This window comes from Patagioenas fasciata, chromosome 30, assembly GCF_037038585.1.
Source record: "Patagioenas fasciata isolate bPatFas1 chromosome 30, bPatFas1.hap1, whole genome shotgun sequence".
NCBI classification, from domain to species: Eukaryota; Metazoa; Chordata; class Aves; order Columbiformes; family Columbidae; genus Patagioenas; species Patagioenas fasciata.
Window position 1 is genome coordinate 1,924,033 of NC_092549.1, and position 141,788 is coordinate 2,065,820.

Sequence of the window (141,788 nt, forward strand, 5' to 3'; positions counted from 1 at the left end):
ACAGCCCGGGCACCACAGCCCACTTGATCTACAGAGCAAAACCCCCAGCTCGGGGCTGTGGGGAGCGTGGGGACAGGGTGCAGGAATGGCAGCCAGGCCAGTGCAGGTGTGCTCTCCCTAGGGAAAGGCTTTGTGGGGAGATGGGATGACCCAGGTAGAAGAGCAGGACACAGTGTGTGTGCAAGAGAGACATGGAAACAGTCTGTCATGCTGCTGGGTGCCAGCTTGGGCCTGTTGCCTCTTGCAGCCACCGTTTGATCATTGTCCTCTCACCAGAGCTCAGGGAGCTTGTTCTTCCCCCCATGGAAGGACACCAGATGAATAGGTCAGAAGTCCAGGTGTGCACTGAGGGGACATGTGAGCATTCACATGCTGTGTTGGGGGGAAATGAACCCAAATGAGCACAAATACCATCAGCTATTCCTGTGGGTGCCATGGAGGCCTGTGGGACAGTGTATCGAGGTCACTTCATGTTGAAAGTAACTTCCCCAAGAAACCACCTGAATGCAGCACTGGGATGTGCTTCCTTGAACCGAGGTCCCTGTGTCCTCCCTGGAGATCTCCATTAACTCCACCACCCAGACCCAGTTGCTGCCCAGTTTTGTGACTTATGATGGCACCATCTCTGCTCACAGACGTGTTAGGACTATTTCCTGCAACTCTTGCATGTACTGAATGTCTGCATTGCAGAGCCATTCGTCCCTCTCCTGTTCACATGGGCATTGCATGAATGCAACACTGCTCTCTACCCCAGTGTAGACAGGCACAAGGCCTTCTCCACCTGGACCTCTCACCAATGCCACTGGTTTCTACAGCACCTTCATCCTTGACTGTGGGATGTCCAGAACAGCCCTCCCGAGACAGTTTGAAAAAGTCTTTTTTCTACACCTTCCCCACATCCCTGTTAAATCCCCTCATCCACAGCTTAAGGACCAGAAAGGGTGGGTACATGTGGGACATTGAAAAAATGGTCAGAAAAGCTTTTAAATACACAGACCGCCCATCAACATGTTGGCCTACTGTTCTCTTCTGAATAGACCCAGAAGACCTGGACAGCATTTGCTGTGTCCCAGAAACTCGCCTGGAAGGTTGGGTTATGGAGAAAAGGTTTGGAACGGGAAGGGGCAGACAGGAGCTGGTGGAAATGGCTAATGTGACCGTGAGACATCTCTCAAACACCTCAGAAATGTCATGGCTGTCAAGGAGGTTGCATGGTCCTCTGAGAAAGAAAATATCAAAAATAACTTATCACTGAATCATAGAATAATTGTGGTTGGAAGAGACCCTTAAAGTCATCGAGTCAAATCATAACCTAAATCTGGCACTAAACCATGTCCCTAAGAACTTCATCTATATTTCTTTTAAACACCTTCAGGGATGGTGACTCCAAAACCTCACTGGGCAGTCTGTTCCGTTGCTTCAAAACCCTTTCCCTGAAGAATTTTTTTCTTAGTATCCAATCTAAACCTCCCCGTGTGCAACTTGAGGCCATTCCCTCTTGTCCTATCACTTACTACTTGGGAGAAGGGACCAACACCCACCATGATAAAACCTCCTTTCAGGTAGTTGTAGACAACGACAAGGTCTCCCCTCAGTCTCCTTTTCTCAAGGCTGAACAGCCCCAGCTCCCCCTAACCGCTCCTCATAAGACTGGTGCTCCAGACCCTTCACCAGCCTTGTCACCCTCCTCTCATCTCTTTCCAGCACCTCAATGTCTTCCTTGTCACGAGGGGCCTAAAACTGACCCCAGGATTCAAGGCGCAGCCTCACCAGTGCCGAGTACGAAGAGATGATCACTCCTCTAGTCCTGCTAGAACTCGGATTGAATCAAGGCTTGAACACCTTGGTGTGACCCAGTTTGTGACAGGTTGGACTGCAGACTCCTGAGGTCCCTTTGACCTGAGTTCTCTTATGATCCCATTGTGATGTTGGGCTCTGTTTCTAACTGGAGCAGAAGAGACAGTTCTGGGGCCTCAATCCGCCTGTGCTGTAGGTGACCATCTAAACCAACATCTCAGCCAGTGAACCAGCCAACACCTCAGTGTGACTCGCTCTGGGCAAAGCGTGAGGAGTCCTGGGCAGGGAAGGTTTAGAGGGCATGGGGCGCTATGCAAGACACAAATCGATCTTGGCTTCATGCCTGCAGGCCCATCAGATGTCAGTTAATCTCTATGAAAATTAAAATAAGAAGAACTTATTACAAAGATCCAAAGCAAAGGAAGGTGTCAACACACTTTATTTTTCTTTTGGGGGGGTTCTGTTCTTTGAAAATGAGACAGTTTTTCAGAACTGGGTATGGAATTAGAACACAAATGTCTTCAGCTCCAGGGACGCAAACACCTGGAGCCAGTGTAGATGCCCCGGGAACCCCTGCCCAGGCTCCACCTGCATTGCAAGGTGCTCTGGTCTCCCCAGGTCCTGTGTGATAGATGCCAATCCCAGGCCAGCACCTCAGGTACACTGGGGCCCCTAAAATGGCACTGGCTGTTCATGGTGAGACACCTGCTGACTGATGTCTGCCTGGAAAGACGCACTTTTGTTTGTTTGTTTGTTTGGGTTTTTTGTTTGTTTGTTTTTTGTTTGTTTGTCGTTTGCTTTTTGGGGGTTTTATTTGTTTGTTTGGGTTTGGTTGTGATTAGTTTTTTGTTTTTTTTTTTAACATACCAATTAAAAAAAATAAAAGGCCAGAAAGTCAATTACTGGGAAGTGTACTAAGGGTTGGAGAAGAAATATTGGTCTTCCCTTGTATTACCATCACTCTATTATTTCATCTCCATCATCATTCGGGAGTTCCCACCTCTCCTGATTCAATGTCCCTGTCAAAGGACAACTTTCCAGCACTGTCTGGACGTTTGCCCTTCCCAGTGCTCTCAGGTTTCTTCCCACTTGCTCTTTGGTCATTCAGCTCCTCTCAACTGTCTGGTTTCTGCTTTGAGCTTCAGGGAGTTACAAACTTGCCCCATTCTTCAGAGCTCTAATTAACATGGCAGTCAACACATTAATTGTGTTTATTTCTATCCTTTCGTATCTCTCTGTCTAAACCAGTTCTTGTGTGGATGTCCCTAGTGGATGGTGGACCTCATCAGATCCAGCTTACACACACAGTTGAGGAAAATGTTTTGCTGTTTATTAAACTGTGCAGTGTTTGCACAGGAGAGCAGGTGGAGCTGGTGCACAGGAGCTGCAGCATCTCCTGCGGAGCTGAGTGGAGAAGTCTGATGTGAGGAAAAGTGATGCAATCTCTGGTGGCCGATGAGGGAACCGGCAGACTGGGGGTGGGGGGTGAGGAGCGAGGTTGTCCATACAGTGTCCAGCCTCAAGGGACTGTTCTCCTGCCTGTCCAGATGTCTTCAGGAGACCCTCGGGATCAGTGTCCATTCTAGAATGCTGCTGTCACTTCTTCTGTACACTGAAAAATGACAGAAAATACCCTGGAAAGAAAATCCCTCCTTTATGAGATCTTCTTTGAAATCTTCGTCACTGAGTGTCCCATTGAAACCTCTCCAGTTAGTTCTACAAGTCTTGAAGATTTTAATGATATTACAGAAAGAAACATGGCTTGTTAGGGCTTTCTGTGTTTTAATGAGCCCCATGGCGTATTTGTTGCTGAGTCCATGAACCTCAGATACCAAGGACAGACTAAAGAATCTGCTCAAGAAGTCCAAGTCAGAAGCAAACTCCAAAGTACCTTGAAGCATTAAGGCCCCACTGAGGGCTGTTACTGACAAAACCTCCCCAGGGACTCGTTAGAGCAGACAGTTGGAGGCTGTGATTGCATCAGGCAAAGGCAAAGTGCAGCAGCTCTGATGCTGAGAAAATCCTTGATTTTTTTGATGAAGGACAATGGCCAAGCCTTGAGCCCCTGCCCCTAGGAAGGGAGATCCCGTCCGTCACCTGTGGCTCAGGGCTCTTCCTGGGGCTGTGGGGAGTGTGATGTAAGTGAAGGACAACGGTGCCATACCTCCCTGTCTCCCTGGAGGGGTGCAAGGAGGCAAAGAAGCCCCATGGCCATGACGACCGTGTCTTTTCTTAGGCCTCGTTGGCAGAGGCATCACCTGTAGCCAAGCGGACAAAGACCTTGGATCGTTCAAGGATATTCATGCTCACTCTTGGTAACCTCCACCACAGTCCATCCTACACTGTCCCAGGCCTGTGGCTGTTTCCCCACGGGCTTCAGACACCCCATGTGCTTCCCCACCTTGTTCTCACCCCAGTGTGTCCCCACCTGTGCTGCTGTCTTTCCATGCTCACCCGCTGTTCCTTGAAACATAAAGTAATGGCTGATCCAGAGTCTTTCTGAACATCCACCCCACTGCACTTAGAATGACATTTCTTTATCCTCAGTTCCACTCTGGACCTCCATAGCTGCAGTTTCTGATGGTTTTCCTTTCTCATGTTGTTTCCCTCTACCAAAAAAACCCAGAAAGGGCCATCATCTTGGAAAGTGATTTTCAACATTTCTGAAGCTACTACTACTCTTTCGTGTCATGGTTTTACCACAACCACCAACTAAGACCATGATGGTTGCTCACATCCTGCTCCCAGTCCCCAAGTGGGATAAGGGAGAGAACAGAAAGGGAAGGTAGAAACTTGGGGGTTTGGAAAAAAAAAAGAAAACTAAAACTAATACACTACTGCATAAGTAAAATATATGATACTCAGTGCAATCCCCCACATCACTCCAGTTGTGCTGAACAGACAGCCCAACAGAAGAGAGCACCCTGATCCTGAACAGCTGATCCCAGCAAGAGGAAGTAAAAGTGCAAAAGGCAGAGAGGCCCGAGGGCCAACTGGAAAACAGCAAAATATCATAAAACTGAACTAACACTGAGCTCCCAATAGAATGGAACTTCCAAACAGAGCTCATCAAAGGAGCCGGAGAACCGAAACTAACTGGCAGGAAAAAGCATCTCCAGCTTTATACATAGCATGACACTATTGGTAGAGAATAGCTTGTTGATTGACTTGGATGTCAATCAAGATGCTGTCTGTTTATACTCCTTCCTAGCCAGTTCACACCTGTAGCTGGACTCCAAAGAAGTGCTTGGTTTCACTGACAATAGACAAGGTAAATTAAATTAAGAAAATATACTCAGTGCAATCCCCCATGTAACTCCAGTCCCATGGAGCAGCCAGTCCTGCAGAAGGGAGCACCTTGGTCCTGAACAGCCCATCCCAGCAAGAGAGAGCAAAAGGGCAACTGGCAGAAAGGCCCAAAGGCCAACTGCAGAATGGCAGAACAGCAAAAGGCTGAACTAACATTGAACTCCTGACAGAATGAAACTTCTGAATGGAACTCACCTAACTAGCTGGAAAACCTAAAGTAATGGATGTAACAAGCAGTAAAAGCCGGCTCCAGCCTTAGACTGAGCATGTGTCGAGGGTTAGGATTGCGGGGTGACAATCAAACCCTGGCAGATGTATTGTTAACCTCCTCTCCCCCCCACTTCCCCCTTTTGCCCCTCCCTCTCCCCCCTTCCCACTCAGGACAGGCGATCGGGAGGGAAAGAAGGACAGAGAGAAGAGAGCTGGAAAAGTTAAAGATGTTTTACTAACGCTACTAGTAAGAATAGAGAAAATAATACAAAATATACAAAACCAATCTTGTAAGTCTCAGCAACTGCAGAGCCAGCACCCAAAGTCCTGGATTAGACTCTGTAGCCAACCGGAGCTGGATTCAGTCTCTCACTAGGCCTCAGTTCGCAGGGACGACCAGCAAGGTCCTCTCCTAATGTCAGCCATGAGGAAAAAAGGGAAAAGGCAAAGGGGACGAGATCCTCGTGATCTCCCACTTTTCTATGAAGTATTCACGTGAATGGAATGTTATACACCGTTGGTCAGTCTCTCGATCACCAGTTTCTCGTTGCCCCTCTCGCGAGATGTCCATCCGTGCTTATCAATAAGTTTGCATTCCATTGCTAGGTTTAACCAAAACATGTGTCGGGTTCTCCAGGAAAATGCAGCTAATATGAAGGCTTTAGCTGACAGGCAAAAATTCGCTAAAAGAGAAACTTGTTTTTAACAAAACCAGGACAGCATGATGCTAATCATAGGGAATATTTCATTGATCAGCCTGCATGTCGATCCACGTGCTGTCCTGTCTGTCTCCCCCCCTGCCAATTTGCATCTGCAGCTGGATGGCCAAAGAAGTCCTTGGTTTCCCTGACAATAGCCAAGACATCAGTGAGTTCTGACATACCCTTCATACCAGGTGCTAAACACTGTAAAGCTGTTAAAAGACAAAATTAACTCTATCCCAGGGAAGAAACAGCGTTATCTCATCTACGCAACAAAACCGTACTATCTATGAAGGAGAGAGGTTCAAAATTCATGGAGAAAATTAACTCAGTTTGTGGGAAACTGCAGCGGGTCTGTGGAATCCTTGACAAAAAGTATGGGGGTAGAGATCAGCCTTGAAGATATTAAGGTTTGCCCTTGAGAAGGATGGGAGTAAAGGAGTACCCGTGAGAGAGGAGAGATGTCCCCGTGAGAGAGAAGGGGATAGAAGAATAACATGAATGATAGCAAAATTAACCAATGAGATGTTAGTGCTGTAACTTGTAACCAATAGTGAAAAGACACTATACAAAAGAGTTGTATAAAAATGCACTTGTAGCAATAAATGGCATCTCTTACTTTCATCTTGGAAGAACTTGGTCCATGTCGTTTGTCCGTCTCAACCACGACATCAGTTCAGTAAAAACAGCACATTTCCTCAGCCTCCCCTTCCCCAGGCTAACAATGTTCGGCTGTCTCAGCATCTCCACACATGATGGAGACCTTCTCTGGCCACATGACAGCTCCTCTATGTTCCTCCAGAATGGGGAAGCTCACACTGGGACACACCGCTCCAGATGTGACCACACCAGTGCTGAGTCAAGATGGGCAATAACTGCCCTTGTCTGGGTGGCCACGCTCCTCTCAGTGCAACCCAATGTGCTCATGGTCATACTCCTGTTTAGCACCACTGAAGGATATCCTATCCCTACCCAACATCTCCTCCCCACAGGTGTCTCTTGGGTCCATGGAACCACCTCAGTGACAAGGGGGAGATCACTGCCTGTATGGGGTGGAGGAGATAGGGTCTGGAATGAGGGTCCTGGGGCAGTTTCTCCTGGTTCTTCATGCAGCAACAAGCTGGGCTGGATATTTGGAGAGAGGAACTCTTCCTAAGGGCCTCAAATGGGCATGGGGATGGTCTACAGATCCTGCATGCTGCTTTTTCTGGTGGAGATGGCAGAGGCTGCCAGCCCTTTAGAGGACCCAGGACAGGCCTTGTCCTTCCTCTCATCATAGCGGGACCTCAGTTCTCCAGCTCGGCCCCAGCTCAGGAGCTTTGTCTAGAAGTGACTTTTGGGGTAAGGTTGACAAGAGGGGTGCATAAGTTTGTCTTAAGGACATGTGATGAGCACCAGAACTGAAGTACCAGAGCAAAATGATGTGGCTCCTGGGTGAATACTTTCTTCAGTGCAAGTCCTGACACAGGGTCCCAGACTTGCTTTCCATGCCACTCTTCACGAGGGATGATGCACTAAGGGATGGCAAGTGGGGGACACCAATCCTTCTCCAGCTACTTCCCAGGCCTGGCGAAGCACCGGGACAGCAAGGACTTCTGGCCCTGGACCCTAAACTCTGGGTATAATCTTGGGCAGCTGAACACCAGCATTTTTCTCTCCAGGGCCATTTCCAGCCCAGGTCAGCTCCTGTCTGATCTCCCTCATTCCTCCTCTGATCTGCTCTGGTGCTCCTGGCCCCTTCCCTGTGCTCCCCACAGGGCACCAACCTGGCACTGATGCTCTGCAGAGCAGGTTGGCTGCAGAACCCTGGGGTGACTCCACACTGGTTGTGAGGGACACAGATGCAACTGGATGGGCTGCAATGTCACTGAGCTCTTTCCTGGGGGCCTAAAGCTCTGGAATGGGCTCAGAGCATACCTTGGGACTCATTTGGTTCAGCAATCCCTTCTTTGTCCTTCAGGTGCCTGGAGACTGGTGAAGGAAGACGCAACCTATCCCCTTCCCAGGGACGGAGGTAGGCTGACCAGCCCGTAATTCTTCAAATTCTCATTCCTGCCATTCCTGGAGATGAGTTTGACATCTTCCTTTTCCAAGGACCTCAGAACTTCTCTGATTCTGCTGTCACTTTTGAGAGCACAATCCAGAATCATGGGCAAGGGTGTTGTAGCAGACAGGAGCACTGGCAATGAGCCTGTCCCAGCAGCTGAGATGAATCTCACTGGGCCACTGAGGTTTGTTCCTGCAGTCACACACAGAAATGCCAGGGTTCCATCAGGCATCTGTATCTGAGCAGACCTCAGGACTCCTTATGCACCCACAGATACTCAGAGACAGAGTCTGTCCCTTTTACACACAGAGGCAGGAGTCACAGTGTCCCTCTGGCCTCCTGTTGCCATTCCCAAAGGATGGGAGGCACCTCAGCCCTGTGGTGTGTCACCTGCACTGCACTCATCTGAGATGTCCCGTGTCATGAGGAATGGACACGGGGACATTGGTTCAAGGAAGAAGATCCCAGTGCTGTATTCATGCAGTTAACAATGGGATGTTACTCCCAACATGAAGTGACCTTGAGCTGCTGTCTGTCCCACAGGCCTTCATGGAACCCCCAGGAACAGCTGATGGCGTTTGTGCTCATTCGAGTTCAATTAATCTTGAATACCTGATGTGCTTGCTCACATCTGACCTCTGCAATGCAAACATGGGCTGCTGAACTGCTCACTCAGTGTCCCTCTGTGGAGGGAAAAACAGCCTCTCTGAGCTGGGGTGAGAGGCCAGGGCTGCAAATCATGGCTGTGAGGAGCAAGTCCATGATGACGGCTTTGGGGCACCTTCTGCAGGGTGTCCAGTGCACAGGGGCACAGCCCAGACCCCGCTCTGCTGGTCCTGCAGGTCTCTGGCAGGAGGTCTGGGTGTGAGAGGACACTGCTGTGTGCCAGCCCTGCACACACACACTGTTCAGCTGCACAATGGTGTTTTATCTGTGGCCACTTTCTTGGGCGTGTCCTTGAGGGAAAACTTTGTAAGAAGAGCTAAACCTTCAGGCCCTGCCCATAGGAGATCACCTTTCTTTATGGAAATCCTGTGACGGAGTCCAGCTCTGTCACAGCAGTGCCCATTGCCTGTCCCTGCCTGCGCTCACAGCACTGACACACAGCAGGACGGGGACCAAGCTGCCAGAGCACTCAGGCCTTGCACCAACACAAGGAACGAGAAGGAGAGTGTGGGAGTGGAACGAGAACAGCTCTGGAAGACCAAGCGCTGGTGCTCCCTGGCAGGGCTGCCATGCTGGACACGTTTCCCCTCCTTCCATGCACACAGGAACTGTGTTACATATTCATGACAGTTTTAGGAACGCCTATACATATTCATAACGTGTCCCCGAGAAGGCGGTTCTTAGTGCAAAGAGTTCAGGAGACCATTTCCAGAGTCTTCACCTCCGGTTCCTCCTGGTTGCAGCTGCGCAGTGATCGTGACCCCGGATCATCTTTCTCTGTACACGGTCACCTTTGGTCCAGTGTGATGAGTTGGTTGGGACTCAAACTGCTGAGGGGGTGTCATCCCCATCCCTGCTGCACAGGCAACCCCAGAGTGCCCATGCAACCCAGGTGTGATGTCACGGCCCGTGTTCCATCTGCAGCGCTGCTGCCCGGCAACACCCACAACAAAGAGAATCCCACCAGCACTGAGCAAAGCCCATCCTGTCTTCCCTTTTCGCTTTCTTACCGCTTGCCCTGTTCCCAGTCCAGCCCTTGTATCCCATTCCCCGTGCCTTGGCTGCAAACTCCAACCTTCTCACCTGCTCCCACCAACTCAGTCCCATCTTTCCCTTCCCACTTTTTTTTTTTTTATGAAGGTCTTGAAGAAGAGGAAAACTGCGCTGCTGGAGGTACAGCCCCCACTGCCTGGGGGATGGCGGGGCATGGGACCCCACTTTGGGGAGCTCAGGGGCCAGGAGATCAGTTCGCCCTCTCCACGCGCCCCTGCAAGGCCACGGGCTGGGAGAAGCCCTTCTGAGCTGCTCGTCCCCTGCTGAAATCGAGCATCTGTTCCTGGGGGACACGTCCCCATGGGAGCCCAGGGCACCCCGGGCTCGTGTCAGAGGGATGCTCAGCGGGAGCAGCTGCTGCTGCCCAGAGCCTGAGCCCGTGCCTCCTCTGCCCCTTTCCAGGTTGGAGCCAGGGCAGCCCAGCCCTGCCCGTGGAGCAGCGCAGAGGAAAAAATCCCACCTGTGCAAGGTAAGGAGCTTCTGGGTCCCGAGGCAGGTGTGGGGCTGGGGTCTGTGCCTGGAGCACCCCACAGGGCAGGGATATGGCAGCTCACTCCTGCCCTCTCTGCTCCTGCACATCCCCAAGACCGCGTCACTCCCAAATCCGCTGAAGGGCACAAAGCGCAGGATCCACTGGCTGCAGGTGCTGGCTCGTGGGTGCTGGTGGCCCAGGAGCTGCCCAAACTCCAGGCAGCTACTGCTGGGGACATACCATGGAGTCCTGTCACACCATAGCTCTCCCTGGGCAGTGAGAGAGGTCATGGGTGCTGAGACCCCCGTCCCACAGGTGTGCTGGGCTGGTCAGGGCAGGACCAATGCACTTTTCTGCTTGTATTTTGGCTTAGGATACAACACCTCTTGCTGGGGAGCTGCAAGTCCGGCTGCTGGGATCAAGGAAGGAGAGATGGAGGAGAAGATGGACGTAGATGTGATGGTGGAAGAACAGATGGAGGTTGATGTGATGGTGGAGGAAGAGATGATGGATGTGGACGAAGAGACAGAGGAAGAAATGGAGATAGATGCAGAGATCGAGGAGGCAATGGATGTGGATGGATAGCTGAAGATCAAAGATGGACGTACCAGCAGCCGGACAGGAACATGCTCCCCAGCCACTGCAATAATGTTGGTGGGTGGGTTATACATTAGACAGGAGTTTTAGGGTTTTTTGTATTTAGTTGTAGTTGTTTTTTCTGTGCATAGTTTTGTTTCTTTGTGTGTTTGTTTGTTTTGGTAAATATATTGATTTATGTTTTTTCAGACCTGTGCTCTCTGTCATTTTCTTGTATCTGCAGAGCTGTGGTTTCCGCTCGCTCTGAGTTCCTGGGGCTGGAGGTGGCTGGGGGTGCTGGCATGGCCAGCCCGGGGACAGGGGGTCCCTGTGCACAGAGGGGTCCCACTTGCAGAGACATGGCAATGGGCAGCAGTGGGGTTGTTTCATGAGTTGTTGGAGAGTGGTGTCCCCAACAGCAAAGCTGTCACAAGCAACGAGTGAGCCATGAGAGCCCTGGGCATGGCTTGTGCCAGGATCAGGGAGAAGGTTTTTCAGCTGTCGGTGCTGCTGTTCAAGGCTCTGAACCTACACATGCGCAGGGCTTTGGAGCTGTTCCCCACCAGGCTGGTGTCAGGACCGGAGTTGCTCCCAGCTTGCAGAAGCATCCGGGCTGGAGCCAGTGGGAGCTGTTCCTCTCCTCTGGAGGCATGCAAGGATATTCAAGGCCTTCTCAGATGGTGGGGCCCAGCCTGACACACAGTGCTCCAGGTGAGGCTGCACCAAGCCTAGACCCAGTGGGACAATCCCTTCTCTTGGTTGGCTGGCCAGGCTGTGTTTGACGTCCCCAAGATGCCGTTTGCCCTCTCCGAGCCAGGGCACACTGCTGGCTCCTGAGCCGCTGCCCCCCCAGCACGCCAGATCCCTTTCTGCAGGGCTGCTCTCCAGCTGCTCCTCTCCCCATTTAGACTTGTGCAGCTGGTGCCCCCTCCCAGGGGCAGAAGCGGCATTTGGGCTTGTTACACGTCAACCCATTCGTCATCGCCCAGTGCTCCAGTCTGTCCAGATGGCTCTGCAGGGCCTCTCGTCTCTTGAGAAACTCAACACGGAATCACAGACTGGTTGGCGTTGGGAAGGACCTCTGGAGATCATCTAGTCCAACCCACCTGCTAGACCAGGTTCACCAGAGCAGATGGCACCAAATGGCATCTACGGGTGTTTTGAGTGTTTCCAGAGGAGGAGACTCTCCGTCCTCTCCAGGCAGCCTGTTCCAGGGCTCTGGCACCCTCACAGTAAAGAAGTTTCTCCTCATGTCCAGACAGAACCTCCTGTGTTTCAGTCTGTGCCCGTAGCCCCTCGCCCTGTCATTGGGCACCACTGAAAAGAGTTGGGCCCATGCTCTTGACACCCACCCTGGTGATATTTAGCAGCATAAACACGACTCCCTGTCAACTTCTCCAGGCCAAACAGACCCAGTTCTCTCAGTCTTTCTTCTTCAGAAAGAAGCTCCAGAGCCCTCATCACCTTTATTTCTCTCCACTGGACTCTCTCCAATAATTCCTTGTACTTTGTAAGCTGGTGGCGAGGGTTTGGATTGCGGGGTGAGGATAAAACCCTGGCAGACGTATTGTTAACCTCCTCTCCTCCCTCCACTTCCCCTTTCTGCCCCTTCCTCTCTGCCCTTCCCACTAAGCACAGGCGATCAGGAGGAAAAGAAGGACAGAGAGAGAAGAGTTGGAAAAATTAAAAACGTTTTACTAATGTTACTAATAAGAATAGAGAAAATCATATAAAATATACAAAACCAACCTTGAAAGTCCCAGCAACTGCAGAACCGGCACCCGAAGTCCTGTTTTGGACTCTGCAGCCAACGGAGCTGGATTCAGTCTGTCACTGGCCTCAGTTCGCAGGGACTCGCAAGGTCCTCTCCTAATTTCGGCCATAAGGAAAAAGGGAAAAAGGAAAGGGACAAAATCCTCATTATCTCCCACTTTTATATGAAGTATTCACATGAACGGAATGTTATCCACAGTTGGTCAGTTCCTTGGTCACCTGTTTCTCGTTGCCCCTCTCACGAGACGTGCATCAATTGTTATCATAACTTCGCATTCCGTTGCTATGTTTACCAAAACATGTACCTGGTTTTCCAGGAAAATGCAGCTAATATAAAAGCATGATATGGAATATGATTTACCCACACAACACCATGTTCTTTGGGCCAATTGTCTATAAGACTGTTTCTGAAATGAGTACCATTGTCTGATTCAATTCTGTCTGGCGTACCGTGTCGCCGAAGGACTTGCTTCTCAAGGCCCAAAATGGTATTTCGGGCTGTAGCATGAGGTACGGCAGATGTTTCCAACCATCCAGTGGTTGCTTCCACCATTGTAAGTACATAACGCTTACCTTGACGTGTTTGTGGAAGTGTAATATAATCAACCTGCCAAGCCTCTCCATACTTACACTTTAACCATCGCTCCCCATACCATACAGGCTTTAACCGTTTCGCTTGTTTGATTTCGGCACAAGTTTCACATTCATGAATAACCTGTGAAATAGTGTCCATGGTTAAGTCCACCCCTCGATCGTGAGCCCATTTCTATGTTGCATCTTTACCTTGATGCCCTGAAGCATCATGGGCCCACCAAGCTAGGAAAAGTTCACCTTTATGTTGCCAGTCCAAGTCCACCTCAGCTACTTTAATCTTAGCAGCTTGGTCCACTTGTTGGTTGTTTCGATGTTCCTCGGTGGCTCGACTTTTAGGCACATGAGCATCTACATGACGAACTTCCACAGGCAGGCTCTCCAGCCAAGCAGTAATGTCTTGCCACAGTGTAACTTCGGTTGCATGATGTGGAGAGGGAACCGTCCCTTTGCACACCCAGCTCAGCACCGGCAGTCGAGGTGCAGGAGGAGCTGTGCTTCAGTGCCCATCACTTCTGAAACAGCTCGGACTCCTTCATACGCTGCCAGTCTCTCTTTTTCACTTGGAGTATAGATGGCCTCAGATCCTTTGTATCCTCGACCCCAAAAACCTAAGGGTCGACCTCGGGTTTCTCCTGGTGCTTTCTGCCAGAGGCTCCAGGTAAGTCCATTATCTCCGGCTGCGGTGTAGAGCACATTTTTAACATCTAGTCCAGTTCGGACTGGTCCAAGGGCCACCGCATGAGTTATCTCACGCTTCATTTGTTCAAAGGCTTGTCGTTGTTCAGGGCCCCACTCAAATCTGTTCTTTCTACGAGTCACTCGATAGAGAGGGCTCACAATCTGGCTGTAATCAGGAATATGCATTCTCCAAAAACCTACAACGCCCAAGAAAGTCTGTGTCTCCTTTTTATTAGTAGGTGGAGACAGTGCTGCAATTTTGTTGATCACATCCATTGGGATCAGGTGACGGCCATCTTACCATTTTATTCCTAAAAACTGGGTATCTCATGCAGGTCCCTTGACCTTGCTTCGTTTTATGGCAAAACCAGCATCCAAAAGAATCTGAATTATTCTCTCGCCTTTCTCGAAGACTTCTTTTGCTGTGTCACCCCATACCATGATGCCATCAATATATTGCAAGTGTTCTGGAGCTTTACCTTGCTCCAGCGTGGTCTGGATCAGTCCATGGCAGATAGTAGGACTCTGTTTCCAACCCTGGGGCAAGCGATTCCACGTGTACTGGATGCCCCTCCAGGTGAAAGCAAACTGCGGCCTGCACTCTGCTGCTACAGGAATAGAGAAAAATGCATTAGCGATGTCAATTGTAGCATCGCACTTCACTGCCTTTGACTCCAGTTCAAATTGCAGTTCCAGCATGTCAGGCACAGCAGCACTCAGTGTGCTGTAACTTCATTCAGGCCACGATAGCCTACAGTTGGTCTCCACTCGTCACTAGACTGACGCACTGGCCAGACCGGGCCGTTAAAAGGTGAGCGAGTCTTACTGATCACACCCTGGCTTTCCAATTGATGGATCAGCTTCTGGATAGGAATCAAAGAGTCTCGACTGGAGCTATATTGCTGGCGATGCACCGTCGTGGTGGCAATTGGCACCTGCTGATCATCAACCATCAGCAGTGCTACAACAGAAGGGTCATCTGAAAGACCAGGCAAATCAGACAGCTGTTCAATTTTCTCAGTGTCCACAGCTGCTGTACCAAATGCCCACCTACACCCTTTTGGGTCCTTAAAATACCCTCTCCTGAGGTGGTCTATACCAAGGATGCATGGAGCATCTGGATCAGTCACAATGCGATGCTTTTGCCAGTTCTTTCCAGTTAGGCTCATTTCAGTCTCTACAGCAGTCAGTTCCTGGGATCCCCCAGTCACTCCACCAATATTGATGGATTGCGTTCCTTTATAATTAGAAAGAATTATCATGCACTGAGCACTAGTGTCCACTAAAGCTTTGTACTCCTGAGGGTGTGTTGTACCAGACCATCGTATTCGTACAGTCCAATAAACTCTGTTGTCCCTTTCCTCCACCTGGTTGGAGGCAGGGCACCTCTAATTCCTGTTTTGCACAGTCTCTGGGTGTGAATTAGAGGTTCCTCCAAGAGCATCAGAATCTCTCCTGCCCCTTTTGTAAACTGGAACAACCATTTTCCTAGGAGTTTTTCCTTTTTTCTCATGTACTCGTTCTTGAAGTTCTGAGGTAGATCTTCCATGTCACCTATTCATGTTTTCTCTCTGTTTACAAAGGAAGAACCACAGTGAACCTCTTTTTGTGGGCTGCCTCTGTCCTCTGTCTCGAGATTGGAAACGCCTTCTCCTAACAGATGAAACATGGGTTCGTACAGGTCGTGAATGGTACGAGTCTGCTCTGAGTTCCTGGATTTCTTGCAACATCTTTTCAAACCGGTCATCAGATTTTTCACACAGTTTCTCCACAGCAGAGACACAAGCGCATAGAGAACCAGCAAGGCTGTCCTCAAAATCTCAGAGCTGTTCAATTGTGATAGAAATGCTTTGTACTCCTGGTGTCCAGATCATTGATGCCAATGACTTAGCATATGCAGGCGGTGCACTTTGTACAAATCTGCGCCACAGAGGTCGTGTACAATTGATTCTATCTGGGTCCATCTCCTCTTGGCTGTTTGGATGATCTCTCGCACAGCTAATTCTCTCAGGAACTGGATATCTTTCTCCATAGTATTCCATTTCCCTAAAGTGCATATACAATCTTCCTTGTAGGGAAGTCTTACTTTCATAGCTGACAGGAATCAGGTCCAGAGGGTAGTGGTGTTAGGGTCTCTTGAAATTGCCCTATCAACGGTGGAATCTTTTGACAGAGATTCCAGCTGCCTGGCTTCGCCATCTTCCAATTCAATTGTTTCTGCCCCATTGTCCCAGCATTGGAGCAGCCAGGTTACAATGTTCTCACCTTCGTGATGACTCAAGTCTTTTCGCAGATCTCTCAACTCACCTGGAGAAAAGGACCATGTGGTGGTTGCTTCCTCTCCTCCTGAAAATGTAGGTCTGAAGAAGCAGGCCTAAAAATGGAGGCTTATAAAATGGAAGTGTAAAAATGTAGGACTAAACATTTAGGCCAAAAAACGTGGGCCTAAAAACGCAGGCATAAAATCATAGACTGAAAAATCTGAGTCTACTTTGGGTCAGATCCATTCAAATCTACCCCATCACAACAAGATTCAACAGCCATTTTAATAAGCAAGATACAATCTGAATGCCTCTATAAACTCATATCCATGAAAAAGGTTAAACCACACTGAAATGCCTCACAAAGAATACAAAGCCCTAGGAATACTTACAAAACGTGTGTTTTGCTGGGAGCTTTAACTGCTCCAGCCGCAATTCTTCCAACAATTTCTGGTGAGTTCTTAGGGACTGGAGTGTTGTCATCTCTGTGTTCTGAAAACAACAGAAACACAGAGGAGAAAAATAAAGTGGTCAATTCATGAGTTCATATGAATATGAGAATCCCTTTACAGATACAAATGCAAAATTTTATACGTAACATCAGACTTCTATGGTCTCCACACACCAACGAGACATTTTGAGAATGCACAAGCAGCTCCGTGCAGTGGGCAAGATTGAATCAGCTGATCTAGGCCACACAGTGAAATGTCCTTGACCACAAAGAATGAGGAAGAAAGTCGATGAAGAAAGAAGAGAATGGGGAATTCCAGCGGTTTTTGGAGAGACATGGGAGGCGATGGGTGTCTGAGACAGAAGCCAATCATGTATTAGTTAGAGGAATGTGGGCAGCGCATAATGTATTATAATTATCCAATCTAAATCATGTCAGTGTATAATCAGCAGTTTTAAGGCTATATAACCTGATGAAGTTTTTCAATTAAACGGCTTCAGTTTATAACTGTCATAGAGTTGTTGAAGTTCCTTCTTCTCCCACATCTGGACCCGTACTGGACTTGCACACGGACTAAGCCCCAGCTCAGAGCACAAATTGCTGTTCCCTGCCCTGGGGGCCAAGCGCTGGTCCTGCTCTCTCCTCCCTGGTGCGACCCGAGCGCACGACTGCCCTGCCTGCTCCTGCCTTGGGGCTGGGGGAACTCGGGTGAAAAGGAACGACAGACTGGTGTGGTTATGGGATCTCTTAAGTGTCCTGGGATTGCTTTGCTAATCACTCTGTAATGGTTCCAGGGTTATTAACTCAATATGTGCCCAGAGAGGCAAAAAAGTCCATGAACCAACTTTCCAGTTAAGGTTTCCATCTCACAAAAAAAGCCACACTTGCATTTTCTCATCAGCAACAGACTGAAAGATGGAAGCTGAAGCAGCATCTGCCTCTTGTGAAAACAGATAACAACAGATGGTTCCATTCAGTTGATCCTTAGTTGCTTCCTGCACAGGAAACCTGTCCATTAATTTAATCTTTGGTGTACAGGCAGGGCCTTGCTGATGTTCCTGTCACAGCAAGTGTGTGGATGTCAGACTTTCCGCAGATTTGTGACTGAGTTTTCCATTTTCTCTAATAAAGGAAAATCTTGCTGTGTACTCCTGAAGTCTCCCATAAGCTGGTGGGTTTAGAGAAGGACAGGGAGCTCCAGTGAGCTCAGGGAGAACCAAGCAGCATCACGGACAAAGCAGACGGGAACTCGACTGGGTGAACATTAATGGAATTTATTGACAGATGAAACTGCCGTGTCTCCCCCGTCTTTGGGCGGATCACCGTGCACCCTGAACCGATACAGGCAGGTGTAGTCCGGGTGGCCCCAGTTGCTCAGCACTTGCAGCCTGATGTAATTCACGACCCCAGGGAGCTCGTTCTGCAATGACAAGAAGAAATGAGACACCTTTTTGTCTCTGGCCTGTGAGCACTGACAGAAGTGCGACGGCCTCGATCAGCAGCTTCCTTCCTGCTGCCCCGCGGGGGCTTTTGACCTGTCGTGGTGCAGATGTTCTTATCCTGCTCTGCGCCATTGGGCCATGAGAACAGCAAAGGAAGAAGCAGCGACCAGGTGCCTCAGCAAATACACTGGAAAGTTCTCTCCTGCTTTGGGGTACACGCTTCCACAGTCAGAAGACCCAGTGCTGGTGTCAGTAAAATGTCTCGTTGCCTTCTCTAGAAATCCATGGAAACAGAATGGCCTCCCTGTCTCTGGCCATTGCCAGCACCAACAGAATCCTCAGGAAGCCCAGTATTTCTGGTCTTTAACGGGCAGACCAGCAGTTGTGCATCCTACGGGATGTGGCCGCTTGTGTGCACTTAGGATCCAGACAGTCAAGCTGATTCCAGCTTCAAATGTGGTGCTTCTAAGCACTGAAGTTTAAACCCACAATGAAAGAAAAGAAGATCAGCAGTGCAAGCATCCGTCACCAGGAAGCTGAAGCAGGAGAAAGGCCAGCATGGCACACGCTCAAGGACAGGGCTGCCTGAAGCCCTTTGGCAGGGAAGCCTCTCTACATCCAACCGCATTTCTCTCCTACAGTTCTCCTCCCTCTGTGCCCTCATAGCTTCAGCTGGAAGGTCTGACTGAGATTCAGCACTGTCAGGAAAGTGAACTGTCCCAGGAATGTTCCCTGCTCCTCATGTTCTTCCTTGAAGCCCTACAGAAAGATGGGTGGAGGAAACAAGAGTGTCTGGTGCATCATGAACTTCAGTCGGTGAAGTACAGGGCTATTTCAGCTACGTAGTCCAAGGATGATGAGCACAAGGAAAAGACGAGAAGCTGCAGGTGGGCAGCACGCCACACTTGCCCACTCAACGAGTCCAAGCTGGCAGTCAGAAAAGGAGCAGACGCTCCCAGTGAGAGGGAGGTAACCTGAGGATCAGAAATAGCGCTGGGACTGGAAGCCAAGAAGGTTTAGGACCATGCACTGTCCAGCTCCTTTTCCCTGTAGCTCCTGGAGTAGCATCCTGTCCCAGAAGCTTCTTTTTGAGTGGTGCATTGAATAAAAGAGGAATACAATGGGAAGGGAGCAACTCCAAGGAGCCTGTTTGTTCTGAGAGCCAGAAGGAAGCTTCAGGTCCCAGGACTCTTTGACCCATCTTCACCCCCTGCTCAGCAATGCTGTGCAACCCCTGCCCCCCACTCCACAGAAATCACTTACGTAGACAGCAAAGTCCTTTGGAACTCCGGAGATGCTTTCTCCATGGAACGCTGTCCCTGAGACATGGTCCATGGTGACGGCTCTGGGAATGAGTGGCATGGACAGCTTGATGAACACGTGTCCCTGACTCCCTGGGAAGGGCCAGCAGTTTCCGGGATGATTTTCTGCCTGAAAAGACAAGAAATACTCAGCAGGGAGACACAGGAGGAGAGCAGGTCCATGCGAGAAGGGGGCAGGAAAAGAGGCTTCGAGGAGCAAAGACAGGGGGGAAGGACACTCGGAGCAGCGTGTGTTGGTCATTCTCCCAACCTTTGTCACGAGGAATATTGCACTGTTGACTTGGAAAAGGCTTCTCAGTTGTCATCCATGTCCTACAGTGGGTTCCCCTTACTGTCATGGCCCCTCTGGAACACACAGCAGGGAGCCATAAAACTGTCTTATGGGGCCGTGGAAATAGGCAAGCCTGTGAACCAGCCTTTCTGTGCTTTCCATGGGGTCTGGCCCATTACAGGCTCTGTCAGTGGGGGCACTTTTAGGGCACGAGGTGGCCCTTGACTTCTCGCCCCTTCTCTCCTACCCCTGGGCACGTTCCAATGCCCATCTTGTCAATCTGGACAGGAAGCGGTTTGGAACTGGTTTGTATGTACGACGTCACTGCACCTGCTGATTTGAGGGCATAATCATCCATCGGGACCTGGATTTTCTCCAGCTTCTCCAAGGCTTGACTGATGATCTCCTGAACAACCTGGGAAGGAACACAAAGGAGAGCGCCTGTTGGAAGGAAAATGACCGGAGCAGGCAGCTCCCGTCAAGGCCAGCCAAGGTGAAGGGGACAAGGCCCATCTCAGATGGAAGGAACGCCCACATTGCCTGGAAGCCTCCCAGGTTTGCTCTGCTCTGATTGATGGGATCAGAAAGGGGGGGCTGCTCACTCCAGTGCTCTGAATGCTGGAGCTGCGGGAAGGGGCTTTTCCTGTGGAGAGGCCCCAGGCCAGGCAGCACGGGCAGACAAGGCTTCTGGGCATGAGATAGGCCTGGCTTAACTCTGCACTGCTGAGACCATTCTTTCTTTCCAGTCCTCCCTTGAGGAGGACCCGAGATCTGGACGCAGAGGAAGGTTCGACTCAGACAGCTGTCATTCCCGTCACGCTCTCTCTTCCCCATAAGAAAGTGTGGAGCAACAGGAAAAGGAAGCGTGGCCATGGCAGCACTTGTTCCAGCAGCACCAGCCTGTTGGCTGTGACAGGGAATGGAGCAGGATACGTGCTGGAGGGAGGATAAAACCGCTGAGCAGATCCTTCTGCCTTGTGCCCTTACCCGTCCGGTAAAGCCTGGGAGCTTTGCCTGCTTCAGTCCTTCCTGCAGAGCCCGCTCAGCCACATCCTTTGTGCTCCAGCGCAAGTGATAAAGCTGTTCCTGGAGCTTATGGAGCTGTTCTGGCAGTGGCAGGGTTTCACTCAGGTCTGCAGTGGTCCAGGGGGTTAAGGCGCCAAGTCGTCCCACATGGTAAACACCTGTCAGACACACACCAGAGCTTAGAACCTGGTCTAAGGCTGGGCTATGCCTCGGGCTGCCCGCTCCCCTTTCAGTGTCTCTCCCAAGTGCCATAGTTGTCTCTCCTCTTGTTGTCTTTGACAGTGGCCACCATGGCGTATGGGCTCCGCAATAGATGGACGTTCCCTGCCCTGGACTGTGCTCCTTGTCCTGCAGAAGATTCTCAGCCCCTGGGGCAGGAGAGCTCAGCCACGACCTCTCTCTGGGCTGAAGAGAACTGGCTCAGCCCTCCTGGGGAAGGCAACTCAGCCCTTCCTCACCCACACCCATCCCGCTGGAGCAGGGACTGGCACAGCTCTGCCGGGGACTTCTGCTCTTAGCTGAGCTCCTCTGCTCACAGCAGGGGAAGCAGAACAGGACAGGATGGAGCCCCGAGTACCTCCTAAAGCACCGTACTCAGGTCAGAGCTCTGCATAGACTCGCCAAAAGAGAAGAGAGCAAGGAGCAGCACCAGGGTCTTTGCCTTCAGCGCCTTCATCTTGCTGCAGAGCACATAAAGAAAAGGCTGGTGAAGCTGGCGGTTCCCGTGCAGATCAGCAGCAGACTGGAGAGCAGCACAGGGACTGCAGCCCTTGAGCCTGGCGTTCCTGCCGTGTGCATTGGCTTGGTCCTGCACCAGCTCGAGTCACTGCTGGAGTTGTCACCAGCTGCACCAGTGGGGGATTTGTCATGGCAGCAATTGTTTCGTTAGGGACAAAGGGCTCAAGATTGACTCCGGACTAAGAGCAGGAACTGCAACAAGAGCTGTGGCCACACTTCCCATCTGTGGGGCTGGAGATGGGTTCTTTAGAAATGGAAGGGACATAACAAACGCCTGTTTCTCCTGCCCAGCATCCGATCGGCACTTGCTCCTGTTTTCCTCCCTCTCAAGAGAAGGTTCAGCCTGTGCCCCTACAGTTCAACAGCTGCCAGGCGGGGGGTCTGTGTCTCCCCTCTCGCAGCGTTTCTTTTGCAACCGGATTATCTCTGGCCCTTCTCTTGGCAGAACTGCAGACAAATGCAGACTGGGTAAAGAGGGAGGAAGGGCACAATTTATAACCTTTGAAATAAGGAGAAGGAGACTCGAGAAAAATACAAGAATTCTGAGAGGCTATGCAGGGAGAAAATTAGAAGGGTCAAAGCCCAATTAGAGCTGGACCTAACTAGTGTTGTAAAAGGCAACAAGAAATATTTCTATGAATATATCAGGAACAAGAGGAGGGTTAAGGAGAATCTCCATCCCCTGGTGGATACAGAAGGAATCATAGGGACAGAATATGGGGGAAAGACTGAGATATTAAATGCCTTCTTGCCTCAGCCTTTAAGACTCAGAACAGTTGTGCTCCAGGCACCCAGCCCCCTGAGTCAGAAGACGGGGATGGGGAGCAGAGTGAAGCCACAATAATCCAAGAGGGAACTGTTGGTGATCTACTGCAGCACTTGGACATCCACACGTCTATGGGGCCAGATGGGATCCACCCAAAAGTGCTGAGGGAGCTGGCAGAGGTGATCACTGAGACCCTTTCCATTATCTACCAACAATCCTGGCTAAGTGGAAAGGTCCCAGTTGACTGGAAGTTGGCTAACGTGACACCCATCTCCAAGAAGGGCCAGAAGGAGGATCTGGGGAACTACAGACCTGTCAGTCCGGCCTTGGTGCCGGGGAAGGTCATGGAGCAGATCATCCTGAGTGACATCAGGCAGCACATAAAAGACAACCTAGAGATCAGGCCCAGTCAACACGGGTTTACAAAAGGTCCTGACTGACCAGCCTGATCTCCTTCTATGACAAGGGGACCCAACTAGTAGATAAGGGCAAGGCTGTGGAGGTTGTGCACTTAAGACTTCAGTAATGCCTTTGACACTGTATCCCACAGCATCTCCTGGAGAGGCTGCAGCTCATGGCCTGGATGGTGTATCTGCGATGGATAAAGAACTGACTGGAGGGACGGGTCCAAAGAACTGTGGTGATCGGAGACAAATCCAATTGTTGGCCGGTCACAAGTGGTGTTCCCCAGGGCTCAGTACTGGGGCCTGTTCTGTTCACTGTCATTATCTGGATGAGGGGATTGAGTGCAGTAAGTTTGCAGATGACACCAAGTTGGGTAGGAGTGTTGATCTTCTGGAGGGTGGGAAGGCCATACAGAGGGTTCTGGATCATCTGGATCATTGGGCTGAGGCCAACTGTATGAGGTTCAACAAGGCCAAGTGCTGGGTCCTCCACTTGGGTCACAACAACTCCAGGCAGCGCTACAGTCTGGGGGAAGAGCGGCTGGAAAGGTGCCTGGCGGAAAAGGACCTGGGGGTGTTGGTAAACAGCAGATGAATATGAGCCAGCATTGTGCCCAGGTGGCCAAAAAGGCTATAGCACCTGTCTTGTATTAGAAATAGTGTGGGCAGCAGGCCCAGGGCAGTGACCGTCCCCTGTACTGGGCACTGGTGAGGCTGCATCTTGAGTCCAGGGGTCAGTCCTGGCACCTCATGAGAAGAGAGACCTTGAGGTGCTGGAACAAGTTCAGAGAAGGGCAACAGAGCTGGTGAAGGTGCTGAAGCACAAGTGTGATGGGAGTGGCTGAGGGACCTGGGGGTGTTTAGCCTGAAAAAAAGAGACTAATGGGAGACCTTCTTACTCTCTACAACTGCCTGAAAGGAGGTTGTAGCATGGAGGATGTTGGTCTCTTCTCCCAAGTAGCATGTAATAGGACAAGAAGAAATGGTCTCAGCAGGGGGGATGTCTCCAGCCTGCAGGGAAAGAGGTGCAGGGGATGCCACAGCAAAGGACAGGCTGTCGTGGAGATGATCAAGGGATGTAAAGAGGCTGAAAGGCCCCACCAGACCTGAGCTTCTTCTCCCCTTGGCTATGGCTGTTGTCTCCACCTCTGATGCCTGTGAGGAGACACCTTGTCCTTCCAGCACAGGGGCCTCATGGCCTCCTTGTTCCCAGACAGGAACCTGGCAGGTGTGGGACCATTGTCCTGCCCTTGGCCTTGCCCAGCCCCACATCACACTGTCCCAGGAAGGGCCCTGGCCAATATGGGAGGGACAGGATCTGCCTTCCCAGGGGCTGGGGGTCAGGACTTGGCCCTTTGGTTAAAGAAACACAACAAGGTTTACTCAGCATCAGAGACACCTTTCACTTGCTTACTATTTGTTCTGATTCAAGCTTTCTGTCCAAACTGACCCTGGGGATGTTTTCTCAGTTGTGTCCCTTAGTTGGATTAATTAACATTAAGAGAAACGTTTAAATTTGGACCTGAGTTTGACTTCTTCATCTTCCTCTGGGGTCTGAGGTCCATGGACTCAGCACCAAACCCACCAGAGGGGTCATTAAAGCGCCTTGGGCTGCTCCTCTGCTGCTGAGCTGGGCTGGGCTCCTGGGACAGAGGGAGCTCATGGCAGGCGGCAGCGCTGCAGAGAGACAGCTCTGCCCAGGAGCAGCTCCTCTGCACAGCGCAGCAGGGCTGAGGGCTCTGCCTGCAGCACCGAGGGCAGAGGAACCAGGCAGAGAGAAGGGAAAGGCAATCTGGGGAGGGAGGATGCTGAGAGCTCAAGGAAGGTGAAATCTTCACAGCCATTGAGACAGCAAGCCTCTGGCTGTAGGACAATGCAGCTGCTGTTCCTAGAGGGATCTCCTGAAGTTGGCACATCCTGCAACAGATAGGATCTGGCAGCATGGCACTATCAGTTTCTTCATTGTGGAAGAATATGGGCTCCTCCTAGCGAGAGATTCCTTCTACACCATAATAGACCCAGGACAAGACAGCTCCTTTCTCCTGGATCAGTTGCAGGTGTGTGAAGCCAGGTGAGCACCAGAGGTGCCCCGGGCTGTGCTGCAGAGCAGGGTCCCTGCACCCAGGGCTGTGCCGGGACAGGGACTCTGCCGCCTGCCAGGGTCAGCGCTCAGCCTGCCCGGGGAGATCCTCACAGTGCTGTGGGGAGAAGCTGCTGGGGAAAGGAGCATCCCCCATAAGGGCAGGAGAAGTGCTTCTGCTGTGAGAGGGTGCTGTGTGGGTCAGGGCTGCTCACAGCTCCACATCACCCCCATAATTTTTCCAAGCGGATGCCTCAAAGACAAGGGTCACTGCAAGGATTACCAGACAGACAAGGAGCTTTCCTGAGCTTGTCAGTTTCCTATCCCAAGGGGTGGTGGGTACAGGAAAGGATAAAATGAAAATGAGCTCTCATGCTTAAACAAGTCACTGACACTCCTGAACTGCAGCTTTGAGTGATCAGTACATCTGCCAGAAGGCTCATAACATCCCTTCACCACCCCTCTGCCTCTGCACAGCACCTGCATCACCTTTGCTGGGCCTGTCAGCCTTAGTCTGACCTCTCCTGACTTCCCACCTGCAAACAGGAAGATGCCCCCAGGCAGTGCCCTGTGAACAGGCAGGATCTGTAGGGCCAGGGGGAGGGCACAGAGGGTGGGATGGTGTCTGTGAGCACTGACAGGGAAGAGACATGGACAGGGAAACACCGCCCAGGGGGAGAATCTCCAGGCAGCAGGGAAATGATCAGAACTGAGAGGAAACTAAACCCGGAATTGTTATGGGAGGGAGAAAGAGAAAAGTCCCTGTGATCCCCTGCAGTGCAGATCCCTCCTGTGAGCAGCCCCCTGGCCTCCTGTCCCACCCAGCAAAGCCTCTGCCCTCAGGGCCGGGGGCTCCAAGGCATGGAGCAGCTCCTGTGCAGCCAGAGCTCCAGTTCCTCTGCAGAGCACAGGGGCTGAGAGCAGCTGCCCGGCAATGCTGGTGTCTGGGAGGTGGCTGCACAGCTGGGGAAGGGTGACGCTGTCTGAGTGCCCGGCTGCCTCTGCCCTGGCCTCTCTCACACCCACCCTCACCGCATTGTCCTTCTTGCTCCCCTGCTCTGGGTCACTGCTGTTGGGATCTTGTTCTTGCTCTCAGGCTCTCTGGGGATGGCAGTTTCAGCTGCAGAGTCACAGCCTGATCTTGTGGGTCCTTTCCTGCAGGTGTGTCCATGGGAACACGTGTCCAGCTTTGCTCTGACCTGGGGGCTGTGGGCAATGCAGCCTGTGGGGCTGGGGAATGAGCTGAGTCTCCCTGAATCAAATGCTGTCAATAGGACTCTTGCGTGTCTCATTGAGGTTTTCTTCCTAGCTGTGAGTTTTCCTCCAGAACGCAAACCTGTCCTACAGCATCTGTGTGTTATCTGGAAGCCCCATGGAGAAGCACAGAGATGCTACAACAGATAAAACGCTGTTTGGTTTGTGAAATGAGCCCTATGTGTCCTGGGCTAAATGTGTGGTTCTGAGACCTTAGGAAAGGGTGAGACGTCATGACCTGAGGTGGATCCCTCTGCCCTCTGCAGTTCCCAGTGGTTTTTCAGGGTAACATGGGAGTGTGATCAGAAAGGTGCCAGCCCAGGGCAGCTGGAGCAAGACAGAGGGACAGAGCAGCTGCCCTCGCTCTGCACTGACCCACAGGCATCCTCTGGTCTCACAGGACTCGCTCTGTTCTCCCTGAGTGCAGCAGAAATGCTGAGGGTTTCTGACACCCAAGAACACTCCCCAGGGCAGGAGGTGAGAAGGAGCTGTAGAAACACCCAGCCTATCAAACTCAGTTTCTCAGGCCTGGGGGTACAGATGCTGACAGTCCCTTCTGCATCAGGAGCGGTTCCAGCTGACGAAGCTGAACCCCAGGACTGGCCCCTGTCCCACCAGCCCAGGGTCAGGGTGACTTCTCAAGAGCCCCTAGGCAGTGACCCTGCTCTTCATTGCACACTCATCAAGCACCGACGAGGGCTCCAGCCAGGACGTTCTCCTGGAAAAAGAAAAGTGTCTGTTTGTGTGACAGGGTGGGAGGGTCTGTGGGAGATGGCTTTGGTTTTTCCCAGAGAAGTCTCCCCTAACTTGTCACTGTCTTTTCCTCCTTGCACAGGTCCTCATGCCCACAGGCACCAAATGTCCAACGGCAGCTCCATCACCCAGTTCCTCCTCCTGGCATTCACAGACACACGGGAGCTGCAGCTCTTGCACTTCTGGCTCTTCCTGGGCATCTACCTGGCTGCCCTCCTGGGCAACGGCCTCATCATCACCACCATAGCCTGGGACCAGCACCTCCACACCCCCATGTACTTCTTCCTGCTCAACCTCTCCCTCCTCGACCTGGGCTCTATCTCCACCATTGTCCCCAGGTCCATGGCAAATTCCCTCTGGAACACAAGGGTCATTTCCTTTCAAGGGTGTGCAGCACAGCTCTTTTTGTTTATCTTCCTGATCACAGCAGAATATTGTCTGCTCACCATCATGTCCTACGACCGCTACGTTGCCATCTGCAAACCCCTGCACTACGGGACCCTCCTGGGCAGCAGAGCTTGTGTCCACACGGCAGCAGCTGCCTGGGCCACTGGGTTTCTCAGTGCTCTGCTGCACACGGCCAATACATTTTCACTGCCCCTGTGCAAGGGCAATGCCCTGGACCAGTTCTTCTGTGAAATCCCCCAGATCCTCAAGCTCTCCTGCTCACACTCCTACCTCAGGGAAGCTGGGCTTATTGTGGTCAGTGTCTGTTTAGCATTTGGGTGTTTTGTGTTCATTGTGGTGTCCTATGTGCAGATCTTCAGGGCCGTGCTGAGGATCCCCTCTGAGCAGGGACGGCACAAAGCCTTTTCCACCTGCCTCCCTCACCTGGCCGTGGTCTCCCTGTTCCTCAGCACAGACATGTTTGCCCATCTGAAGCCTCCTTCCATCTCCTCCCCACCCCTGGACCTGGTGGTGTCTGTTCTGTACTCAGTGGTGCCTCCAGCAGTGAACCCCCTCATCTACAGCATGAGGAACCAGGAGCTCAAGGATGCCCTGAGGAAACTGATGGCTGGATTATTTTATGAAGCAATAAACTGCTCATCAGTTTCTGCATAATTGTTATAGTGTAAATTGTTGCAGGCCCAGCCTGTCCCTCTGTATTTTTTGTTGCTACTTGTGGTTTTTCACATGTGATAATTTTGTCATCCCCTTAATAATTCACTGTTTTCTTTGCTTACTGAGGGGCTGTGTAAATGAGAAGCTGTGCTCTGTGTGTGTTTAAACAAATTAATAGGCCTTGCAGCATGTGTTTTCTCCTGATATCCTTTCACCAAGGCCTGTTTGGAGCTGCAGGGAACTGTGAACTGTGGGGTTTCCTGTGCAAGGACAGGAGTTGGACTCAATGATCCTTGTGGGTCCTTCCAACTCAGGACATTCTATGATTCTACGAAATACCAGGTCAAAACCCCATGGTTTTGTTGTGCAGATGAGATGTAAACACACACATGTCCACTGTGTGCATGTGGTGAGATGAAGCAAGGGAGCACAAACGCTGTCAGCTATTCCTTGGGGTGCCATAAAGGTCAGTGGGACAGAGATGGTGTTCAGGGGTCTCTTCCAACCTGCTTTATTGTAGGATTCCATGAATCTTTTCCTTGGAGAGCTCTTTCAGATCAGAATAGACAGAGGAAGAAGAAAAAAAAAAATCAGAGTCAGAAGCAGAGATGTAAAATGCCCCAGAGTAAATACAGCAGCTCCTCTGAGGAACATTTCTCCACTCAAACCCTTGATAGGAATCTACTGGACACATTTGATGAAACCAGCTTAGTTTGACCTGCTCCCACACTGGACCACAAGCAGGGTGATGGCTGAGTACGATGCCATGTGGTCACTTGTGTCTCAGGAACTCATAGTCCAGTAGGAAGCCAATGGCTGTGGAGGGCACTGTGAGGTCACTTCTGCCTCTGCAGGGGACAGGCCAACAGCAGGAACATGGCTGGGAAGGGACTGTGAGGTCACACATACGAGACGAGCAATTGGGCCCGATCAGCATGGCTTTAGGAAAGGCAGGGGCTGCTTGACCAACCTGATCTCCTTCTATGACAAGGTGACCGGCTGAGCAGATGAGGGAAGGTCTGTCGTGGGGGAGTGAATCCCTCAAATCCCTGTTCAATCCCCTCATGTACAGCGTAAGGACCAGAAAGGTTGGGCAGAAGTGGGACATGGAGAAAAATGGTCAGGAAAACATTTAGATGCACAGAGAACCCATCAACATGTTGGCCTGGTCTTCTCTTCTGAATAGGCCCAGAAGACCTGGACAGCATTTGCTGTGTCCCAGAAACTTGCCTGGAAGGTTGAAATATAGAGAAAACTTTTGGTGCAGGAAGGGGCAGACAGGAGCTGGTGGAACTGGCTGGTGTGACCGTGAGACATCTCTCAAACACCTCAGAAAAGTCCTGGCTCTCAGGGAGGTTGCGTGGTCCCCTGAGAAAGAAAATATCAAATAGGATTTATCATGGAACCATAGAATAACTGTGCTAGGAAGAGACCCTTAAGATCATTCAGTCCAACCATAACCTAAATCTGGCACTAAACCATGTCCCTAACAGCCTCATGTATAAGTCTTTTAAACACCTTCAGTGATGGGGACTCCACAGCCTCACTGGGCAGTCTGTTCCATTGCTTATAAACCCTTTCCCTGAAGAATTTTTTTCCTAATATCCAATCTAAACCTCCCCGTGTGCAACTTGCGGCCATTTCCTCTTGTCCTATCACTTGCTACTTGGGAGAAGGGACCAACACCCACCATGACAAAACCTCTTTTCAGGTAGCTGTAGACAGCGATAAGTCTCCTTTTCTCAAGGCTGAACAGCCCCAGTTCCCTCAACCGCTCCTCATAAGACTGGTGCTCCAGACCCTTCACCAGCCTTGTCACCCTCCTCTCATCTCTTTCCAGTGCCTCAATGTCTTCTTTGTCATGAGGGGCCTAAAACTGACCCCAGGATTCAAGGTGCAGCCTCACCCGTGCTGAGTACAAAGGGATGATCACTTCTCTAGTCCTGCTAAAACTCGGGTTGAATCAAGGCTTGAACACCTTGGTGTGACCCAGTTTGTGACAGGTTGGACTGCAAACTCCTGAGGTCCCTTCAACCTCAGTTCTCTTATGATCCCATTGTGATGTTGGGTTCTGTTTCTACCTGGAGCAGAGCAGACGATTCTGGGGCCTCAATCTGCATGTGCTGTAGGTGACCATCTAAACCAACATCTCAGCCAGTGAACCAGCCAACACCTCAGTGTGAGTCGCTCTGGGCAAAGTGCGAGGAGTCCTGGGCAGGGAAGGTTTAGAGGGCATGGGGTGCTATGCAAGACACAAATTGATCTTGGCTTCATGCCTGCAGGCCCATCAGATGTCAGTTAATGTCAAAGAAAACAAGAACTGAAGACAAAGATCGAAAACAAAGGATGGTGTCAACATACTCTTTTTCTATCTATCTATTTCTTTATTTATTTATTGATGTATTTTAAAGTCCTTGCAGGGGGGTTACTTTTCTTTGAAAAGGAAAGAGTTTTTCAGAACTGGGCATGGATTTAGGACACAAATGTCTTCAGCTCCAGGGACACAAACACCTGGTGCCAGTGTAGATGCCCCGGGAAACCCTGCTCAGCCTCCACCTGCAGTGCAAGGTGCTCTGGTCTCCCCAGGTCCTGTGTGATAGATGCCAATCCCAGGACAGCACCTCAGGTACACTGGGGCCCCTGAAATGACACTGGCTGTTTATGGTGAGACACCTGCTGACTGATGTCTGCCTGGAAACACACACTTTTTTGTCGTTGTTTTGTTTGTGGTTTGTTCTGTTGTTGTTGTTGCTATTTTGGTTTTGGTTGCTATTGTTTAGTTGGTTTGGGGGTTTTTTTGTTTTGCTTTTTTGAGATTTTTGTGTCTTTTGTTTGCTTGGTTTGTTTGTTTGATTGGAGATATTTGTTTAGTTGTTTGGTGGTTTGTTTTTTTTTTTTTGTTTAAATATTAAGATTTAAAAGAAAAAAGCCAAAAAGTGAATTATGGGGAAGTGTACAAAGGATAGGAGAAGAAATATTGGTCTTCCCCTGTACTTCTGTTACCAACACTCCATTTCATCTCCATCATCATTCAGGAGTTCCCATCTCTCCTGATTCAATGTCCCTGTCAAAGGACAACTTTCCAGCACTGTCTGGACGTTTGCCCTTCCCAGTGCTCTCAGGTTTCTCCCCCACTTACTCTTTGGTCATTCAGTTCCTCTCAACTGTCTGGTTTCTGCTTAGAGCTTCAGGGAGTTACAAACTTGCCCCATTCTTCAGAGCTCTAATTAACATGGCAGTCAACACATTAATTGTGTTTATTTCTATCCTTTCGTATCTCTCTGTCTAAAACAGTTCCTGTGTGGATGTCCTTAGTGGATGGTGGACCTCATCAGATCCAGCTTGCACACACAGTTGAGGAAAGTGTTTTGCTGTTTATTAAACTGTGCAGTGTTTGCACAGGAGAGCAGGTGGAGCTGGTGCACAGGAGCTGCAGCATCTCCTGCGGAGCTGAGTGGAGAAGTCTGATGTGAGGAAAAGTGATGCAATCTCTGGTGGCCAATGAGGGAACCGGCAGACTGGGGGTGGGGGGTGAGGAGCGAGGTTGTCCATACAGTGTCCAGCCTCAAGGGACTGTTCTCCTGCCTGTCCAGATGTCTTCAGGAAACCCTCTGGATCAGTGTCCATTGTGGAATACTGCTGTCACTTCTTCTATACACTGAAAAATGACAGAAAATACCCCGGAAAGAAAAACCCTCCTTTATGAGATCTTCTTAGAAATCTTCATCACTGAGTGTCCCATTGAAACCTCTCCAGTTAGTTCTACAAGTCTTGAAGATTTTAACGATATTACAGAAAGAAACATGGCTCGTTAGGGCTTTCTGTGTTTTAATGAGCCCCATGGCGTATTTGTTGCTGAGTCCATGAACCTCAGATACCAAGCACAGACTGAAGAATCTGCTCAAGAAGTCCAAGTCAGAAGCAAACTCCAAAGTACCTTGAAGCATTAAGGCCCCACTGAGGGCTGTTACTGACAAAGCTTCCCCAGGGACTCGTTAGAGCAGACAGTTGGAGGCTGTGATTGCATCAGGCAAAGGCAAAGTGCAGCAGCTCTGATGCTGAGAAAATCCTTGATTTGTTTGATGAAGGACAATGGCCAAGCCTTGAGCCCCTGCCCCTAGGAAGGGAGATCCTGTCCCTCACGTGTGGCTCAGGGCTCTTCCTGGGGCTGTGGGGAGTGTGATGTAAGTGAAGGACAACGGTGCCATACCTCCCTGTCTCCCTGGAGGGGTGCAAGGAGGCAAAGAAGCCCCATGGCCATGACGACCGTGTCTTTTCTTAGGCCTCGTTGGCAGAGGCATCAGCCGTAGCCAAGCGGACAAAGACCTTGGATCGTTCAAGGATATTCATGCTCACTCTTGGCAACCTCCACCACAGTCCATCCTACACTGTCCCAGGCCTGTGGCTGTTTCCCCACGGGCTGCAGACACCCCATGAGCTTCCCCACCTTGTTCTCACCCCAGTGTGTCCCCACCTGTGCTGCTGTCTCTCCATGCTCACCCGCTGTTCCTTGGAACATAAAGTAATGGCTGATCCAGAGTCTTTCTGAACATCTACCCCACTGCACTTAGAATGACATTTCTTTATCTTGAGTTCCACTCTGGACCTCCATAGCTGCAGTTTCTGATGGTTTTCCTTTCTCATGTTGTTTCCCTCTACCAAAAAACCCCAAAAAGTGCCATCATCTTGGAAAGGGATTTTCAACATTTCTGAAGCTACTACTACTCTTTCTTGTCATGGTTTTACCACAGCTGGACTCCAAAGAAGTGCTTGGTTTCGCTGACAATAGACAAGGTAAATTAAATTAAGAAAATATACTCAGTGCAATCCCTCATGTAACTCCAGTCACATGGAGCAGCCAGTCCTGCAGAAGGGAGCACCTTGGTCCTGAACAGCCCATCCCAGCAAGAGAGAGCAAAAGCGCAACAGGCAGAAAGGCCCAAAGGCCAACTGCAGAATGGCAGAACGGCAAAAGGCTGAACTAACATTGAACTCCTGACAGAATGAAACTTCTGAATGGAACTCACCTAACTAGCTGGAAAACCCAAAATAATGGATGTAACAAGCAGTGAAAGCCGGCTCCAGCCTTAGACTGAGCATGATGCTAATCATAGGGAATATTTCATTGATCAGCCTGCATGTCGATCCAGGTGCTGTCCTGTCTGTCTCCCCCCCTGCCAATTTGCATCTGCAGCTGGATGGCCAAAGAAGTCCTTGGTTTCCCTGATAATAGCCAAGACATCAGTGAGTTCTGACATTCCCTTCATACCAGGTGCTAAACACTGTAAAGCTGCTAAAAGACAAAATTAACTCTATCCCAGGGAAGAAACAGCGTTATCTCATCTAGGCAACAAAACTGTACTATCTATGAAGGAGAGAGGTTCAAAATTCATGGAGAAAATTAACTCAGTTTGTGGGAAACTGCAGCGGGTCTGTGGAATCCTTGACAAAAAGTATGGGGGTAGAGATCAGCCTTGAAGATATTAAGGTTTGCCTTTGAGAAGGATGGGAGTAAAGGAGTACCCGTGAGAGAGGAGAGATGTCCCCGTGAGAGAGAAGGGGATAGAAGAATAACATGAATGATAGCAAAATTAACCAATGAGATGTTAGTGCTGTAACTTGTAACCAATAGTGAAAAGACACTATACAAAAGAGTTGTATAAAAATGCACTTGTAGCAATAAATGGCATCTCTTACTTTCATCTTGGAAGAACTTGGTCCATGTCGTTTGTCCGTCTCAACCACGACATCAGTTCAGTAAAAACAGCACATTTCCTCAGCCTCCCCTTCCCCAGGCTAACAATGTTTGGCTGTCTCAGCATCTCCACACATGATGGAGACCTTCTCTGGCCACATGACAGCTCCTCTATGTTCCTCCAGAAAGGGGAAGCTCACACTGGGACACACCGCTCCAGATGTGACCACACCAGTGCTGAGTCAAGATGGACAATAACTGCCCTTGTCTGGGTGGCCATGCTCCTCTCAGTGCAGCCCAATGTGCTCATGGTCATACTCCTGTTTAGCACCACTGAAGGATATCCTATCCCTACCCAACATCTCCTCCCCACAGGTGTCTCTTGGGTCCATGGAACCACCTCAGTGACAAGGGGGAGATCACTGCCTGTATGGGGTGGAGGAGATAGGGTCTGGAATGAGGGTCCTGGGGCAGTTTCTCCTGGTTCTTCATGCAGCAACAAGCTGGGCTGGATATTTGGAGAGAGGAACTCTTCCTAAGGGCCTCAAATGGGCATGGGGATGGTCTACAGATCCTGCATGCTGCTTTTTCTGGTGGAGATGGCAGAGGCTGCCAGCCCTTTAGAGGACCCAGGACAGGCCTTGTCCTTCCTCTCATCATAGCGGGACCTCAGTTCTCCAGCTCGGCCCCAGCTCAGGAGCTTTGTCTAGAAGTGACTTTTGGGGTAAGGTTGACAAGAGGGGTGCATAAGTTTGTCTTAAGGACATGTGATGAGCACCAGGACTGAAGTACCAGAGCAAAATGATGTGGCTCCTGGGTGAATACTTTCTCCAGTGCAAGTCCTGACACAGGGTCCCAGACTTGCTTTCCATGCCACCCTTCACGAGGGATGATGCACTAAGGGATGGCAAGTGGGGGACACCAATCCTTCTCCAGCTACTTCCCAGGCCTGGTGAAGCACCGGGACAGCAAGGACTTCTGGCCCTGCACCCTAAGCTCTGGGTATAATCTTGGGCAGCTGAACACCAGCATTTTTCTCTCCAGGGCCATTTCCAGACCAGGTCAGCTCCTGTCTGATCTCACTCATCCCTCCTCTGATCTGCTCTGGTGCTCCTGGCCCCTTCCCTGTGCTCCCTGGCACTGATGCTCTGCAGAGCAGGTTGGCTGCAGAACCCTGGGGTGACTCCACACTGGTTGTGCTGCTCAGTGAGGGACACAGATGCAACTGGATGGGCTGCAATGTCACTGAGCTCTTTCCTGGGGGCCTAAAGCTCTGGAATGGGCTCAGAGCATACCTTGGGACTCATTTGGTTCAGCAATCCCTTCTTTGTCCTTCAGGTGCCTGGAGACTGGTGAAGGAAGACGCATCCTATCCCCTTCCCAGGGACGGAGGTAGGCTGACCAGCCCGTAATTCTTCAAATTCTCATTCCTGCCATTCCTGGAGATGAGTTTGACATCTTCCTTTTCCAAGGACCTCAGAACTTCTCTGATTCTGCTGTCACTTTTGAGAGCACAATCCAGAATCATGGGCAAGAGTGATGTAGCAGACAGGAGCACTGGCAATGAGCCTGTCCCAGCAGCTGAGATGAATCTCACTGGGCCACTGAGGTTTGTTCCTGCAGTCACACACAGAAGTGCCAGGGTTCCATCAGGCATCTGTATCTGAGCAGATCTCAGGACTCCTTATGCACCCACGAATACTCAGAGACAGAGTCTGTCCCTTTTACACACAGAGGCAGGAGTCACAGTGTCCCTCTGGCCTCCTGTTGCCATTCCCAAAGGATGGGAGGCACCTCAGCCCTGTGGTGTGTCACCTGCTCTGCACTCATCTGAGATGTCCCACGTCATGAGGAATGGAAACGGGGACACTGGTTCAAGGAAGAAGATCCCAGTGCTGTATTCATGCAGTTAACAATGGGATGTTACTCCCAACATGAAGTGACCTTGAGCTGCTGTCTGTCCCACAGGCCTTCATGGAACCCCCAGGAACAGCTGATGGCGTTTGTGCTCATTTGAGTTCAATTAATCTTGAATACCTGATGTGCTTGCTCACATCTGACCTCTGCAATGCAAACATGGGCTGCTGAACTGCTCACTCAGTGTCCCTCTGTGGAGGGAAAAACAGCCTCTCTGAGCTGGGGTGAGAGGCCAGGGCTGCAAATCATGGCTGTGAGGAGCAAGTCCATGATGACGGCTTTGGGGCACCTTCTGCAGGGTGCTCAGTGCTCTCGGGCACAGCCCAGACCCCGCTCTGCTGGTCCTGCAGGTCTCTGGCAGGAGGTCTGGGTGTGAGAGGACACTGCTGTGTGCCAGCCCTGCACACACACACTGTTCAGCTGCACAATGGTGTTTTATCTGTGGCCACTTTCTTGGGTGTGTTCTTGAGGGAAAACTTTGTAAGAAGAGCTAAACCTTCAGGCCCTGCCCATAGGAGATCACCTTTCTTTATGGAAATCCTGTGATGGAGTCCAGCTCTGTCACAGCAGTGCCCATTGCCTGTCCCTGCCTGCGCTCACAGCACTGACACACAGCAGGACGGGGACCGAGCTGCCAGAGCACTCAGGCCTTGCACCAACACAAGGAACGAGAAGGAGAGTGTGGAGTGGAACGAGAAGGAGAGTGTGGGAGTGGAACGAGAACAGCTCTGGAAGACCAAGCGCTGGTGCTCCCTGGCAGTGCTGCCATGCTGGACACGTTTCCCCTCCTTCCATGCACACAGGAACTGTGTTACGTATTCATGACAGTTTTAGGAACGCCTATACATATTCATAACGTGTCCCCGAGAAGGCGGTTCTTATTGCAAAGAGTTCAGGAGACCATTTCCAGAGTCTTCACCTCCGGCTCCTCCTGGTTGCAGCTGCGCAGTGATCGTGACCCCGGATCATCTTTCTCTGTACACGGTCACCTTTGGTCCAGTGTGATGAGTTGGTTGGGACTCAAACTGCTGAGGGGGTGTCATCCCCATCCCTGCTGCACAGGCAACCCCAGAGTGCCCATGCAACCCAGGTGTGATGTCACGGCCCGTGTTCCATCTGCAGCGCTGCTGCCCGGCAACACCCACAACAAAGAGAATCCCACCAGCACTGAGCAAAGCCCATCCTGTCTTCCCTTTTCGCTTTCTTACCGCTTGCCCTGTTCCCAGTCCAGCCCTTGTATCCCATTCCCCGTGCCTTGGCTGCAAACTCCAACCTTCTCACCTGCTCCCACCAACTCAGTCCCATCTTTCCCTTCCAACTTTTTTTTTTTTATGAAGGTCTTGAAGAAGAGGAAAACTGCGCTGCTGGAGGTACAGCCCCCACTGCCTGGGGGATCGCGTGGCATGGGACCCCACTTTGGGGAGCTCAGGGGCCAGGAGATCAGTTCGCCCTCTCCACCCGCCCCTGCAAGGCCACGGACTGGGAGAAGCCCTTCTGAGCTGCTCGTCCCCTGCTGAAATCGAGCATCTGTTCCTGGGGGACACGTCCCCAAGGAGCCCAGGGCACCCCGGGCTCGTGTCAGAGGGATGCTCAGCGGGAGCAGCTGCTGCTGCCCAGAGCCTGAGCCCGTGCCTCCTCTGCCCCTTTCCAGGTTGGAGCCAGGGCAGCCCAGCCCTGCCCGTGGAGCAGCGCAGAGGCAAAAATCCCACCTGTGCAAGGTAAGGAGCTTCTGGGTCCCGAGGCAGGTGTGGGGCTGGGGTCTGTGCCTGGAGCACCCCACAGGGCAGAGATATGGCAGCTCACTCCTGCCCTCTCTGCTCCTGCACATCCCCAAGACCGCGTCACTCCCAAATCTGCTGAAGGGCACAAAGCGCAGGATCCACTGGCTGCAGGTGCTGGCTCGTGGGTGCTGGTGGCCCAGGAGCTGCCCAAACTCCAGGCAGCTACTGCTGGGGACATACCATGGAGTCCTGTCACACCATAGCTCTCCCTGGGCAGTGAGAGAGGTCATGGGTGCTGAGACCCCCGTCCCACAGGTGTGCTGGGCTGGTCAGGGCAGGACCAATGCACTTTTCTGCTTGTATTTTGGCTTAGGATACAACACCTCTTGCTGGGGAGCTGCAAGTCCGGCTGCTGGGATCAAGGAAGGAGAGATGGAGGAGAAGATGGACGTAGATGTGATGGTGGAAGAACAGATGGAGGTTGATGTGATGGTGGAGGAAGAGATGATGGATGTGGACGAAGAGACAGAGGAAGAAATGGAGATAGATGCAGAGATCGAGGAGGCAATGGATGTGGATGGATAGCTGAAGATCAAAGATGGACGTACCAGCAGCCGGACAGGAACATGCTCCCCAGCCACTGCAATAATGTTGGTGGGTGGGTTATACATTAGACAGGAGTTTTAGGGTTTTTTGTATTTAGTTGTAGTTGTTTTTTCTGTGCATAGTTTTGTTTCTTTGTGTGTTTGTTTGTTTTGGTAAATATATTGATTTATGCTTTTTCAGACCTGTGCTCTCTGTCATTTTCTTGTATCTGCAGAGCTGTGGTTTCCGCTCACTCTGAGTTCCTGGGGCTGGAGGTGGCTGGGGGTGCTGGCACGGCCAGCCCGGGGACAGGGGGTCCCTGTGCACAGAGGGGTCCCACTTGCAGAGACATGGCAATGGGCAGCAGTGGGGTTGGTTCATGAGTTGTTGGAGAGTGGTGTCCCCAACAGCAAAGCTGTCACAAGCAACGAGTGAGCCATGAGAGCCCTGGGCATGGCTTGTGCCAGGATCAGGGAGAAGGTTTTTCAGCTGTCGGTGCTGCTGTTCAAGGCTCTGAACCTACACATGCGCAGGGCTTTGGAGCTGTTCCCCACCAGGCTGGTGTCAGGACCGGAGTTGCTCCCAGCTTGCAGAAGTGTCCGGGCTGGAGCCAGTGGGAGCTGTTCCTCTCCTCTGGAGGCATGCAAGGATATTCAAGGCCTTCTCAGATGGTGGGGCCCAGCCTGACACACAGTGCTCCAGGTGAGGCTGCACCAAGCCTAGACCCAGTGGGACAATCCCTTCTCTTGGCTGGCTGGCCAGGCTGTGTTTGACGTCCCCAAGATGCCGTTTGCCCTCTCCGAGCCAGGGCACACTGCTGGCTCCTGAGCCGCTGCCCCCCCAGCACGCCAGATCCCTTTCTGCAGGGCTGCTCTCCAGCTGCTCCTCTCCCCATTTAGACTTGTGCAGCTGGTGCCCCCTCCCAGGGGCAGAACCGGCATTTGGGCTTGTTACACATCAACCCATTTGTCATTGCCCAGTGCTCCAGTCTGTCCAGATGGCTCTGCAGAGCCTCTCGTCTCTTGAGAAACTCAACACGGAATCACAGACTGGTTGGCGTTGGGAAGGACCTCTGGAGATCATCTAGTCCAACCCACCTGCTAGACCAGGTTCACCAGAGCAGATGGCACAAAATGGCATCTACGGGTGTTTTGAGTGTTTCCAGAGGAGGAGACTCTCCGTCCTCTCCAGGCAGCCTGTTCCAGGGCTCTGGCACCCTCACAGTAAAGAAGTTTCTCCTCATGTCCAGGCAGAACCTCCTGTGTTTCAGTCTGTGCCCGTAGCCCCTCGCCCTGTCATTGGGCACCACTGAAAAGAGTTGGGCCCATTCTCTTGACACCCACCCTGGTGATATTTAGCAGCATAAACACGACCCCCTGTCAACTTCTCCAGGCCAAACAGACCCAGTTCTCTCAGTCTTTCTTCTTCAGAAAGAAGCTCCAGAGCCCTCATCACCTTTATTTCTCTCCACTGGACTCTCTCCAATAATTCCTTGTACTTTGTAAGCTGGTGGTGAGGGTTTGGATTGCGGGGTGAGAATAAAACCCTGGCAGACGTATTGTTAACCTCCTCTCCTCCCTCCACTTCCCCTTTTTGCCCCTTCCTCTCTGCCCTTCCCACTAAGCACAGGCGATCAGGAGGAAAAGAAGGACAGAGAGAGAAGAGTTGGAAAAATTAAAAACGTTTTACTAATGCTACTAATAAGAATAAAGAAAATAATATAAAATATACAAAACCAACCTTGAAAGTCCCAGCAACTGCAGAACTGGCACCCGAAGTCCTGGTTTGGACTCTGCAGCCAACGGAGCTGGATTCAGTCTGTCACTGGTCTCAGTTCGCAGGGACTCGCAAGGTCCTCTCCTAATTTCGGCCATAAGGAAAAAGGGAAAAAGAAAAGGGACAAAATCCTCGTTATCTCCCACTTTTATATGAAGTATTCACATGAACGGAATGTTATCCACAGTTGGTCAGTTCCTTGGTCACCTGTTTCTCGTTGCCCCTCTCACGAGACGTGCATCAATTGTTATCATAACTTCGCATTCCGTTGCTATGTTTACCAAAACATGTACCTGGTTTTCCAGGAAAATGCAGCTAATATGAAAGCATGATATGGAATATGATATACCCACTCAATACCATGTTCTTTGGCCCAATTGTCTATAAGACTGTTTCTGAAATGAGTACCATTGTCTGATTCAATTCTGTCTGGCGTACCGTGTCGCCGAAGGACTTGCTTCTCAAGGCCCAAGATGGTATTTCGGGCTGTAGCATGAGGTACGGCAGATGTTTCCAACCATCCAGTGGTTGCTTCCACCATTGTAAGTACATAACGCTTACCTTGGCGTGTTTGTGGAAGTGTAATATAATCAATCTGCCAAGCCTCTCCATACTTACACTTTAACCATCGCTCCCCATACCATACAGGCTTTAACCGTTTCGCTTGTTTGATTTCGGCGCAAGTTTCACATTCATGAATAACCTGTGAAATAGTGTCCATGGTTAAGTCCACCCCTCGATCGTGAGCCCATTTCTATGTTGCATCTTTACCTTGATGCCCTGAAGCATCATGGGCCCACCGAGCTAGGAAAAGTTCACCTTTATGTTGCCAGTCCAAGTCCACCTCAGCTACTTTAATCTTAGCAGCTTGGTCCACTTGTTGGTTGTTTCGATGTTCCTCGGTGGCTCGACTTTTAGGCACATGAGCATCTACATGACGAACTTCCACAGGCAGGCTCTCCAGCCAAGCAGCAATGTCTTGCCACAGTGTAACTTCGGTTGCATGATGTGGAGAGGGAACCGTCCCTTTGCACACCCAGCTCAGCACCGGCAGTCGAGGTGCAGGAGGAGCTGTGCTTCAGTGCCCATCACTTCTGAAACAGCTCGGACTCCTTCATACGCTGCCAGTCTCTCTTTTTCACTTGGAGTATAGATGGCCTCAGATCCTTTGTATCCTCGACCCCAAAAACCTAAGGGTCGACCTCGGGTTTCTCCTGGTGCTTTCTGCCAGATGCTCCAGGTAAGTCCATTATCTCCGGCTGCGGTGTAGAGCACATTTTTAACATCTAGTCCAGTTCGGACTGGTCCAAGGGCCACCGCATGAGTTATCTCATGCTTCATTTGTTCAAAGGCTTGTCGTTGTTCAGGGCCCCACTCAAATCTGTTCTTTCTACGAGTCACTCGATAGAGAGGGCTCACAATGTGGCTGTAGTCAGGAATATGCATTCTTCCAAAACGTACAACGCCCAAGAAAGTCTGTGTCTCCTTTTTATTAGTAGGTGGAGACAGTGCTGCAATTTTGTTGATCACATCCATTGGGATCAGGTGACGGCCATCTTACCATTTTATTCCTAAAAACTGGGTATCTCATGCAGGTCCCTTGACCTTGCTTCGTTTTATGGCAAAACCAGCATCCAAAAGAATCTGAATTATTCTCTCGCCTTTCTCGAAGACTTCTTTTGTTGTGTCACCCCATACCATGATGCCATCAATATATTGCAAGTGTTCTGGAGCTTTACCTTGGTCCAGCGTGGTCTGGATCAGTCCATGGCAGATAGTAGGACTCTGTTTCCAACCCTGGGGCAAGCGATTCCACGTGTACTGGATGCCCCTCCAGGTGAAAGCAAACTGCGGCCTGCACTCTGCTGCTACAGGAATAGAGAAAAATGCATTAGCGATGTCAATTGTAGCATCGCACTTCACTGCCTTTGACTCCAGTTCAAATTGCAGTTCCATCATGTCAGGCACAGCAGCACTCAGTGTGCTGTAACTTCATTCAGGCCACGATAGCCTACAGTTGGTCTCCACTCGTCACTAGACTGACGCACTGGCCAGATTGGGCTGTTAAAAGGTGAGCGAGTCTTACTGATCACACCCTGGCTTTCCAATTGACGGATCAGCTTCTGGATAGGAATCAAAGAGTCTCGACTGGTGCGATATTGCCGGCGATGCACCGTCGTGGTGGCAATTGGCACCTGCTGATCATCAACCATCAGCAGTGCTACAACAGAGGGGTCATCTGAAAGACCAGGCAAATCAGACAGCTGTTCAATTTTCTCAGTGTCCACAGCTGCTCTACCAAATGCCCACCTACACCCTTTTGGGTCCTTAAAATACCCTCTCCTGAGGTGGTCTATGCCAAGGATGCATGGAGCATCTGGATCAGTCACAATGGGATGCTTTTGCCAGTTCTTTCCGGATAGGCTCATTTCAGCCTCTACAACAGTCAGTTCCTGGGATCCCCCAGTCACTCCAGCAATATTGATGGATTGCGTTCCTTTATAATTAGAAAGAATTACCGTGCACTGAGCACCAGTGTCCACTAAAGCTTTGTACTCCTGGGGTTGTGTTGTACCAGGCCATAGTATTCGTACAGTCCAATAAACTCTGTTGTCCCTTTCCTCCACCTGGTTGGAGGCAGGGCACCTCTAATTTCTGTTTTGCACAGTCCCTGGGTGTGAACTAGAGCTTCCTCCCAGAGCATCAGAATCTCTCCTGCCCCTTTTGTAAACTGGAACAACCATTTTCCTAGGAGTTTTTCCTTTTTTCTCATGTACTCGTTCTTGAAGTTCTGAGGTAGATCTTCCATGTCACCTATTCATGTTTTCTCTCTGTTTACATAGGAAGAACCACAGTGAACCTCTTTTTGTGGGCTGCCTCTGTCCTCTGTCTCGAGATTGGAAACGCCTTCTCCTAACAGATGAAACATGGGTTCGTACAGGTCGTGAATGGTACGAGTCTGCTCTGAGTTCTTGGATTTCTTGCAACAGCTTTTCAAACCGGTCATCAGATTTTTCACACAGTTTCTCCACAGCAGAGACACAAGCCCATAGAGAACCAGCAAGGCTGTCCTCAAAATCTCAGAGCTGTTCAATTGTGATGGAAATGCTTTGTACTCCTGGTGTCCAGATCATTGATGCCAATGACTTAGCATATGCAGGTGGTGCACTTTGTACAAATCTGCGCCACAGAGGTCGTGTACAATTGATTCTATCTGGGTCCATCTCCTCTTGGCTGTTTGGATGATCTCTTGCACAGCTAATTCTCTCAGGAACTGGATATCTTTCTCCATACTATTCCATTTCCCTGAAGTGCATATACAATCTTCCTTGTAGGGAAGTCTTACTTTCATAGCTGACAGGAATCAGGTCCAGAGGGTAGTGGTGTTAGGGTCTCTTGAAATTGCCCTATCAACGGTGGAATCTTTTGACAGAGATCCCAGCTGCCTGGCTTCGCCATCTTCCAATTCAATTGTTTCTGCCCCATTGTCCCAGCATCGGAGCAGCCAGGTTACAATGTCCTCACCTTCGTGACTACTCAAGTCTTTTCGCAGATCTCTCAACTCACCTGGAGAAAAGGACCATGTGGTGGTTGCTTCCTCTCCTCCTGAAAATGTACGTCTGAAGAAGCAGGCCTAAAAATGGAGGCTTATAAAATGGAAGTGTAAAAATGTAGGACTAAACATTTAGGCCAAAAAACGTGGGCCTAAAAACGCAGGCATAAAATCATAGACTGAAAAATCTGAGTCTACTTTGGGTCAGATCCATTCAAATCTACCCCATCACAACAAGATTCAACAGCCATTTTAATAAGCAAGATACAATCTGAATGCCTCTATAAACTCATATCCATGAAAAAGGTTAAACCACACTGAAATGCCTCACAAAGAATACAAAGCCCTAGGAATACTTACAAAACATGTGTTTTGCCGGGAGCTTTAGCTGCTCCAGCCGCAATTCTTCCAACAATTTCTGGTGAGTTCTTAGGGACTGGAGTGTTGTCATCTGTGTGTTCTGAAAACAACAGAAACACAGAGGACAAAAATAAAGTGGTCAATTCATGAGTTCATATGAATATGAGAATCCCTTTTACAGATACAAATGCAAAATTTTATACGTAACATCAGACTTCTATGGTCTCCACACACCAACGAGACATTTTGAGAATGCACAAGCAGCTCCGTGCAGTGGGCAAGATTGAATCGAGCTGATCTAGGCCACACAGTGAAATGTCCTTGACCACAAAGAATGAGGAAGAAAGTCGATGAAGAAAGAAGAGAATGGGGAATTCCAGCGGTTTGTGGAGAGACATGGGAGGCGATGGGTGTCTGAGATAGAAGCCAATCATGTATTAGTTAGAGGAATGTGGGCAGCGCATAATGTATTATAATTACCCAATCCAAATCATGTCAGTGTATAATCAGCAGTTTTAAGGCTATATAACCTGATGAAGTTTTTCAATTAAACGGCTTCAGTTTATAACTGTCATAGAGTTGTTGAAGTTCCTTCTTCTCCCACATCTGGACCCGTACTGGACTTGCACACGGACTAAGCCCCAGCTCAGAGCACAAATTGCTGTTCCCTGCCCTGGGGGCCAAGCGCTGGTCCTGCTCTCTCCTCCCTGGTGTGACCCGAGCGCACGACTGCCCTGCCTGCTCCTGCCTTGGGGCTGGGGGAACTCGGGTGACAAGGAACGACAGACTGGTGTGGTTATGGGATCTCTTAAGTGTCCTGGGATTGCTTTGCTAATCACTCTGTAATGGTTCCCGGGCTATTAACTCAATATGTGCCCAGAGAGGCAAAAAAGTCCATGAACCAACTTTCCAGTTAAGGTTTCCATCTCACAAAAAAAAGCCACACTTGCATTTTCTCATCAGCAACAGACTGAAAGATGGAAGCTGAAGCAGCATCTGCCTCTTGTGAAAACAGATAACAACAGATGGTTCCATTCAGTTGATTCTTAGTTGCTTCCTGCACAGGAAACCTGTCCATTAATTTAATCTTTGGTGTACAGGCAGGGCCTTGCTGATGTTCCTGTGTCACAGCAAGTGTGTGGATGTCAGACTTTCCGCAGATTTGTGACTGAGTTTTCCATTTTCTCTAATAAAGGAAAATCTTGCTGGTGGGTTTAGAGAAGGACGGGGAGCTCCAGTGAGCTCAGGGAGGACCAAGCAGCATCACGGACAAAGCAGACGGGAACTCGACTGGGTGAACATTAATGGAATTTATTGACAGATGAAACTGCCGTGTCTCCCCCGTCTTTGGGCGGATCACCGTGCACCCTGAACCGGTACAGGCAGGTGTAGTCCGGGTGGCCCCAGTTGCTCAGCACTTGCAGCCTGATGTAATTCACGACCCCAGGGAGCTCATTCTGCAATGACAAGAAGAAATGAGACACCTTTTTGTCTCTGGCCTGTGAGCACTGACAGAAGTGCGACGGCCTCGATCAGCAGCTTCCTTCCTGCTGCCCCGCGGGGGCTTTTGACCTGTCGTGGTGCAGATGTTCTTATCCTGCTCTACACCATTGGACCATGAGAACAGCAAAGGAAGAAGCAGCGACCAGGTGCCTCAGCAAATACACTGGAAAGTTCTCTCCTGCTTTGGGGCACAGGCTTCCACAGTCAGAAGACCCAGTGCTGGTGTCAGTAAGATATCTCATTGCCTTCTCTAGAAATCCATGGAAACAGAATGGCCTCTCTGTCTCTGGTCATTGCCAGCACCAACAGAATCCTCAGGAAGCCCAGTATTTCTGGTCTTTAACGGGCAGACCAGCAGTTGTGCATCCTACGGGATGTGGCCGCTTGTGTGCACTTAGGATCCAGACAGTCAAGCTGATTCCAGCTTCAAATGTGGTGCTTCTAAGCACTGAAGTTTAAACCCACAATGAAAGAAAAGAAGATCAGCAGTGCAAGCATCCGTCACCAGGAAGCTGAAGCAGGAGAAAGGCCAGCATGGCACACGCTCAAGGACAGGGCTGCCTGAAGCCCTTTGGCAGGGAAGCCTCTGCTCATCCAACCGCATTTCTCTCCTACAGTTCTCCTCCCTCTGTGCCCTCATAGCTTCAGCTGGAAGGTCTGACTGAGATTCAGCACTGTCAGGAAAGTGAACTGTCCCAGGAACATTCCCTGCTCTTCATGTTCTTCCTTGAAGCCCTACAGAAAGATGGGTGGAGAAAACAAGAGTGTCTGGTGCATCATCAGCTTCTGTCGGTGAAGTACAGGGGTATTTCAGCTACGTAGTCCAAGGATGATGAGCACAAGGAAAAGACGCGAAGCTGCAGGTGGGCAGCACGCCACACTTGCCCACTCAACGAGTCCAAGGTGGCAGGCAGAAAAGGAGCAGACGCTCCCAGTGAGAGGGAGGTAACCTGAGGATCAGAAATGCCGCTGGGACTGGAAGCCAAGAAGGTTTAGGACCATGCACTGTCCAGCTCCTTTTCCCTGTGGCTCCTGGAGTAGCATCCTGCCCCAGAAGGGTTTTTTTTGAGTGGTACATTGAATAAAAGAGGAATACAATGGGAAGGGAGTGACTCCAAGGAGCCTGTTTGTTCTGAGAGCCAGGAGGAAGCTTCAGGCCCCAGGACTCTTTGACCCATCTTCACCCCCTGCTCAGAAATGCTGTGCAACCCCTGCCCACAATTCCAGAGAAATCACTTACGTAGACAGCAAAGTCCTTTGGAGCTCCGGAGATACTTTCTCCATGGAACACTGTCCCTGAGACATGGTCCATGGTGACGGCTCTGGGAATGAGTGGCATGGACAGCTTGATGAACACGTGTCCCTGACTCCCTGGGAAGGGCCAGCAGTTTCCGGGATGATTTTCTGCCTGAAAAGACAGGAAATACTCAGCAGGGAGACACAGGAGGAGAGCAGGTCCATGCGAGAAGGGGGCAGGAAAAGAGGCTTCGAGGAGCAAAGACAGGGGGGAAGGACACTCGGAGCAGCGTGTGTTGGTCATTCTCCCAACATTTGTCAGGAGGAATATTGCACTGTCGACTTGGAAAAGGCTTCTCAGTTGTCATCCATGTCCTACAGTGGGTTCCCCTTACTGTCATGGCCCCTCTGGAACACACAGCAGGGAGCCATAAAACTGTCGTATGGGGCCGTGGAAATAGGCAAGCCTGTGAACCAGCCTTTCTGTGCTTTCCATGGGGTCTGGCCCATTACAGGCTCTGTCAGTGGGGGCACTTTTAGGGCACGAGGTGGCCCTTGACTTCTCGCCCCTTCTCTCCTACCCCTGGGCAAGTTCCAATGCCCATCTTGTCAATCTGGACAGGATGCGGTTTGGAACTGGTTTGTATGTACAATGTCACTGCACCTGCTGATTTGAGGGCGTAATCATCCATCGGGACCTGGATTTTCTCCAGCTTCTCCAAGGCTTGACTGATGATCTCCTGAACAACCTGGGAAGGAACACAAAGGAGAGCGACTGTTGGAAGGAAAATGACCGGGGCAGGCAGCTCCCGTCAAGGCCAGCCAAGGTGAAGGGGACAAGGCCCATCTCAGATGGAAGGAACGCCCACATTGCCTGGAAGCCTCCCAGGTTTGCTCTGCTCTGATTGACGGGATCAGAAAGGGGGGGCTGCTCACTCCAGTGCTCTGAATGCTGGAGCTGCGGGAAGGGGCTTTTCCTGTGGAGAGGCCCCAGGCCAGGCAGCACGGGCAGACAAGGCTTCTGGGCATGAGATAGGCCTGGCTTAACTCTGCACTGCTGAGACCATTCTTTCTTTCCAGTCCTCCCTTGAGGAGGACCCGAGATCTGGATGCAGAGGAAGGTTCGACTCAGACAGCTGTCATTCCTGTCACGCTCTCTCTTCCCCATAAGGAAGTGTGGAGCAACAGGAAAAGGAAGCGTGGCCATGGCAGCACTTGTTCCAGCAGCACCAGCCTGTTGGCTGTGACAGGGAATGGAGCAGGATACGTGCTGGAGGGAGGATAAAACCCCTGAGCAGATCCTTCTGCCTTGTGCCCTTACCCGTCCGGTAAAGCCTGGGAGCTTTGCCTGCTTCAGTCCTTCCTGCAGAGCCCGCTCAGCCACATCCTTTGTGCTCCAGCGCAGGTGATAAAGCTGTTCCTGGAGCTTATGGAGCTATTCTGGCAGTGGCAGGGTTTCACTCAGGTCTGCAGTGGTCCAGGGGGTTAAGGTGCCAAGTCGTCCAATCTGGTAAACACCTGTCAGACACACACCAGAGCTTAGAACCTGGTCTAAGGCTGGGCTATGCCTCGGGCTGCCCGCTCCCCTTTCAGTGTCTCTCCCAAGTGCCATAGTTGTCTCTCCTCTTGTTGTCTTTGACAGTGGCCATCATGGCCACCAGCTCCTCCAGTGGGGGATTTGTCAAGGCAGTGATTGTTTCCATAGGGAAAAAGGGTTCGAAATTGACTCCGGACTAAGAGTGGGAGTTCCAACAAGAGCTGTGGCCACACTTCCCATCTGTGGGGCTGGAGACGGGTTCTTTAGAAATGGAAGGGACATAACAAACGCCTGTTTCTCCTGCCCAGCATCCGATCGGCACTTGCTCCTGTTTTCCTCCCTCTCAAGAGAAGGTTCAGCCTGTGCCCCTACAGTTCAACAGCTGCCAGGCGGGGGGTCTGTGTCTCCCCTCTCGCAGCGTTTCTTTAGCAACCGGGTTATCTCTGGACCTTCTCTTGGCAGAACTGCAGACAAATGCAGACTGGGTAAAGAGGGAGGAAGGGCACAATTTATAACCTTTGAAATAAGGAGAAGGAGACTTGAGAATAATACAAGAATTCTGAGAGGCTATGCAGGGAGAAAATTAGAAGGGTCAAAGCCCAATTAGAGCTGGACCTAACTAGTGTTGTAAAAGGCAACAAGAAATATTTCTATGAATATATCAGGAACAAGAGGAGGATTAAGGAGAATCTCCATCCCCTGGTGGATACAGAAGGAATCATAGGGACAGAATATGGGGGAAAGACTGAGATATTAAATGCCTTCTTGCCTCAGCCTTTAAGACTCAGAACAGTTGTGCTCCAGGCACCCAGTCCCCTGAGCCAGAAGACGGGGATGGGGAGCAGAGTGAAGCCACAATAATCCAAGAGTGAACTGTTGGTGATCTACTGCAGCACTTGGACATCCACACGTCTATGGGGCCAGATGGGATCCACCCAAAAGTGCTGAGGGAGCTGGCAGAGGTGATCACTGAGACCCTTTCCATTATCTACCAACAATCCTGGCTAAGTGGAAAGGTCCCAGTTGACTGGAAGTTGGCTAACGTGACACTCATCTCCAAGAAGGGCCAGAAGGAGGATCTGGGGAACTACAGACCTGTCAGTCCGGCCTTGGTGCCGGGGAAGGTCAGACTGGACATGAGCAGGAAGGAGTGTGAGTGGAAGGGCAGTGCTGTGGTGGAGCAGGTCAGCAGAGGGAGTCTGCATCAGCCCAAGGCTTTGTGCTTCGAGGAACAGCTGGGGAGGATGGAGAGACCTCAGCAAAGGAAGGAAGATGCTCAGACAAGAGCAAGGTGGGGCGGCAGGGGGGATGTCTGCAGCCTGCAGGGAAAGAGGTGCAGGGGATGCCACAGCACAGGACAGGCTGTCGTGGAGATGATCAAGGGATGTAAGGAGGCTGAAAGGCCCCACCAGACATGAGCCCCTATGGCTGTTGTCTCCACCTCTGATGCCTGTGAGGAGACACCTTGTCCTTCCAGCACAGGGGCCTCATGGCCTCCTTGTCCTCAGCCAGGAACCTGGGAGGTGTGGGACCATAGTCCTGCCCTTGGCCTTGCACAGCCCCACATCACACTGTCCCAGGAAGAGCCCTGGGCAATGCAGGAGGGAAACCAAGGACTTCTTTGGCCATCCAGCTGCAGATGCAAATTCGCAGGAGGAGAGACAGACAGGACAGCACCTGGATCGACATGCAGGCTGATCAATGAAATAGTCCCTATGATTAGCGTCATGCCCACTCTAAACCTGGAGCCAGAATTTACTGCTTGCTACATCCATTACTTTAGGTTTTCCAGCTAGTTTGGTGAGTTCCATTCAGAAATTTCTTTCTGTCAGGAGTTCAATGTCAGTTCGGCCTTTTGCTGTTCTGCCATTCTGCAGTTGGCCTTTGGGCCTTTCTGCCTGTTGCGCTTTTGCTCTCTCTTGCTGGGATGGGCTGTCCAGGACCAAGGTGCTCCCTTCTGCAGGACTGGCTGCTCCATGTGACTGGAGTTACATGAGGGATTGCACTCAGCATATTTTCTTAATTTAATTTATCCATTTCTATTTGATTTCCCTTGTCTATTGTCAGTAAAACCAAGGATTTCTTTGGAGTTCAGCTGCAGGTGCAAATTGGCAGGATGGGGCACAGACAGGACAGCACCTTGATTGACATCCAGGTCAATAAGTGACCTATTCCCTACCATTAGCGTCATGCTATGTATAAAGCTGGAGATGCCTTTTCCAGCCAGTTAGTTTTGGTTTTCCAGATACTTTGATTAGCTCTGTCTGGAAATTCCATTCTATTGGGAGTTCAGTGTTAGTTCAGTTTTATGATATTTTGCTGTTTTCCAGTTGGCCCTCGGGCCTCTCTGCCTTTTGCACTTTTACTTCCTCTTGCTGGGATCAGCTGTTCAGGACCAGGGTGCTCTCTTCTTTTGGACTGTCTGTTCAGCACAACTGGAGTGATGTGGGGGATTGCACTGAGTATCATATATTCTACTTTATGTAGAATTAACTATGTTATTTTTAGTAGTGTATTATTTTTACTGGAACAATGAGTGAGGATGGAGAGACAGCAGCACAGGTGAGGACACAGTGGGGTGAGAACAAGGTGGGGAAGCGCATGGGGTGTCTGCAGACTGTGGGGAAACTGCCACAGGCCTGGGACAGTGTAGGATGGACTGTGGTGGAGGTTGCCAAGAGTGAGGCTGGACACTGTATGGACAACCTCGCTCCTCACCCCCCACCCCCAGTCTGCCGGTTCCCTCATTGGCCACCAGAGATTGCATCACTTTTCCTCACATCAGACTTCTCCACTCAGCTCTGCAGGAGATGCTGCAGCTCCTGTGCACCAGCTCCACCTGCTCTCCTGTGTAAACACTGCACAGTTTAATAAACAGCAAAACACTTTCCTCAACTGTGTGTGTAAGCTGGATCTGATGAGGTCCACCATCCACTAGGGACATCCACACAAGAACTGGTTTAGACAGCGAGCTAGATAAGGGTAGAAATAAACACAATTAATGTGTTGACTGCCATGTTAATTAGAGCTCTGAAGAATGGGGCAAGTTTGTAACTCCGTGAAGCTCTAAGCAGAAACCAGACAATTGAGAGGAATTGAATGACCAAAGAGCAAGTGGAGGAGAAACCTGAAAGGATTAGGAAGGCAAATGTCCAGACAGTGCTGGAAAGTTGTCCTTTGACAGGGACATTGAATCAGGAGAGGTGGGAACTCCTGAGTGATGAGGGAGATGAAATAATAGAGTGATGGTAATAGAAGTACAGGGGAAGACCAACATTTCTTCTCCTATCCTTTGTACACTTCCCCATAATTCACTTTTTGGCTTTTTTCTTTTAAATTTTAATATGTTAAAAAAAAAAAAAAAAAACCTAAACAAAAATCTTCAATCAAACAAACAAACTAATCAAACAAATAAACAAAAGCCCCAAAAAAGCAAAGCAAAAAAACCCCCAAACCAACTAAACAATAGCAACCAAAACCAAAATAGCAACAACAACAACAGAACAAACCACAAACAAAACAACGACAAAAAAGTGCGGCTTTCCAGGCAGACATCAGTCAGCAGGTGTCTCACCATGAACAGCCAGTGTCATTTTAGGGGTCCCAGTGTACCTGAGGTGCTGTCCTGGGATTGGCATCTATCACACAGGACCTGGGGAGACCAGAGCACCTTGCAATGCAGGTGGAGGCTGGGCAGGGTTTCCTGGGGCATCTACACTGGCACCAGGTGTTTGTGTCCCTGGAGCTGAAGACATTTGTGTCCTAAATCCATGCCCAGTTCTGAAAAACTCTTTACTTTTCAAAGAAAAGTAACCCCCCCTGAAAGGACTTTAAATAAATAAATAAATAAATATGTTGACACCATCCTTTGTTTTAGATCTTTGTCTTCAGTTCTTGTTTTAATTTTCATTGAGATTAACTGACATCTGATGGGCCTGCAGGCATGAAGCCAAGATCAATTTGTGTCTTGCATAGCACCCCATGCCCTCTAAACCTTCCCTGCCCAGGACTCCTCGCACTTTGCCCAGAGCGACTCACACTGAGGTGTTGGCTGGTTCACTGGCTGAGATGTTGGTTTAGATGGTCACCTACAGCACATGCAGATTGAGGCCCCATCATTGTCTGCTCTGCTCCAGGTAGAAACAGAGCCCAACTTCACAATGGGATCATAAGAGAACTGAGGTTTAAGGGACCTCAGGAGTTTGCAGTCCAACCTGTCACAAACTGGGTCACACCAAGGTGTTCAAGCCTTGATTCAATCCCAGTTTTAGCAGGACTAGAGGAGTGATCATCCCTTTGTACTCGGCACTGGTGAGGCTGCGCCTTGAATCCTGGGGTCAGTTTTAGACCCCTCATGACAAGGAAGACATTGAGGTGCTGGAAAGAGATGAGAGGAGGGTGACAAGGCTGGTGAAGGGTCTGGAGCACCAGTCTTATGAGGATCGGTTGAGCGAGTTGGGGCTGTTCAGCCTTGAGAAAAGGGGACTTATCGCTGTCTACAACTACCTGAAAAGAGGTTTTGTCATGGTGGGTGTTGGTCCCTTCTCCCAAGTAGCAAGTGATAGGACAAGAGGAAATGGCCGCAAGTTGCACACGGGGAGGTTTAGATTGGATATTAGGAAAAAAAATTCTTCAGGGAAAGGGTTTAGAAGCAACAGAACAGATTGCCCAGTGAGGCTGTGGAGTCCCCATCACTGAAGGTGTTTAAAAGACTTATACATGAGGCTGTTAGGGACATGGTTTAGTGCCAGATTTAGGTTATGGTTGGACTGAATGATCTTAAGGGTCTCTTCCTAGCACAATTATTCTATGGTTCCATGATAAATCATATTTGATATTTTCTTTCTCAGAGGACCACGCAACCTCCCTGAGAGCCAGGACTTTTCTGAGGTGTTTGAGAGATGTCTCACGGTCACACCAGCCAGTTCCACCAGCTCCTGTCTGCCCCTTCCTGCACCAAAAGTTTTCTCTATATTTCAACCTTCCAGGCAAGTTTCTGGGACACAGCAAATGCTGTCCAGGTCTTCTGGGCCTGTTCAGAAGAGAACACCAGGCTGACATGTTGATGGGTTCTCTGTGCATCTAAATGTTTTCCTGACCATTTTTCTCGATGTCCCACTTCTGCCCAACCTTTCTGGTCCTTACGCTGTACATGAGGGGATTGAACAGGGATTTGAGGGATTCACTCCCCCACGACAGACCTTCCCTCATCTGCTCAGCCGGTCACCTTGTCATAGAAGGAGATCAGGTTGGTCAAGCAGCCCCTGCCTTTCCTAAAGCCATGCTGATCGGGCCCAATTGCTCGTCTCGTATGTGTGACCTCACAGTCCCTTCCCAGCCATGTTCCTGCTGTTGACCTGTCCCCTGCAGAGGCAGAAGTGACCTCACAGTGCCCTCCACAGCCATTGGCTTCCTACTGGACTATGAGTTCCTGAGACACAAGTGACCACATGGCATCGTACCCAGCCATCACCCTGCTTGTGGTCCAGTGTGTGAGCAGATAAAACTAAGCTGCTTTCATCAAATGTGTTCAGTAGATTCCTATCAAGGGTTTGAGTGGAGAAATGTTCCTCAGAGGAGCTGCTGTATTTACTCTGGGGCATTTTACATCTCTGCTTCTGACTCTGATTTTTTTTTTTTCTTCTTCCTCTGTCTATTCTGATCTGAAAGAGCCCTCCAAGGAAAAGATTCATGGAATCCTACAATAAAGCAGGTTGGAAGAGACCCCTGAACACCATCTCTGTCCCACTGACCTTTATGGCACCCCAAGGAATAGCTGACAGCGTTTGTGCTCCCTTGCTTCATCTCACCACATGCACACAGTGGACATGCAGATGATGTGTGTGTTTACATCTCATCTGCACAACAAAAACATGAGGTTTTGACCTATTATTTCATAGAATCATAGAATGTCCTGAGTTAGAAGGACCCACAAGGATCATCGAGTCATACTCCTGTCCCTGCACAGGAAACCCCACAGTTCACACCGTGTGTCTGAGGACGTTGTCTGGTCTCTTCTTCAACACTGTCAGGTTTGGGCCGTGACACCTCCCTGGGGAGCCTGTTCCAGTGTCCAGTACCTCTGGGTGAAGAACCTTGTCCTCATGTCCAACCTAAACCTCCCCTGGTACATATTCTTCCATTCCCTTGGATTCTGTCATTGGTCACCAGAGAGAAGAGATCAGTTCCTACCCTTCCTTCTCCACTTGTGAGGAAGCTGTTGCCATCATGAAATCTTCTTTTAGTCTTTTCTTCAACTCTGACGGTGAGAATACCCTTGGTTTTCTTTCTGAAGCAGAAAGGAGAAGCCATGACCTCCAGGCAATGGGAAGGGGGATCCTCTCCCTCACACATAGCTCAGGGCTCTTCCTGGGACCGTGGGATGTGGGTGTGCAAGGCCCAGGGAAGGACAACACTGGGACAACAACATCCATCTTCCCCAGGGGGCTGCAAGGAGGCACCAAGGCCCCAGTGCCATGAGGACAACGTGTTCTCCTGGGCCTCAGTGGCAGAGACAACTGCCATGGCCAAGGCGACAGAGACCTGGGTTCTGTGGGTGCCTTCCAGCCTTGCCAGTGCCCTTTGCCATCTCCACCACAGGCTGTTCTACACGGTCCTACCCCTGCCCCTCGTTCCCTGCAGGCTGCAGACACCCATCTCGCTTCCCCACCCGCTCTCACCCCAGCATTTCTGCACCTTCACTGCTGTGTCTGCACCCTCACCGGCTGCTCTTTGGAACTCAAACCATGGGCTGATCCAGCTCCCTCTGGGTGACCTCTTGCACCGCAGCACTGCCCTTCCAGTCACATTTCTTCCTCCTGATATCCAGTCTCCATCTTACAAATTGCACTTTGCAATATTTTTGGTTTTTTTTTTCTTTCCTGACTCTTCCCAGCAATAAGGAAAGCTCAGCTGTCTCAGAAACTGCTCTTCATGAAGGGAACCCAAACCGTTAGGCTTCTTGTGTTTTTTTACCTGACCAGATAGAAGTCACCTCACCATGATCTTCTAAATCCTATGACTTTTGCTGGCCTTTCAGCTTCTCTGACAGACACGACCATGTCCCTGTTGCTGTCCCGTCATGTTCTCAGGTGGGATGGACATGACAACCCATCTCCAAGGCCGGGTAGGATCTGTGGGTACTTAGGAAGAGATACCTTCCCAGCTCTATTCCTGCTGCTGGCCTCTCAGCTTTCTTTATGGAAATCCTGTGATGGAGTCCAGCTCTGTCACAGCAGTGCCCATTGCCTGTCCCTGCCTGCGCTCACAGCACTGACACACAGCAGGACGGGGACCAAGCTGCCAGAGCACTCAGGCCTTGCACCAACACAAGGGATGGGAAGGAGAGTGTGGAAGTTAAATGAGAACAGCTCTGGAAGACCAAGCGCTGGTGCTCCCTGGCACGGCTGCCATGCTGGACTCTTTTCCCCTCCTTCCATCTACACAGAAACTGTCCCTGCAGCTCCAAACAGGCCTTGGTGAAAGGATATCAGGAGAAAACACATGCTGCAAGGCCTATTAATTTGTTTAAACACACACAGAGCACAGCTTCTCATTTACACAGCCCCTCAGTAAGCAAAGAAAACAGTGAATTAGAAAGGGGATGACAAAATTATCACGTGAAAACCCCAAGTAGCAACAAAAAATACAGTAGGACAGGCTGAGCCTGCAACAATTAACACTATAACCATTATGCAGAAGCTGATGAGCAGTGTATTGCTTCATAAAATAATCCAGCCATCAGTTTCCTCAGGGCATCCTTGAGCTCCTGGTTCCTCATGCTGTAGATGAGGGGGTTCAATGCTGGAGGCACCACTGAGTACAGAACAGACACCACCAGGTCCAGGGATGGGGAGGAGATGGAAGAGGGCTTCAGGTCGGCAAACACACCAGTGCAGAGGAACAGGGAGACCACAGCCAGGTGAGGGAGGCAGGTGGAAAAGGCTTTGTGCCGTCCCTGCTCAGAGGGGATCCTCAGCACGGCCCTGAAGATCTGCACATAGGACAGAACAATGAAAACAAAACACCCAAATGCTAAACAGACACTGATCACAATAAGCCCAGCTTCCCTGAGGTAGGAGTGTGAGCAGGAGAGCTTGAGGATCTGGGGGATTTCACAGAAGAACTGGCCCAGGGCATTGCCCTTGCACAGTGGCAGTGAAAATGTATTGGCCGTGTGCAGCAGAGCAGTGAGAAACCCAGTGGCCCAGGCAGCTGCTGCCATGTGGACACAAGCTCTGCTGCCCAGGAGGGTCCCGTAGTGCAGGGGTTTGCAGATGGCAACGTAGCGGTCATAGGACATGATGGTGAGCAGACAATATTCTGCTGTGATCAGGAAGATAAACAAAAAGAGCTGTGCTGCACACCCTTGAAAGGAAATGATCCTCGTGTTCCAGAGGGAATTGGCCATGGACTTGGGGAGAATGGTGGAGATGGAGCCCAGGTCGAGGAGGGAGAGGTTGAGCAGGAAGAAGTACATGGGGGTGTGGAGGTGCCGGTCACAGGCTATGGTGGTGATGATGAGGCCGTTGCCCAGGAGGGCAGCCAGGTAGATGCCCAGGAAGAGCCAGAAGTGCAAGAGCTGCAGCTCCCGTGTGTCTGTGAATGCCAGGAGGAGGAACTGGGTGATGGAGCTGCTGTTGGACATTTGCTGCCTGTGGGCATGAGGACCTGTGCAAGGAGGAAAAGACAGTGACAAGTTAGGGGAGACTTCTCTGGGAAAAACCAAAGCCATCTCCCACAGACCCTCCCACGAAGAGACACTTCTTCTAGGAGAACGTCCTGGCTGGAGCCCTCATCGGTGCTTGATGAGTGTGCAATGAAGAGCAGGGTCTCTGCCCAGGGGCTCTTGAGGAGTCACCCTGACCCTGGTCTGGTGGGGCAGGGGCCAGATCTGGGGTTCAGATTTGTCAGCTGGAACAGCTCCTGGTGCAGAAGGGACTTTCACCATCTGTACCCCCAGGCCTGAGAAACTGAGTTTGATAGGCTGGGTGTTTCTACAGCTCCTTCTCACCTCCTGCCCTGGGGAGTGTTCTTGGGTGTCAGAAACCCTCAGCATTTCTGCTGCACTCAGGGAGAACAGAGCGAGTCCTGAGAGACCAGAGGATGCCTGTGGGTCAGTGCAGAGTGAGGGCAGCTGCTCTGTCCCTCTGTCTTGCTCCAGCTGCCCTGGGCTGTCACCTTTCTGAGATGGAGACTGATCACACTCCCATGTTACCCTGAAAAGCCACCAGGCACTGTTGAGAGCAGAGGGACCCACCACAGGCCACGACATGTCTCACCCTTTCCTAAGGTCTCAACCCCCCACGTTTAGCCAAGGACACACGTGGCTCATTTGACAAACCAAACAGCATTTTGGCTGTTGCAGCATCTCTGCGCTTCTTTGTAGGGAATTCAGATAATGCTAAAGTGCTACAGGAGAGGTTTGCATCCGGAAAGAAGCTCACAGCTTGGAAGAAAACCTCAAGGAGATAGCCAGAGGTCCTAATGATGGCATTTGATTCAGGGAGACTCAGCTCATTCCCCAGCCCCACAGACTGCATTGCCCACAGCCCCCAGGTCAGAGCAAAGCTGGACACGTGTTCCCATGGACACACCTGCAGGAAAGGACCCACAAGATCAGGCTGTGACTCTGCAGCCGAAACTCCCATCCCCAGAGAGCCTGACAGCAAGAACAAGATCACAACAGCAGTGACCCAGAGCAGGGGAGCAAGAAGGAAAATGCGGTGAGGGTGGGTGTGAGAGAGGCCAGGGCAGAGGCAGCCGGGCACTCAGACAGCGTCACCCTTCCCCAGCTGTGCAGCCACCTCCCAGACACCAACATTGCCGGGCAGCTGCTCTCAGCCCCTGTGCTCTGCAGAGGAACTGGAGCTCTGGCTGCACAGGAGCTGCTTCATGCCTTGGAGCCCCCGGCCCTGAGGGCAGAGGCTTTGCTGGGTGGGACAGGAGGCGAGGGGGCTGCTCACAGGAGGGATCTGCACTGCAGGGGATCACAGGGACTTTTCTCTGTTCTCCTTCCCATAACATTTCCGGGTTTAGTTTCCTCTCATTTCTGATCATTTCCCTGCTGCCTGGAGATTCTCCCCCTGGGCGGTGTTTCCCTGTCCATGTCTCTTCCCTGTCAGTGCTCACAGACCCATCCCACCCTCTGTGCCCTCCCCCTGGCCCTACAGATCCTGCCTGTTCACAGGGCACTGCCTGGGGGCATCTTCCTCTTTGCAGGTGGGAAAACAGGAGAGGTCAGACTAAGGCTGACGGGTCCAGCAAAGGTGATGCAGGTGCTGTGCAGAGGCAGAGGGGTGGTGCAGGGATGTTATGAGCCTTCTGGCAGATGTACTGATCATTCAAAGCTGCAGTTCAGGAGTGTCAGTGACTTGTTTAAGCATGAGAGCTCATTTTCATTTTATGCTTTCCTATACCCCCTACCCCTTGCTTTTGGAAACTGAAAAGACCGGCTCAGGAAAGCTCCTTATCTGTCTGGCAATTCTTGCACTGGTCTTCTTGAGGCATCAGCTTGGAAAAATTGTGATGGTGATCTTGAGCTGTGAGCAGCCCTGACCCACACAGCACCTTCTCACAGCAGAAGCACTTCTCCTGCCCTTATGGGGGACGCTTCTTTCTCCAGCAGCTTCTCCCCACAGCACCATGAGGATCTCCCCGGGCAGGCTGAGCGCTGACCCTGGCAGGCGGCAGAGCCCCTGCCCGAGCACAGCCCTGGGGTGCAGGGACCCTGCTCTGCAGGACAGCCCTGGGCACCCCTGGGTGTTCACCCAGCTTCACAGCTGTTCAACATTGCCTGACAAGAGCCCCGTCCTTACAGATCCCTCAAGCTGTGCCTGTGCCAGTTTCAGGAGATGCCTCCAGGAGCTACAGCTGCATTGCCCTGCACCCAGAAACTTACCATGGCAAGGGCTGCAAGGATTCCTCCTCCAGTGAGCTCTCAGTCATCCTCCCAATCCTGACCACCTTTAATCTCTCTCTGCCTTGCTCATCTCCGTGAGATCCCCAGGCAGAGCCCTCAGCCCTGCTGCGCTGTGCAGAGGAGCTGCTCCTGGGCAGAGCTGTCTCTCTGCAGCGCTGCCGCTTGCCAGGAGCTCCCTGTGTCCCAGGAGCCCAGCCGAGCTCAGCAGCACAGGAGCAGCCCAAGGTGCTTTAATGACCCCTCTGGTGGGTTTGGTGCTGAGTCCATGAACTTTAGACCTTGGAGGAAGTCAATGAAACCTCTCAAAAAGTCAAAGTCAGATTCAAACTCCTAAGTTTCTTGTAATGATAATGGGTCCCACTGAGGAACACTACTGAGGAAATGATCCCAGGTTCTGGTTAGAGCAGAAAAATGGAGGCAGAGAAGACAGGTCAGGAAAAGCGAAGTAAAGGTCTCTCTGATGCTCGGTAAACCTTGTTGTATTTCTTTACCCAAAGGGCCAAGCCCTGACCCCCAGCCCTGGGAAGGCAGATCCTGTCCCTCCCACGTTGCCCAGGGCCCTTCCTGGGACAGTGTGATGTGGGGCTGTGCAAGGCCAAGGGCAGGACTATGGTCCCACACCTCCCAGGTTCCTGGCTGGGGACAAGGAGGCCATGAGGCTCCTGTGCTGGAAGGACAAGGTGTCTCCTCACAGGCATCAGAGGTGGAGACAACAGCCATAGCCAAGGGGAGAAGGAGCTCATGTCTGGTGGGGCCTTTCAGCCTCTTTACATCGCTTGATCATCCCCACCACAGTGTGTCCTGTGCTGTGGCATCCCCTGCACCTCTTTCCCTGCAGGCTGCAGACATCCCCCCTGCTGCCCCACCTTGCTCTTGTCTGAGCATCTTCCTTCCTTTGCTGAGCTCTCTCCATCCTCCCCAGCTGTTCCTTGAAGCACAAAGCCTTGGGCTGATGCAGACTCCCTCTGCTGACCTGCTCCACCACAGCACTGCCCTTCCAGTCACATTCCTTTCTGCTCATGTCCAGCCTGGACCTCCCCAGATGCACTTTGGGCAATTATTTCTTTCTCATGCTCTTTCCCACTATGAAGAAAACCTCCACCACCTCTGAAACCACCCTTCAAGCACTCTCAGGCTACTCCTGCACTGCTGCAGCCTCCCCAGCGCTGCTGGGCCAAACCAGCCCAGGTCCCTCAGCATCCCACACCATGTGCACAAGGTGCTGAACCTGCCTTGGCCCAGCCCTGCACTCTCCAGTTCCTCCCTGCTTCTCCAAACTGGGAAGCCGCACACTGGCACACCCCCGTGTGTGTGGGGTCACACCAGTGCTGAACCGAATGGGATGAGGACTCCAGGTGTCTGGGTCCCCACGCTCCTCCTCATGCAGCCCCGTGTGCAGCTGCCTTGTTCATGGTGAGCATGCACCATGGGCTTGTGTGGGGACCTTGGAGTGCCCAGGCCCTTCTCCTCAGGGTCACTGCTCAGCGTGTCAGGTCCTGATGGTTGGGGTTATTCTGCTACCCTGATACAGGACTGGCCACTTCTCCTTTTAAAACTTGCGATTCCTGATGGTGGAACCCCAAAGTCTCTCAAGGTCTGGACTCTCCTGCACTGCTGCAGCCACAGTCCCTCGACTTCTGGCCGGGGCAGGGACCGCTCGCCCAAGGAGCCCTGGTACCCCCTAAAGAAAAGGGGTCCTGGCCTCCAGGACTCTTCTGAGCCCAGGAAGAGGCCACCACAATGGCAGCAGTAGCAGGTTCCATCAAGAGTTTGTTCAAGAAAAAGGAAATAATTTCCAGTTTCCCCAGCACACTCTTTCAGTGCTGCTCTCTCCTCCTCATCCTGGTGACTCTCCCTGACTGCTGTGCCCAAATTTTGGTGGCACCAGACAGTTGGCGGGCATGGCCATGTGCCCCCACAGCCCCAGGACCTTGTCACTGGTGACCTCACTCACAATGACAACACATCGAGCCACTCAGCACATGAAGGATCTCCATAGATCCAAGCAACTTCTTCACTTTGAGGGAATCCCACTGCTGATTCTTCCAGCCCGTCTCTCCTGAAAAGCCTGTACCCAGCCATCGCAGCACCCCAAGCTGTGTGACTTGTCCCACACGCCTTGGCGGTTACTGCATGGATGTCAAACAGCACAGGCTGCAGCTTTTCCTGGATGTACCTGCCAAATTCATGGAGGAGTGTGTGAGAGCTTTGACACCTCACATAGCACTGCAGGCCTGTAATTGGCATTAAAGGGAATAACTGCCCTGGATTTGATTAGTCAGTAGAAACATAGAATCATTTTGGCTGGAAGAGACCCTCAGGATCATAGAGTCCAACCATAACCCAACTCGAGCACTATACCATGTCCTTAAGATCCTCATCCAAATGTCTTTTCACACCTGCAGGGATGGTGATTCCACCCCTTCCCCAGGCAGCCTGCTTCACTGCTTCACAACCTTTTCCATGAAGTGTCTTCTCATATCCAAACTGAACCTTCCCTGACACAAGCTGAGAAGAGACCAAGACCGTCCATGCTACAACCTCCTTTCAGGCAGTTGTAGAGAGCAAGAAGGTCTCCCATTTTTTCCAGGCTAAACACCCCCAGGTCCCTCAGCCACTCCCATCACACTTGTGCTTCAGCCCCTTCACCAGCTCTGTTGCCCTTCTCTGAACTTGTTCCAGCACCTCAAGGTCTCTCTTCTCATGAGGCACCAGGACTGAGCCCTGGACTCAAGATGCAGCCTCACCAGTGCCCAGTACGGGGGACCATCACTGCCCTGGGCCTGCTGGCCACACTATTTCTAATACAAGACAGGTGCTATAGCCTTTTTGGCCACCTGGGCACAAAGCTGGCTCATATTCATCTGCTGTTTACCAACACCCCCAGGTCCTTTTCCACCAGGCACCTTTCCAGCCGCTCTTCCCCCAGACTGTAGCGCTGCCTGGAGTTGTTGTGACCCAAGTACAGGACCCAGCACTTGACCTTGTTGAACCTCAAAGAGTTGGCCTCAGCCCAATGATCCAGCTGATCCAGAACCCTCTGTATGGCCTTCCCACCCTCCAGCAGATCAACACTCCTACCCAACTTGGTGTCATTTGCAAACTTGCTGCACTCATCCAGATAATGAGATTGAACAGAACAGGCCCCAGTACTGAGCCCTGGGGAACCCCACTCCTGACCGGCCAACAATTGGATTTGTCTCCGATCACCACAGTTCTTTGAACCCGTCCCTCCAACCAGTTCTTTATACATTGCAGATACACCATCCAGGCCATGAGCTTCAGCCTCTCCAGGAGATGCTGTGGGATACGGTGTCAAAGGCATTACTGAAGTCTTAAGTACACAACCTCCACAGCCTTGCCCTCATCTACTAGTTGGGTCCTCTTGTCATAGAAGGAGATCAGGTTGGTCAGTCAGGACCTTTCGTAAACTCGTGTTGACTGGGCCTGATCTCTAGGTTGTCTTTTATGTGCTGCCTGATGTCACTCAGGATGATCTGCTCCGTGACCTTCCCCGGCACCGAGGCCAGACTGACAGGTCTGTAGTTCCCCAGATCCTCCTTCTGGCCCTTCTTGGAGATGAGTGTCCCGTTAGCCAACTTCCAGTCAACTGGGACCTTTCCACTTAGCCAGGATTGTTGGTAGATAATGGAAAGGCTCTCAGTGATCACCTCTGCCAGCTCCCTCAGCACCTTTGGGTGGACCCCATCTGGCCCCATAGACTTGTGTGTATCCAAGCGGTGCAGCAGGTCATCAACCATATCCCCTTGGATTATTGTGGCTTCACTCTGCTCCCCATCCCTGTCTTCTGGCTCAGGGCGCTGGGTGCCTGGAGCACAACTGTTCTGACTATTAAAGGCTGAGGCAAGAAGGCATTTAATATCTCAGCCTTTCCCTCATCTTCTGTCCCTATGATTCCTTCTGTATCCACCAGAAGAATGAGATTCTCCTTAACCCTCCTCCTGTTGCTGATATATTCATAGAAATATTTTTTGTTGCCTTTTACAATGGTAGTTAGGTCCAGCTCTAATTGGGCTTTGACCCTTCTAATTTTCTCCCTGCATAGCCTCTCACAATTCTTGTGTTTTTCTTGAGTGTCCTTCTCCTTATTCCAAAGGTTATAAATTCTATTTTTAAGCCTAAGTTCCTGCCCCAGCTCTCTGTTCAGTCCGGCTGGTCTTCTTCCCCGCCGGCTCACCTTCTGTCACACGGGGACAGCTGCTCCTGTGCCTCTGAGATCACCTTCTTGAAGACAGACCAGCCTTCCTGGACTGCTCTCTCCTTTAGGTTTGTCTCCTGGACTGTTTCCTGTCTGCTGGGTTGTACGTCTAGCAGACACTTGGTAGGCTGAAGTCCCTCCTAAGAATCAAGGGTGGTGATCGGGAGGCTTTTCCCAGCTGCCTGAAATATATTTCTTCTGCCTCTTCATCCTGGTTGGGTGGTCTGTAACAGCCCATCCCCTAGGATGTCCGCCTTGTTGCCCTTCCCCTTGATTCTTACCCATAGACACTCAATCCTATCATCACCTTCATAAAGTTCCAGACAATCAAAACCCTTCCTAACATACATTGTTACCCCACCTCCTCTCCTTCCTCACCTGTCCCTTCTGAACAGTTTACAGCCACCCATTGCAGCCTCCAGTTCTGAGAGTCATCCCACCATGTTGCTGTGATGACAATTAAATCACAGCTTTTCTGCCTCACAAGGGCTTTCAGCTCCTCCTGTTTGTTGCCCGTGCTGCGTGCATTTGTACAGATGCACTTCAGCTGGGCCACGGATTGCACTGGGTCAGCAGACAGAAGGGCATCATTAGCACTGCCCTCAGATGCCAGCATGTCGCCCTTGGCTGTGCCTCTGCCACCTCTGCTTTCATCCCAATTTGCCGTCAAATATAGTTTAAAGCCCTCTCAATAAGTTCTGCTAACTTAATGTGGTCCATAAAATAAGACTAAGAATCTCACTTTTTTGTGGTTATTTTCTAACACCATCTGAACTTTGGAAAACAAGAGGAGAAGTGGTTGACAGAGTCTGTTTTCTGAGAGTAACATGTTGCTGTACATTTCCCAAGAGGAGAGACAACTATGGCACTTGGGAGAGACACTGAAAGGGGAGCGGGCAGCCCGAGGCATAGCCCAGCCTTAGACCAGGTTCTAAGCTCTGGTGTGTGTCTGACAGGTGTTTACCATGTGGGACGACTTGGCGCCTTAACCCCCTGGAACACTGCAGACCTGAGTGAAACCCTGCCACTGCCAGAACAGCTCCATAAGCTCCAGCAACAGCTTTATCACCTGCGCTGGAGCACAAAGGATGTGGCTGAGCGGGCTCTGCAGGAAGGACTGAAGCAGGCAAAGCTCCCAGGCTTTACCGGACGGGTAAGGGCACAAGGCAGAAGGATCTGCTCAGGGGTTTAATCCTCCCTCCGGCACGTATCCTGCTCCATTCCCTGTCACAGCCAACAGGCTGGTGCTGCTGGAACAAGTGCTGCCATGGCCACGCTTCCTTTTCCTGTTGCTCCACACTTCCTTATGGGGAAGAGAGAGCGTGACGGGAATGACAGCTGTCTGAGTCGAACCTTCCTCTGCGTCCAGATCTCAGGTCCTCCTCAAGGGAGGACTGGAAAGAAAGAATGGTCTCAGCAGTGCAGAGTTAAGCCAGGCCTATCTCATGCCCAGAAGCCTTGTCTGCCCGTGCTGCCTGGCCTGGGGCCTCTCCACAGGAAAAGCCCCTTCCCGCAGCTCCAGCATTCAGAGCACTGGAGTGAGCAGCCCCCCCTTTCTGATCCCGTCAATCAGAGCAGAGCAAACCTGGGAGGCTTCCAGGCAATGTGGGCGTTCCTTCCATCTGAGATGGGCCTTGTCCCCTTCACCTTGGCTGGCCTTGACGGGAGCTGCCTGCCCCAGTCATTTTCCTTCCAACAGGCGCTCTCCTTTGTGTTCCTTCCCAGGCTGTTCAGGAGATCATCAATGAAGCCCTGGAGAAGCTGGAGGAAATCCAGGTCCTGATGCCTGTTTATGCCCTCAAATCAGCAGGTGCAGTGACATTGTACAAACAAACCAGTTCCAAACCGCTTCCTGTCCAGATTGACAAGATGGGCATTGGAACGTGCCCAGGGGTGGAAGAAGCGAGAAATCAAGGGTCACCTGGTGCCCTAAAAGTGCCCCCACTGATAGAGCCTGTAACGGGGCAGACCCCATGGAAAGCACAGAAAGGCTTGTACACAGTCTTACCTATTTCCACGGCGCCATACGACTGTTTGATGACTCCCTGCTGTGTGTTCCAGAGGGGCCAAGTCAGTAAGAAAGAGGAGAACCCACTGTAGGACATGGATGACAACTGAGAAGCCGTTTCCAAGCCAACGGTGCAATATTCCTCCTGACACTGCCTGATGATCATGCTCATGTTTTAATTTCCAGGGGCTGCTATCATTTATGCAAAGACTTCTCCGTCCCTCCGGAATGCCCAAGCCAAAATCTTTGTGTATTCCCTGCCATTGATGGATTACATGAGGTCCCCTGAGCTTATTCTGGAGGTAGGAGCACCAAGAAGCAGTAAAACAAAGGTTGGGAGAATGACCAACACACGCTGCTCCGAGTGTCCTTCCCCCTTGTCTTTGCTCCTCGAAGCCTCTTTTCCTGCCCCCTTCTCGCATGGACCTGCTCTCCTCCTGTGTCTCCCTGCTGAGTATTTCTTGTCCTTTCAGGCAGAAAATCATCCCGGAAACTGCTGGCCCTTCCCAGGGAGTCAGGGACACGTGTTCATCAAGCTGTCCATGCCACTCATTCCCAGAGCCGTCACCATGGACCATGTCTCAGGGACAGCGTTCCATGGAGAAAGTATCTCCGGAGCTCCAAAGGACTTTGCTGTCTACGTAAGTGATTTCTCTGGAGTTGCGGGCAGGGGTTGCACAGCATTTCTGAGCAGGGGGTGAAGATGGGTCAAAGAGTCCTGGGACCTGAAGCTTCCTCCTGGCTTTCAGAACAAACAGGCTCCTTGGAGTTGCTCCCTTCCCATTGTATTCCTCTTTTATTCAATGTACCACTCAAAAAAAAAGCTTCTGGGACAGGATGCTACTCCAGGAGCCACAGGGAAAAGGAGCTGGACAGTGCATGATCCTAAACCTTCTTGGCTTCCAGTCCCAGCGGCATTTCTGATCCTCAGGTTACCTCCCTCTCACTGGGAGCGTCTGCTCCTTTTCTGACTGCCAGCTTGGACTCGTTGAGTGGGCAAGTGTGGCGTGCTGCCCACCTGCAGCTTCTCGTCTTTTCCTTGTGCTCATCATCCTTGGACTACGTAGCTGAAATACCCCTGTACCTCACCGACAGAAGCTGATGATGCACCAGACACTCTTGTTTCCTCCACCCATCTTTCTGTAGGGCTTCAAGGAAGAACATGAGGAGCAGGGAACGTTCCTGGGACAGTTCACTTTCCTGGCGGCGCTTTATCCCAGTCAGACCTTCCAGCTGAAGGTATGAGGACAAAGAGGGAGGAGAACTGTAGGAGAGAAATGCGGTTGGATGTAGAGAGGCTTCCCTGCCAAAGGGCTTCAGGCAGCCCTGTCCTTGAGCATGTGCCACGCTGGCCTTTCTCCTGCTTCAGCTTCCTGGTGACGGATGCCTGCTGTCTGAGTGCCCGGCTGCCTCTGCCCTGGCCTCTCTCACCCCCACCCTCACCACATTTCCCTTCTTGCTCCCCTGCTCTGGGTCACTGCTGTTGTGATCTTGTTCTTGCTGTCAGGCTCCCTGGGGATGGGAGTTTCAGCTGCAGAGTCACAGCCTGATCTTGTGGGTCCTTTCCTGCAGGTGTGTCCATGGGAACACGTGTCCCAGCTTTGCTCTGCCCTGTGGGGCTGTGAGTAATGCAGCCTGTGGGGCTGCGGAATGAGCTGAGTCTCTCCCAGTCAAATGCCACTATTAGGACCCTTGACTGTCTCGTTGAGGTTTCCTTCCAAGCTGTGAGCTTCTCTCCAGGATGCAAACCCGTTCTACAGCATCTGTGTGTTATCTGAAAGCCCCATGGAGAGTCACAGAGATGCTGTGACAGACAAAATGCTGCTGGGTTTGTGAAATGAGCCGTGTGTACCCTGGGCTAAATGTGGGGTGCTGAGACCTTAGGAAAGGGTGAGACATGTCGTGGCCTGTGGTGGGTCCCTCTGCTCTCTGCAGTGCCTGGTGGTTTTTCAGGGTAACATGGGAGTGTGATCAGCCTCCATCTCAGAAAGGTGCCAGCCCAGGGCAGCTGGAGCAAGACAGAGGGACAGACCAGCTGCCCTCACTCTGCACTGGCCCTCAGGCATCCCCTGGTCTCACAGGACTCGCTCTGTTCTCCCTGAGTGCAGCAGAAATGCTGAGGGTTTCTGACACCCAGCAACACTCTCCTGGGAATATGCAGGAAGCTGTAAAAAATCCAGTCCTCTCAAACTTCATTCTACCATCCTGTTTAATTCTCTGTGATAGTGCAGGTGCTGACAGGCCCTTCTTTACTAACAGCAGTTTCAGATGACAACTTTGAACCTCGAGTCTGGCCCCTATCCCCCGTTCCCATGCCCCCCTTCTGCAGAGCAGGGCTGACTCCTCGGCAGCCAGCGGGCAAATGAGAAGTAGTGCTCTCTGTGTATGTAAAGAAAATAGATTACCCTGCAATGAATTGTTTGTCTGAGATCCTTGAAGAACATTCCTTAGTAACAGACTCTGAAGAGGCTCTTGGTTTGGTTTGTTTCTCTGTGGGCTCAGTGTGATGAGATCAGTGTGGATTTTGAGGGACTTAGGTCCGGTTCAGGTTGCATGTTGGTGGCCAGCACCCACGCACATGGTGAATAAGGCAGGGTCCCTCTGAGCAGCCTCCATGGCCACCCAAGAGCTTGTGTGGGATGAGTCAGTGGCAGTGAGCACCATCAGCTGGGGCTGCATCCCAGCCTGACCAGTATGGCCCTGCAGAGTCACCACAGCCCGGGCACCACAGCCCACTTGATCTACAGAGCAAAACCCCCAGCTCGGGGCTGTGGGGAGCGTGGGGACAGGGTGCAGGAATGGCAGCCAGGCCAGTGCAGGTGTGCTCTCCCTAGGGAAAGGCTTTGTGGGGAGATGGGATGACCCAGGTAGAAGAGCAGGACACAGTGTGTGTGCAAGAGAGACATGGAAACAGTCTGTCATGCTGCTGGGTGCCAGCTTGGGCCTGTTGCCTCTTGCAGCCACCGTTTGATCATTGTCCTCTCACCAGAGCTCAGGGAGCTTGTTCTTCCCCCCATGGAAGGACACCAGATGAATAGGTCAGAAGTCCAGGTGTGCACTGAGGGGACATGTGAGCATTCACATGCTGTGTTGGGGGGAAATGAACCCAAATGAGCACAAATACCATCAGCTATTCCTGTGGGTGCCATGGAGGCCTGTGGGACAGTGTATCGAGGTCACTTCATGTTGAAAGTAACTTCCCCAAGAAACCACCTGAATGCAGCACTGGGATGTGCTTCCTTGAACCGAGGTCCCTGTGTCCTCCCTGGAGATCTCCATTAACTCCACCACCCAGACCCAGTTGCTGCCCAGTTTTGTGACTTATGATGGCACCATCTCTGCTCACAGACGTGTTAGGACTATTTCCTGCAACTCTTGCATGTACTGAATGTCTGCATTGCAGAGCCATTCGTCCCTCTCCTGTTCACATGGGCATCGCATGAATGCAACACTGCTCTCTACCCCAGTGTAGACAGGCACAAGGCCTTCTCCACCTGGACCTCTCACCAATGCCACTGGTTTCTACAGCACCTTCATCCTTGACTGTGGGATGTCCAGAACAGCCCTCCCGAGACAGTTTGAAAAAGTCTTTTTTCTACACCTTCCCCACATCCCTGTTAAATCCCCTCATCCACAGCTTAAGGACCAGAAAGGGTGGGTACATGTGGGACATTGAAAAAATGGTCAGAAAAGCTTTTAAATACACAGACCGCCCATCAACATGTTGGCCTACTGTTCTCTTCTGAATAGACCCAGAAGACCTGGACAGCATTTGCTGTGTCCCAGAAACTCGCCTGGAAGGTTGGGTTATGGAGAAAAGGTTTGGAACGGGAAGGGGCAGACAGGAGCTGGTGGAAATGGCTAATGTGACCGTGAGACATCTCTCAAACACCTCAGAAATGTCATGGCTGTCAAGGAGGTTGCATGGTCCTCTGAGAAAGAAAATATCAAAAATAACTTATCACTGAATCATAGAATAATTGTGGTTGGAAGAGACCCTTAAAGTCATCGAGTCAAATCATAACCTAAATCTGGCACTAAACCATGTCCCTAAGAACTTCATCTATATTTCTTTTAAACACCTTCAGGGATGGTGACTCCAAAACCTCACTGGGCAGTCTGTTCCGTTGCTTCAAAACCCTTTCCCTGAAGAATTTTTTTCTTAGTATCCAATCTAAACCTCCCCGTGTGCAACTTGAGGCCATTCCCTCTTGTCCTATCACTTACTACTTGGGAGAAGGGACCAACACCCACCATGATAAAACCTCCTTTCAGGTAGTTGTAGACAACGACAAGGTCTCCCCTCAGTCTCCTTTTCTCAAGGCTGAACAGCCCCAGCTCCCCCTAACCGCTCCTCATAAGACTGGTGCTCCAGACCCTTCACCAGCCTTGTCACCCTCCTCTCATCTCTTTCCAGCACCTCAATGTCTTCCTTGTCACGAGGGGCCTAAAACTGACCCCAGGATTCAAGGCGCAGCCTCACCAGTGCCGAGTACGAAGAGATGATCACTCCTCTAGTCCTGCTAGAACTCGGATTGAATCAAGGCTTGAACACCTTGGTGTGACCCAGTTTGTGACAGGTTGGACTGCAGACTCCTGAGGTCCCTTTGACCTGAGTTCTCTTATGATCCCATTGTGATGTTGGGCTCTGTTTCTAACTGGAGCAGAAGAGACAGTTCTGGGGCCTCAATCCGCCTGTGCTGTAGGTGACCATCTAAACCAACATCTCAGCCAGTGAACCAGCCAACACCTCAGTGTGAGTCGCTCTGGGCAAAGCGTGAGGAGTCCTGGGCAGGGAAGGTTTAGAGGGCATGGGGCGCTATGCAAGACACAAATTGATCTTGGCTTCATGCCTGCAGGCCCATCAGATGTCAGTTAATCTCAATGAAAATTAAAATAAGAAGAACTGAAGACAAAGATCCAAAGCAAAGGAAGGTGTCAACACACTTTATTTTTCTTTTGGGGGGGTTCTGTTCTTTGAAAATGAGACAGTTTTTCAGAACTGGGTATGGAATTAGAACACAAATGTCTTCAGCTCCAGGGACGCAAACACCTGGTGCCAGTGTAGATGCCCCGGGAACCCCTGCCCAGGCTCCACCTGCATTGCAAGGTGCTCTGGTCTCCCCAGGTCCTGTGTGATAGATGCCAATCCCAGGCCAGCACCTCAGGTACACTGGGGCCCCTAAAATGGCACTGGCTGTTCATGGTGAGACACCTGCTGACTGATGTCTGCCTGGAAAGACGCACTTTTGTTTGTTTGTTTGTTTGGGTTTTTTGTTTGTTTGTTTTTTGTTTGTTTGTCGTTTGCTTTTTGGGGGTTTTATTTGTTTGTTTGGGTTTGGTTGTGATTAGTTTTTTGTTTTTTTTTTTAACATACCAATTAAAAAAAATAAAAGGCCAGAAAGTCAATTACTGGGAAGTGTACTAAGGGTTGGAGAAGAAATATTGGTCTTCCCTTGTATTACCATCACTCTATTATTTCATCTCCATCATCATTCGGGAGTTCCCACCTCTCCTGATTCAATGTCCCTGTCAAAGGACAACTTTCCAGCACTGTCTGGACGTTTGCCCTTCCCAGTGCTCTCAGGTTTCTTCCCACTTGCTCTTTGGTCATTCAGCTCCTCTCAACTGTCTGGTTTCTGCTTTGAGCTTCAGGGAGTTACAAACTTGCCCCATTCTTCAGAGCTCTAATTAACATGGCAGTCAACACATTAATTGTGTTTATTTCTATCCTTTCGTATCTCTCTGTCTAAACCAGTTCTTGTGTGGATGTCCCTAGTGGATGGTGGACCTCATCAGATCCAGCTTACACACACAGTTGAGGAAAGTGTTTTGCTGTTTATTAAACTGTGCAGTGTTTGCACAGGAGAGCAGGTGGAGCTGGTGCACAGGAGCTGCAGCATCTCCTGCGGAGCTGAGTGGAGAAGTCTGATGTGAGGAAAAGTGATGCAATCTCTGGTGGCCGATGAGGGAACCGGCAGACTGGGGGTGGGGGGTGAGGAGCGAGGTTGTCCATACAGTGTCCAGCCTCAAGGGACTGTTCTCCTGCCTGTCCAGATGTCTTCAGGAGACCCTCGGGATCAGTGTCCATTCTAGAATGCTGCTGTCACTTCTTCTGTACACTGAAAAATGACAGAAAATACCCTGGAAAGAAAATCCCTCCTTTATGAGATCTTCTTTGAAATCTTCGTCACTGAGTGTCCCATTGAAACCTCTCCAGTTAGTTCTACAAGTCTTGAAGATTTTAATGATATTACAGAAAGAAACATGGCTTGTTAGGGCTTTCTGTGTTTTAATGAGCCCCATGGCGTATTTGTTGCTGAGTCCATGAACCTCAGATACCAAGGACAGACTAAAGAATCTGCTCAAGAAGTCCAAGTCAGAAGCAAACTCCAAAGTACCTTGAAGCATTAAGGCCCCACTGAGGGCTGTTACTGACAAAACCTCCCCAGGGACTCGTTAGAGCAGACAGTTGGAGGCTGTGATTGCATCAGGCAAAGGCAAAGTGCAGCAGCTCTGATGCTGAGAAAATCCTTGATTTTTTTGATGAAGGACAATGGCCAAGCCTTGAGCCCCTGCCCCTAGGAAGGGAGATCCCGTCCGTCACCTGTGGCTCAGGGCTCTTCCTGGGGCTGTGGGGAGTGTGATGTAAGTGAAGGACAACGGTGCCATACCTCCCTGTCTCCCTGGAGGGGTGCAAGGAGGCAAAGAAGCCCCATGGCCATGACGACCGTGTCTTTTCTTAGGCCTCGTTGGCAGAGGCATCACCTGTAGCCAAGCGGACAAAGACCTTGGATCGTTCAAGGATATTCATGCTCACTCTTGGTAACCTCCACCACAGTCCATCCTACACTGTCCCAGGCCTGTGGCTGTTTCCCCACGGGCTTCAGACACCCCATGTGCTTCCCCACCTTGTTCTCACCCCAGTGTGTCCCCACCTGTGCTGCTGTCTTTCCATGCTCACCCGCTGTTCCTTGAAACATAAAGTAATGGCTGATCCAGAGTCTTTCTGAACATCCACCCCACTGCACTTAGAATGACATTTCTTTATCCTCAGTTCCACTCTGGACCTCCATAGCTGCAGTTTCTGATGGTTTTCCTTTCTCATGTTGTTTCCCTCTACCAAAAAAACCCAGAAAGGGCCATCATCTTGGAAAGGGATTTTCAACATTTCTGAAGCTACTACTACTCTTTCGTGTCATGGTTTTACCACAACCACCAACTAAGACCATGATGGTTGCTCACATCCTGCTCCCAGTCCCCAAGTGGGATAAGGGAGAGAACAGAAAGGGAAGGTAGAAACTTGGGGGTTTGGAAAAAAAAAAGAAAACTAAAACTAATACACTACTGCATAAGTAAAATATATGATACTCAGTGCAATCCCCCACATCACTCCAGTTGTGCTGAACAGACAGCCCAACAGAAGAGAGCACCCTGATCCTGAACAGCTGATCCCAGCAAGAGGAAGTAAAATTGCAAAAGGCAGAGAGGCCCGAGGGCCAACTGGAAAACAGCAAAATATCATAAAACTGAACTAACACTGAGCTCCCAATAGAATGGAACTTCCAAACAGAGCTCATCAAAGGAGCCGGAGAACCGAAACTAACTGGCAGGAAAAAGCATCTCCAGCTTTATACATAGCATGACACTATTGGTAGAGAATAGCTTGTTGATTGACTTGGATGTCAATCAAGATGCTGTCTGTTTATACTCCTTCCTAGCCAGTTCACACCTGTAGCTGGACTCCAAAGAAGTGCTTGGTTTCGCTGACAATAGACAAGGTAAATTAAATTAAGAAAATATACTCAGTGCAATCCCCCATGTAACTCCAGTCCCATGGAGCAGCCAGTCCTGCAGAAGGGAGCACCTTGGTCCTGAACAGCCCATCCCAGCAAGAGAGAGCAAAATGGCAACTGGCAGAAAGGCCCAAAGGCCAACTGCAGAATGGCAGAACAGCAAAAGGCTGAACTAACATTGAACTCCTGACAGAATGAAACTTCTGAATGGAACTCACCTAACTAGCTGGAAAACCTAAAGTAATGGATGTAACAAGCAGTAAAAGCCGGCTCCAGCCTTAGACTGAGCATGTGTCGAGGGTTAGGATTGCGGGGTGACAATCAAACCCTGGCAGATGTATTGTTAACCTCCTCTCCCCCCCACTTCCCCCTTTTGCCCCTCCCTCTCCCCCCTTCCCACTCAGGACAGGCGATCGGGAGGGAAAGAAGGACAGAGAGAAGAGAGCTGGAAAAGTTAAAGATGTTTTACTAACGCTACTAATAAGAATAGAGAAAATAATACAAAATATACAAAACCAATCTTGTAAGTCTCAGCAACTGCAGAGCCAGCACCCAAAGTCCTGGATTAGACTCTGTAGCCAACCGGAGCTGGATTCAGTCTCTCACTAGGCCTCAGTTCGCAGGGACGACCAGCAAGGTCCTCTCCTAATGTCAGCCATGAGGAAAAAAGGGAAAAGGCAAAGGGGACGAGATCCTCGTGATCTCCCACTTTTCTATGAAGTATTCACGTGAATGGAATGTTATACACCGTTGGTCAGTCTCTCGATCACCAGTTTCTCGTTGCCCCTCTCGCGAGATGTCCATCCGTGCTTATCAATAAGTTTGCATTCCATTGCTAGGTTTAACCAAAACATGTGTCGGGTTCTCCAGGAAAATGCAGCTAATATGAAGGCTTTAGCTGACAGGCAAAAATTCGCTAAAAGAGAAACTTGTTTTTAACAAAACCAGGACAGCATGATGCTAATCATAGGGAATATTTCATTGATCAGCCTGCATGTCGATCCACGTGCTGTCCTGTCTGTCTCCCCCCCTGCCAATTTGCATCTGCAGCTGGATGGCCAAAGAAGTCCTTGGTTTCCCTGACAATAGCCAAGACATCAGTGAGTTCTGACATACCCTTCATACCAGGTGCTAAACACTGTAAAGCTGTTAAAAGACAAAATTAACTCTATCCCAGGGAAGAAACAGCATTATCTCATCTAGGCAACAAAACTGTACTATCTATGAAGGAGAGAGGTTCAAAATTCATGGAGAAAATTAACTCAGTTTGTGGGAAACTGCAGCGGGTCTGTGGAATCCTTGACAAAAAGTATGGGGGTAGAGATCAGCCTTGAAGATATTAAGGTTTGCCCTTGAGAAGGATGGGAGTAAAGGAGTACCCGTGAGAGAGGAGAGATGTCCCCGTGAGAGAGAAGGGGATAGAAGAATAACATGAATGATAGCAAAATTAACCAATGAGATGTTAGTGCTGTAACTTGTAACCAACAGTGAAAAGACACTATACAAAAGAGTTGTATAAAAATGCACTTGTAGCAATAAATGGCATCTCTTACTTTCATCTTGGAAGAACTTGGTCCATGTCGTTTGTCCGTCTCAACCACGACATCAGTTCAGTAAAAACAGCACATTTCCTCAGCCTCCCCTTCCCCAGGCTAACAATGTTCGGCTGTCTCAGCATCTCCACACATGATGGAGACCTTCTCTGACCACATGACAGCTCCTCTATGTTCCTCCAGAATGGGGAAGCTCACACTGGGACACACCGCTCCAGATGTGACCACACCAGTGCTGAGTCAAGATGGACAATAACTGCCCTTGTCTGGGTGGCCACGCTCCTCCCAGTGCAGCCCAATGTGCTCATGGTCATACTCCTGTTTAGCACCACTGAAGGATATCCTATCCCTACCCAACATCTCCTCCCCACAGGTGTCTCTTGGGTCCATGGAACCACCTCAGTGACAAGGGGGAGATCACTGCCTGTATGGGGTGGAGGAGATGGGGTCTGGAATGAGGGTCCTGGGGCAGTTTCTCCTGGTTCTTCATGCAGCAACAAGCTGGGCTGGATATTTGGAGAGAGGAACTCTTCCTAAGGGCCTCCAATGGGCATGGGGATGGTCTACAGTTTCCTGCATGCTGCTTTTTCTGGTGGAGATGGCAGAGGCTGCCAGCCCTTTAGAGGACCCAGGACAGGCCTTGTCCTTCCTCTCATCATAGCAGGACCCCAGTTCTCCAGCTCGGCCCCAGCTCAGGAGCTTTGTCTAGAAGTGACTTTTGGGGTAAGGTTGACAAGAGGGGTGCATAAGTTTGTCTTAAGGACATGTGATGAGCACCAGAACTGAAGTACCAGAGCAAAATGATGTGGCTCCTGGGTGAATACTTTCTTCAGTGCAAGTCCTGACACAGGGTCCCAGACTTGCCTTCCATGCCACTCTTCACGAGGGATGATGCACTAAGGGATGGCAAGTGGGGGACACCAATCCTTCTCCAGCTACTTCCCAGGCCTGGCGAAGCACCGGGACAGCAAGGACTTCTGGCCCTGCACCCTAAACTCTGGGTATAATCTTGGGCAGCTCAACACCAGCATTTTTCTCTCCAGGGCCATTTCCAGCCCAGGTCAGCTCCTGTCTGATCTCCCTCATCCCTCCTCTGATCTGCTCTGGTGCTCCTGGCCCCTTCCCTGTGCTCCCTGGCACTGATGCTCTGCAGAGCAGGTTGGCTGCAGAACCCTGGGGTGACTCCACACTGGTTGTGCTGCTCAGTGAGGGACACAGATGCAACTGGATGGGCTGCAATGTCACTGAGCTCTTTCCTGGGGGCCTAAAGCTCTGGAATGGGCTCAGAGCATACCTTGGGACTCATTTGGTTCAGCAATCCCTTCTTTGTCCTTCAGGTGCCTGGAGACTGGTGAAGGAAGACGCAACCTATCCCCTTCCCAGGGACGGAGGTAGGCTGACCAGCCCGTAATTCTTCAAATTCTCATTCCTGCCATTCCTGGAGATGAGTTTGACATCTTCCTTTTCCAAGGACCTCAGAACTTCTCTGATTCTGCTGTCACTTTTGAGAGCACAATCCAGAATCATGGGCAAGGGTGATGTAGCAGACAGGAGCACTGGCAATGAGCCTGTCCCAGCAGCTGAGATGAATCTCACTGGGCCACTGAGGTTTGTTCCTGCAGTCACACACAGAAGTGCCAGGGTTCCATCAGGCATCTGTATCTGAGCAGATCTCAGGACTCCTTATGCACCCACGAATACTCAGAGACAGAGTCTGTCCCTTTTACACACAGAGGCAGGAGTCACAGTGTCCCTCTGGCCTCCTGTTGCCACTCCCAAAGGATGGGAGGCACCTCAGCCCTGTGGTGTGTCACCTGCTCTGCACTCATCTGAGATGTCCCGTGTCATGAGGAATGGACACGGGGACATTGGTTCAAGGAAGAAGATCCCAGTGCTGTATTCATGCAGTTAACAATGGGATGTTACTCCCAACATGAAGTGACCTTGAGATGCTGTCTGTCCCACAGGCCTTCATGGAACGCCCCAGAACAGCTGATGGCGTTTGTGCTCATTCGAGTTCAATTAATCTTGAATACCTGATGTGCTTGCTCACATCTGACCTCTGCAATGCAAACATGGGCTGCTGAACTGCTCGCTCAGTGTCCCTCTGTGGAGGGAAAAACAGCCTCCCTGAGCTGGGGTGAGAGGCCAGGGCTGCAAATCATGGCTGTGAGGAGCAAGTCCATGATGACGGCTTTGGGGCACCTTCTGCAGGGTGTCCAGTGCACACGGGCACAGCCCAGACCCCGCTCTGCTGGTCCTGCAGGGCTCTGGCAGGAGGCCTGGGTGTGAGAGGACATTGAACACACACACACACACACACACACACACTGTTCAGCAGTATCCCGGTGTTCGCATCTGTGGGCCACTTTTGTGGTCATGTTCTTGAGAGAATCTTTATAAGAAGAGCTAAACCTTCAGGCCCTGCCCATAGGAGATCACCTTTCTTTATGGAAATCCTGTGATGGAGTCCAGCTCTGTCACAGCAGTGCCCATTGCCTGTCCCTGCCTGCGCTCACAGCACTGACACACAGCAGGACGGGGACCAAGCTGCCAGAGCACTCAGGCCTTGCACCAACACAAGGGATGAGAAGGAGAGTGGGGGAGTGGAACGAGAACAGCTCTGGAAGACCAAGCGCTGGTGCTCCCTGGCAGTGCTGCCATGCTGGACACGTTTCCCCTCCTTCCATGCACACAGGAACTGTCCCTGCAGCTCCAAACAGGCCTTGGAGGAATGATCTCAGGAAAAAAATACGCTCTGAAAGGTTTGACTGAAAATGGGTTAATTTTCTTCAAGCAGTTAGAAACCTTTCTTTTCCATAGCGAACATGCTCATTATTTGGACATAGATTGAGAAACAAGAGATAACATCCCAGATTAGAGTTAATGTTTTTAATTGCTCTAGTTTAAGAGACAAGGATGTTCTGAGCTCTGCCCACAGGTGTGAGGCATCAAGGAAGGGGGACATGGTTGGGGCAGAGCCTGACAGACCGCACCCAGACTGATCAAAAAGAGTATTCCATCCCATTAGTGTTGAGGCACGGAAATGACCTTACAGGTTGTAAGGATGACCTTGAGGTTGTAAGGAAGGTATGTATTTATTTATTTAGGGCGCTGGACACACAGGGAATCAATTAATCTAATACATGTGTAAATTTACAGTAGCTGTGAGCTTGGTTAAATGCAGTGAAGTGTTACATATTCATGACAGTTTTAGGAACGCCTATACATATTCATAACGTGTCCCCGAGAAGGCGGTTCTTATTGCAAGGAGTTCAGGAGACCATTTCCAGAGTCTCCACCTCTGGCTCCTCCTGGTTGCAGCTGCACAGTGATCGTGACCCCGGGTCCTCTTTCTCTGTACACGGTCACCTTTGGTCCAGTGTGATGAGTTGGTTTGGTCTCAGACTGCTGAGTTGGTTAAACTGGTGTATCTCCTGCCCTGTGCCCATGCTTCTGTTCTCTAGTTCACCCGAGGATGCACCAGGGATGCACCCAAGTTTTTTTATCTTTGCAAGGCGTCAGTGAACTCCTGTTTCTTGTACAGAAGTTACGCAAAGGTAAGCAAGGCCAGGCAATAGTGATGTGGGTTAAGGGTTAGCTCTCTAAATGTTAGCTCTTTAGTTCTTCAAGTGTTAGTTCTTTAAGAGTTAATTAGTGAATTGTTAGTTCCATGTATCAGTGGAGCTTTGAGAAATATTTGACTGAAAGGGTCTCCTTTGCCAGGCCCTGGGGGTCAGGGTTTGGCCATTCTGATGATGAACAAACACGAAGGGCTGACGTGGCACCAGAGCCACCTCCACATCGTCTTTACCACCTCTGACCACTGTCTCCAGGATTTTGCTTCACCAGCCCCCAGGGACAGGGACCTGGACTGGTTGTTTCCTTCACAGCTGTGTCAGTGATGGCCGTTGATGGGGTCCCAAACACCCTTAGAAACTTGGGGTTTGTTTCTGCCTTTCGCTTCATTAGATATTTGTTCACTCTTTCAGTAGCTGCAGTTCAGGATCATGGCAGCAGAGGGCTCAGTAACATCCAAAATGCCCTCACAAGTCAGGGCTCTCTGCAGCATTTTCCTACAGTCTTCAAGTCTGGTTTTGATTAAAGAGATTTTGGGAATAGCCAAACAGAAAGCATTTCAATAATAAATATCAATAAACCAGTATTTCTTCTATTTCCCTCCCCCCTTTCCCTTATCCCCATTTCCAGAAGAGGTGGTATCGGCAATCTTTAGCTCTTGTTTTCTGGAGTATTGTCACAGAGGCACCCCGAAGTTAGTTTAGGTGGACAACAGGGTCCAAAACCAACTTTTATTCGGTAAAGAAGGTGCACCAGATTAACCAGTGGAAAACGGGGTTTTAGCTCTCCAATAGTGACATAAATACAGGTTTGAGTATCAGTCGAGGTAATTACTAAGGTGCAGCAAATAACAACACTGGAGATCCACAGTGTGCATACACGTGGCCCACCTAAAACAATGCCAGAGCCGTCCCTGGTTCCGGGAAAAGTACACACTTGCCTGAATCTGGCAAGCAATTAGTAAAGAAAATACACGTGCTTATATTTAAGCACAGAATAAGCACCCGCCCAAGTGGCACGGAATTATTTCACTCACCTACATGTGGAGATGAGGAAAACGGCGTCCCTGTCCTGGGAGGGCTCTCGGCAGCAGCATTTGGCCCGAGCTCTGAGAGGTCCACACAACGGGGGGGGCAAAACCTTGGCGGGAGGGGTCCCATTTTTAAACCTGGTCAGATCTGACTGTGGGCATTCCAGAAGCTTCTAAGCACCCCACTCTGGCTGTGGGTGCCCAGTGGCTCCTTGGCGTTTCTGCACCACCATTCCTTCTCTCTCTTAACGACCCTGGGCAATGGGGTCTGGGGTCAAAACAAAATAAGGTGTCACCCCCATTGTAGGAGGGGTGCAGGGTGGCGGGGGGAGATGTGTGTGCATCTGCCACAGGTACCTCCTGATGAAGACACAACAATATGTCAGAAAAGTAGATGCTTAAATCACTACATGAGTGAGGAGATAGGCCAGGACACCTCAAGAGGAGTCACACTCCTCTGGACCAAGAGGTGGGTGTTCCTGAGAATCTCAGGTGCCACAGCAGAGCCACAATTTTGGTCAGAGAGATGGTCAAATGACCCATCTCCTTTTCTGTAATGGTGTCTGAATTTGCTCAAGTCACCCCTGACTTGAACCCCATCCACTGCTGGGTGTTCTCCAGACTCCTGACTTCAGGAACAAAGACCTGGGAGACATTGTTGGTGAAGATGGAGGCAAAGAAGCCATGAAGAACCTCAGTCCTGTCTGATTCTACTCTTATGAAGTTCAGCAGCAGGCCCACGATCGCCCTGTCTATTCTTTTACTGCATATGAAGCAGTCTCAGCTCATCTTGCTGCCCTCAGCCTCTCCTTCAAGGATCAAGTCCAGGGGAGCTTTGGCATCATCCCCACATCCATGGCCAAGGTTTCTAAATTCCTCCTTTGCAGTTCCCCACTGCTTGCACCTCCTGTGTGCTGCCATTCTGCCCTGGAGCTCCATCAGTTCAGATGAGCAACCTTATAAGATAAATGCTTCTTTTCATGGGTACTTGGAGAAGTAATTTTTGTGCTTGGAGCAGGCCATTCTGTCAGGCTTCTCAGATTTCCTGAGCTCCTTCACAATTCAGAGCTGCTTACCATGGCACCAACTCTATCAGACCCCCAATTATCTCAAAGTCTTCTCCTCTGGAGCCCACCAGAGGAGGTCTCTTCTTCTCTGTGCTCTGCTGCTGGCCTTCCTCCCTCCCCTCTGGTGCCTGGGACCCCACTGTTTCCTGGTCACAACAGCCAAGGTGGACACCGATGTTCACATCCCTTACCAGGGTTTCCTTGTTTGCCAGTTCCAGACCCAGGTGAGCATCACCCTCATTGGCGATCCAGGCTGACATGTTAAGAAGTTGGCCCAAGATCCTCTGGACTGTGGGTACCCACCGCTTTGCCTGGCCAGTGAACGTCAGGGCAATTACAGTTCCCCATAGGAACCTGCTCATTGACTGGACATTTCTTCAGGTTGCTGACAGAAGATCTTTTCCATTTCTTCTCCATGATCAAGTAGTTTGTAACACCCAACAAGTTATCACTCTGTACTGGGTTTACATGGTAAAGGCTGGAGTGGGCGTGGTTGTGCTGTGGTTTTCACCTCTCTGAGAAGTCAACAGGAGTTTGAGTGACATCAGACAAAGCCAATTTCAGCTGCTCCAAGATGGACCCACTCCTTGCCAAACCTGAGCCACTCAGTGATGCTGGCAGCACCTCTGGGATATTGTATTTGAGAAAGGGTAAAAAACACTGCACAACAGCAGGTGGGAGAGAGGAGGGAGGAAATGTGAGAGAAAAGCACTGCAGGCAACAAGGTCATATCCCATAGGACCCGAGCAGGTCCCTCAGCAGGCCAAAGCTTGCTCTCCTTTGTTATCATCTTCCAGGAGCCTCAACTCCACTTTCCCATCCCTGAATGTTCCATCCCTGACCAACTCCTTCTAGTTTGCAAGTGTGAAGTCCCAGGGGGCATCTCACCCCACTGACTCCTCAATCACCCGTGTCAGGATGATGCTGTCAATGAGCTCCAAAACCCTCCTGGATGGTTGGTACATTAAAAATGCTGAGATATCTTAGGTCTGCCACGAGGGCATGTACTGGAAACATGAGGCATCTTTCATTTGTCTGAAGGAGGCCTCATCTAATTCCTCTTCCTCATCAGTGAGCCTGCATCTGATGTCCAGTCACCACAACCCTGCCCATGTTGTTCTGCCCTCTCATGCTGACTCCTCAACCTTCAGCTGACATTGTCTGTCCCCAGGCAGAACTCCACGCATTCCTGCTGCTCTCCTACATGAAGGGAAACTTCCATTCTGACTCCAGAACTCTGGAAATATGAGTATCAGACACCCACTGTTTCTCCTCATGTTGTTATCTTTGGAGAGATATGTTCATCAGCTTAAACCATCTGCATGCAAACATTAACAAATGAGCAAATGGATCTTGAGTACAGGGAGAGGCCAGACCTTGAGAAATTCTGAAATTCAGCTATCAGAAAGGTCTTAAGTTTTACAAGGACAAGTGGACAGTTCTGCATCAGGCCAGAACAACAACCCCATCCATCAGGACAGACCAGAACCAGACACGCTGAGCAGTGACCCTGAGGAGAAGGGCCTGGGCACTCCAAGGTCCCCACACAAGCCCGTGGTGCACGCTCTCCATGAACAAGGCAGCTGCACAAGGGGCTGCATGAGGAGGAGCGTGGGGACCCAGACACCTGGAGTCCTCATCCCATTCGGTTCAGCACTGGTGTGACCCCACACACACGGGGGTGTGCCAGTGTGCGGCTTCCCAGTTTGGAGAGGCAGGGAGGAACTGGAGAGTGCAGGGCTCTGCCAAGGCAGGTTCAGCACCTTGTGCACATGGTGTGGGATGCTGAGGGACCTGGGCTGCTCTGGCCCAGCAGCGCTGGGGAGGCTGCAGCAGTGTAGGTGTAGCCTGAGAGTGCTTGAAGGGTGGTTTCAGAGGTGGTGGAGGTTTTCTTCATAGTGGGATAGAGCATGAGAAAGAAATAATGGCCCAAAGTGCATCTGGGGAGGTCCAGGCTGGACATGAGCAGAAAGGAATGTGACTGGAAGGGCAGTGCTGTGGTGGAGCAGGTCAGCAGAGGGAGTCTGCATCAGCCCAAGGCTTTGTGCTTCAAGGAACAGCTGGAGGATGGAGAGACCTCAGCAAAGGAAGGAAGATGCTCAGACAAGAGCAAGATGGGGCAGCAGGGGGGATGTCTGCAGCCTGCAGGGAGAGAGGTGCAGGGGATGCCACAGCACAGGACAGGCTGTGGTGGAGGTGATCAAGGGATGTAAGGAGGCTGAAAGCCCCGCCAGACCTGAGCTCCTTGTCCCCTTGGCTATGGCTGTTGTCTCCACCTCTGATGCCTGTGAGGAGACACCTTGTCCTTCCAGCACAGGAGCCTCATGGCCTCCTTGTCCCCAGCCAGGAACCTGGGAGGTGTGGGACCATAGTCCTGCCCTTGGCCTTGCACAGCCCCACATCACACTGTCCCAGGAAGAGCCCTGAGCAATGTGGGAGGGACAGGATCTGACTTCCCAGGGCTGGGGGTCAGGGCTTGGCCCTTTGGGTAAAGAAACACAACAAGGTTTACCGAGCATCAGAGAGACCTTTACTTCGCTTTTCCTGACCTGTCTTCTCTGCCTCCGTTTTTCTGCTCTAACCAGAACCTCGGATCATTTCCTCAGTAGTGTTCCTCAGTGGGACCCATTATCATTACAAGAAACTTAGGAGTTTGAATCTGACTTTGACTTTTTGAGAGGTTTCATCGACTTCCTCCAAGGTCTAAAGTTCATGGACTCAGCACCAAACTCACCAGAGGGGTCATTAAAGCACCTTGGGCTGCTCCTGTGCTGCTGAGCTGGGCTGGGCTCCTGGGACACAGGGAGCTCCTGGCAAGCGGCAGCGCTGCAGAGAGACAGCTCTGCCCAGGAGCAGCTCCTCTGCACACGCAGCAGGGCTGAGGGCTCTGCCTGGGGATCTCAGGGAGACGAGCAAGGCAGAGAGAGATTAAATGTGGTCAGGACTGGGAGGATGACTGAGAGCTCACTGGAGGAGGAATCCTTGCAGCCCTTGCCATGGTAAGTTTCTGGGTGCAGGGCAATGCAGCTGTAGCTCCTGGAGGCATCTCCTGAAACTGGCACAGGCACAGCTTGAGGGATCTGTAAGGAGGGGGCTCTTCTCAGGCAATGTTGAACAGCTGTGAAGCTGGGTGAGCACCCAGGGGTGCCCAGGGCTGTGCTGCAGAGCAGGGTCCCTGCACCCCAGGGCTGTGCTCGGGCAGGGACTCTGCCGCCTGCCAGGGTCAGCACTCAGCCTGCCCGGGGAGATCCTCACAGTGCTGTGGGGAGAAGCTGCTGGAGAAAGAAGCGTCCCCCATAAGGGCAGGAAAAGTGCTTCTGCTGTGAGAGGGTGCTGTGTGGGTCAGGGCTGCTCACAGCTCCAGATCACCCTCACAATTTTTCCAAGCTGATGCCTCGAGGAGAAGACCAGTGCAAGAATTACCAGACAAATAAGGAGCTTTCCTGAGCTGGTCTTTTCAGTTTCCAAAAGCAAGGGGTGGGGGGTATAGGAAAGCATAAAATGAAAATGAGCTCTCATGCTTAAACAAGTCACTGACACTCCTGAACTGCAGCTTTGAGTGATCAGTACATCTGCCAGAAGGCTCATAACATCCCTGCACCACCCCTCTGCCTCTGCACAGCACCTGCATCACCTTTGCTGGGCCCGTCAGCCTTAGTCTGACCTCTCCTGATTTCCCACCTGCAAAGAGGAAGATGCCCCCAGGCAGTGCCCTGTGAACAGGCAGGATCTGTAGGGCCAGGGGGAGGGCACAGAGGGTGGGATGGGGTCTGTGAGCACTGATAGGGAAGAGACATGGACAGGGAAACACCTCCCAGGGGGAGAATCTCCAGGCAGCAGGGAAATGATCAGAAATGAGAGGAAACTAAACCCGGAAATGTTATGGGAAGGAGAACAGAGAAAAGTCCCTGTGATCCCCTGCAGTGCAGATCCCTCCTGTGAGCAGCCCCCTGGCCTCCTGTCCCACCCAGCAAAGCGTCTGCCCTCAGGGCCGGGGGCTCCAAGGCATGGAGCAGCTCCTGTGCAGCCAGAGCTCCAGTTCCTCTGCAGAGCACAGGGGCTGAGAGCAGCTGCCCGGCAATGTTGGTGTCTGGGAGGTGGCTGCACAGCTGGGGAAGGGTGACGCTGTCTGAGTGCCCGGCTGCCTCTGCCCTGGCCTCTCTCACACCCACCCTCACCGCATTGTCCTTCTTGCTGCCCTGCTCTGGGTCACTGCTGTTGTGATCTTGTTCTTGCTGACAGGCTCTCTGGGGATGGGAGTTTCGGCTGCAGAGTCACAGCCTGATCTTGTGGGTCCTTTCCTGCAGGTGTGTCCATGGGAACACGTGTCCAGCTTTGCTCTGACCTGGGGGCTGTGGGCAATGCAGCCTGTGGGGCTGGGGAATGAGCTGACTCTCCCTGAATCAAGTGCCATCATTAGGACCTCTGGCTATCTCCTTGAGGTTTTCTTCCAAGCTGTGAGCTTCTTTCCAGGATGAAAACCTCTCCTGTAGCACTTTAGCATTATCTGAATTCCCTATGAAGAAGCGCAGAGATGCTGCAACAGCCAAAATGCTGTTTGGTTTGTCAAATGAGCCACGTGTGTCCTTGGCTAAACGTGGGGGGTTGAGACCTTAGGAAAGGGTGAGACATGTCATGGTCTGTGGTGGGTCCCTCTGCTCTCAACAGTGCCTGGTGGCTTTTCAGGGTAACATGGGAGTGTGATCAGAAAGGTGCCAGCCCAGGGCAGCTGGAGCAAGACAGAGGGACAGAGCAGCTGCCCTCGCTCTGCACTGACCCACAGGCATCCTCTGGTCTCTCAGGACTCGCTCTGTTCTCCCTGAGTGCAGCCGAAATGCTGAGGGTTTCTGACACCCAAGAACACTCCCCAGGGCAGGAGGTGAGAAGGAGCTGTAGAAACACCCAGCCTATCAAACTCAGTTTCTCAGGCCTGGGGGTACAGATGGTGAAAGTCCCTTCTGCACCAGGAGCTGTTCCAGCTGACAAATCTGAACCCCAGGACTGGCCCCTGTCCCACCAGCCCAGGGTCAGGGTGACTTCTCAAGAGCCCCTGGGCAGAGACCCTGCTCTTCATTGCACACTCATCAAGCACCGACGAGGGCTCCAGCCAGGACATTCTCCTGGAAAAAGAAAAGTGTCTGTCTGTGTGACAGGGTGGGAGGGTCTGTGGGAGATGGCTTTGGTTTTTCCCAGAGAAGTCTCCCCTAACTTGTCACTGTCTTTTCCTCCTTGCACAGGTCCTCATGCCCACAGGCAGCAAATGTCCAACAGCAGCTCCATCACCCAGTTCCTCCTCCTGGCATTCACAGACACACGGGAGCTGCAGCTCTTGCACTTCTGGCTCTTCCTGGGCATCTACCTGGCTGCCCTCCTGGGCAACGGCCTCATCATCACCACCATAGCCTGGGACCAGCACCTCCACACCCCCATGTACTTCTTCCTGCTCAACCTCTCCCTCCTCGACCTGGGCTCTATCTCCACCATTGTCCCCAGGTCCATGGCAAATTCCCTCTGGAACACAAGGGTCATTTCCTTTCAAGGGTGTACAGCACAGCTCTTTTTGTTTATCTTCCTGATCACAGCAGAATATTGTCTGCTCACCATCATGTCCTATGACCGCTACGTTGCCATCTGCAAACCCCTGCACTACGGGACCCTCCTGGGCAGCAGAGCTTGTGTCCACATGGCAGCAGCTGCCTGGGCCACTGGGTTTCTCACTGCCCTGCTGCACACGGCCAATACATTTTCACTGCCACTGTGCAAGGGCAATGCCCTGGACCAGTTCTTCTGTGAAATCCCCCAGATCCTCAAGCTCTCCTGCTCACACTCCTACCTCAGGGAAGCTGGGCTTCTTGTGATCAGTGTCTGTTTAGCATTTGGGTGTTTTGTTTTCATTGTTCTGTCCTATGTGCAGATCTTCAGGGCCGTGCTGAGGATCCCCTCTGAGCAGGGACGGCACAAAGCCTTTTCCACCTGCCTCCCTCACCTGGCTGTGGTCTCCCTGTTCCTCTGCACTGGTGTGTTTGCCGACCTGAAGCCCTCTTCCATCTCCTCCCCATCCCTGGACCTGGTGGTGTCTGTTCTGTACTCAGTGGTGCCTCCAGCAGTGAACCCCCTCATCTACAGCATGAGGAACCAGGAGCTCAAGGATGCCCTGAGGAAACTGATGGCTGGATTATTTTATGAAGCAATAAACTGCTCATCAGCTTCTGCATAATGGTTATAGTGTTAATTGTTGCAGGCTCAGCCTGTCCTACTGTATTTTTTGTTGCTACTTGGGGTTTTCACGTGATAATTTTGTCATCCCCTTTCTAATTCACTGTTTTCTTTGCTTACTGAGGGGCTGTGTAAATGAGAAGCTGTGCTCTGTGTGTGTTTAAACAAATTAATAGGCCTTGCAGCATGTGTTTTCTCCTGATATCCTTTCACCAAGGCCTGTTTGGAGCTGCAGGGACAGTTCCTGTGTGCATAGAAGGAGGGGAAAAGAGTCCAGCATGGCAGCCGTGCCAGGGAGCACCAGCGCTTGGTCTTCCAGAGGTGTTCTCATTTAACTTCCACACTCTCCTTCCCATCCCTTGTGTTGGTGCAAGGCCTGAGTGCTCTGGCAGCTTGGTCCCCGTCCTGCTGTGTGTCAGTGCTGTGAGCGCAGGCAGGGACAGGCAATGGGCACTGCTGTGACAGAGCTGGCCTCACAACAGCCTTTCCAGATAGAAAGGTGATCTCCTATGGGCAGGGCCTGAAGTTTTAGCTCTTCTTACAAAGATTCTCTCAAGAACATACCCACAAAAGCGGCCCTAAAAATGCAAACACCAGGATACTGGTGAACAGTGTGTGTGTGCAACGTCCTCTCACACCCAGACCTCCTGCCAGAGACCTGCAGGACCAGCAGAGCGGGGTCTGGGCTGTGCTCGTGTGCACTGGACACCCAGGGCAATTGTCACGTACTTACCCCTCACAGCCACCTTCCCACCCATGTTATGATGGGTGGGAAGCTGGCTGGCTGACCAAGCCCAAATATCATCAGTGGTACAAAGTGCTCCATTTAACCAGTTCATAGCAGCATCCCTCAGTGAAGAGTACTGGGGCCAACACTGTTGAATGGCTTTACTCTCCCCCTGCATCATGTCATGGAGCATATTTTCAGCTCCTTTGTGGATGATGCAAAGCTGGGCAGAGGTCAAGAACAACATCACCTGGTGGACCCTCCCTTGAGCAGGAGAGTGAGACAAGATGATGTTCAGGGCTCTCTTCAAACCTGAGTTATTCTATGATTCAATGCATCTTTACCTTGGAGAGCTCTTTGAAGACAGAAGATGTAGTCCTTACCAGTAAAAAGAATGAATCCTGCCTGCAACTGCTAACCTAAAATATGTAAATCCTCTCAGTTTGGGTCTGTCTGCTCCACTAACGAAAGTGACCTTTAAAACACCTAATCAGAACTTGCAAAGAATATTGTCCTTGCAGCGCAGACACTCTGGAGCCTGCACAATTAGTTGAGTCTTGTTTTAACATCTCTCTCAAGACTGTTACATGAAGTGTCCTTTAGCTGAACTTTTATCTTTATACACTCATTATAATACTAAAATACACATCCCTAGGATGGGATGGGAGGATGGGATGGGATGGGAGGATGGGAGACGCAGGCTCAGCCCAGGACCCTTCCTCAACCACCATGCGTGGCGATAAAATAATTATCTAACCAAGATGCTGAGGTGTAAATGCTTGGCTCTTTAGGACTGCAGTGAGGGTCTGAATGTAGGGTTAAGATTTTGTATACATTAGCTGTTTCTTTTCTATCTGATGTGCTGGCTTTGCTCCAGCATCCAGACTTGCACAACTCTGTAATAAACAGTATCTCATCTCTGGGTGTGGGATTGGCTTTGCACGTTGGGTAGCGAATTCACAATTAGTGACCAGGAAGAGGGAAAAGAATGAAAAAATAAAAGAGGCAGGGAAGGACATGGAAAAGGTGTCAACATTTCACATTCCTGTAAAGAATGCTTCTTCACTCAGATCTTTGATAGGAAATAGATTCGATCAATTTGATAAAACAAGCATCATTTTACCTAGTCAGGTCCTGGTCCATAAAGAGGAGGATGGATGGGTATGGGATTATGAGGTGACTTGTGTCTCAGAAACTCATAATTGAGTTGGAGGACTTTGGCTGTGAAATGGACTGTGACATCTGTCCTGTCTCAGAAGCTGAGAGGCCAGCAGCAGGAATAGAGCTGGGAAGGTATCTCTTCCTAAGTACCCACAGATCCTACCCGGCCTTGGAGATGGGTTGTCATGTCCATCCCACCTGAGAACATGACGGGACAGCAACAGGGACATGGTCGTGTCTGTCAGAGAAGCTGAAAGGCCAGCAAAAGTCATGGGATTTAGAAGATCATGGTGAGGTGACTTCTATCTGGTCAGGTAAAAAAACACAAGAAGTCTAACGGTTTGGGTTCCCTGCATGAAAAGCAGTTTCTGAGACAGCTGAGCTTTCCTTATTGCTGGGAAGAGTCAGGAAAGAAAAAAAAAAAAACACCAAACATTGCAAAGTGCAATTTGGAAGATGGAGACTGGATATCAGGAGGAAGAAATGTGACTGGAAGGGCAGTGCTGTGGTGCAAGAGGTCACCCAGAGGGAGCTGGATCAGCCCATGGTTTGAGTTCCAAAGAGCAGCCGGTGAGGGTGCAGACACAGCAGTGAAGGTGCAGAAATGCTGGGGTGAGAGCGGGTGGGGAAGCGAGATGGGTGTCTGCAGCCTGCAGGGAACGAGGGGCAGGTGTAGGACCGTGTAGAACAGCCTGTGGTGGAGATGGCAAAGGGCACTGGCAAGGCTGGAAGGCACCCGCAGAACCCAGGTCTCTGTCCCCTTGGCCATGGCAGTTGTCTCTGACACTGAGGCCCAGGAGAACACGTTGTCCTCATGGCACTGGGGCCTCATTGCCTCCTTGCAGCCCCCATGGGGAAGATGGATGTTGTTGTCCCAGTGTTGTCCTTCCCTGGGCCTTGCACACCCACATTCCACGGTCCCAGGAAGAGCCCTGAGCTGTGTGTGAGGGAGAGGATCTCCCTTCCCATTACCCGGAGGTCATGGCTTCACCTTTCTGCTTCAGAAAGAAAACCAAGGGTATTCTCACCGTCAGAGTTGAAGAAAAGACTAAAAGAAGACTTCATGATGGCAACAGCTTCCTCACAAGTGGAGAAGGAAGGGTAGGAACTGATCTCTTCTCTCTGGTGACCAATGACAGAATCCAAGGGAATGGAAGAATATGTACCAGGGGAGGTTTAGGTTGGACATGAGGACAAGGTTCTTCACCCAGAGGTACTGGACACTGGAACAGGCTCCCCAGGGAGGTGTCACGGCCCAAACCTGACAGGGTTCAAGAAGAGACCGGACAACGTCCTCAGACACACGGTGTGAACTGTGGGGTTTCCTGTGCAAGGACAGGAGTATGACTCGATGATCCTTGTGGGTCCTTCTAACTCAGGACATTCTATGATTCTATGAAATACTAGGTCAAAACCTCATGTTTTTGTTGTGCAGACGAGATGTAAACACACACATCATCTGCATGTCCACTGTGTGCATGTGGTGAGATGAAGCAAGGGAGCACAAATGCTGTCAGCTATTCCTTGGGGTGCCATAAAGGTCAGTGGGACAGAGATGGTGTTCAGGGGTCTCTTCCAACCTGCGTTATTGTAGGATTCCATGAATCTTTTCCTTGGAGAGCTCTTTCAGATCAGAATAGACAGAGGAAGAAGAAAAAAAAAAATCAGAGTCAGAAGCAGAGATGTAAAATGCCCCAGAGTAAATACAGCAGCTCCTCTGAGGAACATTTCTCCACTCAAACCCTTGATAGGAATCTACTGGATACATTTGATGAAAGCAGCTTAGTTTGACCTGCTCCCACACTGGACCACAAGGAGGGTGATGGCTGGGTACGATGCGATGTGGTCACTTGTGTCTCAGGAGCTCGTAGTCCAGTAGGAAGCCAATGGCTGTGGAGGGCACTGTGAGGTCACTTCTGCCTCTGCAGGGGACAGGCCAACAGCAGGAACATGGCTGGGAAGGGACTGTGAGGTCACACATACGAGACGAGCAATTGGGCCCGATCAGCATGGCTTTAGGAAAGGCAGGTGCTGCTTGACCAACCTGGTCTCCTTCTATGACAAGGTGACCGGCTGAGCAGATGAGGGAAGGTCTGTCGTGGGGGAGTGAATCCCTCAAATCCCTGTTCAATCCCCTCATGTACAGCTTAAGGACCAGAAAGGTTGGGCAAAAGTGGGACATCGAGAAAAATGGTCAGGAAAACATTTAGATGCACAGAGAACCCATCAACATGTCGGCCTGGTGTTCTCTTCTGAACAGGCCCAGAAGACCTGGACAGCATTTGCTGTGTCCCAGAAACTTGCCTGGAAGGTTGAAATATAGAGAAAACTTTTGGTGCAGGAAGGGGCAGACAGGAGCTGGTGGAACTGGCTGGTGTGACCGTGAGACATCTCTCAAACACCTCAGAAAAGTCCTGGCTCTCAGGGAGGTTGCGTGGCCCTCTGAGAAAGAAAATATCAAATATGATTTATCATGGAACCATAGAATAATTGTGCTAGGAAGAGACCCTTAAGATCGTTTCCAACCATAACCTAAATCTGTCACTAAACCATGTCTCTAACAGCCTCATGTATAAGTCTTTTAAACACCTTCAGTGATGGGGACTCCACAGCCTCACTGGGCAGTCTGTTCCATTGCTTATAAACCCTTTCCCTGAAGAATTTTTTTCCTAATATCCAATCTAAACCTCCCCGTGTGCAACTTGCGGCCATTTCCTCTTGTCCTATCACTTGCTACTTGGGAGAAGGGACCAACACCCACCATGACAAAACCTCTTTTCAGGTAGCTGTAGACAGCGATAAGTCTCCTTTTCTCAAGGCTGAACAGCCCCAGTTCCCTCAACCGCTCCTCATAAGACTGGTGCTCCAGACCCTTCACCAGCCTTGTCACCCTCCTCTCATCTCTTTCCAGTGCCTCAATGTCTTCTTTGTCATGAGGGGCCTAAAACTGACCCCAGGATTCAAGGTGCAGGCTCACCTGTGCCGAGTGCAAAGGGATGATGACTCCTCTAGTCCTGCTAAAACTGGGATTGAATCAAGGCTTGAACACCTTGGTGTGACCCAGTTTGTGACAGGTTGGACTGCAAACTCCTGAGGTCCCTTAAACCTCAGTTCTCTTATGATCCCATTGTGATGTTGGGCTTTGTTTCTACCTGGAGCAGAGCAGACAATTCTGGGGCCTCAATCTGCATGTGCTGTAGGTGACCATCTAAACCAACATCTCAGCCAGTGAGCCAGCCAACACCTCAGTGTGAGTCGCTCTGGGCAAAGTGCGAGGAGTCCTGGGCAGGGAAGGTTTAGAGGGCATGGGGTGCTATGCAAGACACAAATTGATCTTGGCTTCATGCCTGCAGGCCCATCAGATGTCAGTTAATGTCAAAGAAAACAAGAACTGAAGACAAAGATCGAAAACAAAGGATGGTGTCAACATACTCTTTTTCTATCTATCTATTTCTTTCTTTATTTATTGATGTATTTTAAAGTCCTTGCAGGGGGGTTACTTTTCTTTGAAAAGGAAAGAGTTTTTCAGAACTGGGCATGGATTTAGGACACAAATGTCTTCAGCTCCAGGGACACAAACACCTGGTGCCAGTGTAGATGCCCCAGGAAACCTTGCCCAGCCTCCACCTGCAGTGCAAGGTGCTCTGGTCTCCCCAGGTCCTCTGTGATAGATGCCAATCTCAGGACAGCACCTCAGGTACACTGGGTCCCCTAAAATGACACTGGCTGTTTATGGTGAGACACCTGCTGACTGATGTCTGCCTGGAAACACACACTTTTTTGTCGTCGTTTTGTTTGTGGTTTGTTCTGTTGTTGTTGTTGCTATTTTGGTTTTGGTTGCTATTGTTCAGTTGGTTTGGGGGTTTTTTTGTTTTGCTTTTTTGAGATTTTTGTGTCTTTTGTTTGCTTGGTTTGTTTGTTTGATTGGAGATATTTGTTTAGTTGTTTGGTGGTTTGTTTTTTTTTTTTTGTTTAAATATTAAGATTTAAAAGAAAAAAGCCAAAAAGTGAATTATGGGGAAGTGTACAAAGGATAGGAGAAGAAATATTGGTCTTCCCCTGTACTTCTGTTACCAACACTCCATTTCATCTCCATCATCATTCAGGAGTTCCCATCTCTCCTGATTCAATGTCCCTGTCAAAGGACAACTTTCCAGCACTGTCTGGACGTTTGCCCTTCCCAGTGCTCTCAGGTTTCTCCCCCACTTACTCTTTGGTCATTCAGTTCCTCTCAACTGTCTGGTTTCTGCTTAGAGCTTCAGGGAGTTACAAACTTGCCCCATTCTTCAGAGCTCTAATTAACATGGCAGTCAACACATTAATTGTGTTTATTTCTATCCTTTCGTATCTCTCTGTCTAAACCAGTTCTTGTGTGGATGTCCCTAGTGGATGGTGGACCTCATCAGATCCAGCTTACACACACAGTTGAGGAAAGTGTTTTGCTGTTTATTAAACTGTGCAGTGTTTACACAGGAGAGCAGGTGGAGCTGGTGCACAGGAGCTGCAGCATCTCCTGCGGAGCTGAGTGGAGAAGTCTGATGTGAGGAAAAGTGATGCAATCTCTGGTGGCCAATGAGGGAACCGGCAGACTGGGGGTGGGGGGTGAGGAGCGAGGTTGTCCATACAGTGTCCAGCCTCAAGGGACTGTTCTCCTGCCTGTCCAGATGTCTTCAGGAGACCCTCTGGATCAGTGTCCATTGTGGAATGCTGCTGTCACTTCTTCTGTACACTGAAAAATGACAGAAAATACCCTGGAAAGAAAAATCCTCCTTTATGAAATCTTCTTTGAAATCTTCATCACTGAGTGTCCCATTGAAACCTCTCCAGTTAGTTCTACAAGTCTTGAAGATTTTAACGATATTACAGAAAGAAACATGGCTCATTAGGTCTTTCTGTGTTTTAATGAGCCCCATGGCGTATTTGTTGCTGAGTCCATGAACCTCAGATACCAAGCACAGACTGAAGAATCTGCTCAAGAAGTCCAAGTCAGAAGCAAACTCCAAAGTACCTTGAAGCATTAAGGCCCCACTGAGGGCTGTTACTGACAAAGCTTCCCCAGGGACTCGTTAGAGCAGACAGTTGGAGGCTGTGATTGCATCAGGCAAAGGCAAAGTGCAGCAGCTCTGATGCTGAGAAAATCCTTGATTTGTTTGATGAAGGACAATGGCCAAGCCTTGAGCCCCTGCCCCTAGGAAGGGAGATCCTGTCCCTCACGTGTGGCTCAGGGCTCTTCCTGGGGCTGTGGGGAGTGTGATGTAAGTGAAGGACAACGGTGCCATACCTCCCTGTCTCCCTGGAGGGGTGCAAGGAGGCAAAGAAGCCCCATGGCCATGACGATCATGTCTTTTCTTAGGCCTCGTTGGCGGAGGCATCAGCCGTAGCCAAGCGGACAAAGACCTTGGATCGTTCAAGGATATTCATGCTCACTCTTGGCAACCTCCACCACAGTCCATCCTACACTGTCCCAGGCCTGTGGCTGTTTCCCCACAGGCTGCAGACACCCCATGAGCTTCCCCACCTTGTTCTCACCCCAGTGTGTCCCCACCTGTGCTGCTGTCTCTCCATGCTCACCCGCTGTTCCTTGAAACATAAAGTAATGGCTGATCCAGAGTCTTTCTGAACATCTACCCCACTGCACTTAGAATGACATTTCTTTATCTTGAGTTCCACTCTGGACCTCCATAGCTGCAGTTTCTGATGGTTTTCCTTTCTCATGTTGTTTCCCTCTACCAAAAAACCCCAAAAAGTGCCATCATCTTGGAAAGGGATTTTCAACATTTCTGAAGCTACTACTACTCTTTCGTGTCATGGTTTTACCACAACCACCAACTAAGACCATGATAGTTGCTCACATCCTGCTCCCAGTCCCCAAGTGGGATAAGGGAGAGAACAGAAAGGGAAGGGAGAAACTTGGGGGTTTAGAAAAAAAAAAAAAAAAGACAACAAAACTAATACACTACTGCATAAAGTAAAATATATGATACTCAGTGCAATCCCCCACATCACTCCAGTTGTGCTGAACAGACAGCCCAAAAGAAGAGAGCACCCTGATCCTGAACAGCTGATCCCAGCAAGAGGAAGTAAAAGTGCAAAAGGCAGAGAGGCCCAAGGGCCAACTGGAAAACAGAAAACATCATAAAACTGAACTAACACAGAGCTCCCAATAGAAAGGAACTTCCAAACAGAGCTAATCAAAGGAGCCGGAAAACCAAAACTAACTGGCAGGAAAAAGCATCTCCAGCTTTATACATAGCATGACACTATTGGTAGAGAATAGCTTGTTGATTGACCTGGATGTCAATCAAGATGCTGTCCTGTTTATACTCCCTCCTAGCCAGTTCACACCTGTAGCTGGACTCCAAAGAAGTGCTTGGTTTCACTGACAATAGACAAGGTAAATTAAATTAAGAAAATATACTCAGTGCAATCCCCCATGTAACTCCAGTCCCATGGAGCAGCCAGTCCTGCAGAAGGGAGCACCTTGGTCCTGAACAGCCCATCCCAGCAAGAGAGAGCAAAAGCGCAACTGGCAGAAAGGCCCAAAGGCCAACTGCAGAATGGCAGAACGGCAAAAGGCTGAACTAACATTGAACTCCTGACAGAATGAAACTTCTGAATGGAACTCACCTAACTAGCTGGAAAACCCAAAATAATGGATGTAACAAGCAGTAAAAGCCGGCTCCAGCCTTAGACTGAGCATGATGCTAATCATAGGGAATATTTCATTGATCAGCCTGCATGTCGACCCAGGTGCTGTCCTGTCTGTCTCCCCCCACTGCTAATTTGCATCTGCAGCTGGATGGCCAAAGAAGTCCTTGGTTTCCCTGACAATAGCCAAGACATCAGTGAGTTCTGACATTCCCTTCATACGAGGTGCTAAACACTGTAAAGCTGCTAAAAGACAAAATTAACTCTATCCCAGGGAAGAAACAGCGTTATCTCATCTGGGCAACAAAACCGTACTATCTATGAAGGAGAGAGGTTCAAAATTCATGGAGAAAATTAACTCAGTTTGTGGGAAACTGCAGCGGGTCTGTGGAACCCTTGACAAAAAGTATGGGGGTAGAGATCAGCCTTGAAGATATTAAGGTTTGCCCTTGAGAAGGATGGGAGTAAAGGAGTACCCGTGAGAGAGGAGAGATGTCCCCGTGAGAGAGAAGGGGATAGAAGAATAACATGAATGATAGCAAAGTTTACCAATGCTGTAACCTGTAACCAATAGTGAAAAGACACATGAATTGGTAGAGTTGTATAAAAATGCACTTGTAGCAATAAATGGCATCTATTACTTTCATCTTGGAAGAACTTGGTCCATGTCGTTTGTCCGTCTCAACCGCGACATCAGTTCAGTAAAAACAGCACATTTCCTCAGCCTCCCCTTCCCCAGGCTAACAATGTTCGGCTGTCTCAGCATCTCCACACATGATGGAGACCTTCTCTGACCACATGACAGCTCCTCTATGTTCCTCCAGAATGGGGAAGCTCACACTGGGACACACCGCTCCAGATGTGACCACACCAGTGCTGAGTCAAGATGGACAATAACTGCCCTTGTCTGGGTGGCCATGCTCCTCTCAGTGCAACCCAATGTGCTCATGGTCATACTCCTGTTTAGCACCACTGAAGGATATCCTATCCCTACCCAACATCTCCTCCCCACAGGTGTCTCTTGGGTCCATGGAACCACCTCAGTGACAAGGGGGAGATCACTGCCTGTATGGGGTGGAGGAGATAGGGTCTGGAATGAGGGTCCTGGGGCAGTTTCTCCTGGTTCTTCATGCAGCAACAAGCTGGGCTGGATATTTGGAGAGAGGAACTCTTCCTAAGGGCCTCCAATGGGCATGGGGCTGGTCTACAGTTTCCTGCATGCTGCTTTTTCTGGTGGAGATGGCAGAGGCTGCCAGCACTTTAGAGGACCCAGGACAGGCCTTGTCCTTCCTGTCGTCATAGCGGGACCTCAGTTCTCCAGCTCGGCCCCAGCTCAGGAGCTTTGTCTAGAAGTGACTTTTGGGGTAAGGTTGACAAGAGGGGTGCATAAGTTTGTCTTAAGGACATGTGATGAGCACCAGAACTGAAGTACCAGAGCAAAATGATGTGGCTCCTGGGTGAATACTTTCTTCAGTGCAAGTCCTGACACAGGGTCCCAGACTTGCTTTCCATGCCACTCTTCACGAGGGATGATGCACTAAGGGATGGCAAGTGGGGGACACCAATCCTTCTCCAGCTACTTCCCAGGCCTGGTGAAGCACCGGGACAGCAAGGACTTCTGGCCCTGCACCCTAAACTCTGAGTATAATCTTGGGCAGCTGAACACCAGCATTTTTCTCTCCAGGGCCATTTCCAGCCCAGGTCAGCTCCTGTCTGATCTCCCTCATCCCTCCTCTGATCTGCTCTGGTGCTGCTGGCCCCTTCCCTGTGCTCCCTGGCACTGATGCTCTGCAGAGCAGGTTGGCTGCAGAACCCTGGGGTGACTCCACACTGGTTGTGCTGCTCAGTGAGGGACACAGATGCAACTGGATGGGCTGCAATGTCACTGAGATCTTTCCCGGGGGTCTAAAGCTCTGGAATGGGCTCAGAGCATACCTTGGGACTCATTTGGTTCAGCAATCCCTTCTTTGTCCTTCAGGTGCCTGGAGACTGGTGAAGGAAGACGCAACCTATCCCCTTCCCAGGGACGGAGGTAGGCTGACCAGCCCGTAATTCTTCAAATTCTCATTCCTGCCATTCCTGGAGATGAGTTTGACATCTTCCTTTTCCAAGGACCTCAGAACTTCTCTGATTCTGCTGTCACTTTTGAGAGCACAATCCAGAATCATGGGCAAGGGTGTTGTAGCAGACAGGAGCACTGGCAATGAGCCTGTCCCAGCAGCTGAGATGAATCTCACTGGGCCACTGAGGTTTGTTCCTGCAGTCACACACAGAAATGCCAGGGTTCCATCAGGCATCTGTATCTGAGCAGATCTCAGGACTCCTTATGCACCCACAGATACTCAGAGACAGAGTCTGTCCCTTTTACACACAGAGGCAGGAGTCACAGTGTCCCTCTGGCCTCCTGTTGCCACTCCCAAAGGATGGGAGGCACCTCAGCCCTGTGGTGTGTCACCTGCTCTGCACTCATCTGAGATGTCCCGTGTCATGAGGAATGGAAACGGGGACACTGGTTCAAGGAAGAAGATCCCAGTGCTGTATTCATGCAGTTAACAATGGGATGTTACTCCCAACATGAAGTGACCTTGAGCTGCTGTCTGTCCCACAGGCCTTCATGGAACCCCCAGGAACAGCTGATGGCGTTTGTGCTCATTTGAGTTCAATTAATCTTGAATACCTGATGTGCTTGCTCACATCTGACCTCTGCAATGCAAACATGGGCTGCTGAACTGCTCACTCAGTGTCCCTCTGTGGAGGGAAAAACAGCCTCTCTGAGCTGGGGTGAGAGGCCAGGGCTGCAAATCATGGCTGTGAGGAGCAAGTCCATGATGACGGCTTTGGGGCACCTTCTGCAGGGTGCTCAGTGCTCTCGGGCACAGCCCAGACCCCGCTCTGCTGGTCCTGCAGGTCTCTGGCAGGAGGCCTGGGTGTCAGAGGACACTGCTGTGTGCCAGCCCTGCACACACACACTGTTCAGCTGCACAATGGTGTTTTATCTGTGGCCACTTTCTTGGGTGTGTTCTTGAGGGAAAACTTTGTAAGAAGAGCTAAACCTTCAGGCCCTGCCCATAGGAGATCACCTTTCTTTATGGAAATCCTGTGATGGAGTCCAGCTCTGTCACAGCAGTGCCCATTGCCTGTCCCTGCCTGCGCTCACAGCACTGACACACAGCAGGACGGGGACCAAGCTGCCAGAGCACTCAGGCCTTGCACCAACACAAGGGATGAGAAGGAGAGTGTGGGAGTGGAACGAGAACAGCTCTGGAAGACCAAGCGCTGGTGCTCCCTGGCATGGCTGCCATGCTGGACACGTTTCCCCTCCTTCCATGCACACAGGAACTGTGTTACATATTCATGACAGTTTTAGGAACGCCTATACATATTCATAACCTGTCCCCGAGAAGGCGGTTCTTATTGCAAAGAGTTCAGGAGACCATTTCCAGAGTCTTCACCTCCGGCTCCTCCTGGTTGCAGCTGCGCAGTGATCGTGAGCCCGGATCATCTTTCTCTGTACACGGTCACCTTTGGTCCAGTGTGATGAGTTGGTTGGGACTCAAACTGCTGAGGGGGTGTCATCCCCATCCCTGCTGCACAGGCAACCCCAGAGTGCCCATGCAACCCAGGTGTGATGTCACGGCCCGTGTTCCATCTGCAGCGCTGCTGCCCGGCAACACCCACAACAAAGAGAATCCCACCAGCACTGAGCAAAGCCCATCCTGTCTTCCCTTTTCGCTTTCTTACCGCTTGCCCTGTTCCCAGTCCAGCCCTTGTATCCCATTCCCCGTGCCTTGGCTGCAAACTCCAACCTTCTCACCTGCTCCCACCAACTCAGTCCCATCTTTCCCTTCCCACTTTTTTTTTTTTTATGAAGGTCTTGAAGAAGAGGAAAACTGCGCTGCTGGAGGTACAGCCCCCACTGCCTGGGGGATGGCGTGGCATGGGACCCCACTTTGGGGAGCTCAGGGGCCAGGAGATCAGTTCGCCCTCTCCACGCGCCCCTGCAAGGCCACGGGCTGGGAGAAGCCCTTCTGAGCTGCTCGTCCCCTGCTGAAATCGAGCATCTGTTCCTGGGGGACACGTCCCCATGGGAGCCCAGGGCACCCCGGGCTCGTGTCAGAGGGATGCTCAGCGGGAGCAGCTGCTGCTGCCCAGAGCCTGAGCCCGTGCCTCCTCTGCCCCTTTCCAGGTTGGAGCCAGGGCAGCCCAGCCCTGCCCGTGGAGCAGCGCAGAGGCAAAAATCCCACCTGTGCAAGGTAAGGAGCTTCTGGGTCCCGAGGCAGGTGTGGGGCTGGGGTCTGTGCCTGGAGCACCCCACAGGGCAGGGATATGGCAGCTCACTCCTGCCCTCTCTTCTCCCGCACATCCCCAAGACCGCATCACTCCCAAATCCGCTGAAGGGCACAAAGCGCAGGATCCACTGGCTGCAGGTGCTGGCTCGTGGGTGCTGGTGGCCCAGGAGCTGCCCAAACTCCAGGCAGCTACTGCTGGGGACATACCATGGAGTCCTGTCACACCATAGCTCTCCCTGGGCAGTGAGAGAGGTCATGGGTGCTGAGACCCCCGTCCCACAGGTGTGCTGGGCTGGTCAGGGCAGGACCAATGCACTTTTCTGCTTGTATTTTGGCTTAGGATACAACACCTCTTGCTGGGGAGCTGCAAGTCAGGCTGCTGGGATCAAGGAAGGAGAGATGGAGGAGAAGATGGACGTAGATGTGATGGTGGAAGAACAGATGGAGGTTGATGTGATGGTGGAGGAAGAGATGATGGATGTGGACGAAGAGACAGAGGAAGAAATGGAGATAGATGCAGAGATCGAGGAGGCAATGGATGTGGATGGATAGCTGAAGATCAAAGATGGACGTACCAGCAGCCGGACAGGAACATGCTCCCCAGCCACTGCAATAATGTTGGTGGGTGGGTTATACATTAGACAGGAGTTTTAGGGTTTTTTGTATTTAGTTGTAGTTGTTTTTTCTGTGCATAGTTTTGTTTCTTTGTGTGTTTGTTTGTTTTGGTAAATATATTGATTTATGTTTTTTCAGACCTGTGCTCTCTGTCATTTTCTTGTATCTGCAGAGCTGTGGTTTCCGCTCACTCTGAGTTCCTGGGGCTGGAGGTGGCTGGGGGTGCTGGCACGGCCAGCCCGGGGACAGGGGGTCCCTGTGCACAGAGGGGTCCCACTTGCAGAGACATGGCAATGGGCAGCAGTGGGGTTGGTTCATGAGTTGTTGGAGAGTGGTGTCCCCAACAGCAAAGCTGTCACAAGCAACGAGTGAGCCATGAGAGCCTTGGGCATGGCTTGTGCCAGGATCAGGGAGAAGGTTTTTCAGCTGTCGGTGCTGCTGTTCAAGGCTCTGAACCTACACATGCGCAGGGCTTTGGAGCTGTTCCCCACCAGGCTGGTGTCAGGACCGGAGTTGCTCCCAGCTTGCAGAAGCATCCGGGCTGGAGCCAGTGGGAGCTGTTCCTCTCCTCTGGAGGCATGCAAGGATATTCAAGGCCTTCTCAGATGGTGGGGCCCAGCCTGACACACAGTGCTCCAGGTGAGGCTGCACCAAGCCTAGACCCAGTGGGACAATCCCTTCTCTTGGCTGGCTGGCCACGCTGTGTTTGACGTCCCCAAGATGCCGTTTGCCGTCTCCGAGCCAGGGCACACTGCTGGCTCCTGAGCCGCTGCCCCCCCAGCACGCCAGATCCCTTTCTGCAGGGCTGCTCTCCAGCTGCTCCTCTCCCCATTTAGACTTGTGCAGCTGGTGCCCCCTCCCAGGGGCAGAACCGGCATTTGGGCTTGTTACACGTCAACCCATTCGTCATCGCCCAGTGCTCCAGTCTGTCCAGATGGCTCTGCAGAGCCTCTCGTCTCTTGAGAAACTCAACACGGAATCACAGACTGGTTGGCGTTGGGAAGGACCTCTGGAGATCATCTAGTCCAACCCACCTGCTAGACCAGGTTCACCAGAGCAGATGGCACAAAATGGCATCTACGTGTGTTTTGAGTGTTTCCAGAGGAGGAGACTCTCCGTCCTCTCCAGGCAGCCTGTTCCAGGGCTCTGGCACCCGCACAGTAAAGAAGTTTCTCCTCATGTCCAGACAGAACCTCCTGTGTTTCAGTCTGTGCCCGTAGCCCCTCACTCTGTCATTGGGCACCACTGAAAAGAGTTGGGCCCATTCTCTTGACACCCACCTTGGTGATATTTAGCAGCATAAACATGAACCCCTGTCAACTTCTCCAGGCCAAACAGACCCAGTTCTCTCAGTCTTTCTTGTTCAGAAAGAAGCTCGAGAGCCCTCATCACCTTTATTTCTCTCCACTGGACTCTCTCCAATAATTCCTTGTACTTTGTAAGCTGGTGGCGAGGGTTTGGATTGCGGGGTGAGAATAAAACCCTGGCAGACGTATTGTTAACCTCCTCTCCTCCCTCCACTTCCCCTTTCTGCCCCTTCCTCTCTGCCCTTCCCACTAAGCACAGGCGATCAGGAGGAAAAGACATCCAGCTCCGCACTGGCAGTCGAGGTGCAGGAGGAGCTGTGCTTCAGTGCCGATCACTTCTGAAACAGCTCGGACTCCTTCATACGCTGCCAGTCTCTCTTTTTCACTTGGAGTATAGATGGCCTCAGATCCTTTGTATCCTCGACTCCAAAAACCTAAGGGTCGACCTCGGGTTTCTCCTGGTGCTTTCTGCCAGAGGCTCCAGGTAAGTCCATTACCTCCGGCTGCGGTGTAGAGCACATTTTTAACATCTAGTCCAGTACGAACTGGTCCAAGGGCCACCGCATGAGTTATCTCATGCTTAATTTGTTCAAAGGCTTGTCGTTGTTCAGGGCCCCACTCAAATCTGTTCTTTCTACGAGTCACTCGATAGAGAGGGCTCACAGTCTGGCTGTAATCAGGAATGTGCATTCTTCAAAAACCTACAACGCCCAAGAAAGTCTGTGTCTCCTTTTTATTAGTAGGTGGAGACAGTGCTGCAATTTTGTTGATCACATCCATTGGGATCAGGTGACGGCCATCTTACCATTTTATTCCTAAAAACTGGGTATCTCATGCAGGTCCCTTGACCTTGCTTCGTTTTATGGCAAAACCAGCATCCAAAAGAATCTGAATTATTCTCTCGCCTTTCTCGAAGACTTCTTTTGCTGTGTCACCCCATACCATGGTGCCATCAATATATTGCAAGTGTTCTGGAGCTTTACCTTGGTCCAGCGTGGTCTGGATCAGTCCATGGCAGATAGTAGGACTCTGTTTCCAACCCTGGGGCAAGCGATTCCACGTGTACTGGATGCCCCTCCAGGTGAAAGCAAACTGCGGCCTGCACTCTGCTGCTACAGGAATAGAGAAAAACGCATTAGCGATGTCAATTGTAGCATCGCACTTCACTGCCTTTGACTCCAGTCCAAATTGCAGTTCTAGCATGTCAGGCACAGCAGCACTCAGTGTGCTGTAACTTCATTCAGGCCACGATAGTCTACAGTTGGTCTCCACTCGTCACTAGACTGACGCACTGGCCAGACCGGGCCGTTAAAAGGTGAGCGAGTCTTACTGATCACACCCTGGCTTTCCAATTGATGGATCAGCTTCTGTATAGGAATCAAAGAGTCTCGACTGGAGCTATATTGCTGGTGATGCACAGTCGTGGTGGCAATTGGCACCTGCTGATCGTCAACCATCAGCAGTGCTACAACAGAAGGGTCATCTGAAAGACCACGCAAATCAAACAGGTGTTCAATTTCCTCAGTGTCCACAGCTGCTGTACCAAATGCCCACCTACACCCTTTTGGGTCCTTAAAATACCCTCTCCTGAGGTGGTCTATGCCAAGGATGCATGGAGCATCTGGACCAGTCACAATGCGATGCTTTTGCCAGTTCTTTCCAGTTAGGCTCATTTCAGCCTCTACAGCAGTCAGTTCCTGGGATCCCCCAGTCACTCCACCAATATTGATGGATTGCGTTCCTTTATAGTTAGAAGGAATTATTGTGCACTGAGCACCAGTGTCCACTAAAGCTTTGTACTCCTGGGGTTGTGTTGTACCAGGCCATAGTATTTGTACAGTCCAATAAACTCTGTTGTCCCTTTCCTCCACCTGGTTGGAGGCAGGGCACCTCTAATTCCTGTTTTGCACAGTCCCTGGGTGTGAACTAGAGGTTCCTCCAAGAGCATCAGAATCTCTCCTGCCCCTTTTGTAAACTGGAACAACCATTTTCCTAGGAGTTTTTCCTTTTTTCTCATGTACTCGTTCTTGAAGTTCTGAGGTAGATCTTCCATGCCACTTATTCATGTTTTCTCCCTGCTCACGTAGGAAGAACCACAGTGAACCTCTTTTTGTGGGCTGCCTCTGTCCTCTCTCTCGAGATTGGAAACGCCTTCTCCTAACAGGTGAAACATAGGTTCGTACAGGTCGTGAATGGTACGAGTCTTCTCTGAGTTCCTGGATTTCTTGTAACAGCTTTTCAAACCGGTCATCAGATTTTTCACACAGTTTCTCCACAGCAGAGACACAAGCCCATAGAGAACCAGCAAGGCTGTCCTCAAAATCTCGGAGCTGTTCAATTGTGATAGAAATGCTTTGTACTCCTGGTGTCCAGATCATTGATGCCAACGACTTAGCATATGCAGGTGGTGCACTTTGTACAAATCTGCGCCACAGAGGTCGTGTAGAATAGATTCTATCTGGGTCCATCTCCTCTTGGCTGTTTGGATGATCTCTTGCACAGCTAATTCTCTCAGGAACTGGATATCTTTCTCCATACTATTCCATTTCCCTGAAGTGCATATACAATCTTCCTTGTAGGGAAGTCTTACTTTCATAGCTGACAGGAATCAGGTCCAGAGGGTAGTGGTGTTAGGGTCTCTTGAAATTGCCCTATCAACGGTGGAATCTTTTGACAGAGATTCCAGCTGCCTGGCTTCACCATCTTCCAATTCAATTGTTTCTGCCCCATTGTCCCAGCATCGGAGCAGCCAGGTTACAATGTTCTCACCTTCGTGACGACTCAAGTCTTTTTGCAGATCTCTCAACTCACCTGGAGAAAAGGACCATGTGGTGGTTGCTTCCTCTCCTCCTGAAAATGTACGTCTGAAGAAGCAGGCCTAAAAATGGAGGCTTATAAAATGGAAGTGTAAAAATGTAGGACTAAACATTTAGGCCAAAAAACGTGGGCCTAAAAATGCAGGCATAAAATCATAGACTGAAAAATCTGAGTCTACTTTGGGTCAGATCCATTCAAATCTACCCCATCACAACAAGATTCAACAGCCATTTTAATAAGCAAGATACAATCTGAATGCCTCTATAAACTCATATCCATGAAAAAGGTTAAACCACACTGAAATGCCTCACAAAGAATACAAAGCCCTAGGAATACTTACAAAACGTGTGTTTTCCTGGGAGCTTTAACTGCTCCAGCCGCAATTCTTCCAACAATTTCTGGTGAGTTCTTAGGGACTGGAGTGTTGTCATCTGTGTGTTCTGAAAACAACAGAAACACAGAGGAGAAAAATAAAGTGGTCAATTCATGAGTTCATATGAATATGAGAATCCCTTTACAGATACAAATGCAAAATTTTATACATAACATCAGACTTCTATGGTCTCCACACACCAACGAGACATCTTGAGAATGCACAAGCAGCTCCGTGCAGTGGGCAAGATTGAATCAGCTGATCTAGGCCACACATTGAAATGTCCTTGACCACAAAGAATGAGGAAGAAAGTCGATGAAGAAAGAAGAGAATGGGGAATTCCACCGGTTTTTGGAGAGACATGGGAGGCGATGGGTGTCTGAGACAGAAGCCAATCATGTATTACTTAGAGGAATGTGGGCAGCGCATAATGTATTATAATTAACCAATCCAAATCATGTCAGTGCATAATCAGCAGTTTTAAGGCTATATAACCTGATGAAGTTTTTCAATTAAACGGCTTCAGTTTATAACTGTCATAGAGTTGTTGAAGTTCCTTCTTCTCCCACATCTGGACCCGTGCTGGACTTGCATACGGACTAAGCCCCAGCTCAGAGCACAAATTGCTGTTCCCTGCCCTGGGGGCCAAGCGCTGGTCCTGCTCTCTCCTCCCTGGTGTGACCCGAGCGCACGACTGCCCTGCCTGCTCCTGCCTTGGGGCTGGGGGAACTCGGGTGAAAAGGAACGACAGACTGGTGTGGTTATGGGATCTCTTAAGTGTCCTGGGATTGCTTTGCTAATCACTCTGTAATGGTTCCAGGGTTATTAACTCAATATGTGCCCAGAGAGGCAAAAAAGTCCATGAACCAACTTTCCAGTTAAGGTTTCCATCTCACAAAAAAAGCCACACTTGCATTTTCTCATCAGCAACAGACTGAAAGATGGAAGCTGAAGCAGCATCTGCCTCTTGTGAAAACAGATAACAACAGATGGTTCCATTCAGTTGATCCTTAGTTGCTTCCTGCACAGGAAACCTGTCCATTAATTTAATCTTTGGTGTACAGGCAGGGCCTTGCTGATGTTCCTGTGTCACAGCAAGTGTGTGGATGTCAGACTTTCCGCAGATTTGTGACTGAGTTTTCCATTTTCTCTAATAAAGGAAAATCTTGCTGTGTACTCCTGAAGTCTCCCATAAGCTGGTGGGTTTAGAGAAGGACGGGGAGCTCCAGTGAGCTCAGGGAGGACCAAGCAGCATCACGGACAAAGCAGACGGGAACTCGACTGGGCGAACATTAATGGAATTTATTGACAGATGAAACTGCCGTGTCTCCCCCGTCTTTGGGCGGATCACCGTGCACCCTGAACCGATACAGGCAGGTGTAGTCCGGGTGGCCCCAGTTGCTCAGCACTTGCAGCCTGATGTAATTCACGACCCCAGGGAGCTCGTTCTGCAATGACAAGAAGAAATGAGTCGCCTTTTCCTCTCTGGCCCGTGAGCACTGACAGAAGTGCCGCAGCGACGGCCTCGATCAGCAGCTTCCTTCCTGCTGCCCCGCGGGGGCTTTTGACCTGTCGTGGTGCAGACGTTCTTATCCTGCTCTGCGCCATTGGGCCATGAGAACAGCAAAGGAAGAAGCAGCGACCAGGTGCCTCAGCAAATACACTGGAAAGTTCTCTCCTGCTTTGGGGTACACGCTTCCACAGTCAGAAGACCCAGTGCTGGTGTCAGTAAAATGTCTCGTTGCCTTCTCTAGAAATCCATGGAAACAGAATGGCCTCCCTGTCTCTGGTCATTGCCAGCACCAACAGAATCCTCAGGAAGCCCAGTATTTCTGGTCTTTAACGGGCAGACCAGCAGTCGTGCATCCTACGGGATGTGGCCGCTTGTGTGCACTTAGGATCCAGACAGTCAAGCTGATTCCAGCTTCAAATGTGGTGCTTCTAAGCACTGAAGTTTAAACCCACAATGAAAGAAAAGAAGATCAGCAGTGCAAGCATCCATCACCAGGAAGCTGAAGCAGGAGAAAGGCCAGCATGGCACACGCTCAAGGACAGGGCTGCCTGAAGCCCTTTGGCAGGGAAGCCTCTCTACATCCAACCGCATTTCTCTCCTACAGTTCTCCTCCCTCTGTGCCCTCATAGCTTCAGCTGGAAGGTCTGACTGAGATTCAGCACTGTCAGGAAAGTGAACTGTCCCAGGAATGTTCCCTGCTCCTCATGTTCTTCCTTGAAGCCCTACAGAAAGATGGGTGGAGAAAACAAGAGTGTCTGGTGCATCATGAACTTCAGTCGGTGAAGTACGGGGCTATTTCAGCTACGTAGTCCAAGGATGATGAGCACAAGGAAAAGACGAGAAGCTGCAGGTGGCCAGCACGCCACACTTGCCCACTCAACGAGTCCAAGCTGGCAGTCAGAAAAGGAGCAGACGCTCCCAGTGAGAGGGAGGTAACCTGAGGATCAGAAATGCCACTGGGACTGGAAGCCAAGAAGGTTTAGGACCATGCACTGTCCAGCTCCTTTTCCCTGTAGCTCCTGGAGTAGCATCCTGTCCCAGAAGCTTCTTTTTGAGTGGTGCATTGAATAAAAGAGGAATACAATGGGAAGGGAGCAACTCCAAGGAGCCTGTTTGTTCTGAAAGCCAGGAGGAAGCTTCAGGTCCCAGGACTCTTTGACCCATCTTCACCCCCTGCTCAGCAATGCTGTGCAACCCCTGCCCCCCACTCCACAGAAATCACTTACGTAGACAGCAAAGTCCTTTGGAACTCCGGAGATGCTTTCTCCATGGAACGCTGTCCCTGAGACATGGTCCATGGTGACGGCTCTGGGAATGAGTGGCATGGACAGCTTGATGAACACGTGTCCCTGACTCCCTGGGAAGGGCCAGCAGTTTCCGGGATGATTTTCTGCCTGAAAAGACAAGAAATACTCAGCAGGGAGACACAGGAGGAGAGCAGGTCCATGCGAGAAGGGGGCAGGAAAAGAGGCTTCGAGGAGCAAAGACAGGGGGGAAGGACACTCGGAGCAGCGTGTGTTGGTCATTCTCCCAACCTTTGTCAGGAGGAATATTGCACTGTTGACTTGGAAAAGGTTCTCAGTTGTCATCCATGTCCTACAGTGGGTTCCCCTTACTGTCATGGCCCCTCTGGAACACACAGCAGGGAGCCATAAAACTGTCGTATGGGGCCGTGGAAATAGGCAAGCCTGTGAACCAGCCTTTCTGTGCTTTCCATGGGGTCTGGCCCATTACAGGCTCTGTCAGTGGGGGCACTTTTAGGGCACAGGGTGGCCCTTGACTTCTCGCCCCTTCTCTCTTACCCCTGGGCACGTTCCAATGCCCATCTTGCCAATCTGGACAGGAAGCGGTTTGGAACTGTTTTGTATGTACGACGTCACTGCACCTGCTGATTTGAGGGCGTAATCATCCATCGGGACCTGGATTTTCTCCAGCTTCTCCAAGGCTTGACTGATGATCTCCTGAACAACCTGGGAAGGAACACAAAGGAGAGCGCCTGTTGGAAGGAAAATGACCGGAGCAGGCAGCTCCCGTCAAGGCCAGCCAAGGTGAAGGGGACAAGGCCCATCTCAGATGGAAGGAACGCTCACATTGCCTGGAAGCCTCCCAGGTTTGCTCTGCTCTGATTGATGGGATTAGAAAGGGGGGGCTCCTCACTCCAGTGCTCTGAATGCTGGAGCTGCGGGAAGGGGCTTTTCCTGTGGAGAGGCCCCAGGCCAGGCAGCACGGGCAGACAAGGCTTCTGGGCATGAGATAGGCCTGGCTTAACTCTGCACTGCTGAGACCATTCTTTCTTTCCAGTCCTCCCTTGAGGAGGACCCGAGATCTGGACGCAGAGGAAGGTTCGACTCAGACAGCTGTCATTCCCGTCACGCTCTCTCTTCCCCATAAGAAAGTGTGGAGCAACAGGAAAAGGAAGCGTGGCCATGGCAGCACTTGTTCCAGCAGCACCAGCCTGTTGGCTGTGACAGGGAATGGAGCAGGATACGTGCTGGAGGGAGGATAATACCCCTGAGCAGATCCTTCTGCCTTGTGCCCTTACCCGTCCGGTAAAGCCTGGGAGCTTTGCCTGCTTCAGTCCTTCCTGCAGAGCCCGCTCAGCCACATCCTTTGTGCTCCAGCGCAAGTGATAAAGCTGTTCCTGGAGCTTATGGAGCTGTTCTGGCAGTGGCAGGGTTTCACTCAGGTCTGCAGTGTTCCAGGGACTTAAGGTGCCAAGTCGTCCAATGTGGTAAACACCTGTCAGACACACACCAGAGCTTAGAACCTGGTCTAAGGCTGGGCTATGCCTCGGGCTGCCCGCTCCCCTTTCAGTGTCTCTCCCAAGTGCCATAGTTGTCTCTCCTCTTGTTGTCTTTGACAGTGGCCACCATGGCGTATGGGCTCCGCAATAGATGGACGTTCCCTGCCCTGGACTGTGCTCCTTGTCCTGCAGAAGATTCTCAGCCCCTGGGGCAGGAGAGCTCAGCCACGACCTCTCTCTGGGCTGAAGAGAACTGGCTCAGCCCTCCTGGGGAAGGCAACTCAGCCCTTCCTCACCCACACCCGTCCCGCTGGAGCAGGGACTGGCACAGCTCTGCCGGGGACTTCTGCTCTTAGCTGAGCTCCTCTGCTCACAGCAGGGGAAGCAGAACAGGACAGGATGGAGCCCCGAGTACCTCCTAAAGCACCATCCTTAGGTCGGAGCTCTGCATAGACTCGCCAAAAGAGAAGAGAGCAAGGAGCAGCACCAGGGTCTTTGCCTTCAGCGCCTTCATCTTGCTGCAGAGCACATAAAGAAAAGGCTGGTGAAGCTGGCGGTTCCCGTGCAGATCAGCAGCAGACTGGAGAGCAGCACAGGGACTGCAGCCCTTGAGCCTGGCGTTCCTGCCGTGTGCATTGGCTTGGTCCTGCACCAGCTCGAGTCACTGCTGGAGTTGTCACCAGCTGCACCAGTGGGGGATTTGTCATGGCAGCAATTGTTTCGTTAGGGACAAAGGGCTCAAGATTGACTCCGGACTAAGAGCAGGAACTGCAACAAGAGCTGTGGCCACACTTCCCATCTGTGGGGCTGGAGACGGGTTCTTTAGAAATGGAAGGGACATAACAAACGCCTGTTTCTCCTGCCCAGCATCCGATCGGCACTTGCTCCTGTTTTCCTCCCTCTCAAGAGAAGGTTCAGCCTGTGCCCCTACAGTTCAACAGCTGCCAGGCGGGGGGTCTGTGTCTCCCCTCTCGCAGCGTTTCTTTAGCAACCGGATTATCTCTGGCCCTTCTCTTGGCAGAACTGCAGACAAATGCAGACTGGGTAAAGAGGGAGGAAGGGCACAATTTATAACCTTTGAAATAAGGAGAAGGAGACTCGAGAAAAATACAAGAATTCTGAGAGGCTATGCAGGGAGAAAATTAGAAGGGTCAAAGCCCAATTAGAGCTGGACCTAACTAGTGTTGTAAAAGGCAACAAGAAATATTTCTATGAATATATCAGGAACAAGAGGAGGGTTAAGGAGAATCTCCATCCCCTGGTGGATACAGAAGGAATCATAGGGACAGAATGTGGGGGAAAGACTGAGATATTAAATGCCTTCTTGCCTCAGCCTTTAATAGTCAGAACAGTTGTGCTCCAGGCACCCAGCCCCCTGAGTCAGAAGACGGGGATGGGGAGCAGAGTGAAGCCACAATAATCCAAGAGGGAACTGTTGGTGATCTACTGCAGCACTTGGACATCCACACGTCTATGGGGCCAGATGGGATCCACCCAAAAGTGCTGAGGGAGCTGGCAGAGGTGATCACTGAGACCCTTTCCATTATCTACCAACAATCCTGGCTAAGTGGAAAGGTCCCAGTTGACTGGAAGTTGGCTAACGTGACACCCATCTTTAAGAAGGGCCAGAAGGAGGATCTGGGGAACTACAGACCTGTCAGTCTGGCCTCGGTGCCGGGGAAGGTCATGGAGCAGATCATCCTGAGTGACATCAGGCAGCACATAAAAGACAACCTAGAGATCAGGCCCAGTCAACACGGGTTTACGTAAGGTCCTGACTGACCAGCCTGATCTCCTTCTATGACAAGGGGACCCAACTAGTAGATAAGGGCAAGGCTGTGGAGGTTGTGCACTTAAGACTTCAGTAATGCCTTTGACACTGTATCCCACAGCATCTCCTGGAGAGGCTGCAGCTCATGGCCTGGATGGTGTATCTGCGATGGATAAAGAACTGACTGGAGGGACGGGTCCAAAGAACTGTGGTGATCGGAGACAAATCCAATTGTTGGCCGGTCACAAGTGGTGTTCCCCAGGGCTCAGTACTGGGGCCTGTATGTTCACTGTCATTATCTGGATGAGGGGATTGAGTGCATTAAGTTTGCAGATGACACCAAGTTGGGTAGGAGTGTTGATCTTCTGGAGGGTGGGAAGGCCATACAGAGGGTTCTGGATCATCTGGATCATTGGGCTGAGGCCAACTGTATGAGGTTCAACAAGGCCAAGTGCTGGGTCCTCCACTTGGGTCACAACAACTCCAGGCAGCGCTACAGTCTGGGGGAAGAGCGGCTAGAAAGGTGCCTGGCGGAAAAGGACCTGGGGGTGTTGGTAAACAGCAGATGAATATGAGCCAGCATTGTGCCCAGGTGGCCAAAAAGGCCATAGCACCTGTCTTGTATTAGAAATAGTGTGGGCAGCAGGCCCAGGGCAGTGACCGTCCCCTGTACTGGGCACTGGTGAGGCTGCATCTTGAGTCCAGGGGTCAGTCCTGGCACCTCATGAGAAGAGAGACCTTGAGGTGCTGGAACAAGTTCAGAGAAGGGCAACAGAGCTGGTGAAGGTGCTGAAGCACAAGTGTGATGGGAGTGGCTGACGGACCTGGGGGTGTTTAGCCTGAAAAAAAGAGACTAATGGGAGACCTTCTTACTCTCTACAACTGCCTGAAAGGAGGTTGTAGCATGGAGGATGTTGGTCTCTTCTCCCAAGTAGCATGTAATAGGACAAGAAGAAATGGTCTCAGCAGGGGGGATGTCTCCAGCCTGCAGGGAAAGAGGTGCAGGGGATGCCACAGCACAGGACAGGCTGTCGTGGAGATGATCAAGGGATGTAAAGAGGCTGAAAGGCCCCACCAGACCTGAGCTTCTTCTCCCCTTGGCTATGGCTGTTGTCTCCACCTCTGATGCCTGTGAGGAGACACCTTGTCCTTCCAGCACAGGGGCCTCATGGCCTCCTTGTTCCCAGCCAGGAACCTGGCAGGTGTGGGACCATTGTCCTGCCCTTGGCCTTGCCCAGCCCCACATCACACTGTCCCAGGAAGGGCCCTGGCCAATATGGGAGGGACAGGATCTGCCTTCCCAGAGGCTGGGGGTCAGGACTTGGCCCTTTGGTTAAAGAAACACAACAAGGTTTACTCAGCATCAGAGACACCTTTCACTTGCTTACTATTTGTTCTGATTCAAGCTTTCTGTCCAAACTGACCCTGGGGATGTTTTCTCAGTTGTGTCCCTTAGTTGGATTAATTAACATTAAGAGAAACGTTTAAATTTGGACCTGAGTTTGACTTCTTCATCTTCCTCTGGGGTCTGAGGTCCATGGACTCAGCACCAAACCCACCAGAGGGGTCATTAAAGCCCCTTGGGCTGCTCCTCTGCTGCTGAGCTGGGCTGGGCTCCTGGGACAGAGAGAGCTCATGGCAGGCGGCAGCGCTGCAGAGAGACAGCTCTGCCCAGGAGCAGCTCCTCTGCACAGCGCAGCAGGGCTGAGGGCTCTGCCTGCAGCACCGAGGGCAGAGGAACCGGACAGAGAGAAGGGAAAGGCAATCTGGGGAGGGAGGGTGCTGAGAGCTCAAGGAAGGTGAAATCTTCACAGCCATTGAGACAGCAAGCCTCTGGCTGTAGGACAAGGCAGCTGCCGTTCCTAGAGGGATCTCCTGAAGTTGGCACATCCTGCAGCAGATAGGATCTGGCAGCATGGCACTATCAGTTTCTTCATTGTGGAAGAATATGGGCTCCTCCTAGCGAGAGATTCCTTCTACACCATAATAGACCCAGGACAAGACAGCTCCTTTCTCCTGGATCAGTTGCAGGTGTGTGAAGCCGGGTGAACACCAGGGGTGCCCAGGGCTGTGCTGCAGAGCAGGGTCCCTGCACCCCAGGGCTGTGCTCGGGCAGGGACTCTGCCGCCTGCCAGGGTCAGCGCTCAGTCTGCCCGGGGAGATCCTCACAGTGCTGTGGGGAGAAGCTGCTGGGGAAAGGAGCATCCCCCATAAGGGCAGGAGAAGTGCTTCTGCTGTGAGAGGGTGCTGTGTGGGTCAGGGCTGCTCACAGCTCCACATCACCCCCACAATTTTTCCAAGCGGATGCCTCAAAGACAAGGGTCACTGCAAGGATTACCAGACAGACAAGGAGCTTTCCTGAGCTTGTCAGTTTCCTATCCCAAGGGGTGGTGGGTACAGGAAAGGATAAAATGAAAATGAGCTCTCATGCTTAAACAAGTCACTGACACTCCTGAACTGCAGCTTTGAGTGATCAGTACATCTGCCAGAAGGCTCATAACATCCCTGCACCACCCCTCTGCCTCTGCACAGCACCTGCATCACCTTTGCTGGGCCCGTCAGCCTTAGTCTGACCTCTCCTGATTTCCCACCTGCAAAGAGGAAGATGCCCCCAGGCAGTGCCCTGTGAACAGGCAGGATCTGTAGGGCCAGGGGGAGGGCAAAGAGAGTGGGATGGGGTCTGTGAGCACTGACAGGGAAGAGACATGGACAGGGAAACACCGCCCAGGGGGAGAATCTCCAGGCAGCAGGGAAATGATCAGAACTGAGAGGAAACTAAACCCGGAATTGTTATGGGAGGGAGAACAGAGAAAAGTCCCTGTGATCCCCTGCAGTGCAGATCCCTCCTGTGAGCAGCCCCCTGGCCTCCTCTCCCACCCAGCAAAGCCTCTGCCCTCAGGGCCGGGGGCTCCAAGGCATGGAGCAGCTCCTGTGCAGCCAGAGCTCCAGTTCCTCTGCAGAGCACAGGGGCTGAGAGCAGCTGCCCGGCAATGTTGGTGTCTGGGAGGTGGCTGCACAGCTGGGGAAGGGTGACGCTGTCTGAGTGCCCGGCTGCCTCTGCCCTGGCCTCTCTCACACCCACCCTCACCGCATTGTCCTTCTTGCTCCCCTGCTCTGGGTCACTGCTGTTGGGATCTTGTTCTTGCTCTCAGGCTCTCTGGGGATGGCAGTTTCAGCTGCAGAGTCACAGCCTGATCTTGTGGGTCCTTTCCTGCAGGTGTGTCCATGGGAACACGTGTCCAGCTTTGCTCTGACCTGGGGGCTGTGGGCAATGCAGTCTGTGGGGCTGGGGAATGAGCTGAGTCTCCCTGAATCAAATGCTGTCAATAGGACTCTTGCGTGTCTCATTGAGGTTTTCTTCCTAGCTGTGAGTTTTCCTCCAGAACGCAAACCTGTCCTACAGCATCTGTGTGTTATCTGGAAGCCCATGGAGAAGCACAGAGATGCTACAACAGATAAAACGCTGTTTGGTTTGTGAAATGAGCCCTATGTGTCCTGGGCTAAATGTGTGGTTCTGAGACCTTAGGAAAGGGTGAGACGTCATGACCTGAGGTGTATCCCTCTGCCCTCTGCAGTTCCCAGTGGTTTTTCAGGGTAACATGGGAGTGTGATCAGAAAGGTGCCAGCCCAGGGCAGCTGGAGCAAGACAGAGGGACAGAGCAGCTGCCCTCGCTCTGCACTGACCCACAGGCATCCTCTGGTCTCACAGGACTCGCTCTGTTCTCCCTGAGTGCAGCAGAAATGCTGAGGGTTTCTGACACCCAAGAACACTCCCCAGGGCAGGAGGTGAGAAGGAGCTGTAGAAACACCCAGCCTATCAAACTCAGTTTCTCAGGCCTGGGGGTACAGATGCTGACAGTCCCTTCTGCATCAGGAGCGGTTTCAGCTGACGAAGCTGAACCCCAGGACTGGCCCCTGTCCCACCAGCCCAGGGTCAGGGTGACTTCTCAAGAGCCCCTAGGCAGTGACCCTGCTCTTCATTGCACACTCATCAAGCACCGACGAGGGCTCCAGCCAGGACGTTCTCCTGGAAAAAGAAAAGTGTCTGTCTGTGTGACAGGGTGGGAGGGTCTGTGGGAGATGGCTTTGGTTTTTCCCAGAGAAGTCTCCCCTAACTTGTCACTGTCTTTTCCTCCTTGCACAGGTCCTCATGCTCACAGGCACCAAATGTCCAACAGCAGCTCCATCACCCAGTTCCTCCTCCTGGCATTCACAGACACACGGGAGCTGCAGCTCTTGCACTTCTGGCTCTTCCTGGGTCTCTACCTGGCTGCCCTCCTGGGCAACGGCCTCATCATCACCACCATAGCCTGTGACCGGCACCTCCACACCCCCATGTACTTCTTCCTGCTCAACCTCTCCCTCCTCGACCTGGGCTCCATCTCCACCATTCTCCCCAGGTCCATGGCAAATTCCCTCTGGAACACAAGGGTAATTTCCTTTCAAGGGTGTGCAGCACAGGTCTTTTTGTTTATCTTCCTGATCACAGCAGAATATTGTCTGCTCACCATCATGTCCTACGACCGCTACGTTGCCATCTGCAAACCTCTGTACTATGGGACCCTCCTGGGTAGCAGAGCTTGTGTCCACATGGCAGCAGCTGCCTGGGCCACTGGGTTTCTCACTGCTCTGCTGCACACGGCCAATACATTTTCACTGCCACTGTGCAAGGGCAATGCCCTGGGCCAGTTCTTCTGTGAAATCCCCCAGATCCTCAAGCTCTCCTGCTCACACTCCTACCTCAGGGAAGCTGGGCTTATTGTGGTCAGTGTCTGTTTAGCATTTGGGTGTTTTGTGTTCATTGTGGTGTCCTATGTGCAGATCTTCAGGGCCGTGCTGAGGATCCCCTCTGAGCAGGGACGGCACAAAGCCTTTTCCACCTGCCTCCCTCACCTGGTCGTGGTCTCCCTGTTCCTCAGCACAGACATGTTTGCCCATCTGAAGCCTCCTTCCATGTCCTCCCCACCCCTGGACCTGGTGGTGTCTGTTCTGTACTCAGTGGTGCCTCCAGCAGTGAACCCCCTCATCTACAGCATGAGGAACCAGGAGCTCAAGGATGCCCTGAGGAAACTGATGGCTGGATTATTTTATGAAGCAATATACTGCTCATCAGTTTCTGCATAATTGTTATAGTGTAAATTGTTGCAGGCCCAGCCTGTCCCTCTGTATTTTTTGTTGCTACTTGTGGTTTTTCACATGTGATAATTTTGTCATCCCCTTAATAATTCACTGTTTTCTTTGCTTACTGAGGGGCTGTGTAAATGAGAAGCTGTGCTCTGTGTGTGTTTAAACAAATTAATAGGCCTTGCAGCATGTGTTTTCTCCTGATATCCTTTCACCAAGGCCTGTTTGGAGCTGCAGGGACAGTTCCTGTGTGCATAGAAGGAGGGGAAATGTGTCCAGCATGGCAACACTGCCAGGGAGCACCAGCGCTTGTTCTTCCAGAGCTGTTCTCGCTTCACTTCCATGCTCTCCTTCCCATCCCTTGTGTTGGTGCAAGGCCTGAGTGCTCTGGCAGCTTGGTCCCCGTCCTGCTGTGTGTCAGTGCTGTGAGCGCAGGCAGGGACAGGCAATGGACAAGATGATGTTCAGGGCTCTCTTCAAACCTGAGTTATTCTATGATTCAATGCATCTTTACCTTGGAGAGGTCTTTGAAGACAGAAGATGTAGTCCTTACCAGTAAAAAGAATTAATCCTGCCTGCAACTGCTAACCAAAAATATGTAAATCCTCTCAGTTTGGGTCTGTCTGCTCCACTAACGAAAGTGACCTTTAAAACACCTAATCAGAACTTGCAAAGAATATTGTCCTTGCAGCGCAGACACTCTGGAGCCTGCACAATTAGTTGAGTCTCATTTTAACATCTCTCTCAAGACTGTTACATGAAGTGTCCTTTAGCTGAACTTTTATCTTTATACACTCATTATAATACTAAAATACACATCCCTAGGATGGGATGGGAGGATGGGATGGGATGGGAGGATGGGAGACGCAGGCTCAGCCCAGGACCCTTCCTCAACCACCATGCGTGGCGATAAAATAATTATCTAACCAAGATGCTGAGGTGTAAATGCTTGGCTCTTTAGGACTGCAGTGAGGGTCTGAATGTAGGGTTAAGATTTTGTATACATTAGCTGTTTCTTTTCTATCTGATGTGCGGGCTTTGCTCCAGCATCCAGACTTGCACAACTCTGTAATAAACAGTATCTCGTCTCTGGGTGTGGGATTGGCTTTGCACGTTGGGTAGCGAATTCACAATTAGTGACCAAGAAGAGGGAAAAGAATGAAAAAATAAAAGAGGCAGGGAAGGACATGGAAAAGGTGTCAACATTTCACATTCCTGTAAAGAATGCTTCTTCACTCAGATCTTTGATAGGAAATAGATTCGATCAATTTGATAAAACAAGCATCATTTTACCTAGTCAGGTCCTGGTCCATAAAGAGGAGGATGGATGGGTATGGGATTATGAGGTGACTTGTGTCTCAGAAACTCATAATTGAGTTGGAGGACTTTGGCTGTGAAATGGACTGTGACATCTGTCCTGTCTCAGAAGCTGAGAGGCCAGCAGCAGGAATAGAGCTGGGAAGGTATCTCTTCCTAAGTACCCACAGATCCTACCCGGCCTTGGAGATGGGTTGTCATGTCCATCCCACCTGAGAACATGACGGGACAGCAACAGGGACATGGTCGTGTCTGTCAGAGAAGCTGAAAGGCCAGCAAAAGTCATGGGATTTAGAAGATCATGGTGAGGTGACTTCTATCTGGTCAGGTAAAAAAACACAAGAAGTCTAACGGTTTGGGTTCCCTGCATGAAAAGCAGTTTCTGAGACAGCTGAGCTTTCCTTATTGCTGGGAAGAGTCAGGAAAGAAAAAAAAAAAACACCAAACATTGCAAAGTGCAATTTGGAAGATGGAGACTGGATATCAGGAGGAAGAAATGTGACTGGAAGGGCAGTGCTGTGGTGCAAGAGGTCACCCAGAGGGAGCTGGATCAGCCCATGGTTTGAGTTCCAAAGAGCAGCCGGTGAGGGTGCAGACACAGCAGTGAAGGTGCAGAAATGCTGGGGTGAGAGCAGGTGGGGAAGCGAGATGGGTGTCTGCAGCCTGCAGGGAACGAGGGGCAGGTGTAGGACCGTGTAGAACAGCCTGTGGTGGAGATGGCAAAGGGCACTGGCAAGGCTGGAAGGCACCCGCAGAACCCAGGTCTCTGTCCCCTTGGCCATGGCAGTTGTCTCTGACACTGAGGCCCAGGAGAACACGTTGTCCTCATGGCACTGGGGCCTCATTGCCTCCTTGCAGCCCCCATGGGGAAGATGGATGTTGTTGTCCCAGTGTTGTCCTTCCCTGGGCCTTGCACACCCACATTCCACGGTCCCAGGAAGAGCCCTGAGCTGTGTGTGAGGGAGAGGATCTCCCTTCCCATTACCCGGAGGTCATGGCTTCACCTTTCTGCTTCAGAAAGAAAACCAAGGGTTTTCTCACCGTCAGAGTTGAAGAAAAGACTAAAAGAAGACTTCATGATGGCAACAGCTTCCTCACAAGTGGAGAAGGAAGGGTAGGAACTGGTCTCTTCTCTCTGGTGACCAATGACAGAATCCAAGGGAATGGAAGAATATGTACCAGGGGAGGTTTAGGTTGGACATGAGGACAAGGTTCTTCACCCAGAGGTACTGGACACTGGAACAGGCTCCCCAGGGAGGTGTCACGGCCCAAACCTGACAGTGTTCAAGAAGAGACCGGACAACGTCCTCAGACACACGGTGTGAACTGTGGGGTTTCCTGTGCAAGGACAGGAGTTGGACTCAATGATCCTTGTGGGTCCTTCCAACTCAGGACATTCTATGTTTCTATGAAATACGAGGTCAAAACCCCATGGTTTTGTTGTGCAGATGAGATGTAAACACACACATGTCCACTGTGTGCATGTGGTGAGACGAAGCAAGGGAGCACAAACGCTGTCAGCTATTCCTTGGGGTGCCATAAAGGTCAGTGGGACAGAGATGGTGTTCAGGGGTCTCTTACAACCTGCTTTATTGTACGATTCCATGAATCTTTTCCTTGGAGAGCTCTTTCAGATCAGAATAGACAGAGGAAGAAGAAAAAAAAAAATCAGAGTCAGAAGCAGAGATGTAAAATGCCCCAGAGTAAATACAGCAGCTCCTCTGAGGAACATTTCTCCACTCAAACCCTTGATAGGAATCTATTGGATACATTTGATGAAAGCAGCTTAGTTTGATCTGCTCCCACACTGGACCACAAGCAGGGTGATGGCTGAGTACGATGCCATGTGGTCACTTGTGTCTCAGGAACTCATAGTCCAGTAGGAAGCCAATGGCTGTGGAGGGCACTGTGAGGTCACTTCTGCCTCTGCAGGGGACAGGCCAACAGCAGGAACATGGCTGGGAAGGGACTGTGAGGTCACACATACGAGACGAGCAATTGGGCCCGATCAGCATGGCTTTAGGAAAGGCAGGTGCTGCTTGACCAACCTGGTCTCCTTCTATGACAAGGTGACCGGCTGAGCAGATGAGGGAAGGTCTGTCGTGGGGGAGTGAATCCCTCAAATCCCTGTTCAATCCCCTCATGTACAGCTTAAGGACCAGAAAGGTTGGGCAAAAGTGGGACATCGAGAAAAATGGTCAGGAAAACATTTAGATGCACAGAGAACCCATCAACATGTCGGCCTGGTGTTCTCTTCTGAACAGGCCCAGAAGACCTGGACAGCATTTGCTGTGTCCCAGAAACTTGCCTGGAAGGTTGAAATATAGAGAAAACTTTTGGTGCAGGAAGGGGCAGACAGGAGCTGGTGGAACTGGCTGGTGTGACCGTGAGACATCTCTCAAACACCTCAGAAAAGTCCTGTCTCTCAGGGAGGTTGCGAGGTCCCCTGAGAAAGAAAATATCAAATAGGATTTATCATGGAACCATAGAATAATTGTGCTAGGAAGAGACCCTTAAGATCGTTTCCAACCATAACCTAAATATGGCACTAAATCATGTCCCTAACAGCCTCATGTATAAGTCTTTTAAACACCTTCAGTGATGGGGACTCCACAGCCTCACTGGGCAGTCTGTTCCATTGCTTATAAACCCTTTCCCTGAAGAATTTTTTTCCTAATATCCAATCTAAACCTCCCCGTGTGCAACTTGCGGCCATTTCCTCTTGTCCTATCACTTGCTACTTGGGAGAAGGGACCAACACCCACCATGACAAAACCTCTTTTCAGGTAGCTGTAGACAGCGATAAGTCTCCTTTTCTCAAGGCTGAACAGCCCCAGTTCCCTCAACCGCTCCTCATAAGACTGGTGCTCCAGACCCTTCACCAGCCTTGTCACCCTCCTCTCATCTCTTTCCAGTGCCTCAATGTCTTCTTTGTCATGAGGGGACTAAAACTGACCCCAGGATTCAAGGTGCAGCCTCACCCGTGCTGAGTACAAAGGGATGATCACTTCTCTAGTCCTGCTAAAACTCGGGTTGAATCAAGGCTTGAACACCTTGGTGTGACCCAGTTTGTGACAGGTTGGACTGCAAACTCCTGAGGTCCCTTCAACCTCAGTTCTCTTATGATCCCATTGTGAAGTTGGGCTCTGTTTCTACCTGGAGCAGAGCAGACAATTCTGGGGCCTCAATCCGCCTGTGCTGTAGGTGACCATCTAAACCAACATCTCAGCCAGTGAACCAGCCAACACCTCAGTGTGAGTCGCTCTGGGCAAAGTGCGAGGAGTCCTGGGCAGGGAAGGTTTAGAGGGCATGGGGTGCTATGCAAGACACAAATTGATCTTGGCTTCATGCCTGCAGGCCCATCAGATGTCAGTTAATGTCAAAGAAAACAAGAACTGAAGGCAAAGATCGAAAACAAAGGATGGTGTCAACATACTCTTTTTCTATCTATCTATTTCTTTCTTTATTTATTGATGTATTTTAAAGTCCTTGCAGGGGGGTTACTTTTCTTTGAAAAGGAAAGAGTTTTTCAGAACTGGGCATGGATTTAGGACACAAATGTCTTCAGGTCCAGGGACACAAACACCTGGTGCCAGTGTAGATGCCCCGGGAAACCTTGCCCAGCCTCCACCTGCAGTGCAAGGTGCTCTGGTCTCCCCAGGTCCTGTGTGATAGATGCCAATCTCAGGACAGCACCTCAGGTACACTGGGTCCCCTAAAATGACACTGGCTGTTTACGGTGAGACACCTGCTGACTGATGTCTGCCTGGAAACACACACTTTTTTGTCGTTGTTTTGTTTGTGGTTTGTTCTGTTGTTGTTGTTGCTATTTTGGTTTTGGTTGCTATTGTTTAGTTGGTTTGGGGGTTTTTTTGTTTTGCTTTTTTGAGATTTTTGTGTCTTTTGTTTGCTTGGTTTGTTTGTTTGATTGGAGATATTTGTTTAGTTGTTTGGTGGTTTGTTTTTTTTTTTTTGTTTAAATATTAAGATTTAAAAGAAAAAAGCCAAAAAGTGAATTATGGGGAAGTGTACAAAGGATAGGAGAAGAAATATTGGTCTTCCCCTGTACTTCTGTTACCAACACTCCATTTCATCTCCATCATCATTCAGGAGTTCCCATCTCTCCTGATTCAATGTCCCTGTCAAAGGACAACTTTCCAGCACTGTCTGGACGTTTGCCCTTCCCAGTGCTCTCAGGTTTCTCCCCCACTTACTCTTTGGTCATTCAGTTCCTCTCAACTGTCTGGTTTCTGCTTAGAGCTTCAGGGAGTTACAAACTTGCCCCATTCTTCAGAGCTCTAATTAACATGGCAGTCAACACATTAATTGTGTTTATTTCTATCCTTTCGTATCTCTCTGTCTAAACCAGTTCTTGTGTGGATGTCCCTAGTGGATGGTGGACCTCATCAGGTCCAGCTTACACACACAGCTGAGGAAAGTGTTTTGCTGTTTATTAAACTGTGCAGTGTTGACACAGGAGAGCAGGTGGAGCTGGTGCACAGGAGCTGCAGCATCTCCTGCAGAGCTCAGTGGAGAAGTCTGATGTGAGGAAAAGTGATGCAATCTCTGGTGGCCGATGAGGGAACCGGCAGACTGGGGGTGGGGGGTGAGGAGCGAGGTCGTCCATACAGTGTCCAGCCTCAAGGGACTGTTCTCCTGCCTGTCCAGATGTCTTCAGGAGACCCTCGGGATCAGTGTCCATTCTAGAATGCTGCTGTCACTTCTTCTGTACACTGAAAAATGACAGAAAATACCCTGGAAAGAAAATCCCTCCTTTATGAGATCTTCTTTGAAATCTTCGTCACTGAGTGTCCTATTGAAACCTCTCCAGTTAGTTCTACAAGTCTTGAAGATTTTAACGATATTACAGAAAGAAACATTGCTTGTTAGGGCTTTCTGTGTTTTAATGAGCCCCATGGCGTATTTGTTGCTGAGTCCATGAACCTCAGATACCAAGCACAGACTGAAGAATCTGCTCAAGAAGTCCAAGTCAGAAGCAAACTCCAAAGTACCTTGAAGCATTAAGGCCCCACTGAGGGCTGTTACTGACAAAGCTTCCCCAGGGACTCGTTAGAGCAGACAGTTGGAGGCTGTGATTGCATCAGGCAAAGGCAAAGTGCAGCAGCTCTGATGCTGAGAAAATCCTTGATTTGTTTGATGAAGGACAATGGCCAAGCCTTGAGCCCCTGCCCCTAGGAAGGGAGATCCTGTCCCTCACGTGTGGCTCAGGGCTCTTCCTGGGGCTGTGGGGAGTGTGATGTAAGTGAAGGACAACGGTGCCATACCTCCCTGTCTCCCTGGAGGGGTGCAAGGAGGCAAAGAAGCCCCATGGCCATGACGATCGTGTCTTTTCTTAGGCCTCGTTGGCGGAGGCATCAGCTGTAGCCAAGCGGACAAAGACCTTGGATCGTTCAAGGATATTCATGCTCACTCTTGGCAACCTCCACCACAGTCCATCCTACACTGTCCCAGGCCTGTGGCTGTTTCCCCACAGGCTGCAGACACCCCATGAGCTTCCCCACCTTGTTCTCACCCCAGTGTGTCCCCACCTATGCTGCTGTCTCTCCATGCTCACCCGCTGTTCCTTGAAACATAAAGTAATGGCTGATCCAGAGTCTTTCTGAACATCTACCCCACTGCACTTAGAATGACATTTCTTTATCTTGAGTTCCACTCTGGACCTCCATAGCTGCAGTTTCTGATGGTTTTCCTTTCTCATGTTGTTTCCCTCTACCAAAAAACCCCAAAAAGTGCCATCATCTTGGAAAGGGATTTTCAACATTTCTGAAGCTACTACTACTCTTTCTTGTCATGGTTTTACCACAACCACCAACTAAGACCATGATGGTTGCTCACATCCTGCTCCCAGTCCCCAAGTGGGATAAGGGAGAGAACAGAAAGGGAAGGGAGAAACTTGGGGGTTTAGAAAAAAAAAAAAAAAAAGACAACAAAACTAATACACTACTGCATAAAGTAAAATATATGATACTCAGTGCAATCCCCCACATCACTCCAGTTGTGCTGAACAGACAGCCCAAAAGAAGAGAGCACCCTGATCCTGAACAGCTGATCCCAGCAAGAGGAAGTAAAAGTGCAAAAGGCAGAGAGGCCCAAGGGCCAACTGGAAAACAGAAAACATCATAAAACTGAACTAACACTGAGCTCCCAATAGAATGGAACTTCCAAGCAGAGCTCATCAAAGGAGCCGGAAAACCAAAACTAACTGGCAGGAAAAAGCATCTCCAGCTTTATACATAGCATGACACTAATGGTAGAGAATAGCTTGTTGATTGACCTGGATGTCAATCAAGATGCTGTCTGTTTATACTCCTTCCTAGCCAGTTCACACCTGTAGCTGGACTCCAAAGAAGTGCTTGGTTTCGCTGACAATAGACAAGGTAAATTAAATTAAGAAAATATACTCAGTGCAATCCCCCATGTAACTCCAGTCACATGGAGCAGCCAGTCCTGCAGAAGGGAGCACCTTGGTCCTGAGCAGCCCATCCCAGCAAGAGAGAGCAAAAGGGCAACTGGCAGAAAGGCCCAAAGGCCAACTGCAGAATGGCAGAACAGCAAAAGGCTGAACTAACATTGAACTTCTGACAGAATGAAACTTCTGAATGGAACTCACCTAACTAGCTGGAAAACCCAAAATAATGGATGTAACAAGCAGTAAAAGCCGGCTCCAGCCTTAGACTGAGCATGATGCTAATCATAGGGAATATTTCATTGATCAGCCTGCATGTCGACCCAGGTGCTGTCCTGTCTGTCTCCCCCCACTGCTAATTTGCATCTGCAGCTGGATGGCCAAAGAAGTCCTTGGTTTCCCTGATAATAGCCAAAACATCAGTGAGTTCTGACATTCCCTTCATACCAGGTGCTAAACACTGTAAAGCTGCTAAAAGACAAAATTAACTCTATCCCAGGGAAGAAACAGCGTTATCTCATCTGGGCAACAAAACTGTACTATCTATGAAGGAGAGAGGTTCAAAATTCATGGAGAAAATTAACTCAGTTTGTGGGAAACTGCAGCGGGTCTGTGGAATCCTTGACAAAAAGTATGGGGGTAGAGATCAGCCCTGAAGATATTAAGGTTTGCCCTTGAGAAGGATGGGAGTAAAGGAGTACCCGTGAGAGAGGAGAGATGTCCCCGTGAGAGAGAAGGGGACAGAAGAATAACATGAATGATAGCAAAATTAACCAATGAGATGTCAGTGCTGTAACTTGTAACCAATAGTGAAAAGACACTATACAAAAGAGTTGTATAAAAATGCACTTGTAGCAATAAATGGCATCTCTTACTTTCATCTTGGAAGAACTTGGTCCATGTCGTTTGTCCGTCTCAACCGCGACATCAGTTCAGTAAAAACAGCACATTTCCTCAGCCTCCCCTTCCCCAGGCTAACAATGTTTGGCTGTCTCAGCATCTCCACACATGATGGAGACCTTCTCTGACCACATGACAGCTCCTCTATGTTCCTCCAGAATGGGGAAGCTCACACTGGGACACACCGCTCCAGATGTGACCACACCAGTGCTGAGTCAAGATGGACAATAACTGCCCTTGTCTGGGTGGCCACGCTCCTCTCAGTGCAACCCAATGTGCTCATGGTCATACTCCTGTTTAGCACCACTGAAGGATATCCTATCCCTACCCAACATCTCCTCCCCACAGGTGTCTCTTGGGTCCATGGAACCACCTCAGTGACAAGGGGGAGATCACTGCCTGTATGGGGTGGAGGAGATAGGGTCTGGAATGAGGGTCCTGGGGCAGTTTCTCCTGGTTCTTCATGCAGCAACAAGCTGGGCTGGATATTTGGAGAGAGGAACTCTTCCTAAGGGCCTCCAATGGGCATGGGGATGGTCTACAGTTTCCTGCATGCTGCTTTTTCTGGTGGAGATGGCAGAGGCTGCCAGCCCTTTAGAGGACCCAGGACAGGCCTTGTCCTTCCTCTCATCATAGCGGGACCTCAGTTCTCCAGCTCGGCCCCAGCTCAGGAGCTTTGTCTAGAAGTGACTTTTGGGGTAAGGTTGACAAGAGGGGTGCATAAGTTTGTCTTAAGGACATGTGATGAGCACCAGGACTGAAGTACCAGAGCAAAATGATGTGGCTCCTGGGTGAATACTTTCTTCAGTGCAAGTCCTGACACAGGGTCCCAGACTTGCTTTCCATGCCACCCTTCATGAGGGATGATGCACTAAGGGATGGCAAGTGGGGGACACCAATCCTTCTCCAGCTACTTCCCAGGCCTGGTGAAGCACCGGGACAGCAAGGACTTCTGGCCCTGGACCCTAAACTCTGGGTATAATCTTGGGCAGCTGAACACCAGCATTTTTCTCTCCAAGGCCATTTCCAGCCCAGGTCAGCTCCTGTCTGATCTCCCCCATCCCTCCTCTGATCTGCTCTGGTGCTCCTGGCCCCTTCCCTGTGCTCCCTGGCACTGATGCTCTGCAGAGCAGGTTGGCTGCAGAACCCTGGGGTGACTCCACACTGGTTGTGCTGCTCAGTGAGGGACACAGATGCAACTGGATGGGCTGCAATGTCACTGAGCTCTTTCCTGGGGGTCTAAAGCTCTGGAATGGGCTCAGAGCATACCTTGGGACTCATTTGGTTCAGCAATCCCTTCTTTGTCCTTCAGGTGCCTGGAGACTGGTGAAGGAAGACGCAACCTATCCCCTTCCCAGGGACGGAGGTAGGCTGACCGGCCCATAATTCTTCAAATTCTCATTCCTGCCATTCCTGGAGATGAGTTTGACATCTTCCTTTTCGAAGGACCTCAGAACTTCTCTGATTCTGCTGTCACTTTTGAGAGCACAATCCAGAATCATGGGCAAGGGTGTTGTAGCAGACAGGAGCACTGGCAATGAGCCTGTCCCAGCAGCTGAGATGAATCTCACTGGGCCACTGAGGTTTGTTCCTGCAGTCACACACAGAAATGCCAGGGTTCCATCAGGCATCTGTATCTGAGCAGATCTCAGGACTCCTTATGCACCCACAGATACTCAGAGACAGAGTCTGTCCCTTTTACACACAGAGGCAGGAGTCACAGTGTCCCTCTGGCCTCCTGTTGCCACTCCCAAAGGATGGGAGGCACCTCAGCCCTGTGGTGTGTCACCTGCTCTGCACTCATCTGAGATGTCCCGTGTCATGAGGAATGGACATGGGGACACTGGTTCAAGGAAGAAGATCCCAGTGCTGTATTCATGCAGTTAACAATGGGATGTTACTCCCAACATGAAGTGACCTTGAGCTGCTGTCTGTCCCACAGGCCTTCATGGAACGCCCCAGAACAGCTGATGGCGTTTGTGCTCATTTGAGTTCAATTAATCTTGAATACCTGATGTGCTTGCTCACATCTGACCTCTGCAATGCAAACATGGGCTGCTGAACTGCTCACTCAGTGTCCCTCTGTGGAGGGAAAAACAGCCTCTCTGAGCTGGGGTGAGAGGCCAGGGCTGCAAATCATGGCTGTGAGGAGCAAGTCCATGATGACGGCTTTGGGGCACCTTCTGCAGGGTGCTCAGTGCTCTCGGGCACAGCCCAGACCCCGCTCTGCTGGTCCTGCAGGTCTCTGGCAGGAGGCCTGGCTGTCAGAGGACACTGCTGTGTGCCAGCCCTGCACACACACACTGTTCAGCTGCACAATGGTGTTTTATCTGTGGCCACTTTCTTGGGCGTGTCCTTGAGGGAAAACTTTGTAAGAAGAGCTAAACCTTCAGGCCCTGCCCATAGGAGATCACCTTTCTTTATGGAAATCCTGTGATGGAGTCCAGCTCTGTCACAGCAGTGCCCATTGCCTGTCCCTGCCTGCGCTCACAGCACTGACACACAGCAGGACGGGGACCAAGCTGCCAGAGCACTCAGGCCTTGCACCAACACAAGGAACGAGAAGGAGAGTGTGGGAGTGGAATGAGAACAGCTCTGGAAGACCAAGCGCTGGTGCTCCCTGGCACGGCTGCCATGCTGGACACGTTTCCCCTCCTTCCGTGCACACAGGAACTGTGTTACATATTCATGACAGTTTTAGGAACGCCTATACATATTCATAACGTGTCCCTGAGAAGGCGGTTCTTAGTGCAAAGAGTTCAGGAGACCATTTCCAGAGTCTTCACCTCCGGCTCCTCCTGGTTGCAGCTGCGCAGTGATCGTGACCCCGGATCATCTTTCTCTGTACACGGTCACCTTTGGTCCAGTGTGATGAGTTGGTTGGGACTCAAACTGCTGAGGGGGTGTCATCCCCATCCCTGCTGCACAGGCAACCCCAGAGTGCCCATGCAAACCAGGTGTGATGTCACGGCCCGTGTTCCATCTGCAGCGCTGCTGCCCGGCAACACCCACAACAAAGAGAATCCCACCAGCACTGAGCAAAGCCCATCCTGTCTTCCCTTTTCGCTTTCTTACCGCTTGCCCTGTTCCCAGTCCAGCCCTTGTATCCCATTCCCCGTGCCTTGGCTGCAAACTCCAACCTTCTCACCTGCTCCCACCAACTCAGTCCCATCTTTCCCTTCCCACTTTTTTTTTTTTTATGAAGGTCTTGAAGAAGAGGAAAACTGCGCTGCTGGAGGTACAGCCCTCACTGCCTGGGGGATGGCGGGGCATGGGACCCCACTTTGGGGAGCTCAGGGGCCAGGAGATCAGTTCGCCCTCTCCACCCGCCCCTGCAAGGCCACGGGCTGGGAGAAGCCCTTCTGAGCTGCTCGTCCCCTGCTGAAATCGAGCATCTGTTCCTGGGGGACACGTCCCCATGGGAGCCCAGGGCACCCCGGGCTCGTGTCAGAGGGATGCTCAGCGGGAGCAGCTGCTGCTGCCCAGAGCCTGAGCCCGTGCCTCCTCTGCCCCTTTCCAGGTTGGAGCCAGGGCAGCCCAGCCCTGCCCGTGGAGCAGCGCAGAGGCAAAAATCCCACCTGTGCAAGGTAAGGAGCTTCTGGGTCCCGAGGCAGGTGTGGGGCTGGGGTCTGTGCCTGGAGCACCCCACAGGGCAGGGATATGGCAGCTCACTCCTGCCCTCTCTGCTCCTGCACATCCACAAGACCGCGTCACTCCCAAATCTGCTGAAGGGCACAAAGCGCAGGATCCACTGGCTGCAGGTGCTGGCTCGTGGGTGCTGGTGGCCCAGGAGCTGCCCAAACTCCAGGCAGCTACTGCTGGGGACATACCATGCAGTCCTGTCACACCATAGCTCTCCCTGGGCAGTGAGAGAGGTCATGGGTGCTGAGACCCCCGTCCCACAGGTGTGCTGGGCTGGTCAGGGCAGGACCAATGCACTTTTCTGCTTGTATTTTGGCTTAGGATACAACAGCTCTTGCTGGGGAGCTGCAAGTCAGGCTGCTGGGATCAAGGAAGGAGAGATGGAGGAGAAGATGGACGTAGATGTGATGGTGGAAGAACAGATGGAGGTTGATGTGATGGTGGAGGAAGAGATGATGGATGTGGACGAAGAGACAGAGGAAGAAATGGAGATAGATGCAGAGATCGAGGAGGCAATGGATGTGGATGGATAGCTGAAGATCAAAGATGGACGTACCAGCAGCCGGACAGGAACATGCTCCCCAGCCACTGCAATAATGTTGGTGGGTGGGTTATACATTAGACAGGAGTTTTAGGGTTTTTTGTATTTAGTTGTAGTTGTTTTTTCTGTGCATAGTTTTGTTTCTTTGTGTGTTTGTTTGTTTTGGTAAATATATTGATTTATGTTTTTTCAGACCTGTGCTCTCTGTCATTTTCTTGTATCTGCAGAGCTGTGGTTTCCGCTCACTCTGAGTTCCTGGGGCTGGAGGTGGCTGGGGGTGCTGGCACGGCCAGCCCGGGGACAGGGGGTCCCTGTGCACAGAGGGGTCCCACTTGCAGAGACATGGCAATGGGCAGCAGTGGGGTTGGTTCATGAGTTGTTGGAGAGTGGTGTCCCCAACAGCAAAGCTGTCACAAGCAACGAGTGAGCCATGAGAGCCCTGGGCATGGCTTGTGCCAGGATCAGGGAGAAGGTTTTTCAGCTGTCGGTGCTGCTGTTCAAGGCTCTGAACCTACACATGCGCAGGGCTTTGGAGCTGTCCCCCACCAGGCTGGTGTCAGGACCGGAGTTGCTCCCAGCTTGCAGAAGCATCCGGGCTGGAGCCAGTGGGAGCTGTTCCTCTCCTCTGGAGGCATGCAAGGATATTCAAGGCCTTCTCAGATGGTGGGGCCCAGCCTGACACACAGTGCTCCAGGTGAGGCTGCACCAAGCCTGGACCCAGTGGGACAATCCCTTCTCTTGGCTGGCTGGCCAGGCTGTGTTTGACGTCCCCAAGATGCCGTTTGCCCTCTCCGAGCCAGGGCACACTGCTGGCTCCTGAGCCGCTGCCCCCCCAGCACGCCAGATCCCTTTCTGCAGGGCTGCTCTCCAGCTGCTCCTCTCCCCATTTAGACTTGTGCAGCTGGTGCCCCCTCCCAGGGGCAGAAGCGGCATTTGGGCTTGTTACACGTCAACCCATTTGTCATCGCCCAGTGCTCCAGTCTGTCCAGATGGCTCTGCAGGGCCTCTCGTCTCTTGAGAAACTCAACACGGAATCACAGACTGGTTGGCGTTGGGAAGGACCTCTGGAGATCATCTAGTCCAACCCACCTGCTAGACCAGGTTCACCAGAGCAGATGGCACAAAATGGCATCTACGGGTGTTTTGAGTGTTTCCAGAGGAGGAGACTCTCCGTCCTCTCCAGGCAGCCTGTTCCAGGGCTCTGGCACCCTCACAGTAAAGAAGTTTCTCCTCATGTCCAGACAGAACCTCCTGTGTTTCAGTCTGTGCCCGTAGCCCCTCGCCCTGTCATTGGGCACCACTGTAAAGAGTTGGGCCCATTCTCTTGACACCCACCCTGGTGATATTTAGCAGCATAAACACGACCCCCTGTCAACTTCTCCAGGCCAAACAGACCCAGTTCTCTCAGTCTTTCTTCTTCAGAAAGAAGCTCCAGAGCCCTCATCAGCTTTATTTCTCTCCACTGGACTCTCTCCAATAATTCCTTGTACTTTGTAAGCTGGTGGCGAGGGTTTGGATTGCGGGGTGAGAATAAAACCCTGGCAGACGTATTGTTAACCTCCTCTCCTCCCTCCACTTCCCCTTTTTGCCCCTTCCTCTCTGCCCTTCCCACTAAGCACAGGCGATCAGGAGGAAAAGAAGGACAGAGAGAGAAGAGTTGGAAAAATTAAAAACGTTTTACTAATGCTACTAATAAGAATAAAGAAAATAATATAAAATATACAAAACCAACCTTGAAAGTCCCAGCAACTGCAGAACTGGCACCCGAAGTCCTGGTTTGGACTCTGCAGCCAACGGAGCTGGATTCAGTCTGTCACTGGTCTCAGTTCGCAGGGACTCGCAAGGTCCTCTCCTAATTTCGGCCATAAGGAAAAAGGGAAAAAGAAAAGGGACAAAATCCTCGTTATCTCCCACTTTTATATGAAGTATTCACATGAACGGAATGTTATCCACAGTTGGTCAGTTCCTTGGTCACCTGTTTCTCGTTGCCCCTCTCACGAGACGTGCATCAATTGTTATCATAACTTCGCATTCCGTTGCTATGTTTACCAAAACATGTACCTGGTTTTCCAGGAAAATGCAGCTAATATGAAAGCATGATATGGAATATGATATACCCACTCAATACCATGTTCTTTGGCCCAATTGTCTATAAGACTGTTTCTGAAATGAGTACCATTGTCTGATTCAATTCTGTCTGGCGTACCGTGTCGCCGAAGGACTTGCTTCTCAAGGCCCAAGATGGTATTTCGGGCTGTAGCATGAGGTACGGCAGATGTTTCCAACCATCCAGTGGTTGCTTCCACCATTGTAAGTACATAACGCTTACCTTGGCGTGTTTGTGGAAGTGTAATATAATCAATCTGCCAAGCCTCTCCATACTTACACTTTAACCATCGCTCCCCATACCATACAGGCTTTAACCGTTTCGCTTGTTTGATTTCGGCGCAAGTTTCACATTCATGAATAACCTGTGAAATAGTGTCCATGGTTAAGTCCACCCCTCGATCGTGAGCCCATTTCTATGTTGCATCTTTACCTTGATGCCCTGAAGCATCATGGGCCCACCGAGCTAGGAAAAGTTCACCTTTATGTTGCCAGTCCAAGTCCACCTCAGCTACTTTAATCTTAGCAGCTTGGTCCACTTGTTGGTTGTTTCGATGTTCCTCGGTGGCTCGACTTTTAGGCACATGAGCATCTACATGACCAACTTCCACAGGCAGGCTCTCCAGCCAAGCAGTAATGTCTTGCCACAGTGTAACTTCGGTTGCATGATGTGGAGAGGGAACCGTCCCTTTGCACACCCAGCTCAGCACCGGCAGTCGAGGTGCAGGAGGAGCTGTGCTTCAGTGCCCATCACTTCTGAAACAGCTCGGACTCCTTCATACGCTGCCAGTCTCTCTTTTTCACTTGGAGTATAGATGGCCTCAGATCCTTTGTATCCTCGACCCCAAAAACCTAAGGGTCGACCTCGGGTTTCTCCTGGTGCTTTCTGCCAGATGCTCCAGGTAAGTCCATTATCTCCGGCTGCGGTGTAGAGCACATTTTTAACATCTAGTCCAGTTCGGACTGGTCCAAGGGCCACCGCATGAGTTATCTCATGCTTCATTTGTTCAAAGGCTTGTCGTTGTTCAGGGCCCCACTCAAATCTGTTCTTTCTACGAGTCACTCGATAGAGAGGGCTCACAATGTGGCTGTAGTCAGGAATATGCATTCTTCCAAAACGTACAACGCCCAAGAAAGTCTGTGTCTCCTTTTTATTAGTAGGTGGAGACAGTGCTGCAATTTTGTTGATCACATCCATTGGGATCAGGTGACGGCCATCTTACCATTTTATTCCTAAAAACTGGGTATCTCATGCAGGTCCCTTGACCTTGCTTCGTTTTATGGCAAAACCAGCATCCAAAAGAATCTGAATTATTCTCTCGCCTTTCTCGAAGACTTCTTTTGCTGTGTCACCCCATACCATGATGCCATCAATATATTGCAAGTGTTCTGGAGCTTTACCTTGGTCCAGCGTGGTCTGGATCAGTCCATGGCAGATGGTAGCACTGTGTTTCCAACCCTGGGGCAAGCGATTCCACGTGTACTGGATGCCCCTCCAGGTGAAAGCAAACTGCGGCCTGCACTCTGCTGCTACAGGAATAGAGAAAAATGCATTAGCGATGTCAATTGTAGCATCGCACTTCACTGCCTTTGACTCCAGTTCAAATTGCAGTTCCATCATGTCAGGCACAGCAGCACTCAGTGTGCTGTAACTTCATTCAGGCCACGATAGCCTACAGTTGGTCTCCACTCGTCACTAGACTGACGCACTGGCCAGATTGGGCTGTTAAAAGGTGAGCGAGTCTTACTGATCACACCCTGGCTTTCCAATTGACGGATCAGCTTCTGGATAGGAATCAAAGAGTCTCGACTGGTGCGATATTGCCGGCGATGCACCGTCGTGGTGGCAATTGGCACCTGCTGATCATCAACCATCAGCAGTGCTACAACAGAGGGGTCATCTGAAAGACCAGGCAAATCAGACAGCTGTTTAATTTTCTCAGTGTCCACAGCTGCTCTACCAAATGCCCACCTACACCCTTTTGGGTCCTTAAAATACCCTCTCCTGAGGTGGTCTATGCCAAGGATGCATGGAGCATCTGGATCAGTCACAATGGGATGCTTTTGCCAGTTCTTTCCGGATAGGCTCATTTCAGCCTCTACAACAGTCAGTTCCTGGGATCCCCCAGTCACTCCAGCAATATTGATGGATTGCGTTCCTTTATAATTAGAAAGAATTACCGTGCACTGAGCACCAGTGTCCACTAAAGCTTTGTACTCCTGGGGTTGTGTTGTACCAGGCCATAGTATTCGTACAGTCCAATAAACTCTGTTGTCCCTTTCCTCCACCTGGTTGGAGGCAGGGCACCTCTAATTTCTGTTTTGCACAGTCCCTGGGTGTGAACTAGAGCTTCCTCCCAGAGCATCAGAATCTCTCCTGCCCCTTTTGTAAACTGGAACAACCATTTTCCTAGGAGTTTTTCCTTTTTTCTCATGTACTCGTTCTTGAAGTTCTGAGGTAGATCTTCCATGTCACCTATTCATGTTTTCTCTCTGTTTACATAGGAAGAACCACAGTGAACCTCTTTTTGTGGGCTGCCTCTGTCCTCTGTCTCGAGATTGGAAACGCCTTCTCCTAACAGATGAAACATGGGTTCGTACAGGTCGTGAACGGTACGAGTCTGCTCTGAGTTCTTGGATTTCTTGCAACAGCTTTTCAAACCGGTCATCAGATTTTTCACACAGTTTCTCCACAGCAGAGACACAAGCCCATAGAGAACCAGCAAGGCTGTCCTCAAAATCTCAGAGCTGTTCAATTGTGATGGAAATGCTTTGTACTCCTGGTGTCCAGATCATTGATGCCAATGACTTAGCATATGCAGGTGGTGCACTTTGTACAAATCTGCGCCACAGAGGTCGTGTACAATTGATTCTATCTGGGTCCATCTCCTCTTGGCTGTTTGGATGATCTCTTGCACAGCTAATTCTCTCAGGAACTGGATATCTTTCTCCATACTATTCCATTTCCCTGAAGTGCATATACAATCTTCCTTGTAGGGAAGTCTTACTTTCATAGCTGACAGGAATCAGGTCCAGAGGGTAGTGGTGTTAGGCTCTCTTGAAATTGCCCTATCAACGGTGGAATCTTTTGACAGAGATCCCAGCTGCCTGGCTTCGCCATCTTCCAATTCAATTGTTTCTGCCCCATTGTCCCAGCATCGGAGCAGCCAGGTTACAATGTCCTCACCTTCGTGACTACTCAAGTCTTTTCGCAGATCTCTCAACTCACCTGGAGAAAAGGACCATGTGGTGGTTGCTTCCTCTCCTCCTGAAAATGTAGGTCTGAAGAAGCAGGCCTAAAAATGGAGGCTTATAAAATGGAAGTGTAAAAATGTAGGACTAAACATTTAGGCCAAAAAACGTGGGCCTAAAAACGCAGGCATAAAATCATAGACTGAAAAATCTGAGTCTACTTTGGGTCAGATCCATTCAAATCTACCCCATCACAACAAGATTCAACAGCCATTTTAATAAGCAAGATACAATCTGAATGCCTCTATAAACTCATATCCATGAAAAAGGTTAAACCACACTGAAATGCCTCACAAAGAATACAAAGCCCTAGGAATACTTACAAAACATGTGTTTTGCCGGGAGCTTTAGCTGCTCCAGCCGCAATTCTTCCAACAATTTCTGGTGAGTTCTTAGGGACTGGAGTGTTGTCATCTGTGTGTTCTGAAAACAACAGAAACACAGAGGACAAAAATAAAGTGGTCAATTCATGAGTTCATATGAATATGAGAATCCCTTTTACAGATACAAATGCAAAATTTTATACGTAACATCAGACTTCTATGGTCTCCACACACCAACGAGACATTTTGAGAATGCACAAGCAGCTCCGTGCAGTGGGCAAGATTGAATCGAGCTGATCTAGGCCACACAGTGAAATGTCCTTGACCACAAAGAATGAGGAAGAAAGTCGATGAAGAAAGAAGAGAATGGGGAATTCCAGCGGTTTGTGGAGAGACATGGGAGGCGATGGGTGTCTGAGACAGAAGCCAATCATGTATTAGTTAGAGGAATGTGGGCAGCGCATAATGTATTATAATTACCCAATCCAAATCATGTCAGTGTATAATCAGCAGTTTTAAGGCTATATAACCTGATGAAGTTTTTCAATTAAACGGCTTCAGTTTATAACTGTCATAGAGTTGTTGAAGTTCCTTCTTCTCCCACATCTGGACCCGTACTGGACTTGCACACGGACTAAGCCCCAGCTCAGAGCACAAATTGCTGTTCCCTGCCCTGGGGGCCAAGCGCTGGTCCTGCTCTCTCCTCCCTGGTGTGACCCGAGCGCACGACTGCCCTGCCTGCTCCTGCCTTGGGGCTGGGGGAACTCGGGTGACAAGGAACGACAGACTGGTGTGGTTATGGGATCTCTTAAGTGTCCTGGGATTGCTTTGCTAATCACTCTGTAATGGTTCCCGGGCTATTAACTCAATATGTGCCCAGAGAGGCAAAAAAGTCCATGAACCAACTTTCCAGTTAAGGTTTCCATCTCACAAAAAAAAGCCACACTTGCATTTTCTCATCAGCAACAGACTGAAAGATGGAAGCTGAAGCAGCATCTGCCTCTTGTGAAAACAGGTAACAACAGATGGTTCCATTCAGTTGATCCTTAGTTGCTTCCTGCACAGGAAACCTGTCCATTAATTTAATCTTTGGTGTACAGGCAGGGCCTTGCTGATGTTCCTGTGTCACGGCAAGTGTGTGGATGTCAGACTTTCCGCAGATTTGTGACTGAGTTTTCCATTTTCTCTAATAAAGGAAAATCTTGCTGGTGGGTTTAGAGAAGGACGGGGAGCTCCAGTGAGCTCAGGGAGGACCAAGCAGCATCACGGACAAAGCAGACGGGAACTCGACTGGGTGAACATTAATGGAATTTATTGACAGATGAAACTGCCGTGTCTCCCCCGTCTTTGGGCGGATCACCGTGCACCCTGAACCGGTACAGGCAGGTGTAGTCCGGGTGGCCCCAGTTGCTCAGCACTTGCAGCCTGATGTAATTCACGACCCCAGGGAGCTCATTCTGCAATGACAAGAAGAAATGAGACACCTTTTTGTCTCTGGCCTGTGAGCACTGACAGAAGTGCGACGGCCTCGATCAGCAGCTTCCTTCCTGCTGCCCCGCGGGGGCTTTTGACCTGTCGTGGTGCAGATGTTCTTATCCTGCTCTACACCATTGGACCATGAGAACAGCAAAGGAAGAAGCAGCGACCAGGTGCCTCAGCAAATACACTGGAAAGTTCTCTCCTGCTTTGGGGCACAGGCTTCCACAGTCAGAAGACCCAGTGCTGGTGTCAGTAAGATATCTCATTGCCTTCTCTAGAAATCCATGGAAACAGAATGGCCTCTCTGTCTCTGGTCATTGCCAGCACCAACAGAATCCTCAGGAAGCCCAGTATTTCTGGTCTTTAACGGGCAGACCAGCAGTTGTGCATCCTACGGGATGTGGCCGCTTGTGTGCACTTAGGATCCAGACAGTCAAGCTGATTCCAGCTTCAAATGTGGTGCTTCTAAGCACTGAAGTTTAAACCCACAATGAAAGAAAAGAAGATCAGCAGTGCAAGCATCCGTCACCAGGAAGCTGAAGCAGGAGAAAGGCCAGCATGGCACACGCTCAAGGACAGGGCTGCCTGAAGCCCTTTGGCAGGGAAGCCTCTGCTCATCCAACCGCATTTCTCTCCTACAGTTCTCCTCCCTCTGTGCCCTCATAGCTTCAGCTGGAAGGTCTGACTGAGATTCAGCACTGTCAGGAAAGTGAACTGTCCCAGGAACATTCCCTGCTCTTCATGTTCTTCCTTGAAGCCCTACAGAAAGATGGGTGGAGAAAACAAGAGTGTCTGGTGCATCATCAGCTTCTGTCGGTGAAGTACAGGGGTATTTCAGCTACGTAGTCCAAGGATGATGAGCACAAGGAAAAGACGCGAAGCTGCAGGTGGGCAGCACGCCACACTTGCCCACTCAACGAGTCCAAGGTGGCAGGCAGAAAAGGAGCAGACGCTCCCAGTGAGAGGGAGGTAACCTGAGGATCAGAAATGCCGCTGGGACTGGAAGCCAAGAAGGTTTAGGACCATGCACTGTCCAGCTCCTTTTCCCTGTGGCTCCTGGAGTAGCATCCTGCCCCAGAAGGGTTTTTTTTGAGTGGTACATTGAATAAAAGAGGAATACAATGGGAAGGGAGTGACTCCAAGGAGCCTGTTTGTTCTGAGAGCCAGGAGGAAGCTTCAGGCCCCAGGACTCTTTGACCCATCTTCACCCCCTGCTCAGAAATGCTGTGCAACCCCTGCCCACAATTCCAGAGAAATCACTTACGTAGACAGCAAAGTCCTTTGGAGCTCCGGAGATACTTTCTCCATGGAACACTGTCCCTGAGACATGGTCCATGGTGACGGCTCTGGGAATGAGTGGCATGGACAGCTTGATGAACACGTGTCCCTGACTCCCTGGGAAGGGCCAGCAGTTTCCGGGATGATTTTCTGCCTGAAAAGACAGGAAATACTCAGCAGGGAGACACAGGAGGAGAGCAGGTCCATGCGAGAAGGGGGCAGGAAAAGAGGCTTCGAGGAGCAAAGACAGGGGGGAAGGACACTCGGAGCAGCGTGTGTTGGTCATTCTCCCAACATTTGTCAGGAGGAATATTGCACTGTCGACTTGGAAAAGGCTTCTCAGTTGTCATCCATGTCCTACAGTGGGTTCCCCTTACTGTCATGGCCCCTCTGGAACACACAGCAGGGAGCCATAAAACTGTCGTATGGGGCCGTGGAAATAGGCAAGCCTGTGAACCAGCCTTTCTGTGCTTTCCATGGGGTCTGGCCCATTACAGGCTCTGTCAGTGGGGGCACTTTTAGGGCACGAGGTGGCCCTTGACTTCTCGCCCCTTCTCTCCTACCCCTGGGCACGTTCCAATGCCCATCTTGTCAATCTGGACAGGATGCGGTTTGGAACTGGTTTGTATGTACAATGTCACTGCACCTGCTGATTTGAGGGCGTAATCATCCATCGGGACCTGGATTTTCTCCAGCTTCTCCAAGGCTTGACTGATGATCTCCTGAACAACCTGGGAAGGAACACAAAGGAGAGCGACTGTTGGAAGGAAAATGACCGGGGCAGGCAGCTCCCGTCAAGGCCAGCCAAGGTGAAGGGGACAAGGCCCATCTCAGATGGAAGGAACGCCCACATTGCCTGGAAGCCTCCCAGGTTTGCTCTGCTCTGATTGACGGGATCAGAAAGGGGGGGCTGCTCACTCCAGTGCTCTGAATGCTGGAGCTGCGGGAAGGGGCTTTTCCTGTGGAGAGGCCCCAGGCCAGGCAGCACGGGCAGACAAGGCTTCTGGGCATGAGATAGGCCTGGCTTAACTCTGCACTGCTGAGACCATTCTTTCTTTCCAGTCCTCCCTTGAGGAGGACCCGAGATCTGGACGCAGAGGAAGGTTCGACTCAGACAGCTGTCATTCCTGTCACGCTCTCTCTTCCCCATAAGGAAGTGTGGAGCAACAGGAAAAGGAAGCGTGGCCATGGCAGCACTTGTTCCAGCAGCACCAGCCTGTTGGCTGTGACAGGGAATGGAGCAGGATACGTGCTGGAGGGAGGATAAAACCCCTGAGCAGATCCTTCTGCCTTGTGCCCTTACCCGTCCGGTAAAGCCTGGGAGCTTTGCCTGCTTCAGTCCTTCCTGCAGAGCCCGCTCAGCCACATCCTTTGTGCTCCAGCGCAGGTGATAAAGCTGTTCCTGGAGCTTATGGAGCTATTCTGGCAGTGGCAGGGTTTCACTCAGGTCTGCAGTGGTCCAGGGGGTTAAGGTGCCAAGTCGTCCAATCTGGTAAACACCTGTCAGACACACACCAGAGCTTAGAACCTGGTCTAAGGCTGGGCTATGCCTCGGGCTGCCCGCTCCCCTTTCAGTGTCTCTCCCAAGTGCCATAGTTGTCTCTCCTCTTGTTGTCTTTGACAGTGGCCATCATGGCCACCAGCTCCTCCAGTGGGGGATTTGTCAAGGCAGTGATTGTTTCCATAGGGAAAAAGGGTTCGAAATTGACTCCGGACTAAGAGTGGGAGTTCCAACAAGAGCTGTGGCCACACTTCCCATCTGTGGGGCTGGAGACGGGTTCTTTAGAAATGGAAGGGACATAACAAACGCCTGTTTCTCCTGCCCAGCATCCGATCGGCACTTGCTCCTGTTTTCCTCCCTCTCAAGAGAAGGTTCAGCCTGTGCCCCTACAGTTCAACAGCTGCCAGGCGGGGGGTCTGTGTCTCCCCTCTCGCAGCGTTTCTTTAGCAACCGGGTTATCTCTGGACCTTCTCTTGGCAGAACTGCAGACAAATGCAGACTGGGTAAAGAGGGAGGAAGGGCACAATTTATAACCTTTGAAATAAGGAGAAGGAGACTTGAGAATAATACAAGAATTCTGAGAGGCTATGCAGGGAGAAAATTAGAAGGGTCAAAGCCCAATTAGAGCTGGACCTAACTAGTGTTGTAAAAGGCAACAAGAAATATTTCTATGAATATATCAGGAACAAGAGGAGGATTAAGGAGAATCTCCATCCCCTGGTGGATACAGAAGGAATCATAGGGACAGAATATGGGGGAAAGACTGAGATATTAAATGCCTTCTTGCCTCAGCCTTTAATAGTCAGAACAGTTGTGCTCCAGGCACCCAGTCCCCTGAGCCAGAAGACGGGGATGGGGAGCAGAGTGAAGCCACAATAATCCAAGAGTGAACTGTTGGTGATCTACTGCAGCACTTGGACATCCACACGTCTATGGGGCCAGATGGGATCCACCCAAAAGTGCTGAGGGAGCTGGCAGAGGTGATCACTGAGACCCTTTCCATTATCTACCAACAATCCTGGCTAAGTGGAAAGGTCCCAGTTGACTGGAAGTTGGCTAACGTGACACTCATCTCCAAGAAGGGCCAGAAGGAGGATCTGGGGAACTACAGACCTGTCAGTCCGGCCTTGGTGCCGGGGAAGGTCAGACTGGACATGAGCAGGAAGGAGTGTGAGTGGAAGGGCAGTGCTGTGGTGGAGCAGGTCAGCAGAGGGAGTCTGCATCAGCCCAAGGCTTTGTGCTTCGAGGAACAGCTGGGGAGGATGGAGAGACCTCAGCAAAGGAAGGAAGATGCTCAGACAAGAGCAAGGTGGGGCGGCAGGGGGGATGTCTGCAGCCTGCAGGGAAAGAGGTGCAGGGGATGCCACAGCACAGGACAGGCTGTCGTGGAGATGATCAAGGGATGTAAGGAGGCTGAAAGGCCCCACCAGACATGAGCCCCTATGGCTGTTGTCTCCACCTCTGATGCCTGTGAGGAGACACCTTGTCCTTCCAGCACAGGGGCCTCATGGCCTCCTTGTCCTCAGCCAGGAACCTGGGAGGTGTGGGACCATAGTCCTGCCCTTGGCCTTGCACAGCCCCACATCACACTGTCCCATGAAGAGCCCTGGGCAATGCAGGAGGGAAACCAAGGACTTCTTTGGCCATCCAGCTGCAGATGCAAATTCGCAGGAGGAGAGACAGACAGGACAGCACCTGGATCGACATGCAGGCTGATCAATGAAATAGTCCCTATGATTAGCGTCATGCCCACTCTAAACCTGGAGCCAGAATTTACTGCTTGCTACATCCATTACTTTAGGTTTTCCAGCTAGTTTGGTGAGTTCCATTCAGAAGTTTCATTCTGTCAGGAGTTCAATGTTAGTTCAGCCTTTTGCTGTTCTGCCATTCTGCAGTTGGCCTTTGGGCCTTTCTGCCTGTTGCGCTTTTGCTCTCTCTTGCTGGGATGGGCTGTCCAGGACCAAGGTGCTCCCTTCTGCAGGACTGGCTGCTCCATGTGACTGGAGTTACATGAGGGATTGCACTCAGCATATTTTCTTAATTTAATTTATCCATTTCTATTTGATTTCCCTTGTCTATTGTCAGTAAAACCAAGGATTTCTTTGGAGTTCAGCTGCAGGTGCAAATTGGCAGGATGGGGCACAGACAGGACAGCACCTTGATTGACATCCAGGTCAATAAGTGACCTATTCCCTACCATTAGCGTCATGCTATGTATAAAGCTGGAGATGCCTTTTCCAGCCAGTTAGTTTTGGTTTTCCAGATACTTTGATTAGCTCTGTCTGGAAATTCCATTCTATTGGGAGTTCAGTGTTAGTTCAGTTTTATGATATTTTGCTGTTTTCCAGTTGGCCCTCGGGCCTCTCTGCCTTTTGCACTTTTACTTCCTCTTGCTGGGATCAGCTGTTCAGGACCAGGGTGCTCTCTTCTTTTGGACTGTCTGTTCAGCACAACTGGAGTGATGTGGGGGATTGCACTGAGTATCATATATTCTACTTTATGTAGAATTAACTGTGTTATTTTTAGTAGTGTATTATTTTTACTGGAACAATGAGTGAGGATGGAGAGACAGCAGCACAGGTGAGGACACAGTGGGGTGAGAACAAGGTGGGGAAGCGCATGGGGTGTCTGCAGACTGTGGGGAAACTGCCACAGGCCTGGGACAGTGTAGGATGGACTGTGGTGGAGGTTGCCAAGAGTGAGGCTGGACACTGTATGGACAACCTCGCTCCTCACCCCCCACCCCCAGTCTGCCGGTTCCCTCATTGGCCACCAGAGATTGCATCACTTTTCCTCACATCAGACTTCTCCACTCAGCTCTGCAGGAGATGCTGCAGCTCCTGTGCACCAGCTCCACCTGCTCTCCTGTGTAAACACTGCACAGTTTAATAAACAGCAAAACACTTTCCTCAACTGTGTGTGTAAGCTGGATCTGATGAGGTCCACCATCCACTAGGGACATCCACACAAGAACTGGTTTAGACAGCGAGCTAGATAAGGGTAGAAATAAACACAATTAATGTGTTGACTGCCATGTTAATTAGAGCTCTGAAGAATGGGGCAAGTTTGTAACTCCGTGAAGCTCTAAGCAGAAACCAGACAATTGAGAGGAATTGAATGACCAAAGAGCAAGTGGAGGAGAAACCTGAAAGGATTAGGAAGGCAAATGTCCAGACAGTGCTGGAAAGTTGTCCTTTGACAGGGACATTGAATCAGGAGAGGTGGGAACTCCTGAGTGATGAGGGAGATGAAATAATAGAGTGATGGTAATAGAAGTACAGGGGAAGACCAACATTTCTTCTCCTATCCTTTGTACACTTCCCCATAATTCACTTTTTGGCTTTTTTCTTTTAAATTTTAATATGTTAAAAAAAAAAAAAAAAAAACCTAAACAAAAATCTTCAATCAAACAAACAAACTAATCAAACAAATAAACAAAAGCCCCAAAAAAGCAAAGCAAAAAAACCCCCAAACCAACTAAACAATAGCAACCAAAACCAAAATAGCAACAACAACAACAGAACAAACCACAAACAAAACAACGACAAAAAAGTGCGGCTTTCCAGGCAGACATCAGTCAGCAGGTGTCTCACCATGAACAGCCAGTGTCATTTTAGGGGTCCCAGTGTACCTGAGGTGCTGTCCTGGGATTGGCATCTATCACACAGGACCTGGGGAGACCAGAGCACCTTGCAATGCAGGTGGAGGCTGGGCAGGGTTTCCTGGGGCATCTACACTGGCACCAGGTGTTTGTGTCCCTGGAGCTGAAGACATTTGTGTCCTAAATCCATGCCCAGTTCTGAAAAACTCTTTACTTTTCAAAGAAAAGTAACCCCCCCTGAAAGGACTTTAAATAAATAAATAAATAAATATGTTGACACCATCCTTTGTTTTAGATCTTTGTCTTCAGTTCTTGTTTTAATTTTCATTGAGATTAACTGACATCTGATGGGCCT

General features: G+C 50.7%; 5 protein-coding genes across 5 annotated transcripts in view; 3 read left to right on the top strand and 2 right to left on the bottom strand.

Moving 5' to 3' along the window:
* Positions 1–26,749: 26,749 nt before the first annotated feature.
* LOC136112884 (olfactory receptor 14J1-like) lies at positions 26,750–37,624 on the top strand. Its single transcript, XM_071800314.1, has 4 exons — positions 26,750–27,671; positions 29,425–29,495; positions 37,154–37,220; positions 37,413–37,624. The coding sequence occupies exons 1-4, from the start codon at positions 26,750–26,752 to the stop codon at positions 37,622–37,624; spliced, it is 1,272 nt and encodes a 423-aa protein (XP_071656415.1).
* A 9,863-nt stretch (positions 37,625–47,487) lies between these two features.
* LOC136112883 (olfactory receptor 14A16-like) lies at positions 47,488–56,236 on the bottom strand. Its single transcript, XM_071800315.1, has 3 exons — positions 55,317–56,236; positions 55,239–55,270; positions 47,488–47,570 (listed from the first exon to the last, which is right to left on the bottom strand). The coding sequence occupies exons 1-3, from the start codon at positions 56,234–56,236 to the stop codon at positions 47,488–47,490; spliced, it is 1,035 nt and encodes a 344-aa protein (XP_071656416.1).
* A 28,699-nt stretch (positions 56,237–84,935) lies between these two features.
* On the top strand, positions 84,936–85,979 carry LOC136112862 (olfactory receptor 14A16-like). The gene has a single exon (XM_065857772.1). The coding sequence runs from the start codon at positions 84,936–84,938 to the stop codon at positions 85,977–85,979; it is 1,044 nt and encodes a 347-aa protein (XP_065713844.1).
* A 28,043-nt stretch (positions 85,980–114,022) lies between these two features.
* LOC136112882 (olfactory receptor 14A16-like) lies at positions 114,023–115,066 on the top strand. Its single transcript, XM_065857799.1, has one exon. The coding sequence runs from the start codon at positions 114,023–114,025 to the stop codon at positions 115,064–115,066; it is 1,044 nt and encodes a 347-aa protein (XP_065713871.1).
* Positions 115,067–137,748: 22,682 nt separating this feature from the next.
* LOC136112880 (olfactory receptor 14A16-like) overlaps positions 137,749–141,788 on the bottom strand; it is an 8,750-nt gene continuing 4,710 nt past the window's right edge. The window contains exon 3 of the mRNA XM_071800316.1: positions 137,749–137,831. Coding sequence (XP_071656417.1) covers positions 137,749–137,831 — 83 coding nt within the window. The remainder of the gene's footprint in view (positions 137,832–141,788) is intronic.

Coding starts and splice junctions, on each gene's coding strand:
- LOC136112884 (XM_071800314.1), top strand. CDS start 26,750: ATGTCCAACGGCAGCTCCATCACCCAGTTCCTCCTCCTGGCATTCACA. Junction 27,672..29,424: donor ACTGATGGCTGGATTATTTT/ATGAAGCAATAA, acceptor TTCAGGTAGCTG/TAGACAGCGATAAGTCTCCT. Junction 29,496..37,153: donor AACCGCTCCTCATAAGACTG/GTGCTCCAGACC, acceptor CACATCCCCAAG/ACCGCGTCACTCCCAAATCT.
- LOC136112883 (XM_071800315.1), bottom strand. CDS start 56,236: ATGTCCAACAGCAGCTCCATCACCCAGTTCCTCCTCCTGGCATTCACA. Junction 55,271..55,316: donor AAACTGATGGCTGGATTATT/TTATGAAGCAAT, acceptor TAATGGTTATAG/TGTTAATTGTTGCAGGCTCA. Junction 47,571..55,238: donor CAGGCTCAGCCTGTCCTACT/GTATTTTTTGTT, acceptor TGTGTCTGACAG/GTGTTTACCAGATTGGACGA.
- LOC136112862 (XM_065857772.1), top strand. CDS start 84,936: ATGGCTTTGGTTTTTCCCAGAGAAGTCTCCCCTAACTTGTCACTGTCT.
- LOC136112882 (XM_065857799.1), top strand. CDS start 114,023: ATGGCTTTGGTTTTTCCCAGAGAAGTCTCCCCTAACTTGTCACTGTCT.